At 43.9% G+C, this 144179-nt stretch overlaps 1 protein-coding gene across 2 annotated transcripts; it reads right to left on the bottom strand.

Moving 5' to 3' along the window:
- Nucleotides 1-7452: 7452 nt before the first annotated feature.
- Nucleotides 7453-107296, bottom strand: JAG2 (jagged canonical Notch ligand 2). Of its 2 annotated transcripts, XM_090034166.1 has the most exons (26): nucleotides 107087-107296; nucleotides 106519-106842; nucleotides 69855-69909; nucleotides 54775-55029; nucleotides 52566-52626; nucleotides 37863-37993; nucleotides 37302-37421; nucleotides 34426-34539; nucleotides 32824-32937; nucleotides 32093-32206; nucleotides 31392-31438; nucleotides 29973-30146; nucleotides 27544-27694; nucleotides 26070-26234; nucleotides 25399-25512; nucleotides 23527-23640; nucleotides 22957-23070; nucleotides 21952-22068; nucleotides 20816-20843; nucleotides 19829-19914; nucleotides 18699-18812; nucleotides 18397-18512; nucleotides 15697-15945; nucleotides 15119-15250; nucleotides 13877-14033; nucleotides 7453-9833 (listed from the first exon to the last, which is right to left on the bottom strand). In XM_090034166.1, exons 1-26 carry the CDS (start codon nucleotides 107153-107155, stop codon nucleotides 9358-9360), a joined length of 3711 nt encoding a protein of 1236 aa, XP_089890292.1. In that variant the 5' UTR covers nucleotides 107156-107296; the 3' UTR covers nucleotides 7453-9357. The 2 variants fall into 2 exon arrangements, with proteins under 2 accessions (XP_089890292.1, XP_089890293.1); XM_090034167.1 differs by lacking the exon at nucleotides 32093-32206.
- Between the last annotated feature and the right edge of the window lie 36883 nt (nucleotides 107297-144179).

The following is a 144179-nucleotide window of genomic DNA, read 5'->3' on the forward strand; positions in this document are numbered from 1 at the left end:
CAGCGGGAGTTTGTTTTCCCTCCTCCTTCGGGGATGAAGAAACCAGACAGGGCAGCATTTCTCCACAGTGCTCCCTGTCCCCCTCCTCCCACCCCAATCTTTTACCCTCATCCAGCATTTCCCTTCTTGCTCCCTCTCTAGTTTGTACATCCCCTGTTTTTTACCCATTTCCTGATGACACACACCACCTGGAGCAACTTTTGTGTGCAGAAAACCCAGCATGGAGGGCAAGACACTGAAAAGATGATCATCTTCCGCCCACATGGCACTGGTAACGAAGGAATAGGTGGGAATCTACCGCAGACTTGGAGCTTCCAGCCCCAGGACCCGGGCCAAGGGGACCTTAGGTAGCCGCGTACTGAATCACTTTCCAAACCTGGAAAATTTGTGGCACGAGGCAAACACTGCGGCATGTCTTCTACTCATCCTACTTCAGCAAAAACCAAATGTCTTCCCACCCCAGGGATATGTAGACAAAGCTCCTCTAGCCCCGAATCCAGTCTCTGCTTCAAATCACAAAGTGCTAATGGTTTGCAACCTCTCCCCCACCCCCAGTCTATTCAATTGTGGTGCTGGGGTGAGACTTGCATTTGATTTCTTGGAGATGATGCAGCAACCTACCTGTTGCTCACAGGCCAGATACCATCCAACCTCCCTCTTTGCTCTAATACCATGGGTTTTCTCCCTCCACACGCTTAAATAGCTTAGGTCCGCCACGCTGCAGTTTGCTTGTTTGTAACTTTGATATTGCAGTATTTTATTTGCCTATGAGTCTTGGCTGAGGGTCTAAATAATCAAGTTTTTCCACTAGAAAAAGAAAAAAAGTATTTGCTAAAGCCCAACAACAGTTGTGAAGCCTGTCTGAAGCCTGCAAAATGCAACACCCATCTTGGGAGCCTTGTACAGTGGAGGACAGGCATGTTCTGCAATGGATGGGATTACAGCAACATTTCACAGAAACACAGGAAGACCTGAACTCTGCTTGAAACGTTACAAGCAGCGCAGCCCCCCGAACTCCCACCAAGGACCACAGCAGACTCTTATTGAAACCTTGCTGTCAGAGAACAACATATCTCGCCGGACTAACTCATGCATAGGACATTTGCAGTATGTTCCTTTTTATTTTTTTTCTCCTTTCTCGCAAAGCATCATCTCTGCTGGCCAGGAGATGGTAAGAGGTTTTGATTCAGAAGTGCTCACACACGCACTGTTCCCATTATCTGCAATAAGAAGTACATGCAGGTCTGGGTTGGGGGGAGTCGGGGGCTGTCAAGACAGATCATTACCATATACCACTATATGGCTCTGCCCCTGAGAAGCCATGGAAGATGTTTCGCATGAAAGCATTCAGGTCTAATTTATCAACCAAGCCCTTCAATGATGCTTTAGCACCTGGGAAGCTTGACCAATTTGATTCTCCCGCTGTGCTAAGCACTCTACAAATCGGATGCAAGAGTTCCTGTCCTACTATCTGGGATATAAAGACTGATGTAAAGGGTGGACATTACAAGCCAACAGGTGAGGACTGGAAGAAAGTAGGAGTGAAACAGTTAAAAAGGAATAGGAGGTTTCTCTTTAGGCCAGTGATGTGTCCTATTTGGTGTCATTAAGGTCATGCTCATTGCTTGTCCTGGGCTCTGAAACTCTGGGTTAATGAGCCTTGGAGAGGTTATGGAGTCAAATTTTGTGGGTGGGCCCTACTGCCGTATATACGCGCGTGTATGTGGCCTCAGTGTCCTGCTTGCCCGGTCCAGGATCTAGTCCAATATCCCAGCTCTCTAAGCAGCTTCAGACAGCTGCCACTTTTTAAATCCCTCAGTCTCTCTGCAGCTGTGTGGCCATCCAATGATGTTTGCTCCTCAACCAAAAATTTAATGTTCAGAGTACACATCCGTCGTTACACCTGGGATGTCTAACTATGCCCAAACTACACATTATAAACTCCAGAAATTCAGAGTTAAGGTTAAACAATAGAGGAAATCCAAATACATTAGGTATGGAAACACATAATTAGGGGAGCGTTAGGATTATTTTGCTGGCCTGTAATTGCACCATGCAGCAATTGGAAGTTTATAACAGAAGCAAAGTAGTGTTGGGTCTGTGGCCACAAATTGAAATTAAATTAATTTCCACAAGTCTTTCAGTCAGGAGGAGAAAAAAAAAAAAGCAGACGGGAGGAGTTACTACCTAATACCTCTTCAGACATGTCCTATGCACAAGGCTTCCAGGAGTTTTAAGTGTGATTATTTTATTAAGATCACTTAGGAAGGGGAGAAACAGTCTGACACTAAGTAGTAAATTTCTTAAGGGCCGAATCACCTTTAATTCAAACTAACAAATTTGTCTGCCAATTCTTAAAATGGTCATTCCTTATTCAATGGGTTAGATTATTTTGGAGCAGAATATCTTATATTCTTTATACCTAAACAACATTCGCCTGTCTAGGGTATCGAACTATGAGATATAAAACTACTATTATTTAGGGAGCACCCTTTGCGTGCGAACACCTTAGACCACAGGAAAAACGGGAAAAAATCTGGAATTTGTATTGTTTGGATTGTTAATCACTTGACAACTTATTACAATTAAAGAAACAGGTGTCTAGGGACAGAGAAGATCATGAGATCCATTTTAAAAAAAAAGAGGTCATATGAAAACAGTTATCAATCCACTGCTGGTTTCTTTCTCCTCCTCCTCCTACTCCATTAGTCACTTCTTTAGTGTGAGACATAATAAGGCCAGGTGGATGTTTCATACGGCATCGCTCATTTAGCCTCTTAATGCCACAACCAGGTACCCGGCAGCAGTAACTTGTTTTGTACCTTACTTCTGCCACTCTGTCTCTGAACAGGGAGGGCACAGGAAAGACGCCACCGTCGTCCTGCAAAACAGATCGATAAGCCCACCTGAACAGGCCAGGAGGGGTCACAGCTACAACCTGCGGCCCCAGGAGGACTCCCTGCACAGGACCTTGGGAGCATGTTGTGAGTCTACAGCGCCCGTACGTGGCTCACCTGTTATCGGGTGCCGTGATGGTTTCTAAAGACCTTTGTCTTAACAGGCAGAAAGGAAGCTAACCTACTGAGGCTCTGCTACTGTGCTGCACCCCACTTCCCCAAAAGGTATGCAATTACTGTATTTTTTCATACGCTATATAGCCTCACACTAAGCATGCCTTTTGTTTATGGAAGGGACAATGTAGGAAAAAAAGATATGTCCAGTGTCACGGCTGACTGTGCGGCTCAGAGTAAGCCATTCTGGAAATAGAGAGTGCCCAGGAAATATGGTACCAGCAAGTGCTGCTTCACCCAGACTGTCTCCCGGTGTGGCACACTTTCTGGACACTGTCTCCAGGACAGCTTACTCTGTCACACAAGGGTAAGCCTCAGACCCTTGCCAGGGCAGAACAACATCATTATTTCTTTCCTCTAAATAGTTTTATATAAGTTTCTATCAATAAAGTCTTGTTTCTATACCACAAGCCTCCCCAAGATGCTATCAGCAGCTCACTTGCTGCTTGAGGCATGAGCTCCAGTTCTCAGCCAAAGCCTGTGACGGTGAGAGGGTTAATATAGGACTCTGCCATCTTGGCAGCTGCATGGCACGCAGCGTCTCCAGAGAAGGAAACAGCTTCCTTGCTTAAAACATGCTCCAGTTCTTGGGGGCCGATTCTGGGGGGAGGGGAGGAAAAGGGTGTGTTGTACATGAGACAATATGGTATATAAAACTCTGCCCATCTTCAAGCCATAAACTATGCCCAGCAGTTACCCTTTTCATTTATTGGGAAATACCCTTCAAATTCCAGGTAGTTCACAAACGTAGCACAGGGCAGCATCAAGTTATTTTGCTACAGGAGCTTTTCACTCAGGCACAGTTTGCTCTCCAGAGGATTAATTACCTGGCCTGGCGCAGAACAAAACAAACAGAGAAGACGACAAGTGGCCAAAAGAATCACAAGCTGCAGAACTTGATGAGAGGTTCAGGTCAGCGTGGGACTTTGAACAGCGCAGCAGAGCAGAAAAATGAACTGGGGGCCGTGCAGAGGGGGAACCCAGGGATGGCCATCTATTCGGCTCCTCCTGGGCATATTCTTGAAAGACTATATTAAGACAAAATTCACGGTGTCCTCATTGCACAGCTAAGCTATGCAACAGGCGGATTTGCATGAGGATGGGCATATTTATTGGAAAACGTTTACTGCAGCCAACGTTAATGGTGTTTTGCAGAAATACACACACAATCAGCGACAACGGTACAGGATAAGGAAGGCAGGAGGTTAAGAAACAAGTGTGGAGAAATGCAAATAGAACGAAGGGTAAAAGCAGCTGAGCCTTTCTGCTCCATGCAGACATTAGTTTTACAGGTTTTTTAAACATTATGTAATATTGATACGTTATTAGCCGTCCAGAAGATATTCCTCCTCCTCTTCCCTATCCAGGTGCCTCAGCCTGCCACCCTATAGGCAAACCATGGAACAATACCACTGACACCCCCGACAGTGCATTGCACGCCATTAATACCAAGATTTTGCAAACTTGATTTCAGCATTATCTCCTAACAGGAGTGCTCCTCAGACAGGATTGAGAGAAAAAAAACCAAAAACCACAAAACAGTGATCTGTACAGAATACTCTACGCAGAGAAAAGGGGACAATCTTTCTGTTAATACTCATTTGCAGATATGTTCCTTCACAAGGTCATGTCTAACGAGCACACGTAGCAGGTTGTTAGGGTAAGCCTCATGGGTGCAAAGAGTCCTATTCAGGTTTCATTCTTTATGATCCTGGTTTACATGTCAGTGATACTTAGGGGGGTTTTGGCACGGATTCGGTTTTTCATTGCAGGGAGTGCCAAGGTAGCCCTGTCCTAGTGAATGGGGTGACAAAGCATTAACACTCTCTCTGCTCCTGGTAGACCCACAAGCTACCTGAGGATTGGATTTTCTTGTGCACTACTTTATTTCCTAAAGACAGAGTTGATAGACTTCAGGCCCTCAGAGGCACCTCCCTTTGGGGGCTGAAAGTTTCTGTAGGGGCACATTCAAGAACTTTCCTGGTGCAAATGGCTCAGCGCCCAGCTCCTGCCGAAGCCTCCTCTAGATTCAGGAACAAGGTGGAGCAGCACCTACCTCTTCTGTTGGGCCCGATCAGCTGGGCATGCTCCGACCACACTTCCCAGCATCCAGGTCAGCACACAGCGGAGCAGCTGGGACCACTTCCATTAAATACCACTAAAAGTCAGCATGAGATGCTGGTGGTGATGGTGCCTTTTACAGAGTAGCTTAGACCACTCAGCCACAAAGCTGGAGACATTGGTGCTTGGTTTCCCCCAGCTTTTAGAGGGGGTTCAAACCCACATTTCCTACTTGCAGAAAGTAGCCCACTCCCTAGTGGGTTAGGCTAGGCCTAAGCTGGGTAGGACCCCTTCCTGCAGCAGTGGCCATGGTGTAAATATAAGAAAGTGCGGTTAAGAGAGATTGCTGTTTTCAATCCTGGGTTCCAGTCCCTGCCCTCAGGATTATTTCCATCTCCTATTCAATGTCCAAACAGGGTAGAGGAGACCCCACACACCTCCTCCTTTGAGGGCTGCATGCTTGAGAACAAGCCCTGCTCAGTAGTTAGAAATAATTTGTAGAGCTGGGCTCTTAATTGATCCCAAGCGAACACAAGGGCCTCATCTGCAGTCTTGAACTACATGGAAGCTCCTGGAAGGAGGTAGAGGGCCACAGAGAGACACAGCCCTGGGCTTAATATCTCCTATTGGCCTGGTGAAGGAATTTCTCTACTCCCCCTACAGCCTTCTTGGATCCCCCCTCCCTGAGACACCTAATCCTCCCCACAGGCCAGCCACGGAGCATAGGCCTTTCCTCTGGACTTTGGCTTCCATTCCAGGGGCAGGCACGTAACAAGTACCAACTGTGGCGTTGGACCCCTTCCTCTACCCCGGGCAGCAGGCAACCAGACGCGATGGAAATGGCGCTCACCTGGGTTGAGCTTCTACAACTGGTTTTAAGGATATTTTCAGATCTGACCGTCTGCGATGCAGCTATGGTAGAACCCTTCGCTGTTGTGGCTGTGTCTTGCAGCGCATCATTTCTGCAGTTTCCTACAAATATTTTACAAGTGAAAACAGAAAAGCAGCCGAGTCTCTGCCCGTTTCCTCTTCCGCTTCCTCATTAGTTGCAGAACCAAAGCAGTTTGCTTGGTACAGCCAATGCACTTAATTCCTCAAGTCATATTTGTGTGTCTTATCTGCCCAGTCAGAAACAACCCTAGGTTGATAAGGTACATCAATACCACAGTGCTTAATTCCTCAGTGATAAAGAGCACGAATTTCCATGATCCAAAAGCTCTATAGTCCATACTCTACCTACCTTAAAGCATGGACCAGGACAGTGCTTCTCAACCATTTCAGCATTGAGGCACCCCCTATCTAGACTCAATGCACCCTTGTAAAAAAAGGGAAAAACTGAGAGCTGGCATATTCAGAGTACTGAAAAATAATAAAGCAATTTTTCTGCTGTAGAGAACTCAAGACGACCACAGCAAGCCAGGATGTTTTTAACACTATGGAGTCTAGTGTGAAAGCGCTGGGGTTACCATCTCATGAACTATGTTTGCACACCTATGCTAGAACTGTACAGCCCACCATGGCACCCATGAAAGGATCTCGTGGCACCCGTTAAGAATCACTGTAGAAGGGCAGTGGCACCTACACGACACGAGTCGCTCTCAATAGAATGCCTATTTAGTATGTTAAAAGCATATTTTTAAATTAATCCAGGTAAGTCTTAGAAATGATTATACCACAAGTGGATCCCATAGAGCAGGGGTGGCCAACCTGCAGAGTCCAAACTTCTGAGCCCAAATTGAGTAACGTGCTCGCCGTGAGCATTTGCGTCACTTGACGTGATGTTAACAGCCATGGAAGCTGGTGACCGTGTACTCGTGCAAAGATTCGAGGAGATGCACAATAACTTCTGAAGCGCTGTACGTGGCTGTGGAGCCACAGGTTGGCCACCCCTGCCCTAGACAAGCAAGGTACAGTGCAGAGCAGTAGAGGTCTAGTTAGCAAACTAGTAAGCAACCTACATTCAGTGCTTAGATCGTGGTGTAGAGCATTTTAAGATCTCCCACCAACATAAGAGCACAAGGAAGGGCTCTGATGGACCTCAGAGTCCAACTGTTTGTGATCATAGGCAACCTCTCATCCAAAAGAATGCAGCCCACATTCAAAGCAATTTGGCTCTCAGCTAATCTCATTCCCTTATGGACTCAGATTTGCTTCTGCAGCAGCACACTTCCAAAGCAAAACAGACCCGTGGAAGCAGCAAATGAACTCGCTACTGGGCACTTGTCTTCCAAGTTTGCTGGTTTGATAGGATTGTTTGGAAGAGTATTATATTAGGCGCCTAGAAGGCAATTTGAAAGCAAATGCAATTTGAAATATATAATTACACACAATGAGGGAATCATTTTATTAGATTATGGAAGACAGCAGCATTACAGTACAAAAAGTTACAAGGGTAGCAGAAAAAAGTATTTTTGGTTTAAATACTTAGGATTATACAGGGGAACAGGTGATGGATAGTAGTACCCTTTCTAGGGCTAACTCCTAATCAGGTTATCAAAATAAGTTTTGAATATTTACCACAAGTAAAAAAAGTTACAACAAACATTGTTATAAAATGCTTTAATAAATAATTTTCTTCTGAAAGTTATTTAAGAACATGTCAAACAAAATGTACTAAACAGAAGATCCTGCAAAGCAATTCCTGCATTCATGTATAAAATAACTGGTTTCAAAACATTCATGTTTATATTGTTCATTGGCCAGAGTTTATACTTTCAGATAAACATCCGCTCTTCTTACTGGTAGGATAACTAGGTGTATGTAGTGTTATGGTTTTCCAGTAATTAAAATAAACGTATAGTTTGCCCAGTTAATAGCAATAATAAAGCCTCAAAGTCAAAAAACAAAATGCGCAAGCCATCCCGTATGAATAACCATTTCTATCGAGGTACTCCATCTTCCAAGTTTGCCAACCTTTTTCTTAGAGCGATAGATGAATAAGCACAACAGAAACAAGAATGAGGAAATATTGTTCCCTTCATTAGGCCTGTATTTAAACGCAAAAAATATGTAATACTACATGTAATTAACATATTCACAAAAGAAAAACAATGCCTTGCTAAGTTGGTACTGTACAGTAGATGCATCCTCTAGTGTTCTTGAGATGGGCAGAACCTGGGAATAAACAAAACACTTCTGGATCTATTTACATGTAAATGATTGTGTTACAATGTAAATACAAATGACCAACAGATTCCTAACATTGTATTAACGTCATTTTCTAATTTGGACATAATACCAAAAAAGGGTCTCATAAACTGCCATAAAACCTCCCTTTTCTGCAACATAAATTAAAAAGGAATGACATGTAAAAAAAAGAAAAAAAAAAAAGGAAAGACAGAAATATTTTAAGTTATTAAATCAAATATACAGAGTGATTCATTTAATATGTACATATTTACAAAAAAAAAAAAAAGCATTTTCACAATTAGAAAATAAACCATGTCAGTTACGGGAACCTACAGTTCTCACAATTTAACTATATTGGTATGGCAGTCTTTGACAGTTGCTATAGAAAAAGTTTAAATCTCAAGGCACTTGTCACATGCTTCAATACTGCAATTCTAAAGTAATTAAAAACAAAAATAAAAAGGCCACTTTTAAACCACAGTTGAAAGATCTCTATAAATTTCTGTTCCTGTTACGAAGTGTGTAAGGCAAATTTGGGAAATAAAAAAGGAAAACAGAAAACAAACAAACAAACAAAAAAAAAAAACTTACAGAAGCTACTAACGTAACAAGTGCTGTGAGCTGCCATTAATAGAGATTCAAAGTCAAGAAAACAGTTTAAGTTTACACAATTTCCTCAACCAGGAGGTTTTAAAGCCACCATTAAATTAGAGCAAGTAATAAAAAGAAATACATTCTGTAAACAGTGTATAGTCTTTTGTAATAAACTTTACACATATTGAAAATACAGCCTCTCTCCTCTGCCATACAGCGAGTGTATTATAAGTAAACTTTACAAAAATAGCAACTATCAAAGATTACTCATTTTTTTTCCATCTGACAGTCATTGAATAATTTATACAAGGCTAAAGAAACAAAATAAACTTTTTTTATTTTATTTTATTATTATTTTTATTTATTTATTTATTTTTTTTACTCAAAATAAAGAAACTATGAACATTTGCCTCCAGATATTTGTCCTTGATGCAAAATGGAGATGTCAATTTTCCCCTCCCTGTTAAGTGCAGGCACAGCGTGCCTGTGTTCTGAGTACAGGTTAGTCTCTACCGCCTTCAAAGTTTGATGCATTCACATTTTTTACAGATCTGTTGTCCATTTTGACTATCTGATAGGCTTTCTTTACTGGACTGCTCTCAGACGTGTCGGATGCCTTTGCTGGCAAAGGCTTTGGATGTTTGTGAGAGAGGAATTTGTCCATTTCCATGACCTCTCTTTCCTCATCCTCCTCATCCTCTTCCTCATACTCCACATACTCCTCCACCATATCACAAGTTCTTTTTTGAGGAGCAATGAAATTCTTGCATTCATAATGAATGTCTTTGTTACTGTAAGATTTGTCTATCGGGTTTCTTATTGGATTTAAAGGAGCCCACTGGTTATTGGTACCCTCCTCTCTAGGTGGGCGGCTTCTTTCTCTCTCTTTTCTTCTCTTTCGAGTCCACCACACACAGATGATTATGCAAGTCAGCCATACAATGCTACAGACAGCACAAATAATTGGAACCAAATAACCTAGAGGACAAACCAGAATAGAACAGCTGGTTATTGATACTGGACATTTGCACTAGGAACTGGTCACACAAATGCTCTAAGAGCTCCCTTCTGAAGCTTTTTGGGAAAAAAAGTGAATGTGCCTAAACACCGAGGTACTATATAGTATTTCTGCTTGAAACTCTAGGTCCTCCTTTTGACAATTTCTGGCCTCTTAAAACACTGCAACTGAGAGGCCCTAATCATTTGGGAAACAAAACTTCAGCGAGTCCATGTTTTAGTGAGACCAACTGACAATTAGGATATGAACAGACATTCATTTCTACTGGTGGACATTTCTGAGAAGATTTCATTGGTAGAAATCTTTCCAGGAGAGGGAGCCTACAGGCAGGCTGCAGATGCCCCCACTCCCTTTGCTAAACTAGACAGTGACCAGTTTGGGAAAGAGGCAGGGAATTATGGTGGCTGCTACACGCTCCTCCTGGACCAGCTCCTGAGCAGCTGCTCGTCCACTCTGCTTCTGGTCTCAAGGCGCTGAGCAGAGGCTGCGAGACAAAGCCCACCAGGTGTCTGCTTCTCCATGCCTGAACACCAGGAGCCAGGCAGACTGAACCCAATGGCAAAGCCCTTGCACACGCCATATACTGGAGATGTAGCAGGCAGGTGGTTTGCCCTACTGCCCTTGGGAGAGCCTTCCTAAGCACAATTCCCAGCCCACTAGCTTCCCCTTACTACTTGTAATTTAAGAGACAACAGGGTTGGCCCCTGGGCTTGGGGAGGCTTTCACCAATTCCAGTTCTATCCCCTCCATCTTTTAATAAACTGGGAGCTGAGGCAGGGGCAGGAGTCGAGGGCAAAGGGAAGATGGAGGGAACTAGCAAAACCCCTTGCATCTTCCCCAAACCAGGGATTGTCTAGTTTGGAAAAGGGACAGGGAGCAGTGACTGCTGCTAGTCTCCCTTCCTGGGATATGGGAGAGGCTACAGTAGCTTCCCTCGCCCCTTCTTCCTGGCTGGAGTTGGCTTTTTTCTCCTAGAACCACTATTTTTGGTCTACGAGGAAGAGCTTGAATGCTTCTGGTTTCTACCAGGAGAACAGAGATTCTCCTGGTAGAAACTGAACATCTGTACAGGGCCATCTGATTTACCTTCACCACCTAATGTCTGCACTGGACTCTCTTTATGTAGTTAAATTACAGGAAGTAAATTTACAAATGACCTAAGTGTCCACTGCTTCTTTCCCTCTTATTATTGATGTATGTACTAGAGACTGCAAACACATGCTTCACAGATTGTTACTATAGGCCTCTGTACTGATAAGGCATAACATGAGTATCAACGTGCGAGTTCATGGAAATGTTAATATATAATACACACTATTTCCTCACAGCGTGCTTGATTTAAAACTTTAAACATTGATAATAATCTTGAGGATTAAAAAATACCCCTCATACCCTTAGAAGTAAAACTGACAAGGAAAAAAAAAAAAGAGGGAACAATTTGCCCTTTGCTTCCTAAGAAAAATAATGACATTTTGCTCAATAAGCCAAGTCATAGGTTTTTCCCCATTTCTGTGCCTGCCTTTCCTAGTGAGCATTTCCACAGCTTGCATGGCATACAACAGATTATTTCCTCCTCAAGTTATACCCTTTTAGGATGTTCTGGGACACCATTTGCACTGGATTTGGTTTTAATTGGTTTTATATGATGGCCCTATTGTCAGCGCATAATGATTTTGTTTTCTTTTCTGAAAATTGGGAAAGAATTTCTCAAAGGAAAATGAGTGCAGGGAAGAGAAAACTGCAAGAGGAAATTCAAAAGATGAGACACTCTGCTTTTTCCTTTGAGACTGCAGTTAGTGCTGGGGAAGAGCACTTGGCTGATGTGAGTGATCAATCAGCCAACGCTATGACCGAAATAAGTGTTCCTTCTCCACATTCTCAGATGAGTTTAAAAGTAAATTGCCAGATGATGCCTAGTTCTGTAGGATAAGCACTACACAGCTGCAGAATCTAGCTGCACACAGATATAGAAAAGACTTCCACTTTTGCAGTGTTTTGTTTGTTTCAGATGGATTTGCTTATTTCTCCTGACTTTTAAGATATTATCTGTCTTGTCAAAAAAGGCCTCTGAACAAGTTCCTAGGTAGAGGGCTAGGGAAGAGACAGCCTATGAAGATGATTTATGGAATCTGCCCTGAGCCTCAGAGAAAATCCATTTGGGACTGGTGGCTAGGGGAGTAAAGGTTATTATTAAGGGATCTATTTGGAGAATGCAACAGTCCTACAGAAGTTTGTTCCCCCCACACCTAACAGTAAAGAGAGCTCCTGACAGAGGCAAATGTAAAACTTGATTAGACTAGGACTGAAAGGCAAGGGGAGGAGCCTTCAAGGAGGGGACCACCAGTCATGCCATCTTCATCTCCAAGATGACACATGAATCTTGCATCTTCATAACAACCAGAACCCAGGGCTACTGTGCATGCAGTACTTACACAGGTCTTCGACCAGGGACATCTAATTACAAAAAAGATGAGTCCTCATTCATAGCTGGCTCTCTCCAAAAGCCAACTAATGGATACTTTGCTTAGATGTTGAAAAATGAGAGGTAAGTGATTAACACTAGGGCCAAAAGATGTTTGACCATCCCCTACAATTGTGGAGTCAGATGGTCATGGATAGAGATACTAGCTTTCAGGAGGCAGCTCAGGGAAGGAGTGGGATGCTGGTTTGAAGTTAGTCTTAAAACAATGCCAAGCTGACACCATGGTAGGCAAGGCTTAAATTACATATTATGCTCATTTTTAGGGGGGGAAAAAAAAAAAAAAAAATGAAAAAAGAAAACACGGGGAAAATGTTCCTTATTGACTGCCTATTTTGAGAAGACAGTGGGGTACTTATAGGCCTAAAAACAGACTGGCTGGCTTAATCTTCCATGGTATTTTACGTTATTGGATAAATCCTAGGTTATTTCTGAAGTGGGAGACTAAGGATTTCTGTTCCTCCAGAACAACTCTTGTAGTTCTGTGCACTGCGAAGCATAGAAAGGGTATTACACACAGGATCAGAGCTTTGGCCCAGTTCTCTCTTCTCCAGAAAACCCATGTCCAGAGAAGAACAAAGCTGGCAGATATTTTTTCTTCAAGTTGAAGACTGAGTGTGTGGCCACATCTCAATGAGACACTGACTACATAGCCGCCTGATACTACTACGCAGTAGCATTGTGTGGCAAAACTGTGATGCAATGCTACTGTGCGGTAGCATTACAAAAAGGGTGCTCGCTGGCACTACTGCACAATAACTCTGGTTACTGCGCAGTAGCACCTCATGTAGACATGGCCCATGTGTGTTAAGGATCTTGGAGGATGACAATGGAACTGGACACGTGCCAACCTACAGTATATGTGGGTAAGTGTTTCCCCAGAAAAGATTTTGGAGAAGAAGTAGAGCCACAGGGTTTCTCCTGCTAAATTGCAAGCCCCTGTTCTAGGATTTCCCAGTGGATTTCAAGTGAAACTAAGATTTCAACAACCACTTATGTCCTCTCTGCTGAGAAGGGAAGAAGAAATGCTGATGTAAAAGACCTGACTTATAACCATTTTTGTACTTGCTCTGGTCTTGGGCACTTTGAGGGTTGCATCTAAATGAAGTGTATCTGTTAGGAAGCCACATGAACAGCAATGACTAATTAGAACTTAGAACAGGCCAAATATTAAGAAAGTGATAAGCAACCTTAACTCTTATGGATGCGAATGGGAACTCAGCATCTTCCCAGACTGATTCTATCATTAACACCATTTCTGACATGGAAACTCAAAGTATAGCACCCCCCCACCCCCAACACATTGTCATTTAGAGAGACGATGAAAACCAAAATACCAGTTCCAGTTACCATGAAACTATGATTTGCAACAAGTATAACATTAGAATCTGCTCTGAAAAAGAGGAAGTTGACCAGCTTCTTTACGATCAATGCTGCCTTTTTTGCAGCACAGGAAAAAAGCCAAGAGACTGGTAACAAGAGCCACAGAATGAACACAAGATGCCAATGTCTCCACAGCCTTACCTGAGGATGAATTCCCAACAACTATGGTCTCCACTTTGACTTCAGTAACTGCCAGTGTAACAGTGCTGTTTTGCCGTTTGGTGATTGCATTTACTATAACATTAGAAGCGTTTTGTATTAGGCTGTTATCTTGCTCCTCTTGGTGTGGGGTAAAAGACTAGAGAGAGTTGAGAAAGGAGGGGAAAAAGGTTACTGCCTTTACTTAAAAGAAGTACACATCCAAAATTATCAATCACAAGTCTTAAATTAGCTTTGTTGATAATTACATTAATAATAAAAGTTAAAAGCATCACCCCTATTTAGTCTTCCAACAGGATAGCTGGTTTGGTTTTAACTAAATATACAAATATTAAATTAGTACCCCCTTTCCAATGCCTTCACATGGCAGGAAAATTGCCACTACTACACAACAAAAAACCCCAGCAGACTTCTGTGTTACTTACACGACGAGCTAAACATAGTCAGTTTGAAGGACTACAAAACATTACCTAGAAGTGAACTTATACAAATATCATAATCTGTTATATTTAATCTGTACAGCCTGTCAGCTTGCACCATAACTCAATATATTCTTTACTGGTATTTGTGAACAATGAGTATCGCTAAGAATATCTGTTTGATACCACACCCTCTGGCTCGTAACGTTTTACTACTTCTGGAAGCCTGGTTAGACCAGCTAACTTACAAACAAACACTGACATTTCCCATACAGAAACTCTTCTACAAGAGCCAAACAGTTCAGCAGTCCAAGAATTATTTTCATGTACTTGAACTAGATTTCCCTTTCCCCTCAACGACATTTTTGGCATGCTTATTGAGCTCCCTGGAGGTTGAGGAACTCATCACAGTGCGTGCACAGCATCCAACTAAAATGTCTCCATTTTTCTGATGTGCCCCAACCATAGCCATTCACTCAACATCAACCACCTAGTCTCTCTGCTGGGACAGTTAATAATCATGGATCCTGGGGATGTGGGCAAATTTAGATTGATATTTGACAGACGACTTATCATAAACATTAAGATAGTGGCAGTTTTCTACCAGTGTGAATTTTTGCATTTCAATAGTTAATAAAAAGAGCTAAAAAGTATTTCCACAAAATCAAAAAAGTTATGCTGAAATCAAAACTAAGCACAAAGTTCCAGCATTTGCTTTTAAAATGAAACAAATATTAACAGTTTTTCCCAGGTCCAAACTAGCAAGAAAACGTGTTTATGTTTATAAAAATAATCTAGTACTTACAACGGCAACTTCCACTGCATTCTCTGTGGAGTATGAGAGATCACACAATATTATCAGTGTCCTCTCTTTAGAAACAGTCCTCGTAGCTGGTAAATAGCGAATTTCAGAGCAGATATTTTCAATTGTAGTACCCTGTCAGAAAGAAAATGGATTGTATCCTGGTGCTACAATAGGCTCCTTGAGCATGTATGTAACTTAATCCATTTGAGAGCTAGTAGCATTCTGGGCAAAATGGTAAAGGCCCAGGCTCTTTTGGCTCTTAGTGTTAGGACACAACCCAAGTGGTTTGAACCAATAAGTATTACCTCAATTTTATTTGTAGGTTAAGGAAAAAAAAAAAAAAATTAAAAGTATTGTTATTTTTCCCTTAAGTTGCAGGGGGGGTTTTTTTGAGCTATGGTTGAATGACAAAAATAGAAACAAGGTTCTCAATGTACAGCTATAAATAGTTGAAAAAAAGTTTTACAAATAGAGGACAGTTAGTAACCTTTGTTAAAAGTACTGAATAATGATGGCATCTGCTGAAGAATAAAGGTTTTATACTACTGGTTGAGTCTGACATTAGGTTTTGGTCTTACCTGAGGTACTTTGTCTTTGTTAAAAGTTAAAGTAATTCTAGCACAGTCATTATCCAAGTATCCAGAATTTGGCAGACACTTTATATTGACAGGAAGAGGCTCCGATCCGCTGCATTCTCCCCAGCCAGTGCAAGGTGGTTGAAAACATTTTATGTACATTTTCTCTTGGCATTCTTGACCAATGGCACACTGATTACTTGCATGATCCCAGTGTTTTTGTAATAAACAAGGTTTCCTTCCACACCAGACCTGAAAATTAAAGAATTACTATTTAAACTAAAATACATAGCAACTAGAATTCACAGTAATTAAAAGTTAATTCATGGAGAGTGGCAGCACTCAAACTTCATAAATCAGCAACTAAGTTGTTTGGTTTTTTTGGTGGTGTTTTTTTTTTTTTTTAATTATTTTTACAGTGCTGTGGTTTTGATTACTGTAGCTTTATTTAACTGTAACATATAGACTATGGTGCCCACAGTAGAAGCTACATGACATTCTCCTAATGTGGCAATGATCGTATCATCAGAAGTCCCACATACTGCTTTTATCCCACATATCCCAATGCACTTGAAAAGAGGTACCACCTTCATTTTAAAGATGAAGGAACTATGACAAATAGTTTAACTGACTTGCCAAAGTCAGCCAGCATGCCAGCAACTGGGAACCTTTCAAGTATCTGAGTGTTTAGGAAACCTAGTCATAGATAAGGGCTCCACTGTTCTGTTTTGTTGGGGGGTTTGTTTCTACAACACCTAGCACAGACTGATCTCTACCCCGAAGAGCTCAGTTTAAATACATGACAGGAGCTTCATAAGGAATTCTAAAAAAAGTGGTACAATATTGGTCAGCCTGACAGGCAATAGCAGCATACCTCTAACGTAACCACCGTTATAGAGAGCATAGAAACAAAGAATTAAGGGGAATGAGTTTTGTGGGTATTCATAAGTAGCTCTTTCCAAGTGCATTGGACATGATACCAACAAGACACTATCAGTGTCAGGATAGGGAGTGATACCTAGGTGAATATTCAGCTTGTTCATGCAAACCCACTTCATTCCCATTCCCAACGAAAGAGTGCTCTAGTTCAGCAATACACAGTTATTGCTGTGCTACCTAAATTTCCAAGAGCACCTGTTTTATGGAAGGTGTCTAGAAGGGTTACATTCATATTTTGCTACCTATTCCTCTAGGGACATGTGCATTGCTTTTGTGACTCTAATCCAGTCAGTAAATCAAAGCTTATTTCATTGTGTATGAAAAAGCCTTGAGAAACAAGATATTTGTAATAGTTTTAGAGCACCTCATCTGCATTGTACCCCAGTCCACCTTCACCTACCCCTAGTCCTTCACCAGAACATCACGATCAAGCTTTAGATATTTTAGGACTTTCTAGGTCACTTTGGCTAGGGACATAAATTTCACATAAACCATTTAAGGGATCAGAAATCAGTTCAAGCAAAAAAGTTTAGTGCGTATAAAACACTTTCAAAATGGCAAAAACCAGTTTAAGATAAACCTGGATGGATGTGGCATCAGATTTTACTGATTTAGGTTAAATCAGTTTATTGAACTTCTGTTCCAGATCCCCTCCAGGTTCAAGTTGACTCAGTCCCCCAGCATCTTAGGATGTTTTGTACCTCCCCTACAAAGTCCCCCTTGCAAGGTGGGTGGGCTAGCTTTTGCCCAAACTGTCCGTTCCAGCTGAGCAGGAAGATGTACTCCAGTGCCCACTATCTTCTGGCCCCGGCAACTGCAGGCACGGGGCTGCATTTCTGGAATCAAAAGCGAATGTCTGTTCACTTGCTTATCGGTTCAATCCATGCAGCTTAGACTACCCTGCAAAGATTGAAATCGATTCTGCCTCAGGCTTCTTGACCATCTGTACTTAGTCTTTTAGATCACTTGTAATGTTGCAAAAATCAAGGTCCGAGTTAATTTTAACACAGAGAAAGCCAAGACTATTTGAAGTGTAAGACTATTACAATTTTTTTTTGCCTGCTAGGCATATATAGCTAGGCAAGAAAACAGGCAGACCTGCAAATAGGACAGTTTTAAACAAAATTTCTAGGGTTTTTCCCCCAGCATGCAAGATGTGTGGAAATCAATCTAATGGAGTGACATTACATATGTTATTGGAGCCCATCTGGGATGATCTAGTGGTGGTGAATAATGCTGGTATTATTTTTCATACCGCTCCATTTTGTCAGGCTGCATCAGTACCAGAGCCGGACTGTACAATAACAGATGCAAGCACTGTATTTTATTGATAACTGCCGGGAGTCAGCTCAGATGTTTGGAACATTAGATGGAATAAGGGGAGAAACTGGTTAGTGGGCAGTGACCCAGTCAAGCTGCATTTATCATACACGGTACCATCATCTCCACCACAGAGAAAAAAGATGAATGACCACAAGGGTAAATTTCACAAGATCTCTGCTACATTACCCTACTGAAGACCGACGCTTCGGACAAAATTTCACCCACTGAGCATGCTGCGTATTCTCTTGCACATCCTAGTTTGAATAAATTGACAAACAGTCTACTAATTTCATTGGGATATTTTATAAGAAGCTCAAAGGATTTGCTATATTTTAAGTAGTTACAATATGATGCAGCCATCTCCAAAGGAAAAACTGTGGGTCAAGTTTAGCTAGAATAAAAAGCATTTCAGAAGAAAACTTAAATAAGTCAAATAATTACCTTGGTGCAGTCAATATGGCCATCCAAACAGTGGCAGTTGTTGCATTCTTGGTCCCATCTGCTGCCATGAGGAAATGACGTTCCCTTAAGCCAGCAAGATTTTCCAAAACCAATCACTTAAAGGAAAAAAAAAAAGGCTCATTTTTTGAAGCACTAATAATTAAGTACAGCCCTAAATCAAAAATGATATAATCTCATTTTTCTAGAAAGTCACCATTGGACATGCACACTGTACTTGTTATAAAAAGTTAAAAACTGGTTCTTTTTTTTTTTTTTTTAAATTAGGACTATTAAGCTATTACCTTCTTGGCATCTAGACCCAACTCTTCCAGGAGGACAAGTGCACCTGTATCCATTTATTTCATCTATGCAAGTAGAACCATATGCACAAGGAGAGGACTGACACTCATCAATATCTGGGGAAGGGGGAAATAAAATTAAAATCAGCAAGACAGTGGCAAAAGTTTAAACATAAGCAGTGTTTTAAATCGTAAACAATCCCACATCAAGATCCGCCATCATCACTTCCAATGTTTACTTCAGACCTGTGCAAAGTTCTTTTAATTGCATCTACCGCACCTATTTTGTCTCAGCAGTTACAGCTGTTTAATATGGACTCACTAATGCAGATACCTGAATTCTAGCCTGAAGCAGCAAATTCACTTGGCTATATTTAACGTAAGTCTACTTTAATTATAAAAATTCAGTCGAACATAAAATGATGCAGTGACATCTAGTCTAGTCTAGTTTCTTTCCATGTATTAATGCCACCAGGAGTAAAGAACAGACCCTGTAGGTTACACAGTGCTGAAATTTAAGTCAACTATAAATCTGATGTAAGGATCCACCATAGTCTCATAGAAAATAAGAAGTTTCATTTTACAGATCTCACGGTCAGTTTTGGAAAACAGCCGTAAACAGTCATTAACATAAGCCCACACATTTCACGTGTTACTCCTGTGACAGCACTCTACCCACGATATTTTTGTTTCACTTAGCCATGTAATTTTTAATTACATAAAATAAGACTCCACTGAAAAACACTAATGTTATTTCTGCTAAAAAACAGCATTTTTTAAATTTTTTTTTTAAAGAAAAATCTGAATAGTGTTCTACAGCTAGAAAGCTAGTGTCCTGGAACTTCCAAACAATTTCTACATAAAATCCTGCAGTAGAGCTTTTGAGTACAATTTAAGCCAAGACGTTTTAGTTGCATTTATCAAATGAAGAAAGGGCTTCTGTCCCAAACAAAAGATCCCTTTATTTGCAAGGTGAGGATCAGTGTCTATGAATAATTCAGTTAGCTTCTGTTCATTATTTGGGGTACAGCTGACCTAAGCTTAATACATCAAAGGTCAAAGGGTGTCTACAACAAAGATTTTTGGGTCGTGGTGGCATGACCTCTCAGTCCTTCACCCATGCAGGTACTTACTAATTCTGCAGTCAGGACCAGCAAACCCAGGTGCACATTCACATCGAAACCAATTCACACCATCCACACAGATGCCTCCATTGTAACTGTAAAAATAATAAACCTACCGTTACAATGACTGTTCTCAGGGTAGATTCGCAAGCCCAAAGATAAGCAAAAACCTTAGGTCTTTCATATAACAGCCTATTCAAATGCAAATTTCTATTGTTCCTATTCATGGCATTTTCTCACTATTGAACAATACAGAATTAAAAGTTCTTGCTAATTCATAATATACAATTTAATAAGCCACCTGCATTATTTTGTCAGCCTCTCCAATTAAACCTTTGTTAATTAAGCTTTCTGCCACTGTTTAGAAGAATTCTTTCCCTGCACAAAATATAAATTTGGGGTCAGAAATAGATTATATAAAAAATTTGATGGGCAGTTTGCTCTAATCTGAATGTCTGGTGTTTTAAGATGTCAATTTCACAGAAAACAAGTGGTTATGGGAATAGTAAAATATATTATTAGAAAACAGACAGAGAAACCTGTACTTGAAGTATAAGAACAGGCAATAACACTTGAAATTCCACTACGACACTTCAGAAGATACAGGATCCACATTGGATTTTAATTTGAATAATATCCAAATATATTTCTTTAATTCTTCTGTTTAAATACTTTGCAATCTGAGACAGGCTACATTGTTTATTTAATGAATATTTTCTCTTAATTTTAAATTGTTCTGATCATTTGCAGCTAAAAAACAGATTGTTATAACTATTCTTTGCTTGGATCAAATAATTCTAGCTTAAACTTATTAACAGAAATTAAGTTTCACCTAGTGAATTCAAGACTACTATTTAAAAAAATCCTACAACACAAGAAAAGGTTCTTTTCTTTTAGAAGTATTGCATATATCTATTTACCCTTTATAAGAAAGTTTGTGTATTATGTTCAAGTATTGTGAAAACAAATGAGCGAAAAAGCTTTTTCAGTACTTACCATGGGTGGGGGTTGCAGTCATTGGTATCTGTAATGGAAGGAGTAAGATTAATTATTTTGGTTCTTAAGTCTTAAATATAATACAACACGTCTAAAAAGTCTACAGCAAGACAGAAGAAAGCATAACACAAAAAATATTATTCTGCTTTCATCAAATTGTAATATTGGTATCAGTATAGTAAAACAACACTATTTTTTCAAGAGATGTTTTAGTTAACACTCCAGAAGATGACAGAAAAATGGTCATATATGAACTTTGCACAAAAAATAACTTATGCAGAAAACATTGTATCTGGCCATTTAATTTAGTGACATTTGAACACTTGTGACCTAGCTAAGTAAGAGACAACATTGCAGTCTAAGGTTGAAGGACAACTGGTAAGACCGTATTAATGATAGAATTGTTTGTTGCTCATTCAAATCAGCTTTTAAGAGCTTTTTCAAGGAGCATTACTCTTTTGACTTCTCATTCTGTATGTATGGAATTGGCTTTTTAAAATGGTTTTTACTGCATTTAGCAAAATTCTTCTCATTAAAAGCAAATAATTTTAGAAATCAGTATTCATCACACTAGTATGCAGAAGTTTAAACAACTTAATCAAGATACAGGCTATTTAAAAAAAGGTAATTTCACAGTGGATTTTAAATTTTTAAAAAACAACAAATAATGCAGTCCAGAGGTAATATTTTCTACAAGTTGTGTCTTGAAGAATCACAAACTCCAACTTTGCCCCACCTAAACAAATCATCATAAAGGTATGTCACGAAAGTAGTGAAATGTTCACGTCAAGAATAAAAGTGAACATTTTACCACTTCTGACAGAAGTGAGTTCATTCTCCTTTTTAATATGCAACTAATTTTTTTTTTTAGAGAAAAGATATTCATAAAGTTTAGAGAATAAACTTCCAAAGATCATTTCTGCACAGGAAGTTGAAAAGTTATGTTGGCAAACATTAGGTGCAAAACAAACAAGCTCTTCGTTCATTAGACAAGCTTTGTCTTCCCTCATCCCCTCCCACCCCGAATGATTCATGTATGTTGCAACACAAACGTTAAGGACTTGCTTTGGTTTAGTTAACAGCTCTTACCAGACACTCCTAGAAATGCAAAGGAGAAAAAAAAAGTGAAGTCTTACTCTGTGTGCATGTACGTCCTTCCCATCCCTCTTTGCAGATGCAAGAAAAGGAATCACCACTGCCAACACAAGTTCCACCGTTCATGCAAGGGTTAGGAATACAGCTGCTGTTTTTAGCTTTAATTAAAAAAAAAAAAAAGAATAAATGTCAAAATACAATCAAAGTAATCTAGATACCAATCCTCCTATCACTTGGCAGTTGGGATTGAGGCAATTCAGCAATTCCTAATTTTGTTGAACCGACGACCAGTGACACAAGATTTGGAGAAACCTTTAAAGACTGCAGAGTAAAATGATATGCAATGATTTCTCAATCACTTGAGGCCTCATCCTAATTAAAAAGTCAACTTAATTTAAGCCCCAATGTGTGGAGTTTAATATCCCTTTCAAAACATACTATAACTAGTCAGAACTGGATATTTTTATCTGATTAAACGCTTATCTTCACTTTTTGTAGACTGAAACTTAGTGTCATAGGACCAGCATAAAGTCAGCATAGTAAACACTAGTATTAAAGCTATGAGCTATACTTTAAAATTCTGTTAGGTGGTTAAAAACCATGATCATATCTGACAATCTTAAAGGAAAAAAAATCTGAATTAAGTTGAACTAGAAGTAGGTTGTCGGCATCCCTTTTTTGTCCTGAAATCCCTAAAGAAAGTTTAGGATCCATGAATACAATGGAAATAGAGCCATGGAAACTGTTCAATTCGTTTACAGAGCATGTACAACCCCCATTTCCTCCTCAAAAGGAAGTTCAAGGCATGTTAGCTCTACCTGAGAAGAACAAGCTCCACATGACCATTCTACCTTTCCCGCATCTCTCTGTAGTGCGTGATAGTGAGATCCTTATGATGGACTTCTGACTAGCTGATAGGAAAGATCTGAAATGGCCAATTAGCAGAAAGGTCCCTCCCCACCCATCTACCAACCACCTGAGCAATATCCAGAGAGAAGATTCTACAGACGGTTTTTGTCTAATATACATCACTGTACATTGCTCACCGATGTTGCAAGTACTTCCTTTCCATTCTGGGGGACACGAACATCGAAAAGTGTCTCCATCATCATAACACGTTCCCCCATTGCTACAAGTATTTGCATCACACTGGTATTCACCTAGAGGTTACAGTAAAACAAATAAGCACATACTGAATGAAAGTTAACAAAGGTATGAAAATATTTACTGTGAAAGTTACTGCAGACTGTTTAGATATAGCTTAAGAGTGTCCTTAACAAAATTAAAAAAAAAACAAAAAACCTGTCTCAATTGAATAAACACAGGTATTGAACAGAAGAGAAAAAGTTATATTTATTCTGATGTTGAAGTAACATCAAATAGGTGGTACTTATTGCCAATTTTCTTTCAGTCTCTTAATTCAAAAAGCCCAGTGCTTTGGCACAGGTGTTCAAAATGGGTTCAGTTGTCACAGGAAGCTTGGGGAAGATGATTAAGAAAATGGAATTGATTCCTCTACAGCTGAGCTCTTAAATGCTCATCAGAAAACTGGCAGTTTTCAGGAATAAGGAAAACAAGCACATACATAACAATTGCGTAACGTGAAAAATACTTACGCGAATGGCAAGTTTTGCCTTTCCAGCCATTCTTACATTCGCAATAAAAGTCATTCACCAGATCAACACATTGGCCTCCATGGTGACATGTATTTGGAAAACAGTCATTAAAATCTGTAAAAATTTGAACATTCAACAAAATATTCTGGTTAAAGATGGGTGAATTTACTTTTTTTTTTTTAATCTTCTTTGCAGAAAATTAAAAAATGTTGCCTCCGGAGAGGGACAGGAAATGCTTTTGATTGTACTGGTTGTTAAGAAAACTCCATGCTTCATAGTTGGCATAAAAATGGCAAGGTGGCATAAAAATAGAAACATTTAGTATAGAAGACTGAATCAAAGAAGCCTTAGATGCTCTATCGGATTTGAAACACTTGGGAAAGGTAATAAACTGATATCTTGGCACTTACTCCCAAAGGAGGTGAACAGCCATAGTGCACACTTCTTTGCACAGATCTTGACTTCAATGGGCTTTTGATAAACTCCATAAGGGCCAATCAAGAAGCTGTAACCAAGACCTAGAGGTGTTCAGTACCTACATTAATTAAAGTTTTTGGCCCGTCTAATTTTTAAAGAGTGATGTAAAATCTATCAAGTAACTTGACACTATATGGGAGTTTTCTAGAATAGAAGAGGAGGATTCTTTCCAGCTGAAACAGGAACCAAAGTTTTGGTAGTTACAACATATTGACTTGATAGAAACCTCAGTCAAGAGGTTTACAAAAAAAACCAAAACCAAAACCTTTTCCTAAATAAGTAATTGCTGATGGACTCAGGACCCTCTTCATATCTTACCTCCTTATCTTAAAGATGGCACTGGCAGTGTATACTAGCAAGTCCTAAACTCAAGTTTTAACAATGGTTTTCATGCAGGGAAGAGGGAGGGGGAAAAACACGAATACCACTTCCTGCAGAACCCTGAATTTTCTTTTGAGATTCATCTGAGTATTGATCAGGCATAAATCTTTGCTTATTAAGTTCTGAAAGTGCAGTAGGAACACTTTCACTGAGGAAGTGAAGCCCCCCTGGCAACCCTTAAATGAAAATGAAATCGAGATGGGATACAAAAGTTTATAGTTAATGATATGCACTAAATTACAGTGTCAGATTCTAAACTCTACTTCATATAAATTGTGCTTCTAGCTTACTTTTGCCATCTATTTAATTCCTATTTATTCTATGGAAGCACTTGGTAGTATCTAGATAATGCAACAGATTCTTATTAGTGATAGCACCTCTCTGAAACAGAAGTCCCTGGATAGGTATGGCAGCTCTGCTATTATATTATCCAGGACACTAATGACAAATAAAAAGCTAGCCAATCTCTGGCTGGCATACTTTGGATTGTATTTTAACTGTACTTCTGAAGGTTCCAGTGGGATTATTTATAATTCTCTCTTAGAGTTCAATTGAAGAAAACATCTCTGCAATGCAGACTAACCTACGACATTCTTTAATTTCCATCATGCAAGACAATTATAAAAACAACCCACTTGATTTCTCATTAACCCACATTTCCTTTGATTAGGACTGGGGGGGAGGGGGAAAACAAACTAGTGATATACAGACTGATCAAGTTACTTTTGTTATGGCAATCATTGCACATTACTAGATTGTCCCAAGGACAAGTGTTTCTATCTTTTAACTAGTATAGTGATAATGTTTAAGCAGCGTTTAATCAAAAACACAATATTGCAAAGACGACATTACAGTCGCATTTAAATTAGTGAGCACCTTGGAAGTGATAATGTTAGGGTTCTATGGAAGAGAAGGAAAAACCGTACTCTAGTGATGTTGATCACAGACCAAGTGCCTTGCATTGTTTTCACAAAGCTATAAAATTTAAATATGGAAATTCTTGGTAGTACCCACTTGTGTCACACAACTCTCCTTCCCAGCCGCTTGTACAGAAACACCTAAATGAATCAACTTCATCAATGCATGTTCCACCATTTTTGCAAGGGTTTCCAAGACAATCATTGATATCTAGGGAAAAAATATCAACAGTTATACTTGGACAGTTTCCATCCTGCAAGAACACTAATGACAGTTCCAGGTTAATGATGGAGCTTTATCCTCATGAAGGTGTGCCAGACAGCTCTGAAAACACATCCTCCATCTCTCTACCATAAACAGGAGCACAGAACTGGTTTTAAAAATTAAAAGTAGTCATGCACCCAACTGTTAGGGACACTAGTGACAGCAGTGTAAGCTTTCCTGCAATGCTCTAATGATAGGGATTTTGAAATTTCTTGGTCCAGGTTTCATTTCCATAGCTTCCTGTGAAAGAATTACCCAGGGAAGTCCCAATTGTGCTGAAAATACTTGTTCACTAATATCCAGGTTGAAATCACCAACTTTTTCACACAGGAAAAACTGAACTTTTTTAAGCAACACCAAAGATAAAGAGCAATGCCTCCTCCCACCATCATAGTCACTGACATGTATTTTTTTTGAGATTTTGTTGTGTCCTTTAAAGCAACTGGTAAATCTATGCCATGAAGTAGAGGTTTTTGAGGTTTCTTTGAAGGGGTTTTACTTACTTTCATGACAATAGGTTCCAGTAAAACCCCTCTCACAGGCACAAGTAAAATTTCCTCCTGGTTGACTAATGCACTGTCCATGAGGCCCACAAACATTAGAGGAAATGAAACGGATGCCTTCCCGAGTAGCATTTGTGAAGACTTCTATTGTACAGCTGTCAATTACTAAGAATAATAAAAAAAAAAAGCAGGGGTGGGGAGAAGATTACTCTTAATATCTTTAACTATACATACTGTATTTACTGGGATCCAAGAAGAGGTCCCCCATGGATTTGAGTATGGGAGGGGACGTGGGGGAGACCATGCAGTGTGGCCAGGCAAGTGCAGGGGAACTGCATAGTGTGGGGAGAAGGACATTTTTTGTTCAGTGCCTGGGGGCAGGGAAGTATTAAGCAGGGACAATCAATGCAGGGAAAACTGCTCAGCAGTATGGGAGCTGCTGCAGCTTCAGCTTTGGTTCTGACCAGGGATGCCGCTGCTGACACCAGAGCCACCATGTTCTCTGTGTCCCGCACTGGAGCAACAGCTACTGCATGAGGCAAGTGGCAGTGGCATAGGGTGGGGTGGAGAGGAAGCAGGCACCCAGGGGAGAACAGGTGCCTGCACAGTGAATTGGGGTGGGGAGCCAGCCTACCTGCCCCCTCCCCACCAAGCTACTTTCCCTGCTGCAGGGGATGGGGCGGGGACGACAGGGAAGAAAAAGGAAGCAAATTTAAGATGACCACTCTAAAATTAGATTTTAAAAAACTTACAACTTTTCACATATGGAATGTAATTATTGAGGGGTCATCTTAAAATTTCAAGTGGTCTTGGATTCAGTGAAATATGGTTATAGTTAAAATGTCAGCCAAGACCATGGCTTTTTAATCTTGGTAATATGTGCACTTTTTATATGGCAAGACATTTTATTACAATCTAAGAACCTGCAAATTAAGTGAAATTTATCCTCCATTGCCTTACAAGTAACACATACGACAAACATGTTTCCCAACTCAACTACATTTCACATGGTTCGAGACAGGACTGTAGAACTTGTATGGCTCCCAGCCATTTAGGAGCAGGGATCGTGGGCTCAGGACAGGACGGGACCCTTTGCCCAGGTCACCCCTCCCAACCCTGCCTGCTACAATCCACACTGCTGCTCCCCAAGCCTCGCTACTTCACTGTGCACCTAGATGCCCTGACTCACTCTGCTCCCTGACCATAAGTCCCATCACTGCACCACACTACTCAGGCACCCCAGGCTGTGGGCTCTCTTGGCACTGACCGCTGTGCTGTGCTGTCCTATCCTCTGGGGCAGGGGCAGGAAGGGGAAGGGGAAGCTGGAAGGGGGAGGGGGTCCTCCTGCCAGCTGGACAGCTCTGGTTCAAGTTCAAGACATGGTATTCCCAATCACTATTATCCTCTGTATTATGCTGCCATTTAATACTACACTGCTGTTACACTAAGTACATTTCTGGAGGACAGCAGATACCTTTACAAGAATTATTCTTGCAATGGTCCTTGAGGTGAGAACAGTTCTTTCCATCATAGTCATCCGGACAGGCACAGTAATAATCTCCTCCTAGATCATAGCATTTAGCCCCATTCTGGCAAGGGTTAGGCTCACAGAAATCAATATCCATCTGCAATGAAGAGAGAGTAACTGTCACAAGCATTTCAATTTCTCTGTAAGCCGCATTATCTGTGTTGCTATAGATACGGATGATGTTATTTTATTGGGAAATTCAAGTATTAAAACACACCTATACTGCATTCCATTCTGCAATTTGAATCCCGACTGTGAAGTTATTTTAGTTTACAGTAGTAGCAGCAGAGGTACTTGCCGGGAAGTTCCTTACCAGACTTAATAAAGGACATGTTTGCAATAACTTAGTTGGGTCAAAAAGCTAGAAGTGCAAGAAATTCATGAAGTTTACAGTGACTAAGCTAGGATCTTTCCTGATTAGCTGTCTACTATAGGTACATTCACCTACCAGGTAATAGAATGCCAATCTAATATTTACAGATTTGTGTGTGCAGTTGTTTGGCACCATTTCTTTGAGTCTTTAAAATTCCTCTATGGCTGCATCTCTCTCCTCCCATCCCCAGTGACAATAAGAATTTTCCTTACTAACACCACGAACATGCACATTTAAGCAAGATTATTTAAACTCTTTTTTGAATGTTAATCTGTTATGACTTAGAGTTAAAAACTGAACTTAAAACAAAAATGCACATGGAAACATTTACAGACACATCCTTTTAAGGAAACGATTCAGCTTATTAAGAGAGAGTTTGATGTCTACTGCATTTGCTTAAACCAGCCTTTGCTTGTTACATAGTGATATCCTTCCTATAAAAACTGCTATTCTCAAGAGTTGTTCTCCTTTAGGAAAAGTTGTAAAATACTAATCCATTTTACTGTTCTCCTGTGAAAAGGGGAGATTTTTGTTAAATTCAGTACAGATTTTTCAAGCTATGCCTGTAATTTAATGAAAGTTTAAATAGTCTGAATAACTCTATAAATAAAAAAGGGAGCAAAAAAACCTTAAACAGAAAATAAGAGAGTTCAAATAATGTAGGCATGCAGTTGAATTCAAAGCAGGATTCAATTCAAATTAGATTATGAGAATACTTCTGGCAAGTTTTTTGTTATTTTGAAAAGCAGTTCATGAAGACTAAAAAACAAACTGAGAAATATGCCCAGATCTCTTCTATCAGAAGTTTCCATTTGTTTCTTTCCATTATTGTATATTTCCCAATACAACCTGGTACGGTTGCATCTGGAATCAGTGGAAGATGATTTCCTGCACACAATCTGCCAACTCACCCTACTAGTCAACAAATTTGCTAAAACTAATTGTGCGCTATTCAAGAAACCAGCTAAGGGCACAGCATTTAAATGGTGATACCCAGGTACAAACATCTGAGCCAAGAGTAATTTTATCAGTTTAAGCAAGCCGTGGCCATTACCTGCAGCTCATTTTTAAGTCTGAAACAAAACCAGAATATTGTTGTAAAGCAAACATACTTTGGAAATAGGAATTAAGATGTCTTCTACCTTTGTCTATGTAGACTTTTGAAGCAGTCCCTTTCCAAAATTCTAGTTTACTAGCACTGGCCAATGTTGCTACACTAGTGATATTGACTGTGTAATGACTGCAAATTCTGGTAACTGCCTGAAAAATCAAAAGGTACTGTATGTTGATGGGAAATCATTTTTAGTGTAGTGTGAAGAGGACTGCACATCCTCCTTGGGGAAAAAAAAAATAGTCTCAGAAGCAATTTTAAAACTTATAAATACTTTTGTATTTAAGCACCAAAACCTGTTGTAAGCAAGCAACAGTGCTACACTTGAACTTAGCCTACAAAAGGCTGAGAAGTGATACTACTACGATATCAAATTAAAGGCCTTGCCTCTGCCAACACTCATTACACATGAGTATCTTTAAAAATATGAATAGTTTCACTGAAGTTAATGAGATTATTCTCAAATAAGCATGTGCTAGCAACAGTGCCTAACACATTTTAGTCTATCAAAAGAACATGGGTCTGCAAAAAGAAATGCAGGAAAAGAAATTATTATTTTTAAATTGTTTATAGTATTGTTTCAAATTGTTGCAGAAATATCTGTAGTCTTAAAAAGACTTAAGGAACACTTCATAATCTTAAATACACTTAAAGATCCTATGTGTATGATTTATCCTTTACAGTTCTACACATTAGCCCACATCTTTAAACGTTACAGCCACTATGATACTACTGTACAACAAATTTGCTTATTCACATGGTGTATCACATAACAGCTGCATTAATCTGTAATGCTCTAGCCTTAGGTTGCTCTAATTTAAACCCGAGATATGTTTCTTTCCAGAACTCAATCCATCAAAGCTCTTACAGCAATTTCAACATAGCCCTCACCTCACAGAAAACTCCTGAGAAGCCCTGAGGACAAAGACAATGGAATCCATTAACCAGGTCTTCACAGCGTGCTCCGTTTTGACATGGATTGCTTGCACATTCATTTATTTCTATCTCACAGTTTTTTCCTATGAAACCACGAGGGCATAAGCAGTGGTAGCCATTCACCTCATCCTAGAGAAGAAAAAAAATGGGGAGGAAAAATTGTAAGGAAAGGTTTTTGTTTTGAGCGGGGAAAGGTTTGGGGCTTTCAAATTGACAATTTTATATATTGTATTTTTAAGTACCATATTTAATAGTGTATAGGTTGACCCTGGGTTTTCTGATGCAAAGTTAGGATGTTCATAGGCACAACGTATAAGTGGGGGCCGGGCTTGGCACTATCTCCCCCCAAGAGCAGTGATGCTTGGGCCACACCAGCCAAGAGCCCAGCCCTGTCCGCTGCGAGCGGTGCTGCTAAGCGCTGAGCCCAGGCCCATCCCATGAGCAGTGGCCAGGCTCAGCAGCACCGCTCACAGTAGACAGGGCCAGGCCTTGGCACTCTGCTAGCATGGCCCCATCCCCTGCAAGCCTGGCACTGCTCACAGGGGATGGAGCCATGCCAGCTGAGCACCAAGCCTGTCCCCATCCTCATCCCCATCCCCATCCCCACCCCAGTGAGCAGTGTCTCTCCAGCCGAGCACTGAGCCCAGTTCTATTCTATGCAGGCGGCTCTGGGTTCAGCATTCGGCTAGCACAGCCCCATTCCCTAGGATTAGCATCGGGCTCATGGGATGGGGCCACACCAGCCGAGCCTGGCCCCATCTGTTGTGAATGGCACTGCTGAGCAGTAAGCCTGACACCACTGGCAGGGGACAGGGCTGGGCTCGGCCTCATCCCCTGTGAGCAGCACTGGGCTTGACGCTTGCCTGGTGCAGCCCCATCCCTTGCGAGTAGCACTGGTGTGGCCTAGGCAGCCCCGCTCATAGGGGATGGGGGCTACACCAACTGAGCGCTGAGCCCAGCCCCATCCCTGTCCTCGTCCTTTGTGAGCAGCACTTGGCTTGGCTGGCACAGCCCCATCCCCCACGAGTGGCACTGCCTGGGCCACACCAGGCAAAACACCAAGCACAGCACCACTCACAGTGTATGTGGTTGAATTTTAAAGACTTAAAAACTGGACTTCAAACCTCGACTTATACACCGTAAAATACAGTAGATGCAATACCAACCAGATTTTTGTTTCATGAACTACAAAAAGGAACCCACACAAATGCACTAAAAAAGCAGTTTGAGTCTCTCCCCACCTCATCTTCTCGCTCAGCTACTTGGCAGATTCATGTATTGTACTGAACTGACAAGAATTCCTGTTTAAGGGTTTACATTCAGTGCTTTTTCTATTTACAAATGCCCATGTGATTAATTTTACAAATAAGTTACCTTACAAGTACCTCCATGTTGACATTGTCCATGACAGTCATTAATATCTGTGGAAAAAAAGTAAGTACTATCATTAGCACTTACAGTAGAAGTTTTACTCTGAGTCTAAGGTAAGGATCTAGAATAAAAGTAGTAGTACTAGTGACTCTTTTCTTTTTTAAAGGGCAGTATTTTGGTAAGATGCTCAGGTACAGTGCAACTTACAGGTACCTTACAAAAAAGGTATTCATGTGTAAGATCTGTCTGAACAAAATCAGCACCAATTTACTTTCACTATTTATTATCTCTTACACCAAAGCTGCAACATATTTTAAACTATACAATTCAGTACACAAGTTTTTTTTTTCCAGATTCTGAACAACACTTTGGCAGAATGCACCAAAATTTCCATTATGCTAACATGTGTACTCCGCCCCCCATCCAGTTTTAGCCTAATTTCAGAACTAAATACTAATGCTTTCTGCCCAAATCAGCCATTTAGCTGTAAACAGTAGTTCCAATTTACTGAAAGTTAGGAAAACTAGATATAGCCTTAAAAAAAAAAAAAAAGGTTTTTTTTCCCCTCATTAAGAACTACACAATCCTTATTTATGATGCAATCTTTTTAAAGCACAGTCTACCCTGTAGTCAATATATACAAACACACACACACACACCCACACACACACAACCACCCACACACACACTAAAGAAATACTAACTGATATGACAATTTACTCCTTTCCATCCTGGAATGCAGTCACAGTAATATCCACCAATGAGATTTTTGCAAGAGTAAGCATTAAGACAAGGTTTCCCCTCACACTCATTAGCATCTGTGAAACAAGATAAAAGAAAGGAGAGAATAAAGAACAAACCCAGAAACAGATTTCCCTTGCACCAAGCAAAGCTTCCATGCAATGCAAGTATCAGTTACCAGAAACTATTTTAGTATTTTACTTATGTATGACACTAAGCCAGTTTAAATACACTGCAGCATCTCAATGCACATTCGTTCACAGTCTGTCACATGCAAGTTGCATCAATTCTCCCTTACCCAAAACTTAACAGATAATGTTAGTTAGGGCAAGGGCCTAATTTCTGTCATCCTCATTACAATATCAGCCATTGCCACCATTAAATAGAAGCCACCGTCACCATTACTGTATTTTGAAACAGAATAGTACAGGCATCCTAGCAGATCTAACTGTATATAGGTCTACGCTCAAAAGCTTTAAAAAGGTGCTTTTTTTCCCCCCTCCTTTTCCCTGAGTTTAATTGTTATAAGTATTTAACAGGAGGTAAGACTCCATCAGCCAATGACTCATGGATTACAGCTTTACCCAGATATCTATTAGGGTACAATACAGCTAAGTAAGTACTTCTTTGAAAAAAGGATTGTAAGTACAAAGTGCTGAACTGTCTTCAAGAGCCACAAAAAGCAATTACTCACCAAGCTGACAGGTTGCTCCGATCCACTGCTGTGGACAGATACACTCAAATCCATTAACACGATCAATACAGGTCCCCCCACGAGCACAAGGGTTAGATGCGCATTCATCAATATCTGTGAAATAAAAGTGGTCTCTCAGGTAATTTTGGAAAGTAAGGAAAGATTTTCAGGCATCTGTAGGGAGAGTTGTGACTAAATCCTCTGTACTGCCTGGAAAATATCTACCCATTTTTACTGAAGTGTGGAAAACAATTTGGGAATTTATCAGCATAGCATAGGTCATGGGTCCAGACACAGCAACCCACTGTTCCATTTCTGTAGTCTGCTGCTCTGTATTGTTCCAGCTTCTCCTTAATAAAGGCTTAAAAAAACCCAAAAAACACTCTTTCTAGGATGTGGATCTTGCCATTTGTTTAAACACAATTGGACAACTGTACACTACTGTGTACATCTTGTTTTCTGAAGTTCACAATGATCTCACCATCCACTTAAAGCCAGAAGATTCACTGAATTCACCAGCAAATTTGAAGAGGTGTAGGCACTCCTCTTAAGTGACCTGCATTGCTATCATACTTCAAATTCCTAGTTCTGGATCAGAACACCTTTGTATTGGGCCCAATACAAACAAGGAAGAAAAAAAAAAATACTGCTTTTGCCCTAAAGATAAAGCAGATCAATGCAGGTAGATGGGAATGCAGGCAGTCCAAATCTTTCCAAGGGCAAAAGAATTAGTAGACCCTAGTCACAGTAATCATTTAAATAAGACAACAGTGGCTACAGAGATACCCCACACCCGGACTCGTCTAAATGGAACATGTGCTGTAGTAGGGGATTTAAGTCGTCTCTAATTGGCTGTCCAAATTGTACCATTTTAAAATAATATATTGCAAATTTTCTTGCAAAAATTAAACAGCCCTTACCTAATAAAGTCTATTGCGATACTGAAATGATTAATTTGTGTATTCAAAATAAATTTTCAGGTGGTATATATACACCACATGCTGTGTTAAATGAAGCCAGCATCATGGTTTAGGACTAAAGGTTGAAGAAATTGCAGGGGTATTGAACATGTAGGCCACACATGGAGTCACTTCATCTGACCCACCTGGCTTCCAGCCAGATACTGGAACTTGGGGGGGGGGGGCAGCCTGCTGTAGCATTCAGGGCCCTCTGCCCATGCCAGTAGGGATGTAAGCAATGAGCCTGGCTTGCTACCACCATCCCCAGACCTCTTCCCCAGACTCGCCGTCTCCTCCAGATGCCTGTCCCCACCCAAAGACCCCTCACTCCACCTGGCAGATTCTTTATGGGCCCTGGCCCATAAAAGAACCCCGCTGTTCAGATTCAGCCTGGGACCCCAGACAAATCTGACACCCCAACTATACTGCATCAAATTTGTTTCTTTCAGTGTGTTCTTATATTTCAAAACCACTTAGATACTAAACCAGATGTCTTTTGTGTAGTGGTTATATATTGGTGGCTTTGCCACTATCCCTATGATGTTATTCTATCTACCTCACTGCATGACATATTCATCAGAGAAAAACCACCTATCAAGCCTTTCAACCCGACGTGTCAAAATCAACAGCAGTTTGTACCTACCAACAGCACATGTTGGTCCGCTCCACCCTGGTGGACAGTGGCATTTGAAGCCAGATGAGATTTCATGGCAGATCCCACCATTAGCACAGGGATTAGATACACAAGCATGCTCCGCTAAAAAGGTAAAAGAAAAGAAAGTCTTCCTCAATACTGTCTTACCCATTTGACCACCAACTATGGTTTGATTAGATTTTTTCACTAGGTATCTTTTAATTTGTTCTAACTCGCTAGCAGCAGAAAAATGAGTGAGATGCCTGCAATGATGAGAAACTTGTATTCTCCCTTTTTTAGCTGCTGAGATGAGAAGCATGCTGGATTCCTTTTAGGAAAGTGAACCAGGATTCTGCTCAGGTTGTACCATCTTATATATCAGCCTCTCCAATTCATGCATGTACTAAAAAGCAAGAGGCAGACTATCCAACATGTCAGTGAGAGGTTGTTTCTGATCACTTACTTCCTCTCCCCACATATACAGCTCCTGCTGCCAGGTCAACCTCTGAGCTGCTCCAGTGCCTTCCTTTCCTAAAATTCACTTAGCAGCCAAACCTGATGAAGAATGCCTTGCATTCAAAAGCTTGTCTAACTTTATCCTGCCCACATAGTTGGTCCAGTAAAATACAACACCCCCCGCAAAAAAAATCCTTGCCTCTCAATTCCCAGATTAAATCACAGATACAATAATCGCTCTAATATTACCAATGCCACGTATAGCATTCTGAAAGCCCCAAGTTCAAGTGAGGCAGCTTTAACCCACATTGTAGCTTCACTCTGCTGCTGTTCCTTGAGAAAGAACAGCAGAACTAGATCTGCGTATCTAACCAACGCAGCAAGGCACTGCATTGCTTTAGAAGATTTAAATTAAGTTTTACAGAAATTGTATGTCTTAGGTATTTAACGTTTAGCAGGGAAACTTTTCCAGCCATCACTGGCAACTGGCTTTCAGTCTGTCCTACAAAGGGCTTACCTATGTCTTGTATTAGTTTAATTGTTCCTGCAAGTCAGGTGCTCATAGGAAAAAGAAGTGATCCAATTACAACAGCTCACAAAACCCTAAACCTGTAGCAATTATAGCTTTAAAAAAATCATGGTACTGGAAGTGACACATGCATTTTGAGCCCTTACCTAAACAACCAGAAATTTTCCCTACATTTCTTAACAAAGTGGAAAATATTATAACTTATTGAACAAGTGCAGCTAATTCTGGATTTATTCTACCAAATCAGAGGCCCATACAGCACTATGGCAGGAACAAACCTATAACCTAACAAGCTTGCCATCTAATATTCACATGAATGAACTAACAAGTAGGAGAGAGAGAAGGGAAGTGCTAAGGTGAAAGCACAGGAGACATCATTTCCTCCATCTGCATCCCTGATGACTCCTAAGCAGCAGATTTGAAAGTTCAGAGGTGCTGTGTTTATGTATGTATTAGATTCATAGGCTGCCCTGTCTGACAAAGGCTCAGGACACCTTAAAAATGTAAACATTGTTCTGTGATCAGACACAGGTATAGCAAATGGAAGAGCAGTATAAAATACCCAGTTGACAGTTCAAAGCAGAGCAACTGCAATGGATGAGGATGCACAGAAATTGAGGTGGTAAAATATATGAAATTCTGCATATGGGCAGTGGGAGAAAGTAACAAACTGAGCAAGATGTAAAAAGGGGCAAAGGTAAGAGCACAGGGAGGAGAGAAAAATTTAGAGATGTTGCCAGAAGAGTCAAAGCAATACCAAATGAAAATATAGTCTCAAGTGTGAAGTGTGTCAAGAAACCAAAAGATAAAAGATACAGCATGATACTAACTGTGGGAAAAAGGAAGAGATTTTCAGTGCTGTGCTGCATGAGCACGTAGCAGTTAGACTGTAGTCAGAGGGTTACAACAGAATTACCGTTGAAAGGTCTCCTCCACTTTGAGGAACAGAGCTTTTATCTAAATTGTCTAGAATAAACTAGATTTAGGATTACTCCATAGCAGCGCTCAATCTCCATATCCAAAAGTGGTCCTCGCTCAACATGATGTTAAACCAAATCGTTCTATTGTTTTGTAAGAAGTATGCAATTACTTTTCATTAGAATGAAGGTTAATGGGAATTCTTGCCCAAAATAAGCTACAAAAGGTCCTGTCCTTTTCTTCAAAGAAAGTCAGAATGCCTCTCCAGGTAATGTCCCATGTTACTTCAGTTATCAGGGGTGGCAGTGACTCCAACAAAAACTTGCCACACCTTTAAGCAACAATGGAAGATGGGAAGAGAGTGGTAGGAGAAAAAAAAGTTATGCCTGTACTGACTTCCTAGAAGAACATAACATGATTTAATTCTTGGATGGAGGGAATGTTAGGAGACGCAATCGAGGCCTAAACCAAACCCTATTGAATTTAGTGGAAGATTTTCTCTTGCTATCAATAGTCTTTGAATTAAGCAAGCTAAGAGGGGAGACAACAGGAAGGCTAACAGAAACATGGATGCTCTTCCCCCTAGAGCAGCGGTTCCCAACCCTGGGTCGTGACCCAAGTGAGGGTCGCAGGGGCAATGCCATCGGAGCTGCACAGAAAGGATGAGCCATACCATGTGCTGGGAGCTCCCAGCAGTGGGGCATGGAAAAAAAAACACCAAAAAAACCCCCAAAAAACTGGTCACGATCCACTGCTCTAGAGAGACCCGCTTTTTGCTTCCCAAGAGGAAGAGAGAATCCGGGAGCGACCATTTGCAGTGTTCATGCTCAAAAGCTCCTCCTTTTTGTAAAATAGGTTGGGGGCTTTGGGGTGGATCTCTAAATTGCCTGCTGATTTTTTCCTACAGAATATGACCCAGAGTGCTCCAAATCTTTGACAAGAAGTTCAGATTCAAGTAGATGCATGCTATGGTCATTAGTACCAATTTCACAATTCTTTCCAGAGTAACCGTCCGGGCAAGCACAGCGATATTCATCTGGTTCTGTATTCATACAGGTTCCGCCATTCAGACAGGGGTGATGATTTCCACAGTAGTTTAAATCTAGATTAGAGAAGATGAAGAAACATGTCAGTTGATAAGTAAAACAAATCCCAAAGTCACTGTTCCTGTACCTAGTTAGACTGCAGGCAGGCATACAATGCCCTCCTGACTTGAGTAACATTATGTCTCCCCGCCCCTCTCCTTTTAATCCAATTTAAACTTCAAGTCATCAATCACTAGCTAACCTGTCAACTCATGGCTCTCCAAGGAATAAGCAAGGGGATGAACAAGAGACAATTGCAAAAGTAAAAGGGTGAATGCATCATTCCAAACCTCTTCCTTAAAACTTCTGTTACTGATGATTGTTAAGCAACCCTCTACCATAAAAAGAGTTAGTAACAGATGTAGGCAAATAATTATATACTTGCAAAAAAACAGTTAATAATTTACCAATTAATCATGCAATTTTCTTAATTTTTCCTGTAAATTAATGTTAAGTACCTTTGTTACACAGCAGACCACCCCAGTTGGTTTCACAATTACATTGCCATGGTTCATTACAGCTCCCATGAGCACAGCCTGGGTAACGGACACACTCATCACAGAACTGTCCTTGCCAACCATAATGACACCTAAGATGCAAGTGCACAGTAAACGTTAGCAACATGATGCTTAATTATCTGCAATACAGGTATTCAGTGTTACATTTACCATTCATTATTTAAGCAAAGTTGATTGTTCAACACATAACAAAATATTTAAGTGGTATTATTGGGGAGGGGGATGGAGGAGTTGCTTTAAGAGCTGGCATACCACTTGTAGTGGGCAAATTGTACCACATCTTTATTGCAACTCACCAGGCACATAAGAAATTCTCTCCCAAAACATCAAAATATATTTTAAACAATACACATATGCACTTGTCCTTTTACAACAAAACTAGTCTTTACACAATTAGATATAAACACGCTTCACATTAATTAAAAATGATGGGTTGTATAAAAAGTTCAATTAATTGAAGTGAAAATTGCAGTCTCTTCTACCAGATAAAGAGGCATACTTGTATTTTTTTCTGTGAAGATGGTTTGCAAGAGATTAGCCAATTCGTTTTCAAGTACTACATATATTTCAAGACCTGGGGGTGGTCAAAGATGCAGCTGTCATGTCAATTTTCTCAGCGTTATTTTAAGAACTCTTTCTACAGATTTAGTCTATTATGTTCCCACTGTTTTTCAATTGCTTATTTTAGGGTCTTTATTTGAAACAAAAGAAGTCATGCATATTTGAAAGAGACAACAATAAAGAGCAATTAAAATATTTAGTTAATTTAAAAAAGACTGTGGTTTAATATCTTTTCACCTGTTTCTTAATAAACAATTATCCTTTAGATCATGTTGTCTGTAAGCATGCACTCAGGGTTCAGAAATCTGCACGTGAACTAGCTGCTTGCTCCATAGGAAATACTTAAAAACTTAAGTCTGACTTTTGAATCCTTGTTTTCTAGATGCGCTCTCTGAAAGAGTAACTATGGCTTAGAATTTCCAAAAAGATAACCACCAATATACAGGATAAATCTTGTCCCTAGCTCAGATAGTCTTTAAAAATGGTATTTAATTGAATTAAAATTGTGCGTTTAAACACTCGCATTGAATAAGCTTTATGACGTCCAGAAATTAGAAAAATCTCTATTACACAATATCGCCCCGATGATATTTATAAAACAACGCAAAATCTACAGTCTAAGTAGTAGCCTAAAATAGAGCTGTACCAATAAAACATGCGACATGCAAAAAAACTCAGTAAGTTAAAAAGAAGTTAGACTTTAGACTATCACTTTTGAGGTTCTGTACACCACTGCTTAGTGGAAGAAGAATTAGTAGTAAAGCTACATTCATTCATGTAAATCTCCATGTCCCATTATCAGCATCCTTTGAGAAACGCAGTAAAAGAATGGGGCTAACATCTGAAGCTGTCTTGGTGGGGAAGGGGGAAGAATGCAGAAATAGGGCAGCCTGGTTCACTGCATTAAAAACACAAACAACAAACTAACCCTCAGGCTGTTGTATAATGCATATTAATACAAATGATTTACTTAAAACTAAGCGCTGGGTCTTTCACACTTAGCCACATGAAGGGGAAACCTCCCCCCTCCCAAAACTGCATCTTCTACTTCTGTTGCAAACTCTATCAAACTGTAGGGATTAATACCTCTGTGTTCAGTCTATTTTCAGGGACATGGCGTTTAATTCAAACAACAAAAAGGTGCAGATAAATAGGTGTTGCTAGAGGCTTTCCCAAGTATATGAAATCTAAGACAGCAGCTCTCTCCTGTATAATTAATATTTTATCAGCAAGTGAAGTGCATGTACAAGTTGGAAAACTAATTCTTTTCCTCTAACTGGTACCAATTACACAGCCATAGTAGAGCCTTTTCCAGTAGTAGGACACTCAAAAATGGTATGGTAAGGCCTGTATAAATTTCTTCCAGTAACTTAAGTTGGTGCAATGCATATTACAGCACTTTCAGTTTGGATAACATTGTTTATTATTGCCAAAAGGCAGTATTTTAATTAAGTTGATATCTAGTCTTTGATTAAAGCTGCATGTCAGCGTAACTATGACAAAGTGTGAATCTTGGTTTGGAACTATTCCAGCAATTGCTTTTTAATTGGGCTGTGAGAAATTAAAACGTTCCCTCTCAAGTAGAATAAACTGATTAATCAATTATGCTAAATAATTTGTATAGGTGTCCTAGAAGAGTGTAAAGAGGGCAAGATTTTTTCTAAAAAAATTGGACAGATTTTTTTTTAGCACTAGTAAAACTACACAAAAAAAGGTAAAATTTGGTAGGAAAGGGTTACTAATAGTTCATCTGATGGAAACAAAGTTTACAGTTAAAGTTAAGTTACCACTATACCTCAGGGTAATCATTTCTACAAGCTAGAAGCAGTCCAACCAAAGGAACACAGTGTTTACAAGTCAAAAGGTTACTATGTGGTAAGCTGATCCATCTTCAGTTTACAAGGAAGAGTAAATTAGGATTTCCTCTCAAACAGGAAGTCTGGTCGCATCCTACATTAGCAGGTGCTAGAACAGCTTTAATTCCACTTCCTTCTTGAGAAAGATAATGTTTACATGGGTCTCGACTCACTCCTGAAGTAAAAATGCACTCAAACTGAGAAACTTACTCCGAAGGCTGTGGTTTAAAATGGAGAGTCATGGCAAATCACAAGGTTCAGAGGTTCACTAATCTATTATGAAAAAAATCTAAATATGGGGAAGAAGAAAGCTACATTTAGAAAACATTAAATTTCTCTCTTGAAGTACTAGGTATTTGAAGAAGGGCCAAAGGGAACTCTTATATGAACAAGCAGTGGACTAGAAATTTTTAAAAGTGTATTTTGCCATAGTGACTGGTTGAGCGTATTTGAAGTTTCCCCAATTCAAAGATAATTTTATGATCTTAACATGGTATAACGTTTTTTCTATGTAAAGAAAAAAACTCCCATTGTTGTAATGGGGGACGTGAAGAAAAGCCAGCATCTATCCAGTCATTCTCTCTTCCCGTTCTTCCAATTTTACTAGTACTATCTCCTCTTTATAACCATGGCGATATAAAAACAAATCAGAGATAGCTTAATCTCAGCTTCTGCAGCGTTACTCACAGTACAAAGGAACCTACCATAAATAGACTGTTATAGTTTTGTAATTTCCTGGAGGAAGGTTGAATAATAGGCATCTGGTTTCAGACCAAATAAGTTCCTTGGGGTCAAGATTAAGAACAAGCAAATTAGGATGCTCTTTAGTCACTTCTAAGATGCCAAGAGGTCTACCAATCTGCTTGGCTGCCCTCAAAACCTAAATGGACTGCAGGGAAACTTGGCTAAATAGAAATCTACAGGCTAGATATTAAGCTAAAAAGATCAGTATCACCAAAATACACTGAGTTTCCACAAACTTCAATAAACAGTAACCAAGCCAAACAACTGTGGAATAACTAAATGTATAGATATTTTCAGCTAGAGTTGCTGAAGTTTCATCAATACATTTCAGTTTGTATAAAAGTAGCTTGTTGCATTACATGTAAGTGTCAATTGTAGTAGCTAAACGAGGGCTGACAGCCACTACGCTTAACGTACGTGTTCAAACAGCAAATGCAAGGCCAAAATATCCCACAAGAGACAGCGGAACAGCACACACAGTATTCAGAAAACCGCAGCATCTGAACAAATCCAGTGGAAAACGCATTAAAAAGGGGGAGGTGACATGGTAGATGCGTCTCAATCCTTTTGACTGATGTAGAATATTAAAGCCACGCCTACGATAATAGAAACATAGAAAATAGTGTTGAAGGGACCTCAGGAAATCAGCTATTCCATCCTCCTGCCAAAGGGAGCATCATACATACACTGAAGCATTCCTGACAAATTTGTTTCACTTGCTCTTAAAAAACCTCCAGTGATGGAGATTCCACAGTGTCTCTGGCTGATCCACTTTAGTGCTCGACTATCCTAACCGAAAGCTCCCCAACCACTATTTAAGCCAATTGCTCCATAACTGCACCTTTTAAAACCTCCCCCTTTGCAGTAACCTTAAGACATTTCCCTTCAGTCTCCGCCAAATTAAAACAAGCCCCTTGTTTTTAAACTGTCCTATAATTTTTTTAAAAAAATACTGAAGATATTGGGAGTCAAGACCCAGTTTTTAGAAGCATGAGTTAATGAAAAGGAGGAAAAAAAATTATCAAAAAGAAACAGGACACAAAGAAGTGTCCACATATATAATGTAAGGTATTAAATGTGTACTTTAGGTGCCAACATGTCTACTCAGCTACTGCTGAGCAGACAACGGCTAAAATGCTAAACACTGGATGATTTAGGATCTTATTTTTCCAAGATAATGTAAGATCTTGCATTAAACTCAGCACTGATAAAAGTGGTTCAGTACTCAGAAATAATCCCTAATGCTTAAAGCTTGTACAAAATTTCACCAGACATTTGCAATTAGTTCCCTTAACTAAATTAAACTCGGTAGGTGGAAGTCCCCACCAACTGTAACACACACCAACTGCCTTACACGATACAGGGTGAAAAATAAGTCTACCATATATTGCAACTAATTTTTGGTTTCACTCCTAACCACATAGATTTGTGAAAGTCAGGATATAGTGGCGCAATTCTCTCCCCCAGGAGGGAATTACTGGAATTTAAATTTCACTTAAAAGACTTCACATGTGACAACTGAGCAGAAGGAGTTTTGACAAGTTTGGATCTGGCTTTGGCTAGGAGTTCACGCTGTGGTATTTCAAGCCCCAATGATAGCAAGTGTTTCCAAAGCAAACAAAAAACAACCAAAAACTCCCAACCCCACTAAGAACTATGGCCTATCTTTGGGTGGAAACAGATGTCTTTGATGTCTTATTTGTGCTGCCGTAATTTTTTTTTTTTAAAACAGTAGGAACACTGAACAAATAGATGCCCTTACCCTTTGCTGCACCACACAACAGGAAAAAAACCCAAAACAAAAGAGTGGTGTAACAAAAGGTAGGAACAGATCCTGCCGCTTTATTGTGTTGGATGTCTGAGATTTTTGTGGCGCAAGAAAGCACTTTTCTCCCCTGCTCCAAACCCACACTTGTTGGTTTGGATCAGCTGGGAAGATCCTACTGACCCTTGTCCCACACAGCCAAGGGTGGGACAAGGGGTGGTGTGTGTTTTGCCCAGTGACATGCATGGGTTGCACGTAACACATCACAGCACAGCTGATCTGCTCCATTTGGAGATGGCTATTTTTAGCTTTAAAGTAAATTTTTTTTTTTTTAAGGTCAGAAAATAGAGTAAGGCTGGATCTAGAGTACTTAAAATTCACCTCTGAAGTTTACTAATCTATTTTCATAATGTAACAAAATTAAAAGATTTAAGGAACTTTCTGCTGATTACAGAGTCAGGTTAAAACTGCAACATATTAATACAGATATAAAGAATCCTGCTTAACAGGTGCCACTATAACATTTATAATCCAGTATCCCAAGAGCAAGTCGCCTTTTTGGCTCTGGAAAGGAAAGCTATGACAACTCTTTTGGTCAATACGTTTCAAAAAAGCGGAAGGAACCCAACACTTCCCAAGGCTGGGATTAGGCACTTGAGCCCAAAATGAAAATCCTAGTGAGAACATCAGTAGGATGCAATTTTGAGAGAGAATGCAAGTATTTAAAACAAAACAACTTTTCTCCCTCCTGGTGACCTCACACATCCTGTAAGAGAGCAGCAAAGATCATAACTTTTGCCTTGTTGTTTACATGTGTGATTTATTTAAACAGCCTTCCTGACAAAGACTGAAGTTCTCCTGCACAAACTTCAATTACTAACTTCAGCCAAAACACTCAGGATGGGAAAACAAAGGAGAACCAGTGACGCTAACAACAGAAACGAAATGCATCACTCAGTGTGTGGGGGTGGGAAATAGTCTAGTCAAATAGAGAACCACTAAATTTTCTAATGACGTGCACAGGATGGTGTTGTATGGGACAGAACAATAGCCATGTATTAGTTATTTACTTAAAATAGCTATAAGAAAGTCTGTTTAATCTTTTAAGAGTGTAACTGCTACGTATTAAGAGATCACTTGGCCTAATTATTAGAATAAAAAGAGACCAGGATTCAAATTTTAACTACTATTATAGTACTAGATCACTAGAGTTGCCTTGAACACCACAGACATTTAAGAACTTGGTACCTTAGTTTTAGCACCTGTAAAACAGGGATGACACTTGTTCAGTTTCAGAAACTTAGAAAGACACTTCAATCTTATTACTTGAGTACGTGGAGTCACTTGAAGGCTACTTTCCTCATTGTGTTTTAAGATTTATTTTAAATCACCACTTGAGAAAAGGAGAGCAAGTTACCTAACAGCAAAAGGCTCCTTGAGATGCACTGCTCATACATATGCCATTTCTGGTGCACATATGCGCCATGCAGAGCAAGAGTGGATTCTCATAGCCAGTAGCATCCATTGGGACTTGTTCTGCCCTTATGCCATGGACCAGGTGAATGGTCTGATTTCAGTCCCCAATAGAGAATCCAGAAGTTGCAAGTCCCTGGAGCAGCAAGGAATGAATGCATCAGAAATGGGATAAAACATGGACAACACATCTAAGAACCGCAGCTGGCACACAATGTTAATGTACCTTTCATTCAAAGTGATTTCCCACACGTACTCCACTTCTGGTGACTCATCAACAGGGACTTCTTAGAGGACTCCAAACCTCCACTTCCTACTTGAATAATAACTGCAAGGCAGCTCAGCCAGAGTGAGTGGATGCTTTTTACAACTATTTTGCACAGCACTATTTCCTAAAAAAAGGTGACTGGTGCCTATTATGTAGCTGCCCCACTTTAGTGACTGTATATCGGGGAGCAGGCAGAGTCCTGGCGGGACAAGACAAGCTATTCCAATTGATATAATGCTTGAATATAAATTAGGACCCTGGTACACATTCATTTAATGGTGCAGTGTGAACTGAACTCCTCACAAAGTTGTGCCTCCTGCCTTACCACATGTGTATGGCAGAAGGTGTGATTTTGGGATCAGGAAAAATCTCAGTTCATTCATGCCATTACTACTTGCTAGTGCAGATTATCATCTTAGGCTTCCCTTGCACTGGCAAGTTGAAAGCCAGATACCACAGCCTCACACACAAGGCCAACAAACAGCAAATTGTTGGTACCAGCCCAGACAGCCTCAGGTTTCAGACCTGGCAGCATCTGGGCTGGAGCCGACATTCAGCTAATTGTCAAAACTCCATGCGCAGTAGCCCGGCCAGAGCTGCCAGACACAGGGTTTAAAGTCCCTGGTGAGGGAAAACCTTTAGTCCCCTGCTGCATCCTTGGGCCCAGGCCAACAATCAGCTGACTGTTGTCCCTGGCCACATATTAAAAATGTAAGGCACCATACAAGTGACCCACAGAAATGTTGTGCATTACATGCAAAACATCATTACGGCTTGTTTCCCATTGGATGGTGCCCACGAGTCAAACAGCAAGGAAGTATACAGGAACTCATTCTTCTGGAGCAATGTCTACTGGGTGGGTTATTTTTCTCCTGGAACAGCCGTTTTTGTTCCAAGACAAACTGTGGGAACACCTGGAAATTTGTGGTTTCTACCAAGAGACCTGCGATCCTCCTGGTTGAAACCTAATGCTATGTGCATACTACAAATAGTGTAAAACTACTTTCAAATTGTTTTGAACTATTTCCTCCTAACCAGCCAAGAAGTCTGAGGCACTCTTACAGATGTCTGAAACTGGCTGATAAGGCACTGATTCTAATCTTGCAGTAGATAAGCTTCAGCTGTTTTGCAATTTAGCAATGTCCATCTGACCTCAAAGCTTTTGGGAGTTTAGTTTTTTTGTTGTCCGAGACCCAGGATAGCAAAAAGCTATGAGTAGAGTCAGTGGAAAGCATTTGATATCTTCTGGCTGCCTTTTTGAAGGCAGACACCACAGATGCTGAATATGTCAAAAGATGTTTTGCTACCTTTAGTAGTCCTCCATAAACTGGTATAGCCAGCACCCCGGAAACGTCTGGATGCAAAAATATCAAGGTGTCAGTGATCTTTTCCTGTATAATTTCAAAGATCTCCAAAGATATCTAATGCTTAGGTAAATTTTATGAGAAGCCAGCTACAAAAAGCTTACACAGAAAAGAATATATTTTAAACAATATATACAAAAAGGGTTACTTAGAAATGCAAACTTTTATGTATACCTACCCCTGGTGTTCCAAATGTATCATTTTAATCTCATCATATGTTAAATGCTGCGAGTCAGTCCTTTATTTTTCAAGCAAAATATATTTTGTAAAAAAACAAAACAAAAAAACCCAACTTAATTAAAAAACATGAAGAAAGCATGCAGACTTTAAGACTACCACCAGACCAGCAAAGAGGGTTTAGGCTGCATACACTTGTTCAAATGACCTGGGAGAATTCTTCCAGGTTCTCTCTCCTGGTAGGAAAAAAACCCAACAAAAAACTTACCTGGAGATGCCTGAACAGACACTTGAATACTGAGCCCCTGGAAAGCAGATGGATTGCGGTGCTGAGGCTGCGCAGCCAGGGGGACTGCCATGCACACATCTCAGTGTACTCTGCAGGCTCCCTCGGGCTGCCTGTTGACAGAAGGCAGCAAAGCACGGGGCAGCCGTGACTAGTGACCCAGACTGCTCAGACTGAGTCACGCTGCATCTCTTCAGCCTGGAGAAGCAAAGGCTCAGGGGGGACATGGTGGTAGCCTATAAGTATATAAGAGGTGTGCACCAGGAACTGGGAAACATCTGTTTACCAGGGCACCCCAAGGGAAAACAAGGTCTAATGGTCACAAACTCCGGGAAGACTGTTTTAGGCTGGATACAAGAAAAAAATTCTTTACCGTCAGAGCCCCCAGAGTCTGGAATAGACTCCCCCCAGAAGTGGTGCTATTCTGGACACCTTTAAAAAACTCACTTGGATGCTTATCTTGCTGGGATCATTTGACCCCAGCAGGCTTCCTGCCCTGGGGCAGGGGCCTGGATCCAATGGTCTTGCAAGGTCCCTTCTCTAGCCCTAATGTCTATGAAAGCTATGAAATCCTGAAGCACAACGTGGGATTCTGAAGAGGGCGTGTTTTACACGCTCTCTTTGAGGAAGATGGGTGCAAAGCACCCGGGATGCTGGAGGACTGTGCTGTGGTTCTCTCAGAAGAGAAGCTGTATAGACATGTACTCTCCCAGAAGAAACTCTCCCAACAGCTTTTTTAACCCTGGCTGTTCCCAGATTATTTTCTCTTTGAGTGACCATATTTGCTGTGGGACAAAAATCCTGAACACTCCTGGGACAACAGCGACTCCCAGGAAAATCTGAATGTCTATACATGGCCTCAGATACTAAACGTACTTGAAATTTTGCCAAACCCATACCACAACGAAAAGAAATTAAGTGTACCGACAATTTGATGACATATGTATCAATAGTGATAGCCTTTTAACTATGAGGGGGAAAAAAGAGCATTTAAAAGAGCTAGTTACTTGGATTTGTCCATCTCTTTTCTCATTCAGGTTCTCTAAACTGCACAAAGCCCAGTAACAGAAAAGTTAACCAGTGATGCTGGTTAGATTTAATGCACGCATGCTATAGCAAGAATAATACATTTATGAAAGTCTGAAACAGCCCCAAAGTTTAAGCAAACAAAACGAAAAAGGACCCAACCCTCAGCACCTTCCCCTTCCCCCGTCTTAAAATAAAAGCCTAGTGGCCAAGAACTGTTACCCAAAATGTCTGACACTGGATGCTTGACAGTAGATTTTTGTCACTGAAAGAATCACTCTCCCCAAACTGTTATCACATCTCACCTGAGCAAGTTACTAATTGTTACTTTTTCCTCAACAAACTCAATAGTAAAATAATCAGACCAAAGGTAACAAAGTTCTTTGGAGGTGCTTAAAGCAGTTCAAAAAACTTTTTCTATACTGCCAACCACACAAAGATGAAGACGATTTCTGAGAAAAGACACTATCCAGCATATTGAAAAAGACAATTTTGCCACTGCTACCAAAAGATACATCTAAAAATGTAAATAGTTATTGGCTAAATTGACCGAACACAGAAGAGTCTAAGGTACATCTTTTCTGCGATATCCAGTGCAAGGAATTACTCTAAATTATTAACTAACATAAGACTACAACAGGGATATTCAAGGAACCTCTTTGGTCAGGACCCAGGCTCCTGCAGTTTTCCCCAAGTACATCTAAAACAGCCTCTTGCATGAAAGATCAAGAAGTTTGTTCTGAAAGTGTGTAATTAAAAATAAGCAGTCTCCAAACCAATGCTGTTGGATGCCAGAGAGGATGTGACAGGGAATAGATCACACTAGATATACACTGTTCATACGCTTCCTTTCTAAAGCATCTTCTACTGCTAGTGTTGAAGACATGGTACTGGGCTAGATGGGCCAGTGGTCTGACCAATGCTTTTAGCAATATTTTGTATAAGTATCTAGTCAAATTTATACTGATCTGTATTACAAGATGCACAATAGGTTCCGTAAGCACCAAAATGCGATTTTGGCTTACAATACTTAATAGCAAGAAGCCATGTTTAGAAAATTGTATCTTTAAAACTTCCTGCATTAATGGAAGCTTTAGGAACACAGTATACTACCTACAGATCCACCCAAAAATCTTTTACAGACACACCATTCATGACTTGGTGACACCAGTTCAGAACTACAGATGTTCTCTCATCCATCAAGAATCAAGCAGATCACCTCTCCCCAAACTATTATGGTATTTTAAAAAGATACTGCAAGTGGTTTGCCATTATCTTCTCTTCCAGCAGACTGGAAGCCACTGCTTAAAATCTCCTCAGACTCTAAAAGTGGATGCATTCAAATGAAAAAAAAAGCAGCAGGAAGACTCTTTAGCTAGAACCCTTAAAAGATGAAACAGAACTACTTTTCTGAAATGTTGGTCACTCGTGGTACATTATTGCCATACGGACTCCTAACAATAAGGAGACCTTTGTTCACAACAGTGATACCTCTTTAGAGGTCATAAGAAAAAAAAAGGTTAAGACTCCCCACAAGCCATCAGAAAGTCCCTTTTGAACTTTTGCATTTTATTTTCTTATGGCTTTTTCCTGCAGCATGCATTCCTGGCAGCATTTAGGCTTTCAGTAAGATGAAGAGACTTGCACTAATCAAAGCAATCATCTAGGTTTTTTTGGCAATGTAGCACCTTGTCATATTTGTCTAATTCTCAACAGTTCCTTGTCACATCCCACTATTGCACATAACAGATCTTGGGGTATTCTTGAATATCCCAACATTTCTAAATAGGTGCCTACTTCAACCAAAATTCAGCAAGTAAAATTTTAAGTGTTTTCCTTTGAAGGTTCTCACACAATGAAATTCTCTATTATGGCTGACTGCCATTTGCCCACACAGAAGGGCAGACATTTTATATTAATCCAGTAGAAAATCTAACAAAACCAAAATGTAAAGAGCTAATGGTAAATCACAATCATACAAGTGAGGGGTGGAAGGGACTGCAGGAAACCATCTAGTCCAACCAGCCATCTAGCCCTACCCTCCTGCTCAAAAGCAGGACCAGTCCCAACTAGATCATCCTAACCAAGGCTTTGTCTAGCCAGGTCTTAAAAACCTCCAAGGATGGAAATTCTACAACCCCTCCGGGTTTCAGTGTTTTATACTCCCTCCTATTGAGACAGTTTTTCCTAATATCTAACCTAAATTTCCCTTGCTGCAACTTGAGACCATTGCTCCTTGTTCTGTCATCCGCCACCACTGAGAGCAGTCCAGCTCCAGCCTCTTTCAAACCCCCCTTCAGGTAGTTCAAGGCTGCTATCAAATCTCCTCTCAGTAAACCCAGTTCCCCCAGCCTCTCCTGATAAGTCATGTTCCCCAGGCCCCAAACCATTTTCACTGCCCTCCACTGGACTCTTTCCAATTTGTCCATACCCTTTCTGTGGTGGGGGGCCTAAAACTGAACATAATACTCCAAATGAGGCCTCACCAGTGCTGAATAGAGGGGAATAAATCACTTCCCTTGATCCGCTGGCAACCCTCCTAACACAGCCCAGTATGCTTTCTTAGAAGAAGCTAAAGAAAGTAAGCTTTCTTTACAAGAACGGCACGTTGCTGGCTCTTATTCAGCTTATTGTCCATTCTAACCTCCAGGTCCTTTTCTGCAGAGCTGCCAGTCAGTCCCCAGCTTGTACTAGTCCACAGGCTCCGCACTTTGCACTTCTCCTTATTGAACCTCATGAGATTACTTTTGGTCCAATACTCCAATTTGTTGAGGTCTCTCTGCATCCTAGCCTTCCCCTCCAGTATATCTACTATTTTGCTGAGCTTGGTGTCATCAGCAAACTTGCTGAGGGTGCACTTCATGACCTGGAAGATGGTACTGATGAAGACACTGAACAAAACCAGTCCCAGGACCAACCCCTGGGGCACTCCCCTTGACACCGGCTGACAACTAGACATCAAGGCATCAATTAGTACCTGTTGAGCCCAGTGATCCAGCCAGCTTACAGTCCATTCACCTAATTCATATGTATTTAGCTTGCTTGTGAGGCCGCATCAAAAGCCTTGTTAAATTCCAAGAAACAAGTTCTTGTACCAAAATGATAAACAAAATTATGTTCTCTACATACAACATAAACATTCAGTGTCAGGGAAGCATTTTTAGGGGATTTTTAAAACTTTTTTTGAAGTGAGACTGCTTGTTCTGTACTGTTACATTCCCAAAGACAGCAACTGACTTCACTGAACCAATACTCCTTGGGTGTCAAAGATGCAAAGTATTATATTATTTAGACATTTACAGTGCATCTAATGGGTTGCTCAGTAACTCTGGTAGGTTGGCAAGAATCACATAATTAGGGACATTGGACTCCATACAAACTTTAAAAAGTTACAGTAAAAAGAAACACTACACAAAAGTTACTTATTTTACGGATGCTCAGTGGTTTGAGTATGCAAACCTTCCTGCTCATTTTCTACTGCATGCACAAGCATTGGGTCTTGAACAGTTCAAATACCAACATTTACCAAACTAGAGCCCTGGGCCTCCTTTTAAAACCTTCTCTGCTAGCAGGAGCTGAATTTTTGTACAGGTAGGGGTGCACTAATAAAAGATTTTTTGGTTGATACCGATGGCCAATTAATAACCAGCCACATATACTAATTTGGATTGCCAATATGCAGTCCTGCAACTTGGAGAGAAGCATCCAGACAGTAAGTTTGTGAGTGGGAAAGAGCCAGGTCAAGGGCCCTAAGATGTGAGAGGGAGCGGGGCTGGGGTAGGTGCTGCCCAACTGGGTTGGGGAGGGGTGTGGGACACAGCCGTGGGCAGCTCATCCAGGGGGTGCAGGCTGTGGGGGTTGGCTCCCCACTGCTGCATGCCCCCCAGATCTGTGTGTAGGGTGGGGGCGGGCTGCCCACTTCAGGCTCAGGGGCAGGGATTGTGTTGGCCTCTTCTTGGTGAGGGGCTGAGTCAAAGCAGTGGTGGTGCTGGGTGGGGGGGCTATGCCACCCCTACAGCCACCCCAAAATTTTGCCAGTCCTCCCATAGGCCCCCTTCCCAGGGATTCTGCCGCCCTGCTCCTGCCCACCCCTGTGTTGGGAAGAGGCCAGTACAGCCCATAGCCCTGAGCCCACAATGGGCAGCCTGCCCTCGCCCCACACACATGATGGTGGCATATGCTCCTCATGCCTCCCCAGGTGTATATGTGCAGCGGCCAGGAACTGCCCTCCCCTCCCCCATGCCCCCAGATGAGCCGCCCGAGGCTCCATCCCACACCTAGCTGGGCAGCACCTGTCCTTGGCCTGGCCCCACTCCCTCCTTCAATCTGCCCTCACCCCAAACCTCTTCCCCGCTAGACTTAACAGCTAGACACTGCTCTCCAGGCCGTTGGGCTGCATTCCTGGCTGTGTGCATGCTCGCAGCATTTAAAAATCGGTGACATTATTGGCTATACCACCCAAAAACAGTCAACTGCTGATCATGCCAATTTTCATTTTATCGGTGCCGATACGATATGGACGATATATTGGTACACCTCTATGTACAGGAGTACTTATCGACTCCCACTCCCTGTGGCAAATGCTGCTTTGTTTCTGCCAACTAAGGTGTTGGTGGAACTCCGGCAGCAGAAAGTAGCTGCATCTATGCAGAGACCTCTGCTGCTGTCGTTCTGTTGCCATAGTTAGAGCAGCAAAATCCCTGTAGCACAGGCTTAAGACCAAGTGTTTTTTGGAACCCTATGAAAAAAAAAAAAGACGGCAAGACACCTCTGGGATACTAGTTTGTACAGGTTCCAATAGATTTTCAGCTATCAAAGGTGATCTTTAAATGAAATATGGTGAGGGTTCTTGTAAGTGCTCCATCTAATCCCAACTGTATCGGCTGCAAAGCCCTTCCATCATGTAAACCCCAGAAGCAGGAAGAGATTGGAGAGACTGGGCCTGTAATGCAAATAATTTTTTCCGGCATATGGAACGTACTCCACATCCACAGTGCTCCACTAAGTCTTAAGACTGCTTTTTTAGCAGTGATTTTTAAACAATTAGACAGAGTACATGGAAAATACTAGAAAAGTTTGCCCTCAACACACACGCAAAAAAAAATCTAAGCACACATACTTACTTGCATTCCCCAGGGGCACTGCAACCCCCATGGAGCAAATTACATCCTTGTTTACATACAGCTGTAAATAGAAAAAAAGGTTTAGGCTTCAGTTGGTACAGGCAGTTAGATGTCAGGTAGTATAGCAACACAAACACCCAGTCTAGTGATTACAGCAGTCTAAGAATGGGTAATTATTCATTGCACATTCCTAATACAAGGTTGGTCTCCCCCCATCCCCATACATATAATATATAAACCTGAGGTAGTCCGAGGCTGAACAAAGTGCTAAAATACTCATGACATTCTTATACCAATTTGATTTCTACATGAGTGTAGCCACTTTCGAAACTGGTCACACACTAAAGTTAAATCTCTAACTCTCCTCCACATTACTAGAAAAACTGCTGCATCTTAAAAGCTTTAAAAGTTCAATGAAGATGCTTCTAAATTCATGCCGTCTCATCATGTGAGCTTTGTTACAAGCACTTTTGTCTTATGTTAAAAAGAAATCTCAAGCAAATGTCAAGTGTATTTTACTCATTGAAGTGACAGGAGGCAAAATCCCAAGGCTGAAGCTTGAAGATTAATGAGCTGGGATCCTGGTTTTCTCCATTTAAAGACTGCAAATTCTTTGATAAAAATTCCTAATTCTCCAATTTAAAACCCCTAATCCACCTTTTTCCCTATGATTAAAATGAAACAAGATTATATCTATCTATATCTCAATTTAACTTTTTATTAACATTCACAATTTTAAAGCAATTTGGAAGCCTACCAGTGCCTCAGTCATTATAATAAAATAAAATTCTAAATATCTATAGATCTTGGGGTTTGATTTTGTTTGGTTGGTTGGTTTTTTTTAAATCATGGAAAAATCAGAGTTCCCCCTGTCACCAGGATGCAGGTCCAGCTGTGGCTGTCCCCTGCCCTGTTTTGTGGCACTGAGCAGCCCTGATATGCTGGTGCCCCTCACCCCCGACCCGCAGCCCCCCACCTCCCCTGGTACTTCTTACTCCTGTGCCACAGCTGCCCCAACCCTGCTAGTGTCCCTCTCCCAACCTGCAACTCCCTGCCCAGCCCTCAGCTGCCCCCATCCAAACCGGGATGGAGCACAGTAGCTGCAATTTGTGCAGGCAGCAACACAGCAAGTCTAGCCCCGGAGTGAGCTGGAGGGAGGAGGAGAGGCCTGTGGCTGGGGTGCCTGTGTCATGCCAGGCTGCCTGGCTTCCCCTCCCCACCCCCTGGGTAGCATTGCATAAGCACCAGCCCCGGAGCCACTGGCCTGGCCACGCAGCTCCCCACAGCTCCCAAAGGGTCCCCCCACCTCATTCCCTTACTGGAGGCAGGCACCCCCCTCCCACAGCCCCAGTGCCCAGATACCAAGCTCAAGCTCTGGGAGGCATCTACCCCGCCGCCACACGCACAGTCCCCAAGCACTGGCCCTCCAATCCCCCACATAGCCTTACCTACATCCTGCTGCCAGGGCTGCTAACACCACACTACCTAGCTGTATGCGTATGCACCTGTATGTGGCTGGCAAACACATGTGGCACCCCTTGCTTCCGATCACCCTTCCTCCACTCCCCCTAGCCCCAAGAAGATCCTTGCAGGCTGGTGGATTGCTAGCCTACACAGGGAAACCCACATTTTCCACGGCTTTCTCCTTTAAAAGGAGAGAATCTGCAAATCTGCATTTTAAAAACTTTAAACGGTAAACTTTTAAAACACGTTGAACTCTGAAAGGAACCTCTTCGAACAGCATTAAATACTAGTAGTTGAACTGAAAGCCGCTTAGTTTGGTAGACTTGTTGACCCCTTCTGTACAGCATGCACAAGTTATGGCTCATGACCTACAGCACCACTACATCTGTCTCGTGAACCTGGTGCTTTGGCAGCAGGGGGGCCTGGCTATGGGTGTTCTCCCCGTGCTGCCATAAAGAAAAGCCTCAGAGGTGGCCAGGTCCTAGCATCCACCAACCCTGCCTGCCTTTGACTTAGGGTGAATCATTTTGGCTTGCAGCCAGAAAGAGGTTGCCTACCCCTCCTTGAAAAACACACACTAATTCTAAGCAGACCTTTGGTGCAAGACATTAAGACATATAAAAAATAACTAAGCATTTTTCACTTGGTCCTGTATTGTGCAGCAGGATTAAATTTGGGGCACTATATATAAACACCCCCTGAGCAACAGGTCTTCTAGTTGTAAGACAAAAAAAAAATCCATTACCTTGCTTACACTCTTCTCCCATCCAACCTTCCATGCAGGCTTTGTTTCCATTTTGGTCACATGTGTAGTGACCAACAAAGTCATCACGAGGGCCACAAAATTTATTGCATAGTGCGCTGTAATAATTTTCATCGCATTTCACTCTTATCTGTACTTCAAAATGGGCAACGGGACCATTAAAATGTACTGTCGTCCATCGATCTTCTGGATTGATCATACCAGCATGCGCCACTCTCTCTATTAGCAGATCTTCACCTATTCAAAAAGAGAAACAAAACAAAAAAACCCACACTTTAATATTACATGCTTGATATTGAACAAACGCTAACTTTATCTAAAAGTAACTTTGATACCCAGAAAGATACTAGAGCACACCACCAAAAGATACTGCAATTTTTAAGCACATGGAAGATGAAGTGATAAAGATCAGCTAATGTGAGTTGTAAAGAGAAAGTCAAGCTTAATCCATGTAATAACCTTCTATGTCTACGCAATGGTTTTCATGAAGTGGTGGGAAGAGTATAATACAATGTATATATTTCATATACATTTTCTCCAGTATACCGCAATTTTAGCAAGATTTTTTGACAATCACTCATGAGATTCTCATGAGCAAGCTAAGGAAGTAAGTCTAGCTGGCACTATGCTAAGCTAAGTGCACGACTAGTTGGCTCAGCGTCTTACTGGGAGGAGGTATCAATGCAACAGAAGACTGGGAAGTGCAAGAGGAGATCACCCTGGCTAGAAGGCAATCTTTTCAATGAGCTGAAATGCAAAATGAAATCCTATAAGAAGTGGAAACTCTGTACTAGGGAAGAGTTTAAGCATATCTCCTAGGCACAAAGGGACAAAGTTAGGAAGGTCAAGATGCAGCTAGCACTCTGAGATGCAGCTAGCAAGGAACATAAATAGGCAATAAAAAAAGGGATTCTGCAAGTATGTCAGAAGAAAGGAGAAAGCCTTCTCCAATGTATCCGTAATTAGGTTGCCTTCTACATTCAAGGATCTGTGGTTTCTCTGGTCTAAGGTATTTAATACTTATTTTACTTCAGTTTTCACAAATAGGGGCAGCTATCAGATGGACGAGTGCATTTGAAAGAAAAGATAGAGAAGGAGACAAACAGGAGGCTCATAGTTGGCCCACAAGTTGGGAAATTTGGTGGTGGAAGAACAGTGGCCATTAATGTGGCCACCCACTCCCTGCCAAACTCCCAAACCCCAATCCCCACGTGCCAGGTAGGGCAGGGTTGAGGCTGGGCCATACCCACTTTTCCTGGCGAGGTCAGTGTGGGGTTGGGCCATGCCTCTCTGTGAAGCATGGCCACACACCTTCTCCCCTGTGGGCTGAGTCAGGCCTCTTTCTGCCCCACGGAGCTGGGTCAAGCCCCTTTTCCTTCTCCCCCACCTGCACTGCACCACACTGCGGCCAAGCCACACTCCCTACCTCCCCCCGTGAGGTTGAGCCATGCCACCTTCAATCCCTCCTCCCACCAGGTCACGTCCTTCTGCACCCCCTGTCCCAACTCACAGGGAAAGGTGAGGCTCCTTTTCCCCCCCTGCAGGGCCAAGCTCCAAATCACCATTTGACCCACAGTCGGACCAGGTACTGCCCATCCAGCCCCCCAGGGAAAAAGGTTGAGCACTACTGGTCTAGAGTAATGCTTAGGGATTACTTGGAGAAGCTACAAGCTTCCAAGTCAAAAAAGCTAGAAGGATTACACCCTAGGAATTAGCAGAGGTAATTTGAGCCATTGGCTATACTCTTTTGAGAGCTCAAGAGCAAGTGCAAATTTCTGCACCGGGGATAAAATAATTACATGTACAAATACAGACTGGGGGATAACTGGCTAGGCTTCAGTGTTGCAGAGGAAGACCATGGTGGACCACATGCTGAATATGAGTCAGTGTGCTCTTGTTGCAAAAAAGCCAACAGTATCCTGGGTTGTATTAACTGCAGTCTCTTTTGCAAGTCAAGGGAAGTGATTCTTCTCTTCTGTTCAGCACTGATGAGGTCTCACCTGGGTACTGTGCCTGGTTTTGGGCTCCAGACTTCAGGAAGGGTGTGGGCAGTTTGGAAAGAGACCACAGCAGAGCAACAAAAACAAATATGGACCTGGGAAGCAAGACTTAGGAGGAAGGCTGAAAGAGCTATGGCTATTTAATCTGGCAAAGACAAGACTGGGGGGGGCGGTATTTGATAACAACCCTCAAAATACCTGGAGGGTGATGACAGAGAGGGTGGAAATGGGACTTCTCTGTGGCCATGGAGGTCAGGACTAGGTGCAATGGCCTCAAGCTGCAGCAGGAGAAATTTAGACTGGAGACTAGGAAGAGCTTTCTGACTATACAAGGGTGGCCAAGCACTGGAACAGGCTACCTACAGAAACTGTGGAAATCACCACCCTTGGGAATTTTCAAAAGCAGGTAAAACAGATACTTGGTTGGATAGTTTAATCAGGGATGATCCTGCCTCAAGCAGGTGGCTGGACTAGTTGACCTTGTGAGGTCTGTTCCAGCCCTATTTTCATACGATCACAAGGATGAGGCTCCCAATGGGTGTGTGTCCTGGGGCTAGTTCAGTTCAATATCTTCGTTAGTGACGGAGAGGGCAGAATTGAGGCCACTTAGCTGCATAGCAGGATGGGATAGCAGACACTTGGGAGGATTAGGATTCAAAGTGACCTTGATAAGTTGGAAATATGGTCAAACAAATCAGATGAAATTCAGTAAGGACAAGGGCAAAAACATGTAGCACTTCGGATGGAACAATGAAATGCACCAATACAAAATGGGGAAAGACTTGCTACGAAACAGGGAACAACTTCAATACTATAGGAAATGACCCTGGGGTTATAGTGGAATGAAAGCTAAATAGAAGCCTACAGTAGAAGACAGAACCAGAAAACCTAATGGTCTATCACAGTTAGTTAACAGGAGTGTTGTATGCACGTCTTGGGAAACAATTCTTCCATTCCTCTCAGCACTGCGGAGGCCTCAAGTAGAGTTGTGTGTTCAGTTTTGGGCACGGCACTTGAAGAAAAATACGGGACGAACTGAAGACAGTGCAAAGGGAGGCAGCAAATACAAGCAGAGGTCTAGAAACCATATGCCGAAAGGTTGGAGGAACTGGAACTATTCAGTCTGGAGAAGAGAAGACGGAGGGCAGGATGTGAGAGTCTTCAAGAATAATTTCAACCCCTTACAACTTGTTCCATCTCATATGGGCACACATCAGTTGTTCACTGTCCCCTTTTATAACAACAACCTAAAAAAAAACCTTAAGGTTTTTGTAACTGGGTAAGTACTGGGATAGATATTCAACAAACCTCAGGGTAAATCTATCACAGAAAGTTAAGTGAAGGTTAAGACATACACACACAGTCTAGATGGGGAAGTTCCTGCCTTGCACAGGGCGCTGAACTGGCTGACCTTCTGAGATTCTTTCCAGATCTAGTTTTCTGTGATTATATGGAAACACCCCCCTCCCATATAAAATAACTTCTATTTTTCTTTTAAATCAAACAACTTTTACTATAAAAATCCTTAAGGTTATTAAATCCTGAAGGACTGCCAGCAAACTTATTTTTTTTCTTGCCTTGTAAAGCTCATCAGTTTGAAAAAAAATAAAAACAACAAAAGGAAATATTAAAACCTGGAGCATAATCTATAGGAAATGGCTTATTTTTCAAGGCAGCAAAACACACCACACCCACACAATGACAACCAACAAATCCATCTTAATGACAGGCTCTAGTTCCTTTTTGCTCTTATAAAAAATGGCAAAGTCTGCATAAATCCTGTACCTAAAATATTGGAATAAGACTTTGAGCATATTTAAGATGGCAAAACCAACCTGCTCAGTTTGTTAGCTGTAAAATTACTAAGGAACCTCTCACTCCTAACACACATGTATTCTTTAATATATTTTATTTTATTTATGTACCAAGCTCACCCACCAGCTGTTGCCCTCTTCCAAAGCTGAAAATAGGACATTTTAGTACAAAACCTAGACTGGGTATCTGTTACTAAATAAGCCTAGAGTTCACCTGTGATCATTTATGATGATATATTAGTTATTCTATACCTCGTTCATTTTTTTCAGTACAATTAAACAAATAGCTCATTGTGTAGCTCTCACACACTTGATATAGTGCCACCCTCAAAATGGAGTGGTATGACAGGTGGCAACCAGGGTGAACGAAGACATTAAACATTAAATAGTCTCACGTGAAGACTGTTATACGACACAAGGTTAAGGAACTGCCAACACTGGGCTTGTTCTGTAAGTAGACTTACATTTCCATTGCTGACAAATGCTTCCAAGAGCAGCACAAGTGGCTGTGCATTTGCTCTGCACCTACAGCCTCAGGCAATGACAAATGAATATTAGGCTTCATTTCCCCTACTCCTACAATCCAATACTACATGATTACATACATACTATTATACACATGTTTATAAGGGGGGGGGGGAACCCCAACACCTAAAAATTCCATATTTAAAAAACTTCTAGGTTTAAAAACTGAAATAGGAAAATTTTCATAGTGAATATTTTCACTGAAAAGGAGTTAAAAGAGCAACTTAAACATCTTCAAATGAAAAGCTGATAATGTGGTACTATGACAACTTTCCTAGGTTATTTACTGAAATTTACATAATGTTGCAAATATTCTTCAGCTAGTAAAAAGGTTATGAGCAATTCCTGAAGTGGTTAAGTATACTAAATAGGAACTCTACAAATCATAAGGAAGTGCTAATGTTACCAAATAAAGGACACTCTTGCTATTATTAAAAAAAAGAATATTCATGTTTAAAATAAAGACTAAGAGGAACAGAAAATTCCACGTGAATTGGGGGCAGGGAAGAGAAAGAGGAGGGAAGGACGGGGTGTGGAGGGCATCAAGTAGTGGAATATAGCATTTCAAATAAAGGGTTCCACTTCAAATCCAAAAATCAAGCCAGGATTAAAACAAAACAAAAAAGTTACCCTAATAAGGTTTCAGTACCCCATGCAAACCAATTTTGTTTTGTTCACTGGGAACTGGATAGAGGTATTTGGCTCTTTTGGTCCATTCCTGTTTTTTTTAAATGTCATAAATGCCTCAGTCAGTGACTCAACTAGGGTTCCTCTTTGAGATCCTTTCAAGGGTGTTATAGGTGTGCAAACATGATTCATAAAGATAAACCAAGACATTTCAAATAGGAATCCACAGCGTTAAAAACCATTCTGACCTGTTGTGGTCTTCCAAGTTCTTTGCAACAGAAAATTGCTGCTTTTTTTTGGATTATGGAAAGATGGAGTGACAACTAAGATGGGCCATTTTCCAAGGGGTGCCTCGAGTCTAAAGAAGATTGAGAACCACTGCTCCAAGTCCTTAGTTTACTTTGCTCTAATACCCTAATCTAGCAAGAAGGGCTTTAAAAATGGGTTCATGGGGGACAGAAACAAAAGTCTACACGTAAACAAAGAGAAAGGTGACCTGCATAAAGGCCTAGGAAGACAAGAAGAAATATGGAAAATTATGAGAGAAAGCAGAAGAGCAATCAGCTAGTCACATTTGTCTGACATTGTTTAGACTGGGATAATTGTGGAGCAGTTGGACTAAATGACCTTCTAAGATCCTTCCCAGTTTTCTTCCTGTTATTTTACGATTGGACTGTAGCAAATGACTAGTTGCAGTAGCGCAGAGGCCACTCAAACTCTCCAGAAGGCCAGGTAATGATGCACTAAAAACTAACGTACAAAGTAGGCTAACTTGTATTACCATTGCAAGAAAAGCTTAAAAACAAGTGCTAAAAGGTTTTTGAATCCAAAACCCTAGACCATTTACACTTCAGCTCAATAAAATGACACTTTTCCACAAAGAGGAACATGCAAGTCTATGGCCTGACTCTCATGATGGCTTTGACCATCTTGAGCCAATAAACATCAATAATCATTTTCCAGGTATGGGCAAATCAACTAAGTCCTTACAAATTAAGATTGCAATGCCTACTGTTATATACTCATTTTAAAAATCCTCTAATTCTTTTTATCTTTTTGTATACAACAATCAGAATCTAGGAGCCACTTAGATAATGAAATCTTACTGACATCTGCAGGCTTCAACATTCAACAGATCCAGTTAAGGCACTAAAACCATGGTTTATTTCTACAACAGAATGCAAGCATTTCCATCCAGAACACTGCCCTTTGGGAGCTGAAGTTTTACCTTAAAAATTTCCTCTAATTGCAGAAGTAGTTTATTCAATGTGCAGAAATTTTGTTCTTGGAAAGTTTTCCTCCAGTGCCTGCCTGCAAGAGACTGCTTAACCTTCATCAACAAGCTAAGCAACTGATTCAGGATCAGGAAGGGAGAGAGCAAGATGAGGGAGGGGGGGAAAAAAGGTGGCATATCAGCCTTCACAGCTGCAGCATAGAAATGCTAACATGGTCAGGTACTACTTTGGGATCAAATTAATGTTGCTGCTGAATCCCGCATATTTTCAAAAAGGTGCTGTTAAATGTAGTTGAAGATGATGACTGCTGTCAGGTTCTGCTAAGCCAGCCTCCTCTTCCAGACTCTCAGAATCTCACTAAAATGCTCAAAATTTAGTATTTTCACCTTTTCCAACATGCCTGTTTTTCTGGAAATAAGGGACAGTAGCAGAGGAATGTATGGCAGCAGCTAATGATCAGTGTTTCTTCTGAAAGAATTAATCCCACAATCCTTCTGAACCTCAGGAAATCTCTGAAGAGATTTCAGACATACCTGTATCTATGATGGTAGCTGTGCCAGATTCTACCTACCAAAAAAAAGCCACACATCAGGAGAACATGGTCCATGCTCACCAGCATATCTGCTTTTGGCCAGATCTTCATTTACTAAAGTGACCTCAAATTGCTCGTGCTCAAGGGAAACTTACAAAAGACCATCAGAAGACAGACACAGGACACAAATATTCCTAACCTTACTGGATGTTAAACACCAGGGACTAAGCCCAGACACTGACTTTAAAGCTCATTACAATCTTCCTGTGATCTCTGCTAATCTCTCTGCACTCCACAGGTGATAAAAACACTTTTCCCCCTTGATTGGTTTTGCTCTTCCACTAATCAGGTTATCCTTTCTACTGCATTTCTCTCATCTCTTAGCTACTCCTGATATGGTATCGTTGCTCCTGATTTACTATCCTATCCCATTCCTTTAGATCAGTGGCTCACAAGGCATCCTTGGACAGACCCAAGGTACTCTTGGAACATGCCAGTTCTTGGTTTCCACTTGTTTGTTCACTACAGAAAAATAATAGAGCAATTATCCTGTTACAAAAGAACTATGAAAGACCACAAAAAGGGCAGAATGCTTTTAACACTACAGAATCCTGTTTGCAATCTCTGGATTTATCAGGTGAATCATATTTGCCTGCTAATGTTGTATGGCACCTCATAGTACTCTTGAAAGGATCTCAAGGCACCCCCAGGTGCCACAACACCCTGGCTGAGAATCACTACTTTAATCAGACAACACCGTGTGATCCTCCCGATGTAAATAAAAAACACTTGCTACTTGGGTTTGAGAGAAGCATGCAAAGCCTGAGCTAAGGAAAAGTACTCTTTGCCTGAAAGGTTGTCCAAGATCTCTCCCAATAATGCAATAGGTCCAAAAAGAGATCACATCACCCCCTCCCCACAAAATCTTTGCCCGTTCCCAAAAAGGTAGCATTGGCACTGCAAAGAAACAGATCCCCATATATCTGCTGTTCATTTGGATGCTCTGCTGCTATTCTATTAAAGCAAGAAAGCTGGTTGTGTCCAGTTCCCTTCAATCCATCCTTTCAAAAAGCCATGAAAAGACATTAGTTAACTAGAGATTGCAGGGAAGAGAAAGGCACTGTCCCAGCATTCAGGCAACAGGCTGCCTAGTAGCCATGCTGAAGACTACTTTACCCAAGATGACACTAACCTGCTTACTATACTGCTTTATAATGAGCCTCCCTTCCCTTTATTATGGGAAGAAAGCATTTCCAATTCAGGTAACAAACTTAGAAAGCAGCCAGCAGGGTCTATTTTGTCAGAATAATCAGCCCCTTGCAATAGTTCGGGGTCTAGACAATTTGCTCTCCCCCTTTCTGCCATCTCCATCACACATCGAAGAATTCCACTCAGAGCAGTTCTTTGGAGATATTGCTACTTTTAAACAAGAATATTGTGCAAAAAAGTTTGAGAAGAAATATTGGGGAAAAAGAGATAAAGAGTGTAAGAAAAATGTCTGGTAGGTTCAGGGCTCTAAATCACTTTACAACCAGTGCAACCCTTGTTCCTAGTGGAAGTAAAAAAGACTTCTGCAAAATCCAAGGGAGAATTTCAATGTCACGAGCTATCCAACTTCATAAACTGATGCAGAGATTCCCAACAGAGGTAAAACACACAGAACTTGAACCTCAGGTTGACCCACTATATGCAGCACCTGGTGTAGAGCTCATCTTCCCATACACGCTTCCTTCAATATCTTGGGCACAGGCCCTTTTCTCTCCAGCACACAAGAAAGAAATCCCAGATTCACTTTCCTGTGTCCTTGCAGACATCTCTTCCCTACATTCCCTGTCCAGAACTTTTACCTGGACTAAGGGGGTTGAATTCACTCCTTTTGTAGTAGGGACAAGGTTGTGTCTTAATATCTTTTCAGAGACCCACATGCAAGGATAGGCTATGAGGAATCCAAATACCAAATGCCCTTTAACACTGGTCTTTTGTTTTTTTTAGAGACTTTTCCCTAGAGATCTAATAAAGCTAACACTCAAAAAACTGCAGTGCAACAGAAAGGAATCCCTAGCACAGACTTGCCAAAGTGGAATAAAACAATGTACACCTTAAAGATCACGCGCTTAGTTTACCTAGTGTCTTGCCAAGTCCTGGAGGGAGGAACTCTTTCAATTTGAGGAACAGTTTTGGTCCAACAGCACATTCTCACCTGACATTAAAAATACTCTCAGTAATGAGTAAAATTACATGTATGCACCTTTACATCAGAACCTTCTCTAGAGACTCAGCCCATAATTTGACACTTCTGTGGATTTCCACAGGTACTGTAGGCGGCAAACCATAAAAGCCCTATAGAAATATTTCTTGTCCATTTACTTAGTTCTCAAGTAATTACGTTTATTACAATAAAATAATTCCTATGTTTTTCAAACGCTAGCCAATCCCTCAAGGCCTACCTTCTTAAAAAAATAAATAAATAATCATCCCTTCACAAAGCTTATATAAAAATGGACTTGTGTTTTAAAGCCTTGCCACTGAATAAAAACAGTTGAAATGTTATAACAAACCTTTAGCATGTAATATGTCTGAAGAGTGTTCACCAACCATTACGACTGTTTTCATCAGCTCAGGTTTAAAAATTCACTCTTAAGCAGGTCTAACAATTAAATACATGTGCATCACTCCCCTCAGCAGGCTAGATCTCCACACACACTGGCAGGTCTACGCTTTCCACCTTGAAGTGGATTTGGCATACAGTGCTATGCAATTTGGGTATCCCGGTATGGAGCTTTACAGCAATGTTTCTCAATCATTTAAGACTCAAGGCACTTTTCTATTGCTTCTTTGAATCAAGCAGCACCATCTGTGAATGGGAGCAGAAGGAGCCATGCAAGGGAGACGTGCCCCACGTACAACCCTCAATGCATGAAACCCAGGAGAGCTACAACTGAGAATCAGTATTGTGGGCTAGAAGTAGAGCATCCCTGACCTGCAGATCACATCTGGCCCATGGGGTTCCCCACAGGTCTGGGAATTTATCAGGGGGAGAGCAGTGGTAGTGTTAATTGCTCCCAGAGGCAGTTAATGCCCCTAGAGCCACGCAGGAAAGCCTGCGGGCCAGACCACATAACCCCATGTGCCGGATCACGTGACCCCAAGTGTCAGATCTGGCGCACAGGCTCAGGCTGGTGTTCAGGGTAGCCTTATGGACCACCACCACATTAGATCCATCACGCAGACTGACCCTGCCCGTGAACCAGCCCTGTGCCACTCACCCAACTCACGGCCAGAAGGTTGGGCGCCACTGTTCTAGCTGCTCCAGTTTTTGTGGGGTTCAGCCGAGACACTTTACAAGAGAAACCTGATTTTCAGAAACGCTGAGCTTCTACTATCTGAAGATCAGGGCCCCATGTCCGCAAGTAGGGACAGTCCTGCCTGGCTTCACTGTTTTTTTACAATCACTGGTGACAATGTGCAAACTACCCTGCCTCCCTGCGCTACATGCACTCTCTCTCTCTTCCAGGTGATACCAGCCATAGTTTTCAGCTGCATTTCTGAAAAAATTAGACAATGCAGCGTGAAGGGAAAAGCATGCTCAATACTGTAGGTCTTCTGGAGCTGCCTTGTATCCTAGGAACTCCTCCCCTTAGGAGCCCTCAATCCCATTACGGGCTTTAAATCAAAATGGGGTCGGACCCGACCACCTACCAGGTCCCTTCCAACTCTAGAAATATATGAAATCTCTAGAAATCTGTGAGAGAGGCGGCCACTTTTCAGAAGCCCTGCTGCGACCTCGCCACAGGAGCCATCCTGCGCTTGGCACTAGCCAGGGCTGCAGCATTCAGGGCTTAAAACTGGCTCCCACACCCCATGCCCCTAGATCACTCTTCAGAGACACACTTCCCTTCTTCCTCCAGCTGCCGCTGCTCTGCTGCACATCCTGCCCCTGAAAGCCAGGCAACCCAGGGACCAGCTGTGGGGGAGAGATCCAGAGAGCCATCCTCAGGCCAGCACAAGAGTACACAACCTTCCCAGTCCACTGCTCTCTCCCCCATTCTCCACTCCGATCCTGGAAGCAGAAAGCAGGCAGGACAGTTTCACCTGCCTTGGGTGCCTCTTTCTGGGAGATGCTGTGTGATGTCAGATTGGGAACGACTGCAGGAAGACTAGGGATTCCTGCCTGCGTTAGGTTTACCAGCTAACCCTAGTACAGGCAGGAGTGCAGGCTCATGCCTGCATTTCCTGGTCTGGCCGTGCCCAAGGTACGTGGGGCAGTTCCAACTGTTGGCGGCAGCCCCAGCAACGCCCATGCCTGAGGACCTTTGGTTTCTCAGAGCCCCAAGGGGCCATGGGTCCCCAGCTGAGAACCCTTTACAGCAGGGGCAGGCAAAATACAGCCTACTAAATACTTTCATCCAGGTTTCATCTTGGCCAGGGTGCAGCTTGTGCACGGGGCTGCCGCTGCCTCTGTGGACCTGCTACGTGGCTCCGGCTGGCTGTGTTTACAGCCATGGGAAGGAAGCCCTGCACACTGGAGCAGGCTGCCTTCCCCGCTGAGGCTACGCAGCACTAGAGAGAAGCTGGCTGCCTTCCCCACCCCGCAGGGAAAGGTGCCGTTGGCTTCCGCACCAGCAGTGCAGCCCCAGTGGGGAGGGCAGCCGGCTCTAGCACGCGGAGCTTCCCTCCTGTGACCGGTGAGTGCAGGGGCTGTGCATGAGTGGCAGGGAGCACCGCTAATACAGGCGGCTCGGTGGAGGCCGTGCCCCTCGCTACGATGTCCAAAGAGGTGATCCTCTCCCTCTATGTGGCACTGGTCAGGTCGCAGCTGGAGTACTGCGTCCAGTTGTGGGTGCCGCACTTCAAGAGGGATGTCGACAGCATGGAGAGGGTCCAGAGGAGGCCACTCGCATGATCAGGGGACAACAGGGCAGGCCCTACGAGGAGAGGCTACGGGACCTGAACCTGTTCAGCCTCCAAAAGAGAAGGCTGAGGGGAGATCTTGTGGCGTGTTATAAACTAGTCAGGGGGGACCAGCAGGCACTGGGGGAGTCCCTGTTCCCCCGAGCACCGCCAGGAGTGACCAGGAATAACAGTCACAAGCTGGCAGAGGGTAGGTTTAGGCTAGATATCAGGAGGTGCTACTTCACGGTCAGGGCGGCTAGGGTCTGGAACCAGCTTCCAAGAGAAGTGGTGCAGGCTCCTACCCTGGGGGTCTTTAAGAGGAGGCTAGATGAACATCTTGCTGGGGTCATTTGACCCCAGTACTCTTTCCTGCCATGGCAGGGGGTCGGACTAGATGATCTGCTCAGGTCCCTTCCGACCCTAGAAACTATGAAACTATGATGTGCAGTGCTGGCCCGAGCCGCGTCCCACCGGGTGCCCCACCTGCTGCTGCACCACAGGGAAGTACAGAAGGTCCCCACACACAACCCCTCCAACAGACCCTTTGCACCCGCACACTCTCGACCACACCCCCAGGACCCACCCCAATACCCCACCACACACAACCATATCCTCCCCCACAATACACAAGACTACAAATTTATTTTAGAGTCATTATACAATCATCTCGACAAACAGTACACAAACACAAATCATGACAAATATTTTTCATAGTAAAATTAAAATGCTATAGTAGGTGTTTGACCTTTAGTGTATGATTTTGGGGTTTTTTTCTGTTTCTAAGATGGCAAACCTCCACCTCAAAAGGAGTATTTCCATGGGGCAAAGGGAGGGACTTCCTGCCCCAAGATGACAACAAGGGGGCAGAGCAACTGGCAAGGTGTGGGACTGGCCCTTGACAGCTCAGCACTCAAAATAATTGCCCACTCCTGCTTTACAGCATGGCTGGAGGTTTAAGATTGATATCTTATGAGGAAGATTGGGATTTGGTCTTGTAGGCCTTCTTTTTCCACAAAACTTTGACCAAAAAAAACTGCCATATGCCCTCTCACCATAAGAACACGCTTTTCAGGCTCCAATCCTATGCTAGGAGTTGCCTCTGCAACCTCAGCGAAAAAGAGACCAGGCTTTGCTAGCAGATATCCAAAGTTACAAAATCATCTTGTTTTTATTTTTAAAATTCCATAAGGAAGTCAGCTCTGCCAGGACGTACACAAGGTTTATTACAAAGGAAGCTGAAGGTTATGCTTGTAGGATGCCCTGAGGTTGTAGTACAGATATCAAAGAAGTTAAGAAATGGAAGAGTAAATTTTGGAGCATACTTAGATGGTATGGACCGTTGCTAGTGCTGCTACCTGGCCAGATGCTTAATAGTTTTAAAGCTTGCAAGAACCAGCCTACAAGAACAGAGAAAGATTACTTAAGTCTAAGCACTATAACATTTACCATCCATTCCCTCAAAATACAGCCATGTACGTGTGTGACTCTGGAATGCCAACTAGTAATACCAATGCCAGACAAAAATCAAGTATTTGGTATCTGAACCAAGCAATTGTTTCCTCAGGTCAAGTTTAGGTTGGCAATCCAGCTACTCTACTGATCCATTTCTCCGATATAAAACAAATCAGAACAGCAGTTTGATATCTACTTTAATATTAATAAAAAACACCTTGATTGTACTGAAGGAGTTTCATAAAGTACTACAAACTTTTAGAGCAAAAAAATGTTGATGTGCTTTGAAATGTTTATTTTGAAATCTTTAAATTACTCATATTACAAAGGTAGAGCTGAAACCTATTTTAAATCTTTTTCAGAAAAGATTTATGAAAAGTGTACAATAGTTCTGGTAAGCAGCTGTGGCTTCACAAGAAGTCAATATACATAATCAAGAGCATGGAGTTCATATGAAGAGTCAATAACCTTGATGCTTATTTTTTCCTTGAAGTACTGAACAAACATGATCAATGAACTAGTAAAGTGAGGAAAAGTTAGAGGTAACCTACAAAATGCAAAGATTGCCACAGATTTTTGGTGTTTCCAAACATTTTCTCCATCCCTTCTAAAATTAGGCTCTCTGGCCATCTTTACACATGCTCTGGGGTGGGGGGGAGGACGGGCACGTTAGAGCAGGTCTCAGGAGCTGCTCTAATTAAACTGTCTGCAGCATCTCATGTATTAAGCATCCACTGCTTCAAAATGGTGGTGGGAGTGCTTTAACTAAAGTTTGTTGGGTGAGCTTTAATTAAAGAGCCCCTGCTGCCATTTTGAAGTGTGGGGATGCTGAATACACATGACACTGAGGCTGCTGGAGTGTGTTAATTAGCATGCTCCAGACTCATTTAAAATTGAGTCTGCTCCAATGTGTGCTAATTAGCACGTATGGGAACAGGCATCAGGCACATATGTAACTGCCCTCTATTAGCAACAGAGAGGTTCTTGAAACTCTAATTATTCCTTCAACATACTGTGGTACTGGGTTATGAATGTTAATAATCTAAGTGAAAATATTCAAGTTAGACTCTTTTACAAGACTGGGGAGAAAAATGGAGACCAGGTTAGTTCACACTATTTCTACGTTTTGAAAACTATCGGCACTTTTGCTTTGTATCTCCAAAAGCAGAGGCATGTGTCTGCCCACAGGATCAGCATCAGTCAGAGCTAATAAACATGTTAGCACTTTCCACCCTCTCCTGAAAAACACTTAGGCTTTCTAAAATGGTAGGGGAAAACTATTATACAAGGAACAACACTAATGTTTTGCAGTAAGAAATGTTAAGTGCATTTTTGCTTTTTTCAGAGCAGTGGGGAGGTGGGTTGGTAGGAAAAGAAAAAAGTGTTTGGTTGGTTGAACGCCCAGGGAAAACTGAAGGCTAAACCACTACACCTGTGTTATTCCAGAACTTTATCTTCCATGGCATGAACTGTAGACAACAGCATCGTTCAGGTGTAATACTACAGCATGAACAGAATTGCTAAAGTAACCAGAGAAAGTACTCACATCTTTCCGTGGGAGAGGGCAGGGGAGGGAAATCACCACTTAGTTTTCCGAGACCACAGATTAGAATATTCACTTCCTACCATCCAGCCCCTCAGAGCTTAATAGAAATCTACTGAGTCACATTTTCAATGCAACATAGTTTACAGGGTATTTTTACAAATTTTCTACTTAACACAGAGAAGTGCAATAATACATAATTGTGGAAGTCTGTCCCCAAATATTATGCTAACATGATTTTCCATTTCTTCCAACAATGGCCCCATTACAAGTGTTAACACTCCCTTTCTGCCATTAGCTTTCCCAATGTACTGTCCTCAATGCATTCAGAATTAACCTTCCCATTCTATGGCTGCATTTTTAAAGATATACATTTTGCTGTAGCCCATAAAAGCACACTACTGCACAAATGAAATACACAAATTGTTTATGAATACTCACCACTTTTTGTATCATTATCCCAATCCCATGCTTCTATTATTAATGTGAATGATCTCTGAAAAGAAACAAAACACTAATTAGATACTGATTTATTACTGACTAGGTAATAAAACCCGCCAGCCACACAGTAACCGAGCAGCAGCATTTTCTGCTAGTAAAAGGCAGGCAAGTCTAAAAACAAATGGTCAATAGTCTACCTTTTTGCTCTAATAGGAAATTCTTGGAAACTAGCTTCTTAAAACCTTTCAATATTGCAACATTAGCTTTCAGGGCAGGGGTTGTTAGAACATTTTTATTAAAAACTACAGATCTAAGGAGCACACATGGAGAATAGTAGTAAATGTTTGATAGCCCTATTCAAAAACACTTCATTTCAGAAGCAGGTAACTAATGACTAGAAAACATTTAGACTTAAATGAAGCCTACATTCAAAAGCAAAGTCACCTTAAAAGGTGTACGAACTGAATCCTGGTTTAGGCTCATCATGTTCCATTACTCATATCTACTGAAAATGTAAACTTAAGAAATATTAGAAGGAAAATTATAAAAAAGAGCAAACATGGAGAAGGCAAGGCAGATTAAAAAAACCTCATGGCTTGGGTCTTCAAGTTGAACAGAGAAAATCCTTAGGGAAAAAACAGTATTTTGGCACATATTCTTTCTGCTTTTCCACAGAAAGGGAAGAGGCAATTGCTTTCATCTGGAACTGGGCAACTATGGTCTGGAGGTAGAAAGGAGAAGACAACTGTAACTTACTTTAATGAGGACTGTAAAAACTTAATGAATCTGCATTTAGACCAGTCTTAAATGACCTACTTAAAAGGCAATCCTGTCCAGGCAGAAAATTAAATCCTTATTTGCAAGTCTAAATCGTAAAATATATTTAAACTTCAGCAATTGAAAATAGCACCTAGTGGGGCTTCGACTGTGCTCATTTACAGTCCTGCTTGTGCCATACTGAAGTTCCTGTATATAGTTTAAACTGAAAACAAAAAGAAAACAAAATAAGAAGTGCACCACTATTCCACAACCCCAGTGGGGACATTTCAAACAAAGCTGTTTAAAAGGCAGGAAACCATGACATTCTTGAACAGCACGCTTAGATCTACAGAATCTACAACACTGAAAAACCCAGCAAACTAAGAAGTTGAATCTACTTGAACCATATCAGTTTTGAAACAGAAAGCCCCTGCTGGTGGAAGAGAATCTATAACAGTTACACTTGGAAGGAGGCAGCAAGAAAGGTTACCTAGGGCTATGCTACCAACCCTAGATGAATACCAATGTCTCAATATAGATCTTTAATATTTATGCACTTTGAAGTTGTAACAAGCTCGCTTTAAAAGTCTACCTGCTTTAAAAACAGTTCATGCTGTATTCCAGGAAAGGAGAGGAGAATATTCTGAAAAAAGTAGGGTCTATTTACTTGTGTGGCTTCCAGAGCAGGTTTTTTTTCCCCCCCAAATAAACCAATTGTCAGTGGGCATGGCTACATGTGCAAGTAACGTGTATGAATAAACTACAGAGCTTACTGCTCCCAAACATGCTGTTTGAATGTGCACCCAGGAGCAATAAACTCTGGACTTTATTCATGAGCCAGATTGGAGCAGCCCAGCCCAGCAGGGCGTTCCGGGGGGGGGGGGGGGGGGGGGGGGTCAGTCTGCCAACCATGGGGCTACTTCCTCCAGCCCAATGTGCTGCAGAGGCTGGCTGAGGCAAAAAACACGAGCCCCAGCACTGAAGCACCCTCAAGCTCCAGCCAGTCAGGACAGGGTCTGCACATGTGCTGCTGTGGAGTTTTTTACTCCACAGCAGCACAGTACTTGCATTTACACGTACTATCCTGCTGTGGGGTAAACTAGTTTACTCCAGCCTAACAGGGGTGTACATATAGATGCATGGCATTTACTGCTCAGCTAATTAATCTACTGCACAGTAAACATCTTGTGTAGACATACACACCCAGTTACGAGTAGACTGGGAATGTTAATGCTAGAGCTGCAGTAAATTTTTGGAGGTAGAAGGTGCCACTTCTAACAGCCTGAGAATTCTCCAGACTCCTTCACTTAAAAAAAAGGATTTTGCCATAAATAGTCATTTCAGGCTGTAGGAGATAACAAAGGAACAGTAAAAGTGCTGCACAGAGAAGCAGAACTGCTCTTTAGCCAAGTAGATGATGTAGGATGATAGTTACCCATCTGATTCCCTACCTTCCCTGCACAGCCCTGCCCCTGTTCAAAGCAAGACCGTCCAAGAGTATTCCACTGGACTCCAGTGTCCACTTTGAAATCTCACTGCCAAAGGTATTCAAAATATTTTTACTTACATAGTAGCAATTTAAGAAATGGGTATTTATTAATTTTTAATATAAAATTTCTCTCAAACTAAAATGCAGAGACGGATATAAAAATATCACCCTAATACTGGATTCTGATAGTTGTGACAGCAACTGATTTGGGGTCCCTCCAACTGAAAAACATTGTTTTAGTAAGGATTTTGCATAGAACAATATATGTTAAAGTAAGTTTTCCTAAGGCTCTCTTGCTTAAAATGAGCAAGATAATGTTGTAGCATTCATTTCTTTCCCTCCCTATGGGAATTTTGCTATGGGCCCTCCTTTTATTAATTTGTATTACCTGTATTACAAAGTTTGATACAATTTTCCAGGTATAAAATCTAAATTATTAGAGGTTTGCCTTCAATTTGTCTACTGCTTATGGCTATTGGAAGGAAAAAAAAATCTGGGAGATTAGGTAGCCCACCCCCCCCCACCCCCAGCTTCTTCCCTCTGCAGCCCTTTCTCCTCAATTGTCAGCCTCTGCTCTCCCTGAGCACATGGAAGTAATAAGTAAGTTTTTAAAAATCTGACCTTAAATAAATATTACTGTATGCAAGCTACTACAGCTGCCACAGACTTAGTTCACTCAGAAATGATTTATTTTGCCTCTTCTGAAACTGCTGCACAGGTACTCCATAAAACACACTTAAGTAGCATTTTAGCAACTACTTCGAGAGAGTACAAACTATGCTTGATATCAGTCCAAAGCCAAAAGAATCATGATTTACCATACAGTTCATTGGGCTATGCCCCAGAGCCAACAGCATTTCAAGCCATGATGACCCCAGAGCATTACACGCGTGTACTCCAGATATCCCCCATGAAGGATCAATGTGCTAACTAGTGCCCCTAACTCATGACTGGAAAGAGATGTTCTTGTCACGAGTCCTGGGGTCCTCCAAAAATGTAGCTACAGCTGAGGCACAGGGCAATCCAGTCCGGGTCCAGGTCACCGAGGGTGAGGCCACACTAATCATATGCAACAGTCTGAGAGAGGGGCCGACAGAGGGATTCTGGGTAAACAAACTGTTTGAGGCCCCAGTTAGTGATGTTTGCTAGACATTTAAGGCTGGTGAAAAAAAAACAAGAAGAATTGGAAATGGGAAACTAAGAAGTTGAATCTACTTGAACCACTTCAGTTTTGAAACAGAAAGCCCCTGCTGGTGGAAGAGAATCTATGACAGTTACACTTGGAAGGAGGCAGCAAGAAAGGTTACCTAGGGCTATGCTACCAGCCCTAGACGAATACCAATGTCTCAATATGGATCTTTAATGTTTATGCACTTTGAAGTAGTAACAAGCTCGCTTTAAAAGTCTACCTGCTTTAAAAACAGTTCATGCTGTATTCCAGGACAGGAGAGGAGAATATTCTGAAAAAAGTAGGGTCTATTTACTTGTGTGGCTTCCAGAGCAGGTTTTTTTTTTTCCAAATAAACCAATTGTCAGTGGGCATGGCTACATGTGCAAGTAACGTGTATGAATAACCTACAGAGCTTATTGCTCCCAAACAGCTCAGCAGCGGGAGTGAAAAATTTAAAATATATTCAATGTAATGGCTCATCATGACTTGTAAGAGTTGGCGCTGAGGGGGCTGTACTCAATGGAAACTACTACAGGTGGGTTGCACTAGCCTGCCTTGGTAGTGCATGGAGGATCTCAGTTTCTTGTGGACCAAGATCACCTTAAACAGTGTTGTATAGTTAAGGGAGACGACATGTCCAATGCACTACAGGCAAGCCCCATCCCCTTGGCAGCTCTACAAGAATTGCTGACTTGTTGAGGACGGCTTAACTAGACATGTCCGGTTTAGTTTCTACTACTGTAGGCGAATCCTGTAGCCAAGCTGACACTGGGGAAGGTGTTCACGTAGTGGACATCTAGATAGGTACTAATGTCCCGAGACACTGGCAGCGTGAAAGAAAACCTGAGGCAACTAGGGGAGAACTCGGGTGTCTTTATGGGAATGCCAGAAGCATGGGCAATAAAAACAGGAGGAACTGGCACTCCTGGTAGATGAGGAATTTGATTTCACTGGGTTGATGGAGACCTGGTGGGATGACACATTATTGGGCAGTGGATATTGAAGGCTACAGGCTTTATATGAAGGATCGGGTTGGGAAGGGAGGAGGTGTGGCCCTCTATGTGAAAGAGCAGACCCCTCCATGCAAATCACGTTTGATTGCAGGGAAGGGTCCCTTGAGACCTTCTGGGTCAAGCTACAGTGGTGGGAGTCTGCTATAGGTCTGCTTCCCAAGAAGAGACGAGCAAGCAGGCATTCTCCAGGAAACTGACCAAGGCAGCTAGCACTAAACACATGGGTGCCTTAAACTACCCTGACATCCGCTGAGAGAACCATTCAGCCAGCTCCAGCAAGTCAGTCAGCTTCTTGGCAGCTATAGATGATCTGTTCCCGACAGGTTTTGGAAGGGCCTACTAGGGGTAAGGCCACTTTGGATTTAGTGCTGACCAAAGTGGAGGACATGATAAGCAACCTGAGGATTGGAGGTACTCTGGGTGACAGTGACGACGATATGATTAGGATCACCATCCGCCGAAAGGCTGGAAAATCAGTTAGCAGAACACAAGTCCTTGACTTCAGATGGCAAACTCAGGAGGTTAGTTGGCGAGGTCCTCTACAAGCAGCAACTGCGCTATTTGGGAGTTTAGGAGTGGGAGTGCTTCCTCAAGGGGGCAATTCTCACTGCTCAAAAAGAGGCCACCCCCACGTGGACAAAAAGCCAGAAAGAAGCCAAGAGACCCGCTTGGCTCAACAGGGATGTTAGCGAACTATTGAAAAAGAGAAAAGCAGCTTACAAGCAATGGAAGAATGGTTCAGCAACCAGAGAGGAATACACTTACATTTCCATTTCCTGCGAGATTCTCTCAACTAAACTGGAGGGTTCTGGGCTGGACGAGTCTATAGTGAGGTGGGCGGACAACTGGCTTAGAGGCTGATCCCAGAGAGCTGTAATTGATGGGATGGCCTCATCCTGGAAGGTCGTCTCCAGTGGTATCCCCCAGGGACCTGTGCTTGGACCCGTGCTTTAACATATTTCTCAGTGACTTGGATGAGTGGGTGGAAAGCTCAATCATTAAGTCTGTGAATGATACTAAGCTGTGGAGAAACGCAGGCACATTGGAGGATAGAGTAAAGACCTAGGATGACCTCGAAGACTGGATTTATGGGCTGAATGGAATCAGATGGAGGTTTAACAGGGAGAAGTGCAGGGTTCTTCGTCTGGGTAGGAAGAACCTTCATCAAAACCATATGACGGGTGGTAGTACAGCGGCTGGCACAACATCTGAATGGGATCTGGGGGTCACCATTGACTGGAAGATGCATATGGGCCAACAGTGCGATGAGGTTGCCAGCAGGCCAAAACAGAACTGTGGAGTGCATCAGCTGATGCATTGCCAGTAGATCCAGGGAGGTGCTTCTCCCGCTCTATTAGGTATTGGTGAGGTCACAGCTGGAGTACCTATGTCCAGTTCTGGGCACTTCATGTCAGGAAGGATGTGGATAAGCTTGAGTGGGTACAGAGAAGGGACATCCGTATGATTACGGACATGGAGGATAGGCCCTATGAGGAGAGACTTTGGGAACTGGGCCTGTTCAGTCCCAGTAAGAGAAGACTGAGACGCGACTTGTACCTGAAGTCCCAGTCTGAAGAATCTGAGAGAAATGATACATGCCAGTGACAGCACTACACAGACTTTAATGACTAATTTGGCCTGAGCCACAAAATTCAAAATCTTAGTGGTAGGTTCCCATCAGCATGTTTGACCCATATGGGCCATATATTTTATAGTCATGCTCATTTAATCAGCTTCATAGTCTGTTGCTAAGTACGTACTGCTTTTAGCTGTAGTTCAAAGACACGGAATGTATTCAATACACAGTTTCCTTGTATGCAAATAAGATATGAGGCTTCCCTCCCCCACACTGACCAGATGGGGTGGGAGGGGAAACTTTGTCTTATATTTGAGTAAACAGGGTAAATCTTTATGCAAGTGATCACAGGTCTTTGCTATTCTGATGGAGAAAGGCAACTTAGGTTCCCCCCCGCCCCCGCTAATGGACCACTGCCTTGCATTAAAACAAACCCTCCACAAAAGCTATTGGCTAAATCAGTTTATACTGCAAGATGTGAACACAGATGCAAGGTATTCTATTAGCTTAACTTGCGTTCCAACTCTCGTGGTATTTATCATAGTGTTCCTAGAATTGCACAACCTTCATTTTTTCTACAACCTGATTATAAAACCTAAGAAGCCTGGCAGTATACAAACTCTCAATACATTTACGTTATAATTACAGTAGACATTGGGATTATCAACATGTGGCGTAGTAGCATGTAGAGCAGTAGATATTGAGATTAATCAGATTAAAATGCTATGAAGAAGTATTCCCCTCTACCAATATTTTTCTTTCAACTGTTGTTCATAACACTGAACAGTTTTCGTTCATACAAATTCCCTCCTTTATTTGACTTTACAAACATGTCAAAGTCACTCTAATTAACTTTATGAGGATAAACAAGGCCAGATCAACCTTTGATCCAACAACTCCAAGGTACTCCTTACATTTGAAAAAGGTGTTTCTTTTTGTAGTGTGGTCACATATCCCCCATGCAACCAGGATGCCTCCTTCCTTATTCCTATCACTTGTGGAATTAGTGCCCCCCCCAGTTATTACATCTACAAAACCTTGTTTTCAACCTGGTAGCAAGTTTGTCCAACAGACATTTTGTATTAGCCCCTTTAGGTTTGGCATCCCAATTTGAGATTAGAGCAGAAATTCACCTCTAATGCACATTCTTCTATTACAGCCATCCAAGTACCTCTTTGAATGATATATTTTTGTGCTTCAAACTTACAATTATGGGCTAACTATCAAACTGGCATTCAGTAGCCATACAATTACATTAATACCACTTTAAAAAAACAAAACAAACAAACAAAAAACCCACAGTAAAATATTATCTATATGTGATGACCTTCTTGTAATATCAATAATTTGACATATGACCTGTTCAACAGTGACAGAAATACACTGATATACCAAAGGTTTATGAAACAAAAATCATTCAAACTACACTTCTTGACTATAATAATGAAAGCTCAAGTTTTATTAACACTAGGACTACTTGAGAGTCACAAAGCTCAGACTCTGCGATTCTGCATTTAACTAATATTACTTAGAGATCATAATGTCTGCCAGTTAAGAGTCAATTCTGCAACACAAGAGGTTTTAATATAAAAACACTGTCCTGAATTACTAAACATAGCACTCTGGGGAAAATTTATAGTAGCCAATTCTTGACTATAAATTGAAGCCCAATTTATATTTGAAGTCTTATCTTTGATTAAATCACTAGCCAAAAATGCAGTTCCGAAGAGCCAGAAATATAAACAGATGCAAGTTAGTTTTCAAAACATCTGACACAGACTGATAGTTTAGACAAGACTTCCCTGTTGATGTAATCACTCACTACTGTTCTGGCTCAGATTTAGGGTTTTGTTTTTTTAAATGCTTTGCTTACAAAACAGTGCTGAAGACCTCCGCCCCAACATATGCCAAAGGAACAAACCTGTACAAGTTAAACTGTCACCTGTTTTCTGACCTTTGTAAAGTACCTAGCACAATAGGTCCTGCTCCAAGGGAGTGTTTCTTGGTGCTCTGATAATAATACATAAATATTTTTTTCCCCTGTATACAAAGATCAACATATTAACAGAAGCTGTTTAATGTCAAGTAAAGGTCATTGGTCATTTCAAGAAGTATTAGCAGGTGCTAAGTTCCACCCCCCCCCCCCCATTAAACAAAATTTACAGTAAACTGTTGACATGAGAAAAGAGTCACTATAAAGCATTATATGTACTGCCTGATATCTAGTTAGGTGCTTAGGCATGTTGGGTATTTTTACATATGCTCTGGGATGTGGCTCTGGGTGCTTTAATTAGTAAGTCGCGCTAATTAAAAGCACCTGTGCAGTGTGCATCAGCATCCCCGCACTGAAAAAATGGCAGTGGGTTGCTCTAAAGCTCATTGAACTGGTTTTATTTCAAAGCGCCCTGCTGCCATTTTTCAGTGCAGACACTGACACGTGATGCAGAAGACGGCTACAGCGCGTCAATCTTCGTGTTCCAGCAAACTCGATTAAAATCAAGCCTGCTTTGACACGCTGCATTTCCAGAGTGTCGGAGCAGGCTCCCTGCACGTGTAAGTGAGGCAGAAGGTAAGTCACAGTAACACCTGAGGGACTGATGAGTTCAGAGGCATGAGCTTTCACAGACAACAGCCTATTTTGTCAGATACCATGTCATATGTTTTGTCAACCTTCATAAAGATTTACATTTTTAGAAGAAAGCATGCCAAAATTAAATTTTGTATAGTTCATTTCGTATGAACAGCATCTGACAAAATAGGCTGTTGGCTGCAAAAGCTCATGCCTCTCTCAACTCGTTAGTCTCCAAGGGACCTTACACACATGCAGGAAGCCTGCTACAACGTGCTGGAACAGACTCAATTAAAATCGAGTCTGCTGGAGCACACAAGTTGACGTGCTCTGGCAGCCTCATGCATCATGTGCATCAGCAGCACAGCATGCCTCTGTGCGCTTTCAACTAAAACATGTTCGATATGCGTTAGTTTAAAGCGCGCTGCCGCCGCCATTTTCTCAGCGCAGAAACGCGCTGCGTCGCTGATATACATGGACATGCGGGCACTTTTTTTTAGCGTAGCTCACTAATTAGAAGTGCCTGGCACTGTGTCAGCAACACGTCAACATGTCTTAAGGTGCCACTCTGCCCTACCTTGTCTGACGCTCTGTTTTCGCGTTCAACACCACAAAAACCCAACAAGGATGGATTATAAAAATCAAGCTTCAGGATGACCAGAGGTCTTTAATGAAAATCGTATGTCCTCCAAGTCTGGTCTTCCTTTCAAATCCAAACTTTGCTTGGCAAAAGATTTTTCATGGATTTACAGGCTAATACTTGCAATACTTTCCCCAAAATTTTCAAGTGAACAATACGCACAATGTTTGTGTCAAGGATACCAACGTCTCAAGAAGAATGTTTATGCTGATGCATGGACATCAGAATCTAATCTAAAATTGCTAACTTATTTATTCTTCCCCTGCCTAGCCATGCTCAAAGAAATTAAACGTTTATGCAGTTGTAATTGTAGATGGACATGCTATTTGATGCATTATTTCTTGTTTCAGTTTCAACAACAAGCTACCGATTCAAATCCGTCTTTGGAGACTTTCCTTCTCAACAGTCAAAATTAACCGAAGTTTTAATAGACTGAAGGTTGGAGGAAGAAACATGCCCACGAACCTCAGCAGAACCAAACTGCTTTATTCTGTTCCATGATTAAGTTATCCTTTTTATTTTTATTTATTTATTTTTTTAATGTGCACTGTCTTCTCTAATTTCACGCTGCAATTTTCAGTGATGCTTTAACATGCCAGGATCAAATAACATTCATTTATCCCTGGTGCGCTCCGGAGAAAGTGATGCTTTTATGCTCTGGATGCTCGATACCAGACCTTTCTATTACCTCATGTCCAATCACTTCCACTACTCTGACCTGATACACACCAATGGCCAAACTAGAAACAAGGATTTCTCACTACTACTTCCCAAACAGCTGCACCCTTTAATTCAGCACAGTCAATGCTCTCAGCTTTCAACAGTTTTAAATAAACTGTTAGGTTGGTGGGAAACGGATAATTTAGGCCAGGGGTAAGTAACCCCCCCGTATGCGTGCCAGAGCATGGCACACTAAGACATTTTGCTTGGCACGGACACCTTGGGGCAGACAGTGGGGAAGGAGCCGGGGCTGTGTTGCCACAACAAGAATTGGGTGCCTTGAGGCTCTGCTGTCTGCCCCATCACACCAACATTTATGAGTCAAGGTTGCGGGTGCTTTTGGCACTCTGCCCAAAAACATTGCTGACCCCCAGTCTAGGCTCTTACAGGTTGTTTCATGGGTGAAGAACCACACACAAATCCTGTTTTCTAGACAATCAAGTCAGTTTACTAGATTTCAAGATGGAAAAAGTCCAGCTAGCTCCAGAACACTGATAAGACCAACAAGTGTTTAACAGAAACAAAAAGCAAGAATTGAACCCGTGATGCACCAAAAGAAATACCCCCCCCCCACCACAGAGGCAGAGTTGAGGGTAGGTACACAAGAAACCTCTGCACGATGATCTCTTCAGAGAAGGTGTCAATATTTTCCCTTCACTGAAAAATCATCTCTACGATTCTCACTTCTAAAGACATGTAAATTAATAGATCGTTATAAATACTGACCTTATATTATTAGTTTGACACTCATGACCTATCAGCCCAGTGAAAGACAGGTATCAAAATATACTAAACTACAGCCTTCCACAGTACATTTTTTATTATCATATATAGTGACAAAAGTACACGGTAAAATTGCTACAAATCCTCCATGCAAAAAAACTGATCCTCTGAAGATCACAAGCAAACAAAAACCATCCTTGAAACAACCTTACAGTTGCCACCTTACATTACCTTGGAAGCAACTTTCGGAGTATGGGAACTGCATAGGTATTTTCTCTGGCTCAGTGCTGGCCTGCTCTAAATGCGTTGCGAAGGAGGCAAGTGACAATTTTACAGGCATCAGTACAGGTAGCCATAGCACTCTTGCCTAAAAGATCTTCAACTTGCTCAATCTTTATTTTCAAAAGAAATCAGGAACCACTGCGATCTCTCTCAAAAGGTCCCTTCCAGACCCTAACAACGATGAAACTATTAAAATGCAGCTGTCACACAAAAGCCAGGAGAAAGGATGCAGGAGTCAGATGTAGCTAATCTGGCTGTGGCTCAAACTTCAATTAATCTAGTCCGACCTTTTTTTTTGGTTTTTTTGGTTTTTGTTTTTTTTAGGAGACCTAAAAAACCTTCCTCTTCAAAAAAAAAAATAAAATAAAATAAAAAAAGTTTCTTCACTATAGCAAGTTATACACCAACAATGCCCCCACCCCCCCCAAACCCTAGCAAAACAGCAGGTTTCATTCTGAAAAGCCAACCAACAGACTTTACTATAGTTACTAACTTCATGCAGAAGCTACTCAGACTACCATGGTGAGCAAAAGCAATGATAGTTTTAGTCTTACATATTCTGTCCAGATGTGCAAGTAGATCTTGTCCTTTAGTAACATCACTGCCCAGCAAAAGAGTAGGAAAAAAAAACAAGCCTGGTTTTGCTTAAGTGTGCATGTCCACTCCTAAGAGCACCTCAAGAAACAGAACTTTTCTAAACCCCAAGTATATGGATAAGGCCCTCATTAGGATTTTGTTGGAAGAACACTACCAACAAGAAAGTTCATTTAGCTGGAGCTCGCTATGTTAGATTATGTTTTAAGGTACTGAACATACTTGACTGTAAAGCTCTGCAAGCTGAAATCAAAATCACCAGCATAATTGATTTTTTTTTTTTTTTTTTTTTTTTTTTATATAAAAGATTAATATTTCCCCATTCAAGTGGTTGGAAGTGAGAAGAGGCGGGGGGTGGTGTCCAGGGTCAGAATAAAAGAGGCATTAAAAAGGAAGCTGCACAGCTGCCAAGTCCTAAACCAGTCTAGCAGAAGTGCACAAGGATGTGGATCTACTTTCAGTAAGCTCACAATAGTCCAAAACAACTGCTGTCCGTACCTAGAAGAGCTCCCCTTTAAAGGAAAACTCTAGTCAAGTTATTCTACCTGCTCTGCTCGCTCCCCTGCCCACCCCCAAACCAAGCCTGCAAGCTTTTTCCACCTGAAATTTTATGTACTGCTGGTAGAAGTCAGAGAACAAAAAAAAGGTATTTTCTCCGAGACACAAGGTCTTTTCTATATATACTGTCAAAGAGAGTAGACAAAGAATATGTTTAGACTAGGATGAAATGTGGTGTCCTGGTCTGAATAATCGAACACTTGAGTCTCAGCCACATTCTCTACTTTACAGCTGCACTGTATACCTTCACTCTGACATTTTGCTTTCACCCCAGAGAGGTGGTGGACTCTCCATCCTTGGAAGTTTTTAAGACCTGGGTAGACAAAGCCTTGGCTGGGATGGTACAGTTGGGGATGGCCCTGCTTTGAGCAGGGGGTTGGACTAGATGACCTCCTGAGGTCCCTTCCAACCCTCATTTTCTATGATTTGCTATTCAAAATGTTCACCTTACCTTATCATTCAATATTTTGGTTTGTACACTAGAGTCAAACCATTCTCCAAACCTATAAATTTTGCTTCTATGCAGATTTTAAGCATTCCAGCTTGTAAAATCATGTATGTCTCTGACTGTGTAGGCTATGGAACAAAATGATTAACCATTTATTCCACCATACCAAAAGCCAACTCAGAAGTGGCAAATCAAGTTGTACTTACAAATTAAAAGACAAGTTTCTGAGAAAGCAGTACTATGAGATTTGTTTCTCCCTCCCCACCCACATCCAAAGAAAGTGTAGTTCTGTGTTGCATATGCTGAAGATAGTCTTTAGGAAATGATATTTGTTCTCCTAGCTAAGCTATAGTATTTCAATGGTAACTATCAAGTGAAGAAAGTTTCAGACATCAAGCATGGTGAGAGACAACATTTATACTGTAAAACAAATTAAAACCTATGCAATATTTGTTGTTGAATAATCTGTCATTATTCCACAATCAAAAGAGCCCAAACCATGGAAAACAGTGAAGTAGCTCTTTTGTAAAAAATGCACTTTTAATCAGACTAAGCTAAACTAGTCTAAGTCCCGGCCACAAAACCGTTCAAAAGCAAGTTGTGAAAGTTGCAGCATAATAAAGTCATAACAGACAGCTCAATATTACAGTAATATCAGTAAGAGTAGGTACCTATTCTTAGCACTAAACTTAGTAAAAAGTTCCCATACGAGGCTACACTAAACTTCCTAAGCACGGCAGACCCACCTAGTAGGATAGTACCCACCTTCTTAGTAAGACCAGCTGCGTGTGTTGGGGAGAGGGGGGACTCTTTCCAGCAACAGCGAACCAGTTAACCAAGATAGCTCCTTTTGAGAGGATCAAACGAAGATTTATTCCCAGTGTTAAAAAAAAAAAAAATCCAGTGAAGCAAAAACAATCTTAGAAGCAGATTTGTGAAGGAGGGGAGCCCCCATTAAACCTGTATATAAATTCACGCATTAATGCACCAGTAACAGACACAGTAACAATTGCACAGGTTATCCATGGTCAGCATAGATTTTTTTTTCTTTTAACTGGAAAAAAAAAATCTCTGTCATTTGTCTTGGGGGGGCAGGGAGGGAAAGCATACAAACCTGTCTTGCCTAAGACACTCATAGGTACATAAGAGAAATTCAGCTGCCACCCTGTCTATGGTAGGTCTAAAACAATCGACACAAACCTAACAAAGAACTAAAAGGCTAGAATCATTTTGAACCCCCACCTTTAAATCTAATCTTGAGACCAAACTCCCCAAAGAATATACACCCATATCAGCCATCCATGCCCCCCTGTATCACTGTAGCTAGTGAGAAGTAAGGTGGAAAGCTGGCCTCATTTGATTGCAGTGGGGACAGAAATCCATATCAGGGTCGGGGTTTTTTTTTTTGTTTTTTGTTTAATTTGAAAGAGATGTGGAGCGAGGTGGGAAACTCTCAGGAAGACCAACACAACACAGCCCTCCCCCCCCCCACAAACATGCCTCTATTCTGTTTCTTTTAGAGAACCAACCATTTAGCCAGAGTGGGAAAATCAGTTTAGCATGGCTGGCAAAGAAGTCAGCCAGAGGCATAAAAAGCTGCGACTGTCTGGAAATTTCAGCTAAGGAAGAGACAGACCCTCGATAGGACTTTAAAGCCAAAATCAGGAAAAGCACGTAGGATCCTGTCGGATGCCAGTAGAGATTTCCCCTAATAAACACTTCAATCACAGATGGTGGCACTGCCATCTATAAATGGTATCTTCAGATATTTTTAACAAACGTCCACAGTCAGTCGTGAACAGACTTGACAAACAAGGTACAGCACATTTTTCCACTCTTCCTGAATGAATGCATTTTATTGCCTGGACTCCCAGCAGATGTTCCCACACGTTATCACTTGCTGTCCTTTTCTGAGTAACCAACCGTGCAACAAGCACAGATGAATCTCCAAGGAGAGAGATGCATTCTGAAAAGTGGCCTCAGGAGATTGAGATTAGTATAGGACCCACTTGGTATGCAACTTCAGATGAACCAAATTACACACTGAATGTTTTTTTGTTTTTTTTAAATATTCCTTTTGAGTCCAAGCTTGCATGGAGGAGCCTACCCCCTGGTGTAAGGCATTTTCAGATGAGGGAGGGGACACCACTGCATGACGTTCCATGGGCTTGCCTGTCGGTAGAGCCAAACCATGGCTCCAAGCACAGAGATATTTGATCAATACCCAAGAACAGCCTTCTCATGACGTTTCTATAGATGCTACAGAACTTTTTATAGGAACTCAGCAACATTCACAAGTTCCAATCAATTCCTCCATTTCTTCCACTGAAAAAAAGCAGAGGATCAATATATTTTTTCATTTCTATACATAAGCAGGAGCATCTGACAGACTGCCTGCAGTCTAACTTCTTGAGTCCAATGGAGCAGGATTAATGCTTCCCTGTAAAGTTATGTGCAGCAGGAGAAAGAGCCTAACACAAAAACCAAGAGCTTTCCTTGCAATGACAGTTTTTCCACAGGTGTCAAAGCAGTACAACATAGTGTTAGTGCAGAGATCATTCTTTCACAGCAATAACAATATCGGGGGGGAAAAAAAAAAAAAAAAAGCCAGGAGACCGCAAAAGAACCATTTCCACTTGCTGAACCCTGAACAGGAAACAGAATTAATGTCGCTGACAAATCCCCACATGGGGAAAGCAGTATTAGAGTTCCACTCACTATCTTCCACCTGATAACTAATGAAGTAAATCCACTTGTATTAGCATGGGGAAGTATTAAAGAAAGAAGGAGAGTGTTTGTAACAGCCCCTCTTTTTTCTATCACCTTTTACTGAAATTTTCTAACAAGTTTACTCTGGGGATAACATAGGATGCGCGACTAATTGCATTAGAGTTGCACTGATATATCAGTCCATATCAGATGGGCACTGATAAAAAGGAAAAATGGACATTATTGGCAAATTGGGTTTTTTTGGCTAATGTAGCCAATAATGCCACCAATAAATGCCACATGCATGTGCATGTACAGCTGCAGCATGCACACTGCCAGGAATGCATTCTGGCAACTTGGACAGCACCTGCCCCTGCCCCACTCCCTCCCTCCCTCACCTTAAAGGCCTCAGTCTGCTCCCCATCCCCTGCACAGACTTACCAGCTGGACACTGCTCTCCATGCTGCATATCGGCATTGGCCCATATGGCTGATTATTAACCAGCGAAAAAAAGAAAATAATCTTTAAAAAAATTGGTGCACCCTTAAATTGCATCAACATACACCAACTATGTGTATATGTTGGTACAGTGTGCAGTCCTACACAGTCGTTCAACTCTAAACAAGACATGGAACAACTATAACATTTTCTTAACAAAGTTTTAAATTTGCAAACACATTTGAATACTTAACATGTTGGAAGCATGGCACAAAAGTTGCTAAGTCAATTAGTCCTCACTATTTGTATGTAAAAGTATTCATACCCAATTTCATTCCAGGGAGTTTGTGTGCAGAAGTTAAGTGGAAAGGGGAATGGAGGGAAATCCAAAGTGGTGGTAAAATGACAACCAAAATCACCAAAACTATTCTGAATTTCAAAACTAAAACTCCATTATTTTGGTAGCTGTCTAAGCCCTACAAACAGCCATGTACAACTTAACTTCTATTTCAAGTAAAAAGTTAGTAGTATGACCCAGGGATTCATCAGGTCATCATATGAATTCAGTTTTTCAAATTTATCAGATTTTCCCACGTGGGAGAAACTTGTATAATAGGAAGAGATATAAAAATCAGTGAAATTTCATTAAAAAGTGGAGAGAAGGAAGAAGAAAGGAAAAAGAATGAAAGTCAATAGTAGCCTTAGTATCAACTTTTTCTAAAGTAGACACAGAAGTCATTTTCAGTGGCAAACTCATTTAAGGAAGCAGTATTTTTTTTTAATTAAAAAAAAAAGGTGTTAGGATTAACTTGGTTAAGAAACCAAAACCATTGAAGAAGAAAAACAAAGTCCATGCAAATGTCTTTCTTTCTTTGAACTCTGGCTTCAGACAAGCCCAAAGTTTTCAGAAGAGGATACTGTTTTGAGGGACACAATAGATTAACTACAAAAGACTTGCTCTTTGCCTGGTCATCACTGCCCAGGATCATTTCCTTTTCTATTCCCAGCCCAGATGCTTTCATGACTCCACAACTATTAAGATTTAGAGCTCTCCACACCAGCTGATTGAAATGAGCAGCAAGCCATTTCCAGGAATTCACATGGAGTGTTCCAATAGCAAAGTACACATGAAACATTTATGAAGCCAGGAGGGACCAGGGTGGAAAAAAAAGGGAACTAGGAAGAGAAAGGAAGGAGGAGGAGGGGGAGCACGACACTTGTTCTAGCTACAGACAATTAGGCTGATCTCAAAATATTCACTAGAATATTTGAAAATCCAAAAGTGTTCAGCCTTACTAAAAATCACCCTTTGACAGTGTTTTGGCATGCTTATAATTTATTATTCAGTTTGCAAAAGTTCAGAGAATTTGGTTAAGTCCTAGATCATGTATACATGCATTTTCTGATTTATATTGATAAAAATGCAGCTAGATTGGCTCTTTTTAAGTGTATTTAATGACCATGAAGTCCTATTTGATCAGTCAGTTAAATCTGAATGAAGCCCCAGTTGGATCATCATGATCAGAGAGGGTCAATGCCCTGATATCCAATTGGGAGGAAGTAGGGCTCCCCAGAAGTCTGTCCCAAGTCCAGTACTGATTAATAACATTATTTTCTTGCATACCACACACCCTGCATGGAGGCATTCATCTTGTTTTTGAAAGGCCAAGTGAAGAAAGAAAAAGATATTTCCTTGAAAATACCTGTACGTTAGTATCTTTACATAGAAAACCAAGTAACCGAGGGGGAACGAAGGAGGACAAAAACCTGTGGCTGGTTTGTTAAACTTCCTAGCTGCAGAACACAGCAGGTGCCGTTTGCTGAGCCCAGCCCCTCTTCTCCTCTCAAGGAGAGGCCAGAGGAGGCCCAGAGGAGGCCACTCGCATGATCGGGAGCAGCAGGGCAGGCCCTACGAGGAAAGGCTACGGGACCTGAACCTGTTCAGCCTCCACAAGAGAAGGCTGAGGGGGGATCTTGTGGCCTGTTATAAACTAGTCAGGGGGTATCAGCAGGCATTGGGGGAGTCCCTGTTCCCCTGAGCACCGCCAGGAGTGACCAGGAATAACGGTCACAAGCTGGCAGAGGGTAGGTTTAGGTTAAATATCAAGAGGCGCTACTTCATGGTCAGGGCGGCTAGGGTCTGGAACCAGCTTCCAAGAGAAGTGGTGCTGGCTCCTACCCTGAGGGTCTTTAAGAGGAGGTTGGATGAACATCTTGCTGGGGTCGTTTGACCCCAGTACTCTTTCCTGCCATGGCAGGGGTCAGACTAGATGATCTGCTCAGGTCCCTTCCGACCCTAGAAACTATGAAACTATGAGAGAGACAGCAGCACCTGCCAGGTCAGCTGTGGGCCCAATCCTAGCCACTGGTACCTGCTGAGTAAACTGATGCTAGTTTCAGACAAGGTGCCAAGCTGCTCGGATCTAGCAGGACCAGGGCCTCAGTAGACAGGTCTGACCAATGGCACCTGCCAAGTCAACTGAAGGCTTGATCTTTCTGGATTTGAACTGTGCAGCTCCTCTTCTCAAGCCAGGTGTGCCCTCAGGTGGCTTGGCAGGCATCACTGGCTCCCCACCCAGTTTGAGAAAAAAGAGTCATGAAAGTTAATGGCTGGAAGGGACCTCAGATCCAGCCCCCTGTTTTTAGGGGGGCAGGGTAACTCAACTCTAGCAGGATCGGGACCTCTGCTCCTTACACATTCCTCACTGAAGACATGAATCCCAATTTCTAGCAGTTAATTTTTCAGGGGAAAAGCTCCATGGCATATTTGAATAAATACAGTATATTTTCATTAATGATTTGGAGGATGGGATCAAATGCATGCTTAACATACCTGCAAATGACACCACAGCGGTCTGGCTGTAGGTGCTTTGGAAGATAGGATTAGAATTCAGAACAACTTCAATAAACAGGAAAAAGTGATCCAAAATTAGAACAGAATGAAATGATTAAAGACAAGTGCAAATTAAGACGGAGCAATCAAACGGTGCAAAAAACAGATTAGGAAAATTACTGATTAGTTTGGAGTACTAAAAAAAGACTGCGGCTTAATAGCGTACTATAAATGCATGACTGGGGACCCAATGCATGACTGGGCTGTGAACATCAAGGGCTATAGGCTACACAGGAGGGACAGGACAGGGAGGAAAGGTCAGGGTGTGGCGCTCTACGTCAAAGAGCAATACACATCCTCAGTGAGTAGCACTGGGTCAGAAGAGGGGCAGACTGAAGTGCTCTGGGTTAGAATACAAGGCAGTCAAGAGGAAAGAGACTTAATGGTGGGGGTCTACTGCAGACCACCCAACCAAGGGGAAGAGCTAGACCAGGAATTCGGAGGCAGTTAGGTCAAAGGACGTGGTCATCATGGGCGACCTGAACTTTCCAGACATCTGCTGGCAGGAGCAGTCAGGCAGGTCTGACGGCTCGCATAGATTCCTAGCTGAGATACAGGACCTCCATCTAACCGAGGAGATGCACAGCCCCACCAGGGGAGATGGCTTGTTGGATCAAATGGGCAAACTACAGGCCCATTAGCCTGACTTCTATCCTGGGGAAGCTCTTAGAAAAGTTTATTAAGGAGGCCATCCTTGATGGACTGGCCCAGGCTAACATCCTAAGGGATAGCCAGCACGGGTTTGTTGCGGGTAGGTCTTGTTTGACCAATCTCATTTCCTTCTATGACCAGGTGACCCATCACCTGGACAAGGGAGAAGAGATTGATGTCATATATCTTGACTTCAAAAAAGCTTTTGATCTGGTATCCCATGATCACCTCTTGGCCAAACTGCCCAGTTGTGGCCTTGGCTCCACCACGATCCGCTGGCTGGGAAACTGGCTTCGTGGTCGGACCCAGAGGGTTGTAATCGATGGCAGTCACTCATCGTGGTGCCCTGTGACCAGTGGGGTCCCTCAAGGCTCTGTCCTTGGACCCATACTGTTCAACATCTTCATTAATGATGTGGACATTGGAGTCAGGAGTGGACTGGCCAAGTTCGCCGATGACACCAAACTTTGGGGCAAAGCATCCATGCCAGAAGATAGGCGGGTGATCCAGGCTGACCTGGACAAGCTCAGCAAATGGGCAGACGAGAACCTGATGGTGTTTAACACTGAAAAATGCAAGGTTCTCCACCTTGGGAGGAAAAACCTGCAGCATGCTTATAGGCTCGGCAGTGCTACATTGGATAGCACTACAGAAGAAAGAGACTTGGGGGTCATCATTGACCACAAGATGAACATGAGCCTCTAATGCGATGCTGCGGCTAGTAAAAGCGACCAAAATGCTGGTGTGCATCCATAGATGCTTCTCGAGCAAATCCCAGGATGTCATTCTCCCCTTGTACTCGGCCTTGGTGAGGCCACAGCTGGAGTACTGCGTCCAGTTTTGGGCTCCACAATTCAAAAAGGATGTGGAGAAGCTTGAGAGAGTCCAGAGGAGAGCCACGCGCATGATCAGAGGTCAGGAAAACAGATCTTACGATGACAGGCTGAGAGCCATGGGACTCTTTAGCCTGGAAAAGCGTAGGCTTAGGGGTGATCTGATGGCCAAAGGCCCCTATGGCTCACCAGAAGCATCCAGAAACATCTCCAAGCTTAGAAGAAGCCGTACACACAGTGGAAGGGAGGGGCCATCAACAGAGAGGACTATCCCTCAGTTGCTCGGGACTGTAGGGGGGCGGTCAGGAAGGCCAAGGCAGAGATGGGATTGGGACTAGCAACCCGGATCAAGGACAACAAGAAGTCTTTTTTTAAATACATAGGGGGTAAAAAGAAGGTACTAGGTAACATGGGGCCTCTGCAGGACACGCTAAGAAATCTGGTCATCACACCAGACAGCAACGCTAGCCTATTTAACAATTTCTTTGCTTCCATTTTTCTGAGTGGGGACCTGGTTATCGGGGGCATTTGGACCCCCGTAGGCCCTGTGGAAGGCACCCCCAGGCCTAGGGTCAGCGAGGACCTAGTCAGGGAACTTCTGAACCCCCCCAGGGTGCTGACAGAATTAGCAGAGGTCATTGCGGGACCCCTGGCACGGCTTTACGAGCAGTTGTGGTGCTCTGGCAATGTGCTGCAAGACTGGAAAAGGGCCAATGTGCTTCCCATTTTCAAAAAACCAGGAAGGAGGACCCAGGAAACTATAGGCCAGTTAGTCTTACCTCAGCCCTGGGTAAGCTTTTTGAGAAAATTATCCTGGCGCATGTCCACGAGGGACCAGCAGGGGAGACTATGCTTAGGGGCAACCAACATGGGTTCATCAGAGGCAGGTCCTGTCAGACCAACCTGGTGGCCTTCTACAACCAGGTCACCAAATCCATGGATGCAGCTGTCGCAGTAGATATAGTCTTTCTGGACTTTAGGAAGGCCTTTGACACTGTCTCTCACCCCATTCTCATTAAAAAACTAGAAGACTGTGGTGTCGATGCCTACACAGTGAGATGGGTCACTAACTGGCTGGAGGGCTGCACCCAGAGAGTGGTGGTGGATGGGTCATTTTCGACCAGGAGGGATGTGGGCAGTGGGGTCCCCCAGGGCTCAGTCCTCAGGCCCGCACTGTTCAACATCTTCATCAGTGACTTGGACAAAGGGATAAAATGCACCCTGTTCAGATTTGCAGATGACACTAAGATGTGGGGAGAAGTGGGCACACTAGAAGGGAGGAATAGGCTGCAATTGGATCTGGACAGCCTACAGGGTTGGGCGGATGAGAACAGGATGGGTTTCAACACTGACAAGTGCAAGGTGCTGCACCTGGGGAGGAAGAACCAGCACCATACTTACAGGCTGGGGAACTCCCTTCTCATCAGTGCAGAGGCAGAAAAGGATCTTGGAGTCATTATTGAGGCCAATATAAACATGGGCTGACAGTGTAGAGACGCGGTCAGGAAGGCCAATGGCACCTTGTCATTCATCCACAGATACATCTCAAGCAGGTCCAAGGAGGTGATCCTCCCCCTCCCCCTCTATGCGACACTGGTCAGGCCGCAGCTAGAGTACTGCGACCAATTCTGGCGCTGCACTCCAGGAGGGATGTGGACAGCATGGAGAGGGTCCAAAAGGAGGCCACTCACATGATCGTTGGCAGCAGGGCAGGCCCTACAAGACAGGCTACGGGACCTGAACCTGTTCAGCCTCCACAAGAGAAGGCCGAGGGGGGATCTAGTGGCCTGTTACAAACTAGTCAGGGGGGATCAGCAGGCACTGGGGGAGCCCCTGTTCCCCTGAGCACTGCCAGTCGTGACCAGGAATAACGGTCACAAGCTGGCAGAGGGTAGATATCAGGAGACGCGACTTCACTGTCAGGGCAGCTAGGATCTGGAACGAACTTCCAAGAGAAGTGGTGCTGGCTCCTACCCTGGGGGTCTTTAAAAAGGAGGCTAGATGAACACCTGGCCGAGGTCATTTGACACCAGTACTCCTTCCTGCCACGGCAGGGGGGTCGGACTTGATGATCTACTTGGATTCCTTCCAACCCTACCTGCTATGAAACTATGAAAAGGTAAAATGAGCCAATAGTATGCTCTTCTTGTAGAAACCATTGGCAGGAGCATTTGAGTCATGGGAAGGGATTCATTTACTCAATTTAATACTGATGAATAGTGTATTCAGTTCTGGGCACTGCACTTCAAGAAATAAGTTGGAAAAAGTCCAGGGAGCAACAAATATGATTAGAGGTGTAAGAATTATGAGAAAAGGTTGGAATAGCTAGGATTATTCACTCTGGAGAAGGAGGGGGGACTTTATAACTGTCTTCAAATACAGACGAGTGGTTATATGAAAGTATGGATAGAGATTATTCTTTGTGGCCACAGGGGACAGGACTAGGAGCAATGGTCTTAAAATTGCAGCATGGGAAATATCAGTTGGAAGAATATTCCCACTGCAAGGATGGTTAAGTACTATAAAAGATTACACAGAGAGGTTGTGGACTTCCACTTCTCATCTGGAACAGTTTCAATAGGGATGATCCTGCCTTGAAAAGGGGGCTGGACTAATAACCTCCTAGGGGCTCTTCCAGCCCTACTTTTCTATGAATCATTTATACAAGGCTTATTTTATGTTAATTTGAGAATTCAGAGATGAACTAGTAATAAATACTGTTCTTCCCCTCCCCCCATTAGCTCCATGTACATTGATATTATAATGTCCCATGGGCATTTCAAGCAGTGCATCATTATAATTTCAAGCAGTAGAATTTCAACTTGAAGTCAAGAGGCAATTAAGCTAGCTGTGTAACAACATACTTTAATTACTATTTTAAACAAAGTACACCTGCATGTATTCAATTTTCTACTGAAAGCATATACCTTAAAAGTATCCGATATAAAAAAAAAAATTAAAGAATACATCCATTATTGTTTTTCAAATGCATGTCAAAAGTTTTAGTAACTGAGAAGATATTTTTAACCCCTGGTCATTTTAAGCAGCATTTGGCAGCCATGTTCTAACAGACACACTAAAAATAATATTAATTCAGCTTCTAAGAAAGAGACGCATGCATATATCCAATAGGCGAGAGATCTATTTTTACTCCATTGTAACCTTTGATTTACAAAAACAGCAATTTAATCAGCTTCAAATAATGGAACTTCCAAGGCAGAATAAGAGACAGTGCCACCATGCTTGCCCTCAAGCAGCAGAGGGACCAAAAAACCCCTCAGTTTCAGTTCCCCTATACTCCCCCAGATACTTCTGGTCTAGAGACAGCTTATTTTAATTCCATGTGTAGCAGTGCCCTTTACCTACCTATACTATTCAGCTGTGTGGTCCAGCACATTAAAAATATAGCCCAAGGTCCTGCCTACACTGCACCAATTTGTGCAGGAGGGGAAATAAGCTACCCCACAAGAGCTGCTCTTATCCATGTAATTCAACTTGAATTACATGACAATACAAGTAATTCAAAACAGGGGCTTAAGGGGCACCTTGCTGCCCAGTGCAAGAGGGTATGTTCATTCACAACTGAGCCTCTGAGCAGTTAATCTAATTATACGGCAAAATCAAGTGTGTAGGGCATAGTACCAAACTAAAAGCATGCATTTCGGGAACAAGGTGGTAAGAATTTAGTCTTCCAAACACTACTTTATTGAAGCAATCACACCCACATCTACTACAAAAAGAAGTTACCACAGATTTTTGGCACTAAGCACTACACTGTATTTGATAACTGTGAGAACATTACAAGTAACAGCCAATAAGCAGTATGCATTTTTGCCAGTATGAAAGGGTATTATTCTGATACACCTAAGTAAAGCTAAATCTGTAATATATAACAGTTGATAGGGCTACATCCACACAAGCGTGGACATTTGGTTCCTCAGTGACAATCAGCAACTGCACACCTTGTACTGCCACTCCTTGTCCCCAACACATGACAGGTTACCCCAGGTGGGGTTGGGGAAGCTGTGGGGAAGCAGCACTGTGCTGGACCCAGCAGCCTTACCTGGGGTCCTAGGACTGCAGCAGCAGCAATCCTGCCGCTGGGAGCCTGGCCGGCAGCTGGAATGCAACTCCAGCCAGCCACGCTCTGGTATTGAGTAGTGCATGCTGTCCCCGCATGACTGCTCCACCTTTTTGCACAGATTTTTTTGACTGCTGAATATCCACTGCTCCCTTGCAGTGTGGAGAACAGCTGAACATGCTGTGTGTGGCACAGCAGACACACCTGGCCATACCCATCTGGATGCGTGCCATGCTCATCTGGATGTGGCCTAGGAGTCTATTCAATTTAAGTCTGATATAGTGGTCAGTATGTATATCTGTACAGAGAGCAAATTGCACAGTACATAGGAATACAAGCCTAGTTTTTTAAAGCATTACATAGCCACCATGTCTTACTAGATAGCATAAAATGTGAATACAGTTCGCTGGATGTAGTCCTTGTGATACTCCATTTACCCCTAAAACAACTTTCTCCCTTAAGCCTAAGGTGTTCCAACAGCAGTTTACAACAAAGCTTCTCTGAAATAAGAAAAAAAAAAAAGCCCATGCAAAACTACATGTAGAGAAGTCAAACTGAAATGCTTCCCCCATTCTTTCCTAGCAAAATGAACCAGCCCTATTCCGAGTGGATCAGATTAGTTCAGTAAACTTCCAAAGGTTTGCAAGCGTTGGCCTCTAAGTAGTTTCCAGATGGATGCCATTGCTATTGCTTCTGTAATATGACCAAGCACCCCATTGATAACTTTAATTAGACACCAGCAGTTCTTCATCACTACTAATTATTCAGCTTAACCTTGCTGAGTCAAATCTAGTCTCACAGAACTCAAAAACCAATTCCCACTACCCCACTGGGGACCGCTGGTAAAAACTGAAGTTTCAGCATTTAAAGAAAGCATCGATCAGTTTGTCACCAATTCTTTATAGTTATTTTACCTTCTCCAGGTGCCTTTTTCAAACTTAAGATTTTAAATAAATTCTGCCGATTAGCATGTTTATGATAATTACGATATAAAACCATGGGTGGCAATTTCTCCTGAGGGAAGGCAGAATCTCACGTTGGATTTTCCTAAGTCGCCACTGATGCCGATTAACCTTGGGCGAGTCATCTAGCGGCCTGTCTGTAGTAAAGGGGCATGTGCCTACTTAACAACAACACAACTGCACAACTCTACTCTGATGCTATTAAGTAGAAAGCTGAGAGCCTCGGACACAGAAGGCACTACAAAGCATGAAGTGTTTTTTCTCTGGAGTGCATAAACATCTCCCCTTCTCAGCATCCTGACACTTCAAACCATTCAAACCTGAAGGTGTTACTCGAGATTAAAACTAGAACTTGGTTTTTCTGTTAGATGCCATCTCCCTGTGAAAGAAGACAAGGCCAGCGACCCTACCGTTTCTCCTTTGTATCCAGTATGCATACATAAATCTTGTCAGGCACCTTAAATTGATGAGGCCATTAGAAATTTGGGGACACTGACATTGTTTCCCTATTCAAATATGCATTTCCCTGTGCACTGTTCCTTTTGAATATATGATCTACTTAAAGAAAACAAAAGAAAAGAAACAGGTCATGGGCCACATGCCATTTTTATCGTTTTTTCACAGCGAGCCTCCCCAGCCACTGACTGGCTGAGGAGCCCCAACAGTCCCGCCCCCCACCACAGATGGGCAGAGACGACTGCCTTTTGCCCCCCAACCCCCAGGCAACTCTGCACACAGTCATAAATTGAGTAGATCCCCTAGTTATACACGCTTTCCCTCCTCCACTCCCTGGACAACTGAAGTATTTGCTCTTTTAATGTTTAAGAAAGATTAGTTTTTTGGTAGCCCATCATGAACGTTGGAGATGCAGGTCCCCAGTTCACGCAGGCAAGCCTCAAGAATGCCAACACTTTTACACACTTGTCACCAACGGAGTGTGGTGGTATGTTTTTCAGATGACACCGTGGGAAGGAGGAGGGGAAATGTAGAAATTTGTTCTGCACAGGCAAGAAGAGTGACCTTTTCTACTAGTGGTCTTAGTATGGTAAAGACCCTGAAAGACCAGGGAGCCAATGAGTAAGAATACACAGTAAACGCTCAAGATACCAAAAACTAGGCTTAATTGATTACATACTAATACTGAAACTTTATTAAAAAGGCATCAGCTTTACCTCAAGCCATTCCTGTCTTAGTATTTAGTATAAAATAGTAATGTTAAGCACATTTCTGACAAGATGAACTCCAGAATCCTAATGCTGTTCCATGCACAATGACCAGATTTAAGAGATGCTACCTGAAAGTTACTGAATGGAAGGCAGAGCACAAACACCTACGCCAAATACCACTCACTTCAAGTGAAGAGCAAGCCATTTTCTGCAGATTTCTGCCCTGAAACGGCCGATATAAATCCAACTATTTAAAACAAAAAAATTGAGAGATACACATGTAGAGTATATCAAGCCTCAAGTGCAGCAGTCCCTTCAATGAGAGTTTGAAGGAGAGCTGCATGTTTCCAGTTTTTAGAAATACAAGTTGTTTTTGAAGGGCCACCATTTTCTCCTGCAGTTTTATTTTAGTAGTGCAGTTCATAGAATCATACACTTCTGTATAGACGGAATAAAAGCCATCACTAAATGCATCTACCGGAGATACTCTCAAGGCTGACAAAACTTTTCTAAAACTTGAAATAGGGTATAAATAGATTGAAACTTGCTTATTAATACTCCAGTCATACCCCAGGTTTAAAAGAACAAAAAAAAAAAGTCACATACAGGCACTTAAGAGAACAAGCACCTGGTGCATCTGTCCAGGGGGCATATAATTGGTTACTCAAGGACTATTAGTCCGTTTCTTAGCAACCTGTACAAGCTCTAATCAAGTAAAGCCAAGATTGTCATTTAGCCTTGAGATGCCATGCCCCTTTCATCCAATTCAGGTTTCTAACTGCTATTAGCAAACAAACAGTAATTTTAGCCATCCATAATATTCATGTCTGCTCAACCTTTCAGCTGAGAGTTCCTCCTAACGTTCAGCTATCAGAAAAGCTATTCAACAACAACCGATGTTCTAACTCCTGAAATATATCATTCAAAAATAAAAACATTTAAAGCCAAGCTACTCACGCTACTCACGAGGGCAGGATTAGGCACCCATACCTGGAGCCTTTAGAAGGCAGGCACTACAAGTGGAATCTAACCCAATTCACAAAAGAACAAATAATTTCATAATGAGAAAGAGAATATGTCTGTATATGAAAAGCATCAAAAGGACTTACTTCCCAGTTAACAAAAAACCTCATCACCTTGAATACCCAAGTACATTTGAGATTTCAAAACCCTTTGAGATGCATGTAGGGATGGTGGGTCATTGCATCCTCCATTTAATGCAGCCACTTCTGGGCTGTGTACAGACATTCAAAGCCCAAGGCAGAAGAGCTCCAAGAGTCACAGTTTTCTGTAAGTGGCATAATTTAGATCAATAGCAAACAATATGCATTCACTGGGGGGGGGGGGGGGGGGGTGGGGGGGGGGACAAATCTTAAATGTGTCCCACCATTTTTATACTAGCCTGTGAGCGCCAAATTTCTGTTCCGTTATGGGTATAGACCAGTTTCCAATTATTTATATCAGTAAAAGTGTAATGCCTGTACCTGGCTCTGGTGATTAACATGAGAAACCTTTTTAACACTTACCCTCTACTTTTTAGCAGAAAGCAACTCGGGCAGGAAGAATGCAATTATTCAAATAGGAGTTTGAACAGAAGACATTTAAGATTACAAACTGGGGACACACATTCAAAACCATACGTGACTTTTGATAGCCTCCATTCCAGAACTCTTCCAAGAGTTTTCAGCGGTACACATCAACTGCCTTAAAAAGGGGAGTGGGGGGTGTTCCTGCTTAATGCCTACAGCCGTAAGGCCAATGCCATCCTCCAGGTCCAGAGCTCACCACCCTGACGTACCCATTGAATAGGGAATGGGCATTAGGAACCAGCCCTGATCCCTCCCCCACCCCCCCATTTTATTTTTCATACAAGCTTCTAACTAAAGTTGTGTGAAGCTGGATCCACAGTGCTCAACCTCCATGATTCTGCTCCTGAAAAAGATTATCCCCCCCTCCTTCCCCCAACTGCCATTCACAAGCCTCTGGTTGCTGCTAGTTCCCAAAAGAGCCGGAAGAAAAAGCAGCAGAAGTAAGCTGCTCTCCAACACCACATTAGCCTTATTTATTTATTTATTTTCTTTACTCTCCCCATCCCAACAGGTCATTTCATTGCTTGTTTCTGCTCCATGCTTTCCAAGCAGTGTCTATACAAAGGTGGGCACAAGACTGCCAGTTTCCTTTGGGGGACCGGGGGTGTGGAGTGATAGAAGACAAGCCTATAAGCACGAGAGTATACACAACTGTCGGCAGAGTGAAGTTAATATCACATCTATTTACATTTCTATACAGTCTATTGCAGGCATTAAAAGGATCAAGATTTTACATTTTAAAAGTTCTGCCAGATTAGCTGTCTCAAGGAAATATATCTTGTCCCTCTTCCCCGCAAAAGCAACGATTACTTTGAGTTACCCGATTGCTATTATCAAGTTAATAGTTCAAGCCATGTGTTGAAGTACTTCTGATTCTGGAGGTACAGGGACCAGTCATTTTTGATCAGACTATTCCTGCCTACATGACAAACTGCAAAGTAACTCAACTCCAACAGACTCATTTTGGCAAGCTGTATACATTTCTTCATACATATTCACAAATACAAACAGTACTCAGGTTAACACTGTAAAACCCATGAGGCACCGAGTCAAGTCTGTAAGAGATATGGGTTGAATTCTATTTCTGATATCTTAGAGCTTCACAGGATCAAAGTAGTACTTTTATGATGAAATAGGCAACACTCAGAATAACAGAATGTGACCAGGGGAAGCTGTTTTTGCCTTGAACAAACAGTTACCTAAAACAACTGCATTTTAACTTATAAAAACACAGCTGGTCTCGTCTATAAACTATTCCAGTGTGCTGACTGGACATTAGTTGTCAGTCATATCAATGACTTAAACATGTCTGTTGATGTATTATTCATCTCGCCACTAAAACTTGCAAGACATTTTTTCAGTCTTTTCATGGAAAAAAAAAAAAAAAATCAGCTTAAGATCTGCGGTTCTGTGCAAAACACAAATAGCTGTTGGCACACAGAACATGCCAGCAAATCCCTTTAAAATGCATTTTTGAAGTGCTCATAACTAAGGATTTGTATCATTACATGTAGCATCTGCAATAACTACAGTAAAACTGTGTCATTAGCACTCAGGATTTCTGAAAGGCAGTCCCTAAATCATTACTACATTAAGTAGGCAGGACTGAAACATTTTAGATTTGTTTGAATTCAGATTTGAAGGGCTGTTTCATATTTACTCAACTAGTGCCACATATACTTATTTAAACACAAGTGAAAATTTCTCCAAGCTAAACCAATAGAGGGGAGCCAGTTTGGTAGCAAGTCTCAGGGCTCAACCTATTTGTCAGAGTACAGAAAGAAAGGGATGACGGTTTTAGGTGCACATCCATCAATAGTCATAGGTGCCTCTAGATACACTGTTTGAGGCTACTAGCAGAGAGCATGTCCTTGTAAGGTTTAGAGTTGTGACAGTCTCTTGTAATATTCAGTGCAATGCCTCTAGAATATTTTGACTGGGCAATCTGAAAACACCAATAGTAAGGTACCAGTTAAGAGAAACGTATTTCATTTGAGAGAGTTTATAAAAGAAAATATTTCTTTTGTTTAAGAGTTTATAAAAGAAGCTTTGTTATCAACACAGGCTTCCATCTGGAAAGACACTCGGACTGCAGGCATATTATTCAACATAAATATTTAATGTAGCTTATCAAGCAATATTAAGCTACCACCTACACCACTTCCATATTAGTCTCCCATTATAACCGCTTTGTTCATTTAATGCACTCTTGCTGCACTTATTGCTATGATATCTGAGAATTATACAATTTGACAGGGGACTCGCACACCCTTCCCTCATTCCCTCCTTTACTTTCTGTTACGGATGGAAGGTTTTCCTTCGTTTGTTTTGTTTTTGGAAAAGTAATTTCAACAGGCTTGATGGACAACTAGCAAGAAAGTGGTGGGTTTTACATTTCAATTCTGAAGGCATAAACTTGATGCGCCACTTCCAAAGTGAGGTTCCTTGTTGCAGAACAGTTGCTTAGAAAACCATACTGACGCAGTCTTGTTCATTATACATTACATACTCTTAATTCATGCTTTCATTCAAGGTAGGACACTTGCAGATATGTGGATGAGATTCACCATCATAACAAGTGGTACCCCATGCAATAAAGAGCTCAACATTCCTGAAGGTACAGGCCTCTGCACTACAAATCTTCAATGCAGAAGATACCTAGGTTAAATTCAAGCAGCTGAAAACACAAATATCCCAGGCACATTAGTCACATTTCAGAACTGTAGAGCATACCTTACTCTGGCAAATTCTGAAAGTAGCTAATTGCGGGGAAAAGAGGCTGGACATCAATCTTTACTTGGCTTGAATGTTCTAGACAAGCTGCCGACCACATGGCACAAGGAGAAAGAATCAGCCCACTCTGATCACAATCTCTCCATCTCCAAACCTCAGCACTCTGAATTTCTCATGCTTTCACTACCTACTCAGCACACCTTCTCAGACCCTCCAGTCCAGCAGCGCCTCCAAACCAGGAAATCCTGCACTGCCCACTTGAACTCTATTTCCAGTTTTTTTTCCCCAGATGACTCCACTGTACAACTATGGGAAGAATGATGGACCTCCAAAAACTGCAGACTCAAAACATTTATCCCAAACCCCTCTACAAGACCTTCCAGCTTCAGATTTAGACAGACTCTCTTGGGTCTGCTTCAATAGACTCCGAACCAGCTATGGCCACTCCTGCATCAAACAGGCCTGACATCAAGTGCCACTTGGGAATGCAGTGCCCCTGCACAGACTGCAAATCACATAGTTACTGAATGCCCCATCTTTCATTGCCCTCAACAACCCATCTCCATCCCGGTTCAGCTCTGCCCAATGTGAAATATGACTCTGGCGCTCCATTTTTGTCATACCAAGAAACAAACAAAAACCAGCAACTATCTATCACACTCAAGGGGTCTGATAAACGGCTGTCCAGAAAAGCAAGGTAGTTGTGTCTATTATGCCACATGCACACACCTCTGTAAGAAACCATTTTCTCTTCTAAAAAACTTTTGAACATCGAGACCTGTTAGTTATGCAAATGAATCCTACTATCTTTAAATGGGGTCCCAGATACAGGATCAATGTTTAGGGCGCCTGGTGCAGAAAAACAGCAAGTTTTATAGGGCACACACATACATGCACCATACTCTTCCCCTCGTCCCTCCCCCAACCCTTTTCTTGGCACCAAGAAGAAATGCTAACATCCATGTACCCACAGGACCACAATTTGAATTGTGGCATTCAGCTTAGCCAGGCACCACTCTGTTGGCTTCCAGCTGGCTTTTCAGGGATCTCTCCCACTACAGTGGATAAAGACAAAATTTCATTCAAGAGGAGAGCAACTGTTCATAACCTAATTGAAAAGTGTTCATCCTAATTAATGGATTGAGAAATCATGGTCATCAGTACAAGTTAGTCCCCTGTTAGTTTATGAGAACCCATTTCTTACAAGTTAGTTCAGTGCATATTTTTTTCCAGCATTAAACCAGATCTCTCCAGAACATGATCTATGTCCACTTTCTTGGCAAAACTTACAGATACAATTTGAAATCCTAGAAAGGATGGAGGCAAGGGAAGGAAGTTTGCCGTCCCTTTTGTAAAAGGCTCAAACAGCCCCAAAACCATGCAAGTGAGGAAAACGCATCCCTCCCTTTTTGACTCAAAGCCATAACCCAGCTCTTGATAATTTATTTTTACCCAGCATTATAATTACCACCTTTTAACTATAAATCTCAGGAATTCCTTACAAAAACTTAGTTTTACAAATGTCAAAGTCATTAATAAGCGACCCAAAGTCCAGTCCTCTGCTCTAACCACCAGAGCTAACTGCCAACAAAATAGTAGTATAGAGATGCTAATATTTGATAGTCCAAATAGAGCTACAGACCAATTTTAAAAATTAAAAAGGCATAAATTGCAAGAATGCAGGAGCAGTATTTACAAAACAATTTCCCCCAAATATTAGATGCATTAAAAATCTGAAAAGCTACCCCATCACTTATTTTCTCTTGTGTCTTAAATCAGGGACTTGCTGCCAATATAAAAGTTATATTAAAAAAGCCACACGTGAACTCATGACTGGGGGTGGGGAAAAAAGGAACAGGGTTTATGCAGCAATAATTGAAGTGAAGTGTTAATAGTTAGCAACATGTCACTTACAGTTGCCATGACAACTTATTCCAGCATAAACACTGGCGAAGAGCATAAACACTGGCGAAGATATGAAGGGCATGTTGTGTAGCAAGAGGTGGAGTGACATTAAAATTGACGTTTCCAACGATCTTGATACAGGCAGCACCCACTAGTGCAAAGTTCCATGTAGTACATTTGACATTCAAAGAACTGAACAGTTCAAAGCATGTTTAAAAAAAAAAGTCAAACTTTTGAAAGCAGATTCATTTTTACACTGACCAAGAGATGAAGCTGTGCAAGTAGAACCCAAGTCACATTCTACCTCTGAACAATTTACACTCTGAAGATTACTGACAAGGTTTGCTTTTGGGGGCATGTTAGTCCCAATATTAGTCAAACAACTTCTATTTTATTTTGTATTTAAAAGGTGCAATGCCAATGGTACTGAAGACCCTGCTGGATAATTCTAAATTATGTAGAACAGTTCCTTAATATTCCAAATACAAAAAATATAGTTTTAATATTTATCTTATTTTAAACCAAGTGAAATTTGTTTATTGATATTCTCTTTCCACGTGTTCATCTTCTCAAATTTTAGAGCATGAGGGAAGGGAGAAGAGAGGTAGGTGGGTGAAAAAGACAGCTGCATTGTTCTAGCTGTTCAGCTTCTCCCACTGCTAAATTTATGCAGAAGATGTATCCCAAGGTAGCAATTTTAAAGGACTTCTGGCAATATTTCAACCTTCACTTACAGAAAGGAGATCAGACTAGTGATGTTTAAAAAAAAAAAAAAAAAAAAAAAGAGTCAGGAAGTGACAAATAAGCATCATAACTGACAGTTCATATCAAGTTCTAAGCATCTCTGAAATTGGGTGCTATAGCTTCATACAATAGGCATGTCATACCTCAGACTAAGACTATATTCTTTTTTATTAAAAAAAGGGATTGTTTAAATATGAAAAACTAGAACTGCAATTTAGGTTAACTAAGTAGTCTTTAACAATTAAGACGGTGCTTTCTGTAACTAGCACTGATCATTTACTTTCCAGCTGCTGCTAGCTTGCGACAAGAGAGTGGGAGAGGCAGACCAATGCCATACATCCTTCAGGGCCCATACTGCTGTGACCAATCAATGTTAATGTTAGTCTGCTGCCATGAGCAAGTGAACCTTCCATCAGTGGTCAGTAGGACATCCACGTGCATCAAATGTGGTTTATATTAAGTTTGTGTTTTCCAATCTAAAACATTTTGAATAGGATTGATTTAGGGGCTTAAAAAAAATCCTATGTAAAGCCAAATGCATACCAAACTGATCAACATTACCACTAAGGCACAAGAATGTGCCTCTCTTCCAGCTTGGTTGATAAAAGGTAATCCTTTACACTGTTGTACAAGTGCCACTGGGCTAATTTTTAGGCCACAACACCAAGACTACAATAAAAAAAACAAAACAAAACAAAACACTCCACATAAAAAGTTAAAAAACAAAAAAACAAAAAATCAAAACAGTTGAGAAAGTTTTAAATGGTGCCTCTATTTTGACTTGACTCAGCAACAAGCGCAAACCAAAGTTAAAAACTTTTTGATGTTAAGCTATATTTTGATATAGATGCTAGAAATAATATCTAACTGGAACAGAGCCTGCACTCATTACGTGCCTTACTATACAGCTTGTCACTGATGTCCACTATTCTCCATGATCAGACTTGACAGTAAGCTACAATGAGATCACTCAGGAAGAGACTACAGTGTATGAGACAGATATAAAAGTTTCTATGCAGGCTACAATAAAGCCTGGGGAGTTCTGAAAACTGCCAGGCAGCAAGTCTACAGTTATTTTTAGCGTTAAGGGTGGGCAGGAAAAGTGCTCAGTATACCTTCCAAAATCAAATGCTAGCCACCCACCAGAACGCATTTTGTGCCCGGCTGCAAAGTTTAAATGAATTACAGGTTGGTTTGCAACAGCTGCAAAAAAAAAAAAAAAAATGGAAATAAAGACACTAAATGTTTCGGCAACAGTGATTTCACAGAGTGGTGAGGTGCAGTAGTACAAGAACTTTAATGGAAGGCATGCTGCTTGTGCACCAGACATACTGCACTAAATTCACCTGCAGAACTATGAGCCGTAAAACATTTAAGGTTCATCCAGGAAAGAGGAACATAATATCTGGCAGCTGCAAGCTAAGAGTGTGCTTATTCTGACAGACAAGAATAGAAGGGCAGGCCGCAGGAACCTGTATTAAAAGGATTAGCCAATTCCCTGCCTGTTTCAAGTATCAGTACTAGAAACTGGTAAATTAAAACAGTGAGCTAAACAGCCTCCACTTCTTCACCGAGATCATTTGTGATCTGAGATGTGAACGTTACTGAACTTTGTTGCTCAGTCAAATCTAGGATTTCTTCCTTGCCTAAATTTTACAGCTCACTTAAGAAGTGCCACACCCAACACTTGGATTAACGTTTTAGAGACATTTTTCCTTTTGCATGAGACACCATACCCCCATTGACAGGAACCCCGACAACTCAGCAGAACTACGCAGCCAGCACAGGCCTTATAACTTCACTAGTAAAACCAGAACAACCTTGTAAATCTCACATGCTCTGAAAATCCTTCATCTAGCTTTCACCATTAAAAATAATGTACTTGTCCTTCTAAAATCAGAAGCACCCCTGCTCCCTCCTTTATTGCAGAGCCTCAGCCTGCCTAAGACAGAGAAGGGGAATCTCTCAGTGGAGGTGCGAGCCTTAAGAGGAAGAGACTTCAGCACTGCCCAGATTTTAAAATTTTGCAGGATTTGTTCCTTCAAGTTACAGACAGGGCTCATGATTGAAACATTTTCAGTGACTGACACCCAGACAACAAAAGCAGAGATAGTGCCAGCTTTGCATTGCAAGATACGACTAGAGAAAAATCCTATTTTCTAGCATCTCCCTAATCGGGGATCATGCGCCAATATCCGGCATGCATCCCATTGAAGCTGTGCTACCATTACAGCACAGGCTTCACCAAGAACCTAACAATTCCCATCCCCAAAGCCCCAGTTTGGAAAAAAAACTGGTGTGTGGAGGGGTAACAGCCACTCAGCTGGAGAAGACTAGGGGCACAACCTGGGGCAGAACAAGATGCTGTGCAGGGGTTGAGGCACCCAGACCCCAATCCAGCCCTAGGTCCCACCAGGAGCGCGTGCAAGGTGCATGTCCGCACACACTTAAGGTCCCATCAGGAGCACGTGCAAGCTCCCGCGTGTGCACTTGGGGTCTTCTCAGGAGTGAATGCAAGGTGTGTGCGTGCACGCTTGGGGTCTTGTCGAGAGTACATGCAAGCTGTGCATGTCCACGTATGCACTTGGGGTCCCCATCAGCACAGGAAAGGTGTGTGCACGCACACACGCTTGGGGTCCCCTCAGGAGCGTATGCAAGCTATACATGTGCGCACACTCAGGGTCCCACCAGGGGCGCGTGCGCGCACTCGGGGTGTTGTCAATAGTGCATGCAAGCTGCCCGAGTGCACGCGTGTACCCGGGGTCCTGTGAGGAGTGCATGCACCATGTGTGCGCGCGCACACTTAGGGTCCCGTGAGGGGCGCATGCAAACCAGGGGCGCGTGCTTGGAGCCATCGCTTCTCCCCCGCTCCTTCCCCGCCCGCCCCACGTGCCGGGCCCAGGGGTGCAGCGCTGAGGAGACCCCTCCGCGCGCGGGCAAGGGCCGCGCCGCCTCCTCGCGCCCAACGGTCGCTGAGGGCGCGCGAGAGCCGCCCCGCCCCGCCCCGCCCCTCGCAGCACGCGCCGGCTCCCCCCGCCCAGTCCCGCCCTGGCCGGCGGCACGCGCGGAGCCCTGCAGCGCCCCCTGCTGGGGGCAGCCCCGGCCGCCGCGCCGCGCCGCGCCGCCGCCGGGCGCTCGCAGGGGCGGGAGCTGCCGGCCGGCCCGGCGGGTCGCAACCTGTTGCGCGGCCTCCTGCCTTCCCGCCCCCAGCGGCCGCGCGCGACGGGGGCGCACCTGGGCGGCAGCCCCATGTGCGCGCCCCGGAGCAGCACGCCCCCTCGCGCGCCGGCAAGCGGAGGGCACGCGCCGCCCGCTGCAGGCACCAGGAACAGCCTCCCAGGAGAAAGCACCCCGCGATGCACCCCCGCGGGGCAGGCGGAGCCCCCGGAGCCCGGCGAGGGGGGAGGAAGCAACCTACCGGCCAGGCGAACTGGAAAGGTATCACAATCCTGCCCCCGTCGGAGCTCCGGCCCTGATGGGAGTATCGGTTGCCGTTCAAATAAAAAGTATTCCCACCCAGCACGGCGGTAGATCCGGAGCCGTAGTTGCACGGCCCGACGAGCGTGATCTTGGCCTGATATTCCTTGAGGCAGACTTTCACGTACGTGTCGCACTCGTCCCGGCCGCACGCCCGGCTCTGGGGGCTCCTGGCGCCGTCGCAGCACTCGCCGTTCAGCAGCTCGCCGTTCACATTGCGCACCGAGCTCAGCTGCAGCTCGAAATAGCCCGTGGCCTGCGACGCCTCCAGACAGAAAACAAATAAGGGGGGCAAAAAACGCATTAAAAAAAAAAACTAAATAAAAAATCAAATGCAAGAAATAATATTTTCCTTCAAAAGGACGGCTTTTGCAAAGGACCCCCGAGGTGCACTGCAGAAGCCCACCCCGGTGCATTGCAGATGTCCCCCCCGGGTGCGTTGCACCCCCCCCCCCTCCGGTGCATCGCAGGCCCCCCGGGGAAGCAGCCGCCGGCGCGCGGCGCCTTACCTGCGCCCACAAAGTTAGCAGGAGCGCCGCAGCCAGGGCAGCCCGGCGCCGCCCGCCGCCAGCCCGCATGCCTGCTGCTCCGGGCGCTCACACACAAGCCATGGACCGCCCGCCGCTCGCAGCAGCATCGGCCGCCGGGGCTGCACGGGCCGCGGGCGGGGGCGGCGCGGCGCGGCCGAGCCGGGAGGCGCGGGGCATGGGCCGGCGGCCGCGCTGCACCGCGGGCGGCTCCGCTCTCTGCGCCTCGACTGCGCGAGCGGCCAACAAGTAGGTGCCGGAGTGACAGCTTCGTTACCCATTAGTCACCGGCGCCGCTGCCTTCATATTCATGAGGGGGAAGGGCCCCAGCCCGGAGCGGGCGGGTGTGGCCACGAGCGGCGCTCCGCTAACCCGCGCTCGCGGGGAGGGCGCTGCGTGCCCCGGGGGCTCCCCGGCCCCGCGCCCGCAGCCGGGAGCGGGAGGCGGCGCCGCCGCCCGGCTCAGGAGCCCCTGGCAGCAGGGGCGGGTGTCCCACTGCTCCCCATTTCGCGGGGGTCTTCCTCCGTGGCCACCCCGCTCTCCCATACCTGCCCCGGCCCCACCCCGCGGGAAGGGCAGCTGCTCCTCCTCCTGCGGGAGCCTGGACCTGATGCTTGGGAGCCCGCCCGGAGTTTGGACGTTTTGCCACTTGCAGCAGCTGGCAGAAGTCTCTGGGCAGTGGCAGGGCTGGGATCCACTGCTCCAAGGAAGGGGGGAAAAAGGCCTGGTTGAGGAGACTGGTGTCTGCATTTCTGGCGGGCTAGGGTTTCCTTTGGCGTCTGCCAGGCCCCAAAAGGTAGAGGGGAAGTTGTCCTCCTTGCCCTTGGGGAGCGGCAGGGTGGATTTCCCCAGGCCCGGGGGAGGCGCAGTCAGTCGGCGGTGGGTGGGGATCCACGAGCGCTTGCAGCATGGCGGGAGTCGTGCATGGCCCGTACAGGGCACATGGCTCAGTGGGGTGATCATGTCCTGCAGGGACTGGTTGAAACTGTAGAAGTGGCGCAGAAGAGGATTTCTCCTGTAGCCCGCAAAGCGGAGGTCTGTGGTTTTGATCTCTATTGGCAACCACGAAGGGGCCTATCTGTATAGAGCTGCAATGCCATGGATACATTATCAGAGGCTAAATCAGCATTTCTGCCCTAGCATTTTCTGCAGCCTCCCCTCCTCATTAACCCTGTAGTACTGGTGAGCCACTAAGGGGGCACAATGGGAACAAACAGGTCAGAAATCAAAGGCCTGTAGCATTCCCCCTGTGCTGCAACCCTTTCACGGAGCCCACCCTCCTCCTTTCTTTTCAGATCCCAGCCTGACTCTCCGACAGCCAGCCGGCACACCACTCCTCCTGCTATTCATGGCCAGCATGCAGCTGCAACTACTTCCCTGGGCTGACACAGCAGCAGCTGCTAAATGTGTGTCAGCTGGCCAGCCACTCGCCAGAGTCCTCCTGCTCGATTTGCTTCCCTTGTTGCTGTCACTTTCCTGCTCGCCCATCTCCAGACCCGCTTCCCCTGTTCCATCTTTCCCACTCCCACAATCTGCCCCGGTGCCCCTGCTGTCCTGGACCCACCCCCACAGCTGTCCCTATTCACCTGACTCACACTTCAGGAAACCTTTTCCCCTCCATCCCCACAAACGGCTACCTTTGGCTGCCTGGTTTCCCCTCTACACATCAGCCAAACAAATGACTCAGGAATGAAGAAAACAGTCATTTTCATTTTTATGCTGTTTTTTCCCAAAAAGGTGCCCTCCACCATGGCAGCACTTATACCTCTAATGGTTAAGACAGCCTTGGCTTTATCTCCTTCCTCTAAACATACGGCTGCCTGTAAAAATGTCTTAGGGTTATTTCTCAGCAGAAGGGAAAGGAAGTGGAGGAGAAACAGAAGTGGAGCTAGTCTGGTGTTTTAAGGTTGCTAGGCAAAATCTCCACTAAATCCCAGCCCATGCCATCTTCCCATCCATCTAAATCCCATCCCCAGTCCTACATGGAAGGGAAAACTGCATTTCAGCATGCAGAGATTTCTGACAGCCAGTGGGGAGGTTTCTTAAGACAGAGCTGTGCCTCCTGATGTGAGAAGGTAGGTGGGAGCCAGCTATATTTGAAGCAAAGGCCATTCTGGTTCTGCAGCTCATCATGAACAAGCATTAAAAGCAACTTTCTGCTTCTTTCCAGCAGAAGCAGCAAGATGAGCCCGGGGTTCCCACCATATACGTATGCTGGGACTTTGAGCCGTGTCTCTAATGACCTGTTCTACCACAGGGCCCCTTTATCGCCCAAGTCTCTCTCTGCCTCAGCTTCCCCTCTGTGGATGCTGAGGTATTCAGGCCCTCCAGGAGTACGGGACACAGTGTCAGCACTGTACCGAGACTCCCGGCAGCCCCAGGGGAGCTTTTAGTATCAGGGCCCCCTTCGCCAGAAATAATAATAATTTAAAAATTACCATTTTGGGGCCCTCTTTCTGTCCAGGCCCCAGGCAGCCGCCCAGTTCATCCATGCCTGTGTCTGGCCCTGCGCAGTGTAGTTGTGATGATGGCCCACTTTAATGCATCATCTGTGCCTGTGACCACATTTGAAAGAAAAGCTTCACCTCATCCATTTTCCAGTCATTCTCCTTGGTTCAGATTGTGCCTTTCCTGCCAGTTTAGCTATTTCTCACTGTGCCACAACAGTGGTTTCCTAACACTTCATTTTGTTGTTCTGTTCCACATTTCACCATAGCTGCTGTTTCTCAGCTGCTGCAGGATAGCACTCTTTTCTTCTACCTGTAGACAAAGCGGTTTGGTTACGCCTGGGTCTGGAACAGTTATTGACAACACATAGGTGCTGTGAGAAACAAAAAGGCTTTCCAGTGCTTTAGGGAAATGTCATGTTACTAGCTGCAGAGAAGGAAGCTCAGTAGTCCTAGGACAAGCTAAGAACAAGCAGGGGAAGCTTCCTTCACTGCTCAAACCATCTGCATCAGGTCTGTCCCAGTGGAGCCATCGCTAAGGACGGAAGCCAAAATGCCTCCCTTATTTATTCTTTGTCTCCTCTATAGAGACTACCAATTGTGCTGATTTTGGTGATGCAGACTGATGTCCCAGGGGGGCTGTTTTGAAATCACCAGTTCTTTAGCAGGGCCCCCAGCAGGCCTATACTCAAACTTGTGAGGCAAGCAGATGATTGGATGAGCAGCACCAATTGCAGAATCTACCCCAGAAAAAGACGCATTTTCTATCACTCTTGGCAAGGGCCCTGATCAGGCACCCATTTGTGGTGTAGGCACCTGAAGCAGCACGTAGGGCCAAGACCTTGGGACTAGATTTGAACAAGCAACTTAAAGGTGAAAGGTTTATAACGCACTCCCAATCAGCTGTGCTATCCAGTGCCCCTACAAGGTCCAAGGCTGCTGAGTGTGACACATCCCATGTTACTCCCATGCCTGCAGCCCAGCCAGACTGTCACCCAATCTCATAGCCTAGCCTGACTCTCATGCATCTGGCTGGGTTGTGCAGAAGATGCAGGCACTTTGCTGGCACTTCTTGCCCCAGGAAATAAGGGATTGCTTCGGTGTAGGAAGCTCCCTGCCAGCTTGCTATCCCTCACCTGCTGGAGCCTAGGGAGAAGGTACTGAGGCTGCCCTGTCACTAAATGCTGCTGCCCCAACTACTTACTCCAGCTTAAGTGGTATCCCGGTAGCGGGTACCATTACACCCCAACATCTGTGCAGTGACTGTATGCATCACTCTCACCGTCTCAGGAAACAGAGTCCCAAAGTGAGCTTGGACTCACGAAAGCTTGTGCTATACCTCTGCGACTTAAGTAAAAGATGCAACTCTACCTTGCTTTAAGTAGGACAGCCATTTCACCAGCTGCTGAGCTAGCAGCATACAATACCTCCTGCATGGGAGGACAACTGGCCTCTGCCTGAGGAGGGGCTCGCGGTTCTTCCCCACCCTCCTGAGGTCTCAGATGTTCCTCATCTTTGCTCTCGGGGTATTCATTTACACACAATTAGCCATTATTGAGATGAAGTTTAAAGCCTGGAAGCTGTGCGTTATTACCACCTCTTTCTGTTCTTCCTCATGCATCCAGGTCTAGGACGCCAAGTGTGGAGGAGGACGGGCCAGTGGAAAGGGGCCTGGGAGAGACTGCGCTGGACTTGGAGTCATTTCCATCTTGAACTCAGCAGAACTTCATTCAGCAGCAAATGGAGAACATTGGCGTGAGGGGCTCAGCACCACCTTTGGCAGGAACCGGGGTGGGGTTTGTCTGCAATCCCGCTCCTCCCTGCACCCAGCTCTCTGGAGCAGGATTTGTGCTTTTCAACACTACCCCCTCACATGCTGTTTTTTAATGTATATGGGTATATGCAAAACTCGCAGCTCATCAGATCATTTGCATGAAGTATTTCATGCAGGGATATGCACACAACTTGCACCTTAAAGGAGGGAATCAGTTGATGACTGGCCAGTTAACCACTTGACAGTCACTGAATTTCCCCCTGGTGGGTTATGAAGACACAAGGGATACTTCGCAAAAATTCCCTTAGACATCCTAACTGATTGATTCAGTAGGAGTAAGCCACGCCAGACAGTAACCCTTAACCCCGGGGAAATGGGTGGAGGGCAGAAGGATCACACTGGAAGTTGTGCTGGGGTGGACATTTTTTCATTCAAAGCTTGAGAGAGCAGAGGTTAACCTTGCCTTTCTGGACAGAAGGACCAGGTCTGTTCAGCTGCCTGCAGGACAGACCCAGCGGTGACAAATTATTTCCCTCTCATTCTTCACAAGGACAGTACTGTGAGCTGAGTCTAATAATTGGAACAAGGAAAGTTCCTCAGGAACAGAGAAGAGGGTTTTCCCCCTGGAAAACTCTGAAGTGAAATACATCTGAATTTGTCTGCATCAAAATGTGCTTCTTCCCTTGAGACTGAGAGAAACATTGTTTTTGTCTATTTGTTGGGGTTTTTTTCCCATTTTCTTCCCATTCAGACCATGATTTGTCTCTTGCTTGTGGTTCACTTTCAGCGAGCATGCTTTCTTCCTGAAAGCAAAGCAGCATCAGCTTATGAGGATGCTAGTTTATAGCAACTGGCAACCCAAGACAAGGGGCTGGATTCATTCTGGTTGGACTAAAGGTAAGTTGCTGATCTCCTGGATGGAGCTTATCTCATAGATTTCATAGACATTTGGGCTGGAAGGGACCCTGGAGGACCATCAAGTCCAGCCCCCTGCCCCATGGGCAGGAAGTCAGCAGGGATCATAGGATCCCAGCAAGATAAGCATCCAAATGTGTCCTGAAGGCATTCAAAGTAGGTGCTTGAACCACCTCTGGCAGCAGTCTGTTCCAAACCCTGGGGGCTCAGACAGTAAAGAAATTATTCCTTATGTCCAGCCTGAATCGATCATGGAGGAGTTTGTGACTGTTTGATCTCGTCATCCCTTGGAGCGCTCTGGTGAACAGACGTTCCCCCAGATCCTGGTGGTCGCCCCGATAAACTTATAGGTGGCCACCAGATCACCCCTGAGCCTGCGCTTTTCTAGGCTGAAGAGCCCCATGGCTCTCAGCCTGTCATCATAAGGTCTGATTTCCTGACCTCTGATCATGAGTGTGGCTCTTCTCTGGACTCTCTCAAGCTTCTCCACATCCTTTTTGAATTGTGGAGCCCACAACTGGATGCAGTACTCCAGCTGCAGCCTCACCAAGGCCGAGTACAAGGGGAGAATGACGTCCTGGGATTTGCTTGAGAAGCATCTATGGATGCAAGCCAGCGTTTTGGTCACTTTACTAGCCATAGCATCACACTAAAGACTCATATTCATCTTGTGGTCAACCATGACCCCCAAGTCCCTTTCATCCGTAGTGCTAGCCAGCATAGCACTGTTGAGCCTATAAGCATGCTGCAGGTTTTTCCTCCCAAGGTGGAGAACCTTGCATTTTTCGGTGTTAAACACCATCAGGTTCTCATCTGCCCATTTCATGAGCCTGTCAAGATCTGCCTGGATCCGCTTCTGACACCAATGTCCACATCTTTGATGAAGATGTTAAACAGTATAGGACCTAGGACAGAGCCTTGAGGGCTGGTCACAGCACACCAAGACGACTGACTTCCGTCAGTCACCACCCTCTGGGTCAGACCACAGAGCCAGTTCCCCAACCAATGGATCGTGGTGAGGTCAAGGCCACAGCTAGCCCATTTTGCTAAGAGGTGATCATGGGATATCAGATCGAAGGCTTTTTTAAAGTCAAGATATAAGACATCAATCTCTTCCCCCTTGTCCAGGTGATAAGTCACCTGGTCCTAAAAGGACATGAGATTGGTCAAGCAAGATCTCCCCGCAACAAACCCATGCTGGGTATCCCTCAGGATATTGCTGTCAGCTAGCCTGTTAAGGATGCTTCTTTGATAATCTTCTCCAAGACCTTCCCCAGGATAGAGGTCAGGCTGATGGGCCTGTAGTTAGCCAGATCCACTTTCCTCCCTTTCTTGCAGATAGGCACCACATTAGTCTTCTTCTAACCATCCGGCACTTCACCAGAGCGCCAGGAGTTCTTGAAGATCCGTGCCAGGGGCTGGGCTACGATGCTCGCCAGCTCCCTGAGTACCCTTGGGTGTAACCCATCAGGGCCGGCTGACTTGAAGGTATCCAGCCTGTCAAGGTGTTCCTTCACAAGGTCAGCACTGATGGAGGGTAAGGAATCTCCCTCACCCGGGCCTCCCTGATGTCCCATGGGACTGATGAAAAACTGACGCAGAGTTTCCATTTAGCAAGTTTGCTTTTTCATGGGCATCGGTTGTCAGTTGTCCCATCTGGTTTAGCAGGAGTCCAATGTTGCCCTTGATTTTCCTCTGGCTCCCCACATATCTAAAAAAGGACTTTGTATTATCCTTGATATTTGTAGCTAGCTGGAGTTCCATCACAGCCTTGGCTTTCCTGGTTTTCTCTCTGCAGGTTCAGACTAGAGCACAGTATTCCTCCTCGGGGGTGGTTCCAGTCCTCTGTCCTTTGTAGGTCTTCCTTTTAAGATGCAGGAGGTCCGCCAGTTCTCTGGAGAGCCAAGGGGGCTGCTGTGCCCATTTGCTGTGCCCTTTTGCTACCTTGCAAGAAGACAGATAGTGACACTCCCCTTTAGGACTACCACTTGGAAGCACAGTTTCAATATTTGCCCTCTGGCGAAGAGGAGGCCCCTGCCAGAGATTGCACAGAGGATGGAACAAATCAGCTTGTCCTTGACTGCCTCCTTGCCTGAGCTGCTGTTGCCCACATCTCGGGTGAGGACTGGCCTCAGCAGGCCCCAAAGCAGAAAGGGAGCTGCAACTGTGTCTTGTTGCTGCAACCTCCCTCCCCCTGGCTGACTTTCTGCTGCTGGGGCCCTGGGCCTAGTTTTTAGCCAGTAAAAGCCTGAGCTGCCTGCCCCGATAAGTTAATTGGTCTCTGTATAGCTTGGTGTTACAGGTTTCCAATTCTGAGGGATGGGAGGAGTCAACATGCTCTTTCTTGGAAATGCCCTCCCAGTTGTTTTCCCATTTCTCTACTCATTCCTAACATGCTTCTCTTCCATGAAACCTTTGAAAATAAAAAGTAGATTAAAAAAACTTAAACACCCTAGAGTAGTGGTTTTCAAACTTCCTGCTCGCAGAACCTTGTCGTATCATTTTCTCTGCCACACAACCCCTATCCTGAGCACTGACCAGGAAACTCAGTTCAGCAATGGTAGCGCACTGCCTTCCTGCCGGTTCTGCCGATACCTCCTGTCTCTTTACAAAACCCCAGCGAGGTATCGTGGAACTGCAGGGTGCCCTGGAACCAGGTTTACAAACCACTGCCCTACAGCAAGCAACTCAGTTGCCCTGCTCTCTGTGGGGATCCACTTGGCAGCCGCGCTCCCCTCCTCATGCTTCCTGTTGTATCTCCTCCTATTCAGATGCAATCAAAAAAGGCAACCAGTGCTGCTCATGGACAAAACAGCCAGTGCTTCATTCCTGGAAGAAATCCTTCCTTCCACCCTCAAGCATGTAGTTGTCTGACCAAAAGTGAAAAAAAAACCACCCAAGGTAGGTTGGTTCTACCCGATTACTATCTTGCATGAGTCCATGCCCCAGCATTGCCGGCCAAGCTCATCAAGAAACTAGGCAAAGGGCAACTGCCAGCTTTTCTAACTGGAACAAGCACAAACTGGGTTCAGACCAGGACGTGGAATGGACGGTGGTTTAGAGGTACTGATGACCTGCTCACACTTTAGCATCAGGCAGTCCACAGGGGAGAAAGACCCTCCAGTGGGGTCACTCTGGGGAAAATCTCAAGCCTAATCATCTACTAGAGAATCTGTCTGACCAAGAAGCCCAACAAGCATGGGGACCAGTGGGAAAAGCTTCTGCATCACCAGTGCTGGATTTAGGCTTAAGATATTTAGACTACAGCTTAGGGCATCACAATATGAGAGGCCTCTAAATAAGAAAAAAAAAAACCTGGGCATTTTCATTCTAATATGACAAAAATATACATATCTATATGGTTCAAGAGTTATTATAAATATTAAGTTCATAAATTTGTGCAGAAGTAGCAATCATTCATCTTAAAATGTTATGAAAATCTATTTTAATGGATTTCATGGATTATTTTTCATCATATGGCGCCTCTTAAAATGGACATAGCTTAGGGCCGCAACATGTCATAATCCAGCACTGTGTGTCACCCTTCTCGCTCATCACCAGGGAACCTACCTGGGATGTTGGTGGGTCCACGAAAGAGGTCACTGAGAGTGCTGGTCTTGCTGACAACAGCACATGCATATGAAAGACAGAGAGAAGGAGTGCTTTCCAGGACAGGCGGGAGATGAGCTGAAAAGCTTCTTACTCACCTCTACCTGCACTTTTCTTTCCAAGTAGCTGATCTCACGGCCTAACCTCTCCTGTCCCACTGCTCAATCTGCTGGTGGATTATACCCCATCCCCCAGCCTCTCTTTCTCTTGGCTGTTTAGATTGGAAGCACCGAGAGGGGGCGGGGGTCGCAGTGTCTGCACAGCGCTTGACAGGATACAGCTCCAGTCTGGGCTGGTCCTTACGCACTACTGTAACCGATCTGTTTAAAAGCAGCAACAACATCATGGTTTTAGGTGTTCCCCACTGAACCTGTTACAAACGTATTTGAAGCTGAAGTTTGGTGGGTAATTTAACTTAATGTGCACCTTGTTCCTTTGGCAGACCTGTCCCTCCTCTTTTATTTTGATTATAAAACCGGCACTTTAATGTTCCAAGTTTGCTGGGCCTCAGTAAAAATTATATCAAAGTGTTCAGTTTACAAGCAAAGAAGTTGTTCAGGCTGCCAGCCTTGCAAATTCATCATGGGATCTAAAAATCATTCTGACTTCTTTGCTTCTTACGCATCATCACTAGCAGTAAAGTCTCTGTGGGCCAAATTAGGAGAAATCAGACTGTCCCCTCAGCTAAACTCATCTAAGCCTATTGCTATCAAAGGGGTTGAAAGTTATGAGAACTGCACCATCCTGCTGCTGCTGCTCAGGAAAGAATAGGAGTTAGTTGCTGTGCATGTATAGGGCTAATGGCAGTAAAGATGTATTTCTAGCACTAGAGTCAATAGATTTGACTGAGTGAGTACATGCAAGATCAGATCTGATCCCTGATCCTGCAATTAGCTCTTCAGTGGCACATGGGCTGCCTATGTGGCATCAATCTGCAGAATAGAGAAGAAGGACTATTTCTACATCATTGTTTTGCAAAGTTGACCACACAGCAACACTATCACATACAGCAGTGGCCACAAATGGATTAAGATTCCTGGGTTCATTTATTTGGACAACTGCAAAACTAAGTTTTTGTAGGATGTCAGAGAAATGGCTATTATTGCCTCAGTGATCTTGAATTCAAACACTTGCCTCCCACCCTTTGCTCTGTTAGCTCTTGTTTCAGCAAGGATTAGAGGCAGCCTTTGGCCTTTCTTTTGGCCAGTGCCTGCCATCCTCTCCTTAAGAAATGTTGCATTGTGGATAGGGAAATAAAAAGGACACTTCTACAATGTGGACCACATAACACAATTCATTGGAAAGGAAAGACTCTGTGCCAGGCTTATGCAGTGTTATGCTTTATCTTACTAGTCAAATAAAATGTTCATTATTCTCTGTTAAGAGCAAATGGAAATGAGGGCTTCCTCTTTCCAAAAAAAACCCAACAAAAACCAAAAAACCTCTCTCTTCCTGGAGCCCGGTGAGGAAAACTCCAGGGGGGACAGCTAAAGTAGTTATCGGCACCCTCCCATCACAAACCATAACTAAAACAAGATTACCCAGCATAAGAGTGCTATTAAAGGAGGAAACTGTGCCTGTAATTTCGTTAAGGGGAAGGATATTATTTAAAAGCCTTTTACAAGCAGAGTTTCTGAATTGGAATTACTACTTGCGTTCTTTCCTATAAAGCTTGATGCTGCTTGGACTGCAATATTAAGACATCACAGTCTTATTACAGTGCTCTTTGCAAATATTTGCCACCTTGGCTTTGCAGAGAGCACTTATATATAAGGAAAATCTCAGCAATTCCCTGGTATATTAAATATACAATATCTCACGTGGTTGTAGGTTGGGATTCTCTCCTTTGCTGTTTTTTTCCTGACAATAACAACCCCTAGCCTCTATATAATACAGAAACTTAACTTTGTTCAAATTGCTGGATAGGCAGTAAATCCTTGGACTGGTATACACTGAAACATGAGCACAACCTGACTCACATGAACATCAAGATGAGGGCTTAACTCATACCTCCTGGGAGCAGGTAGGTAGGAATTACTAGCAGTGGTTCTACATAGGGTCCAGCGAAGGCTCCTTCAGTCACTCATGGTCGTGAACGCTACTCCGAGGAGTCCTGAGAAAACTATATCAGTGACATGGCAAATATTTCATAGAATCACAGAAGTCGGGTCGGAAGGGACCTTGTAGATCTTCAAGTCTGACCCGCCTGGGCAGGAGAAAAATTGGGCTCAAATGACTCCAGCCAGGTAGGCATCAAGCCTCCTCTTAAAGACCCCCAGGGTAGGAGCCAGCACCACTTCCCTTGGATGTTGGTTCCAGATCCTAGCTGCCCTGACTGTGAAGTAGTTCTTGCGGATGTCTAATCTAAACCTCCTCTCCAACAACTTATGGCTGTTATTCCTTGTCATACCAGGGGGCGCTTGGGGAAACAAGGTCTCTCCCAAACGCTTCTGGTCCCCACTAGTGAGTTTATAGACAGTCACCAGGTCCCCCCTCAGCCTTCTCTTGTGGAGGCTGAACAGGTTCAGGTCCCGCAGTCTCTCATTGTAGGGTCTGCCCTGTTGTCCCCGGATCATGCGAGTGGCCTCCTCTGGACCCTCTCCATGCTGTCCACATCCCTCCTGAAGTGCGGCGCCCAGAACTGGATGCAGTACTCCAGCTGTGGCCTGGCCAGTGTTGCATAGAGGGGGAGGATCACCTCCTTGGCCCTGCTAGAGCTGCACCTGTGGATGCACGACAAGGTGTGGTTAGCCCTGCCGACTGTGACCTCGCTTTGTCAGCCCATGTTCATCTTGGAGTCAATAATTTCCTTAGTTAACGCTGTGGCTGGACAGGTTTGTGAAAAGCCAGTGTGTATGAAATATTGTAGAGATCTGTGGGTGCAGAATCACAGATGGTTACATGTTGGCACATCCACAGGAGTACAGAAAATTTTGGTAAAATCTGTCACAAAATTATCTTGCACTTGCTGCAGAAATTAGCCCTGGAATGCTGTAGAATTCCATCGGCCCCAAGTATAACAGAGTCCCTGCTGAGCTCAGCTAGCACAGCTGCTCCTTTAGATCAATGGCAGATCATTCACTTGGAAAGTTAGAGATCCTATTCTGCTTCTGAGACTGACTTCTTCACATACCATCTGTATATATTATATGGATATTGCAAGAGACAAAGATGATTTGTGGTGGCCTCTACACACTGATTACTGGCTTATACTACCACAAAGCTTTTGGTGAAAACATGAAAATAGGATAATAACAGCCCAGCTAAAAGCCTAAAATAATTCATTAAAGAAGATGCTTTGATCACAAGATAAAACATTTCTGTACAGGGTCAACTTGCAATTCACAGCTACACATTTTTATCAGATGTATAGATTTGTAAAGCCAGAACGAACCATAATGACAGTCTGGTCAAACCTCACTCTTTTTTTGCAGGTTTTTACTTACTTAGAGATTTAGAAAAAGCTTAGTATCAAATATAGCGAGATTTCTAGATTTCGCTGTGACAGAATAGGAATTCACTGACAATATGTTTGTTTGTGTGACGTGAGAGTTGCATTGCATTTTTCATAAATGATCTGGTTTTAAATGAACACCCTGCTCCACTTTAGTTGGTGTCCCCATAACACTATAAACAAGGGCATTCCAATGTGATCAAATGTAGGACCCTTGCATTTTTGGCCTTCATATATTAATGGTAAAACTTTCACATGAGAATCCTGAACTCCTTACTCAGGAAAGACACCCAAGAAAGTAAAACGATGGAATAAAAAAGACCATAAGAATTTAGAAAGTAGTTCAGTATTTTGCTTATCCTTTCCATTGAATTCCCTTTTCTACATTTAAGAAAAAAAAAGAAAGGCACCTGGTTTAATAATAATATTGCACACTCTGCTGGATTCAGAAAACCCCCCCTAATATTTTTGGGCAATAATTTTCCATGTTTTCCCTTCCAGTTTCCCATTAGTTCTACCCTGACTGCTCCTGGGATAGGCAAGAGGGAGTTAATATTTTAAAAATTAAAGTCTAGCATTTAGCATCTTCCCCCTGTCCTTATGGAGCAAAAATACAAAGTAAAGCAGAATGGGTGTGCCTCACACCCATGTGTGCATTCAAATAGGGAGTTAGAGCACTACGCATATGTCTGGCTGGCTGCCCTAATGTAGGATTTTGGGGTGCAAGCACAGCTTTCAGGCCAAACATGCAACACCTTGTGATAAAAGCCAAACCTTTGCTATTTCAAAAGAATAGTAATTCACAAAAGAGGAGCAGTTTCTTCAGTTTCCTTTGTTTGGAAACGATGTTGAGAATCTGTTCTGAATGGAGTCTGAATGCTAAATGTTAATGTGAGTTCTGGGTTAGCTGTCTTTGTCAAATCAGAATGAATGTTGCTCATTTCCCATCTGGTCCTCTTTGACATTACTTCCAGAATACATTCACAGCTCTTATTTGTACAGTACAAATGGCTGGCTATAGTACTGACTTTACCTTTTATAGGCTGCTAAAATATTGGTGCCAAATCACAAAATAATACTCAGTTTTTACTGGTGAAAACTAAGCATCTGTAGCCATCACCGTCTCCAGCAGCCATCACTTATTAATCTTTTATTTTCTTTAAATGTAACCATACCCATAAAATAAATTTCCTGAATGTTGATGGCTTGACAGTCTTGGAGCCTGGAATCTTCCTTCCATAGAAAACATAGAGCACAGACGGAGGCACATCAAGCAACACATTATCCTCCACTCTTCACAACGCACCAGGAGGGCCAAAAGAGCTCTTAATTTTCCAATTATATTTGGTTCTTGGCATCTCTTCTGGCAGCTGTGCCGGTGAATTATGTGCTGTGGACCTCTACTCACTCAAGACTATGCTAGAGTTAGTTTCACAAGGTTCACCAGTGATCATCAGATGATAACACTTCTATTGCTGTCCTAACCTGAGCTGGAGTTGAACTGCTGATCTCTTTGCTTCCCCTCTCTTCTTTTTCCAGCTACTCTCCTACTGTCATTTCCCAGATATGACTGATTCATTACTAGATCCTTAAAGCAGATGCTACATTCTAGTGCTCTTAGATTCAATAGTCGGTAGGGTCGGAAGGCACCTTGCAGATCCTCTAGTCCGACTCCCTGCCATGGGAGAGAAAACTGGGTTCAAGTGACCCCAGCTAGGTAATCATTAAGCCTTCTCTTAAAGACCCCCAATGTAGGAGGCAGCACCACTTCCCTTTGAAGTTGGGTCCAGATCCTAACCGCCCTAACAGTGAAGTATTGCCTTCTAATGTCTAGTCTGAACCTACCCTCTAACAACTTATGGCTGTCATTCCTTTTTACTCTGGGAGGCACTCGGGGGAACAAGGTCTTTCCCATTCCCTGCTGATCCCCTCGGTAAGTTTATAGACGGCCACTAGACCCCCCCCTCGGCCTTCTCTTGTGGAGGCTGAACAGGTTCAGGTCCCGTAGCCTCTCCTCATAGGGCCTGCCCTGCTGCCCCCTGACCATGCGAGTGGCCTCCTCTGGACCCTCTCCGTGCTGTTCACATCCCTCCTGAAATGGGGCGCACAGAACTGGACGCAGTCCTCCAGCTGTGGCCTGACCAGTGTCGCGTAGAGGGGGAGGATCATCTCCTTGGCCCTGCTTGTGATGCATCTGTGGATGCACAACAAGATACAGTTAGCCCTATTGACCGTGTCCTCGCATTAGTGGCTCATGTTTAACTTGGAGTCAATAATGACTCCAAGATCTCTTTCTGCCACTGTGCTTATGAGAAGGGAGTTCCCCAGCCGATAGGCATGCTGCTGGTTCTTACTGCCCAAGTGCAATACACTACACTTGTCCGTATTGAATCCCATCCTATTCTCATTTGCCCACCCCTGTAACCTGTTTAGGTCCAGCTGTATCCTGTCCCTCTCTTCTGGCATGCCCACCTCACCCCAAATCTTGGTGTTGTCCATGAATTTAAACAGGGTGCTTTTCACCCGCTCGTCCAAGTCACTAATAAAGAAATTGAAAAATGCAGGTCCAAGAACTGAGCCCTGGGGGACCCCACTGCCCACATTCCTCCAGGTCAAAAATGACCCGTCCACCACCACTCCCTGCGTACAGCCCCTCAGCCAATTTGCAATCCATCTGACTGTAGGCATCAATGCTGCAGTCACCTAGCTTTTTAATGAGAATGGGGTGGGAGCCAGTGTCAAAGGCCTTCCTGAAGTCCAAAAAGACTACATCCACCGTGACACGTGCGTCCAATGATTTTGTGACCTGATCGTAGAAGGCAATGAGGTTGGTCTGACAGGACCTGCCCCTAATGAAACCATGCTGGTTGTCCCTGAGCATCATCCTCGCTGCTGGCCATCACAGATGTGCTCCTTGATAATCTTCTCAAAGAGCTTCCCTGGGATCGAAGTAAGACTAACAGGCCTATAGTTGCCCAGGTCCTCCCCTCTCCCTTTTTTGAAGATGGGGACCACATTGGCCCTCTTCCAGTCATCCAGCACCTGGCCAGAGCACCACGAGTGCTCATAAAGCCATGCCAGGGGCCCCACGATAACCACTTCCAATTCCCTCAACGACCTGGGATGGAGAGTGTCTGGACCTGCTAATCTGAACGTGTCCAGCCCCTCCAGAAGTAACTCAGTCCTCCCTGACCCTAGGCCTGGTGGAGTCTCTCCTGAGTCCATCCCAAATCTCGGTGAGGGAGTCCCAGTCCCTGCACAAAAAAATGGAGGCAAAGGAATTGTTAAAAAGGTCTGCTTTCTCCTCTGGTGCAACCAGCAGATTGCCTAGAGTATCCTGCAGGAGCCCCACATTACCCGGGGCCTTCTTCATGCTCCCTATGTATTTAAAAAAGGACTTTTTGTTGTCCTTGATCCTAGCCCTAGTTCCATATCTGCCTTAGTTTTCCTAACAGCCTCCCTACAGACCTGAGTGGTGGAGGTATACCTTTGGTGGAGGTATATCTTTGGTGATAGCCCCTCCCTTCCACGGGGTGTACGCCTCCTTTTTGGCAATCAGGCATTCCCGAATGCCCTTGGTGAGCCAGGGGGGCTTTTGGGCACTCTTGCCCCCTTTGGTTCTTGTTGAGATGGTCACTCCTTGGGCTCTGAGTATCATCTCCTTAAGGAATGACCACTCATCTTGGGCACCCAGTTCCCCTACTTTCTGGGACCCCAGTGCCTCCCCCACTTATCTCCTCAACTCATTGAAGTTGGTCTTCTTGAAGTCTAGGGCTGCTGCCTTGCTGCAGGCCCTTGACACCCTGCGCTGGATGGTTAATCCCAGCAAGTGATGATCACTGTCGCCCAGGTGGTCGAGCACCCGCAGCCCGCTCACCAGGTCATTGCCTGTGGTCAGGACCAGGTTCAGCAGGGCATTTCCCCTGGTGGGACTGTGCACCTCCTGGGTTAAGTGGAGGTCCTGTATCTTCGTGAGTGGTCCGACCTGGCTGACTGCTCCTCCCATTAGATGTCCGGGTAATTTAGATCACCCGTCAACTACATCCCTTGCCTTAAGTGCCTCCGCAAGCTGACCCAAGAATTCGCAGTCCATCTCTTCCCCTTGGTTGCGTGGTCTGTAGTAGACCCCCATCGTTAAGTCCCTTTCCCCATGACCCCCTTGTATTCTGACCCAGAGCACTTCAGCCTGCCCCTCCTCTGACCCCATCCTGCTAGTTGAGGATGTGTATTGCTCTTTGATGTAGAGCGCCACACCCCCATCTTTCCTCCCCACTCTATCTTAGATGTTCTGTCCTTTTTTACACCGCATGTGGTTAACTTGTGGAACTCACTGCCACAGGAAGTTGTAGAAGCAGGTTCAAAAAGGTACTAGACAATAAATTTATGGACAATAGATTTATTAATAGGTATTAAACAGAATAGTCAAGGATGTATCCTCCAGCATCTTTTAACTAATGAAGGTGGATGCCAGGGCGAGTAATGAACAGGGGACAGATCACTCCTGATATACCCGGGCTCAATGCTCTCCCACTAAAGCATCTAGTCCTGCCACTGTCAGAGACAGGCTACATTTGTCATGTAGGGAGTGGTGGGGTAGGCCTAGAAAACTAGGGGTGCCTGTACACTTGCAGGGAGGCTGCTCCAACGCGCTGTAAGTACTGTGCATCTGAGCAGAATCGATTAATCGAGTCTGCTGGAGCATGTTATTTACCACGCTCCAGCAGACTCCAGTGTCACGTGTATCAGTGTCCCCCATGCTATAAAATGGTGGCAGGGGTGCTTTAACTAAAACTTGTTCGATGAGCTTTATTTAAAGAACCCCCGCCACCATTTTTCAGCGCAGGGATGCTGATACGCGTGATGCTTCTTTTGTTCTTATGTGCTATCTTATTGCTTGGCCGGTGATGCATTTTAAACACAGGGTTGTAAATACTGCTTTATCATCTAGACAGACAAATGTAGGCATTTCATAGTGGCCAAATAGTACACTGCTGCAGAGAGAATTCTCACCATAGCAACTACCCACATTGACAGAATTTTGCTACTTATTAAATAGGCTGTTTGTTTACACCTTGGGCATGAAAGAGTAGATTGCAACTGCAGTGATGTGCTGCAGACTGAACAATGCTCTCCTGCCTCTAATGTCTCCAGATAGACTTTCTAACTCTATTTCATTTACAACATTTGATAATTGCACGTTTGCTATGTGGCATGCAAATATTGATGACTTATTGTGACACACTCTCAGTACAATAAGACCAACCAGAGTGTTCTTTAGAAGCAGAGGGTATAATCAATGTTCTTGACATGGATCCAGCAGTTGAGTTATTCTGGTCACATCTTGTGGAAGAAGAGTAACAGCATGTAAGTGAAGGTGCTTACACATGCCAGTGAGCAAGTGAAATGCCACCAAGGCCAGGTACAGAAATTATACTTTTCCCAGTACAAGTCACTGGATACTAGTTTATACCCATGAGAGAACAGAAGTTTGGCACACAAAACTGGTCTGTACCCATAACTGAACAGAAGTGTGGCACACACAGACTGGTTTAAAAATGGAGAAACCCAGTTTAAGATTTGACCCCCCCACCAAAGGGCGAACGCGTGCTTTGTTCAATACCAATCTAAACTATGCTGCTTATAAAAAACCATGTAACTTGGATTGGTTCCACCTCAGGCTTTGAATGTCTGTACCTAGCCCAAGTGGTTAGAAAAAAAGGATAATGGTACAACTCCTCCGAGTAAAGATGTGGGCACTCACTTAGAAACATTGTTCTCAGCCTGCCAAGAACCAAATCCAGAAGTGGCATTTAAACTCTTTGTCAAAGACCCAACACGAGGAACAAGCAGGAGGAGCAGCCGGGAAAATGGATTCATTTCTAGGACATGCATGACGCTTTCTAAAATGTGCAGTTCTCAGGCTGCACTCCATAAAATGTGCAGTTCTCAGGCTCTAGCCAGTGGAAAACCTGCTCTCACACAGATGAGGCATCTATCACTAGGGTTTATTTCTATTAAATTAGAGTGCACTTTAGGACTCTTTTGGCATTCACACATACAGACAAATAGCCGTGACACAAATTTGTGCTGGACATTTGTGCCTCAGCACACATGCCTGAACATGCACTTTGCTGTAGGGCAAATTGTGCCACTTGGGCAAACTGATCCTGCCCAGCTCCTCCTGGATTTTCAGCCAGTGGGAGCTAGAGGCTGGGGCCAGCACCTCTGCTGGCCCCAGCAGTTATAAAAAGCTGCCCTGGCAAGCAGCTCAGGGCTACTTGCCCTCAGGAGCTTCTGAGGCCCAGCCAGATGGTATCTGGGGACGCTACCTCTTGTGCCAGCTGGACTGCTGCAGCAACCCTGGCCTAGAGTGGCCTCTGCACCCTCTACCCACTGCAACAGTCTGGCACTGGGGGCTGCTGCCTGGCTGTGACTGGTTGCCACCTGTGACATCATTTGCCCCCTTGGACCTGCAGCCCTATGGCTGTATGCCTGCCAGACCCAGATGGGGATCGCACAGCTGCCAGGGCTGTGATACGGGCACTGCAACAGAGCCATGTCTGCACAGCTGGCATTTATGCGAAACTGCTGTTATGTCTTCTGGTGTCCCTGCTCTGCCATGTGGGCAGCTATTGCCTGGAAGATGTGCTCATTGTGGTGGCCCGCTTTGGCCAAAGCACGTACTCCTGGTCCCAAATGGCCAGGAGGTTAGCCTCCTTGTCTGCCCTCCAGCTGGGTTCTTGGTGCTGGCCCTGGGCTGACTCTTCTGCCTGGGTCTTGCCACTTGCCTCCCAAGCAGAGATCCTGGTGTTCCCTGTTTAAAAATTGCAAATTCTCTAATAAAAAACCCAAATTCTCTCATAAAAATACCCAAAAGTCATGTTCTTCCGCTATTAAAATGAAATGCCACTATATATAGAGAGATCAATTGGGCAAGGTTTTGTTGATATATTTACAGTTGGGAAGCCTACCAGTGCCTCTAGCATCATCATAAATGAATTCTAAATATCTATACACTTCAGCATTTGTGTTCGGTTTTTTTTGTCATAGAAAAAATCAGAGCTGCTCCTGCCCCCTTTGTCACCAGGATGTGAGGCGCTGAGTAGCACTGATATGCCAGTGCCCTGCCCCTGTCCCTCACTACCAACCCATAGCCCCCCAGCACCCCTCATTCCTAACCAGCAGCCCCTGCCTCCCCCACTAGCTCCCTCCCAGCAGCTCTGTCCCAGCACCAGGACATGAGTCCAGCTACAGTTGTTCCACCCACTGCTTTGTGGCTCTGAGCAGTGCCAGCCCTTGCTGTTCTGCTCCCTGCACCTGTGCCCAGGCCCCAGCGATCCCTGTGTCGTTCCTGGGAAGCCTGTGACTGGGACTCAGGGACTGGACTGGACAAGCCCCTTCCCTTTCAGGCCAGCCTTCTCCTGCACAGGCTGCTTTAGAGGGGCAGATGGGCTCTAAACCCAGCTCAGGAAGCCTCTCCTACCCAGAGCAGTCCCCCATCTCCGACCCCTCTTTCTCTCTCACACACACCCTGCTGCCACCTCTGCCTCTCCCCCTAGCCCATCACTTACCCAAGTGTGTGGGACCAGGAGCCCCCCAGGCTGGAGCTGCATGTCCTAGCACTGGTTTGGACATGGAGCAGAGCTGCAGTTGCTGTGGCTCCTGCCAGCAGGTCCTGTCCCATCTGGCAGCTGGGCACACAGGCTGTGAGATTTGTGGTGAGATGTGGGTTGTGGGGGTGGGTGTGGGGTTTGTGGGTGGGTGTAGGGTTTGTGGGGATGAGCTTTGTGGGTGTATGGGTCTTGTGCAGATATTGGGGGGGGCTGAGGTTTGTAGGTAGTAGCAAGAGTGGCCTGGTCATGCTGGTAGGTGTGTGCCCCCAGGCTGGGCCAGGCCAGCTCCATGTGGCACAGGCAGTGCTAGGTCCCAGGTGGCCAGCGCCGTGTTGTGCCATGGTGGGGCTCTGCAAGTAGTGGGCCCTGAGCGCCCCAACGGCTGCTGCTGCAGAGCGGGTGGCAGGGGGATGTTGTGCACCATGTGGGGGGCATGCAGGGGACCCACCCCTCCCAAACAGTCCCCACCACCCTCACAATTCCTCCCACACTGACAAATCCTCAGTCTCCCACCTCCATGTCCCTACTTACCTGGGACAGAGCCTGGGTCCCTTTCACTGCTGCAGCCTTGCCCCACTCCTATTTCCCCAGTCTGCTGAGGTAGCATGCTTGAGCAGTAGGGTACAGGGGTAGGCATAGAGATGCTCTGGCCAGGTCCCAGAGTGTCCCTCTGGAAGACCCAGCCTCCTGGACCCCTTTTTCCCGGTGTGGGTTTTTTTGATACCGGGACTTCCTGGTGTCAAAATTAGAGTCCATGCTGCAAATATGCAGTGCATGGGAAACATTTTTTTGGTTCCCAATGTGCCTGTTGTGGCACTGAGATGCTGCAACAGGCACATGCTCATTAGTTTGGATGTGGCCTTTGAGTCTTCCCAGAGGCTTTTGGGGTTAGATTCAATAAATGACAGAGACACTGAAAGTAGGACTTGGAGAAACTGAGGTGCCTAATCCAAAAAACTCTGTTTCCACTGCTGCCTTGAAGTGCCTGACCTCACTGAACACTTCCTTGTTTGACTCCAAAACACCCCAAGGGCCTACAATCCTCCTTCTGTAAAGCTCAGATCACCCCCAGCCTTGGGCCGGTGCTGTTCAACATCTTCATTAGCGACCTGGACGAGGGTGTGGAGAGCACCCTGTTCAAGTTCGCTGATGACACCAAGCTGTGGGGTAAAGTGAATACATTGGCAGGCAGGGACCGCATCCAGGCAGACCTGGATAGATTAGAGAAGTGGGCGGATCTGAACAGGATGCGGTTCAACAAGGACAAGTGCAGGGTGCTGCACCTGGGAGAGGGAACCAGCATTATGGTTCATAGAATCATAGAATCACAGCAGCCGGGTCGGAAGGGACCTTGTAGATCTTCAAGTCCCACCCCCCGCCTGGGCGGGAGAAAAGACTGGACTCAAATGACTCCAGCCAGGTAGTCATCAAGCCTCTTCTTAAAGCCCCCCAGGGTAGGAGCCAGCACCACTTCCCTAGAAAGTTGGTTCCAACTCCTACCCACCCTAACTGTGAAGTAGTTCTTGCGGATGTCTAAGCTAAACCTGCTCTCTAATAATTTGTGTCCATTGTTCCTTGTCATGTCAGGGGGTGCTAGGGGAAACGGTGTCTCTCCTAAACCCTTCTGTTCCCCCCTAGTGAGTTTATAGACAGTCACCAGGTCCCCCCTCAGCCTTCTCTTGTGAAGGCTGAACAGGTTTAGGTCCCGCAGTCTTTCAATGTAGGTTATAGGTTAGGGGCTGACCCTCTCAGCAGCACAGAGGCAGAGAGGGATCTTGGAGTCACGACTGACTCCAGGATGAATATGAGTCACCAATGCGACGAAGCAATAGGCAGAGCCAACCGCACCCTGTCATGCATCAACAGGGGCATCACTAACAGGTCCAGAGAGGTCTTGCTCCCCCTCTATGCGGCACTGGTCAGGCTGGAGCTGGAGTCCTGTGTCCAGTTCTGGGCGCCGCACTTCAAGAGGGACGTGGAGAACCTGGAGAGGGTCCAGAGGAGGCCACTCGTATGGTTGGGGGCCTCCGTGGCCAGCCCTCTGAGAAGAGGCTGAGGGACCTGAATCTCTTCAGTCTCCACAAGAGGAAACTGAGGGGGGATCTTGTGGCTGCCTACAACCTTATTAGGGGCCACCAGCAGGGACTCGGGGAAAGTCTGTTCACGAGGGCCCCCCTTGGAGTCACCAGGAACAGTGGCCACAAGCTGAGGGAGGACAGGTTTAGGTTAGATATCAGGAAGAACTACTTCATGGTAAGGGTGGCCAGAGCCTGGAATAGGCTTCCCAGAGAGGTGGTGCTCTCACCTTCCCTGGAGATCTTCAAGAGGAGACTGGATAGGCACCTGGCTGGGATCTTATGACCCCTGCCACCCCCAGTGCTCCTTCCTGCCCATGGCAGGGGGTCGGACTCAATGATCTGTCCAGGTCCCTTCCGACCCAGTGATTCTATGAGTCTATGACTGTCTGCACTGCGGTAGGCTGTATGTCCCAGGAAAGACGGGACTGAACGTGTCGCATCCATGTCCCATCCCATGCATCTGCAGGTATGCTCCATACCTGAAAATACAGTAAAATCTGGTCAGATTATCACTCCAAGACCTCAGCATGAGATAGTATCTTGGGGTACAATATTTAATCACTTAATTTCTGTCTTCATGCTTCCACAACCTTCACCCCACTCACAGGTGAGTTCTGAGCTCTTTTTCAAGGCACTAAAGGAAGCAGTTGTAGAAGGCGAGAGGGCAGCTGGTACAAACCAACTTATGAACGGCTTTTTCTCACTAGTCCCCTTTTATTACATCACTTTTCCAGCAACAAACACGTCCCACTACTAGTGAAAGAGGGGCCTGCTGTATGCAACGCCTATTAGTATCCATTTTCATTAGCAGCCTGTCAATAGAAATTAAATTACATGAATACAGCACTATCGCTGCCAACATCACTGCAGGAAAACATAAATTAATCCTCATTTACATTAGTCAGTGCCACCATCGAATAGACTCTTCTGTTCTTACAAAGACATTTCCACAAATGATTGTCATTACATGATAAACAGCCCATCACTGACTCACTTATTGGTAACTCGCCACCACACTCTGTTTTTTTCTTAATGTATCAAGTGCACTGTGGGATTCTTTTCAAGGTCCAGCTGATAATAGCCTCTGAATCCAATTCAAACCCCACACAAACACCGAAAGCTTGTTTTCAGCTTTGAAAGAAAGAAGACAACTCTCCAGCTTAATTCACGATAGCCAAAGCTAATTTATTTTCTAAGGTGTTTCTAATGTGCCCAAGTGCAATCCTAGTCCATCCTCCACCCTGCATCCCTGATACACTATTAATGCCAAAGAGAGGTGGGTTCTTTTCCTCCTCTTTTTTGTTGTTTTTTTGACTCCATCTTAAGGATAAGGTAACAGCATGTTACAAGCATTGCATTAGTGGATTTGAAGGGCGGTGAGGGGAAAGTGGCTTGAGCAGGGTGGAATAGAATCACATTTAGGCACCTAAGGCCACTTACACACCTAATAGGTGGAATAAAATTGGCCCAAGTGTACGTCTCCACCGCAGTTTCAAGTAGGGATGCTGCCACCCCTCCCCACTCCTGCTTCCACACAGCAAGCCCATAAATGTATCAGTGAGGCTGCACCTGTGGTTGGTTCTCAAGACCTCGGTATCTAGCAAGCTTGAATGCAGCCCTGGAGCAACCTCACCCGTCCATTTCAAACTGTGGTCTGTGGACCCCCAGGTGCCTGCAGACTGTGTCTAAAGGGTCTGCAAAAGATGACTATACTCAATCAAAAGTATGTGAATACCCACATGTACAATTCAAAGGGGTTTGCACCTCCATTCAAAATTCTTTAGGGGTCTGCAGATGAGAAAAGGGTGAAAACCACCACTCTAGACAACATCCCAACCAGGGCACACTGGTGCCACATTATACAGGTGCCCTAAGAGGCCTCAGGTTAGCTATCTTTCCCAAGGTACTTTTTGACAGAGTAAAACCGAGAAAGAATTGATCCTGCTCTTGTCTTGCCTATGGAGGAGAAGTTAAGAACTAAACTCTTCCCAGGCCATGCACATGAAATAAAATGTGCCTAAGCACATCTTGATACCAGAGCTTTGATAGTCTGTGTTGCCTGAACTCAGAGCTGAATCCAGTTCTGCAAGCAGCCCATTTTTCACTATAGTCCAACCAAAATCCCCAGAGCCTAAACTGCTGACCTTATGAGATATTTCAAATCCCAGTCTTGCAGTTGTGACAAATCCAAACCCAGGGCTTGATTTTCCATTGCTTTGTCCCTCGTGTAATCATTCACAATCTTGAGAAGGGAGTGAAAAGGGGATGAGAAAGACTGCAGGAATATTTTGCACCTATTTTGCACTCAGTATTCACAGGTGTCAAGGACTCCTTAAGGGGCAAAGCAGTGAAAGAACAGGACCAGGTGTCTGCTCAAAGTTAACCACCACACAAACCTTTAGGGACAATCTTGTCATCACCACATCACTTCTTAAGTGGAGGGGCTGTCCCAAAGGCATAGCAGTAGGTGGAAGTTTAGCCATCTCCCTCCCTTGGGACTAATTCCTATGGAAAGCTCCCTCAGAGAATTGCATGAACGGGGGTTGTGCCCACCGATCTTTAGGTGCTAACAACTCAGCAGCATAGCGGGTTCTCACTTGGTTACTCATTTTCTGAAAACCAAAGTCGAGCAGTGCCAGTTCAACTGCTATTTTCAGCGCTTGTCTAAAAATGTATGAGCTAAACTGCAGATTAACATGGTCTCCAAAGTTTCAACACCTTGGAGCAAGATCTCTGTAAACTAAGGACACCGCATGCACTTCCTGCAACACATCGTGTTTCAAGTGGGAATCATTCCAGATCTCAGGGCCATCGGGATACAGAGCTGTACAGTTACATTACAGTCATTGCTTTTATTTTTTTCTGGGCTAAGGGGATGATGAAGTAACTCATAAAACCTACAGTTCTCCCTTCCTACCTCCCTCCATCTTATTTCCATGCTGAGAGACAGGCCGAAGTTCTCTCTATTCACTTGAAATGAAAATCAGACAGAGTTTAGCCTCTGAACTAACACAGGCAGAACCTCGAGGAGGTGTTAATATCTGCCACCGGTAGAGAGAAAGAGTACCGTACTATTTATTAGTGAAAGAATTAGTACATGCACTGGTGTTTGCAAATATTATTTGAACTACTACCAAATTGCCCATCAAGAATGATGGGGGAGGGGAGCCCCGCATCTGGCTCTGTGCCCCACCTCCTTCGGGTCCAACCCCACCCCCGATCCCGCTTCAAGTCCGCCCCTGGCCCCCATTCTCTACCTCCCTCCCATTTGGGTTCAACCCTGCCCCCAGCCCGCTCTCCCTCATTCAGGTTTGACCCCTTCCCTCTGCCCTGAGTTTGTGTTCAACCCCACTCCACCCCCTCCCTCCTGCTTTGGGTCTTACCCCACCCCCTCCCCCTGTTTGGATTCAACCCTGTTCCCCCCTCAGGCAGACCCCAACTTCAGGTCCGACCCCATTTCGACCCTCCCCCTGTTTCGGTCTGGCCCCACCCTTACCTCTCCCAATTCAGGTCCACCCCCTCCCCCTGGTTTGGGTCCAACCCCGTCCCCTTCTCCCTCATTCAGGTCTGACCCTGCCCCCCCTTGATTTAAACAAAACCCTGCTCCACCCCCTCCCCCCACTTTGGGTCCAATCCCACCCCCTCCTCCTGTTTGGGTTCGACCCCATCCCCCCGCCAGGTAGGTGGCTATCTAGCCTTCTTTTGAAGACCCCCAGGGTAGGAGCCAGCGCCGCTTCCCTTGGAAGTTGGTTCCAGCTCCTAGACACCCTGACCGTGAAGTCGCGCCTCCTGATATCCAGCCTAAATCTTCCCTCTGCCAGCTTGTGACCGTTATTCCTGGTCACTCCTGATAGTGCTCGGGGGAACAGGGACTCCCCCAATGCCTGCTGGTCCCCCCTGACTAGTTTGTAACAGGCCCCTAGATCCCCCCTCAGCCTTCTCTTGTGGAGGCTGAACAGGTTCGGGTCCCGTAGCCTCTCCTCGTAGGACCTGCCATGCTGTCCCCTGATCATGCTAGTGGCCTCCTCTGGACCCTCTCCATGCTGTCGACATCCCTCCTGAAGTGTGGCGCCCAGAACTGGATGCAATACTCCAGCTGCGGCCTGACCAGTGCCGCGTAGAAGGGGAGGATCACCTCCCTGGACCTGCTCATGATGCATCTCTGGATGCATGACAAGGTGTGGTTGGCCTTCCTGATTGTGATCCCACATTGGCAACCCATGTTCATCTTGGATTCGATTGTGACACCAAGAACCTTTTCTGCCTCTGCACTGATGAGAAGGGAGTTCCCCAGCCTGTAGGTATGGTGCCGGTTCTTCCTCCCCAGGTGCGTCACCTTGTAGTCGTCAGTGTTGAATCCCATCCTGTTCTCATCCACCCACCTCCATAACCTGTCGAGATCTAGTTGTAGCCCACCCCTCTCTTCTAGCATGCTCACTTCTCCCCACATCTTAATGTCATCTGTGAACTTGAACAGGGTGCTTTTCACCCCCTCGTGCAAATAGCTGATGAAGATATTGAACAGTGCGGACCTGAGGACCGAGCCCTGGGGAACCCCAGTGCCCACATCTCTCCAGGTTGAAAATGACCTGTCTGCCACCACTCTCTGAGTGCAGCTGCCCAGCCAATTTGCAACCCATCTGACTGTGTAGGCATCAACACCACAGATGCCTAATTTTTTAATTAGGATGGGGTGAGAGACAGTGTCGAAGGCCCTCCTAAAGTCCAGGAAGACAACGTCCACTGCGACACTTGCGTCCAAGGATTTTGTGACCTTGGCGTAGAAGGCCACAAGGTTGGTTTGACAGGATCTGCCTCTAATGAACCCATGCTGTTTGCCCCTAAGCATAAACTCCCCTGCTGGTCCCTCGCAGATGTGCTCCTGGATAATTTTCTCAAAGAGCTTCCGCAGGACCGAGGTAAGACTAACAGGCCTATAGTTTCCTAGGTCCTCTTTCCTCCGTTTTCTGAAAATGGGGACCACATTGGCCTTTTTCCAGTCATCAGGCACCTCACCAGAGCACCACGTGTGCTTGTAAAGCTGTGCCGGGGTCATGCAATGACCTTTGCCAGTTCCCTAAGCACTCTGGGGTGGAGGTCATCATGACCTGCTGATTTGAACACATATAGTCCCTCCAGAAGTTCCCTGACTAGGTACTCACTGACCCTGGACCTGGCTGCACCTCCCCTAGGTCTATCCAGAATTTCATTGGGTGGGGGATGACCCTGTGCCTGCTCAGAAAAATGGAAGCAAACAATTTGTTAAAGAGATTAGCTTTCTCATCTGGTGCTACCACCAGATTACTAAGCATGTCCTGCAGAGGCCCTGCATTATTTGGCACCTTCCTTTTACCCCATATGTATTGTAACAGCGTGGGGTCCTACGGGTGGCCGTGATATCTCTTAGTGCCCCTTACCGTGCCAATGTGGTATTAAAGCACCCTCACATCTCGCCCGCCACATCTTTGATGTCAACAGTGTATAAGGGAGGCTGCCTTTTGTCCTCTCTGACATGGTGCTCTGATGTATCTCGGTCTCTGTTCTATTTCGGGTGACTCGGTGCACCCCAGCCTTATGGGCTATGCGTGGCTCCAACCACCCCTGTACCACGCCCCAAGCCTCACAGATGTACCGGACGTTGTTTGGTCAATTCCCCTCTCCGTGCCCCACTGGCGCTCTCTGGCTTGTCCCCTTTTAGGGGCTTCTTGCAACTGCCCATTCCGGGGCTTCTCGCCTTGGGGCTCAGGTGGCTGTAGCCGTGCCTGGCCCCCAAATCTCCTCCTCGGGTCTTAAACCTCCTGTAGGGCTCAGGAGGCCTGGGCCTTACCTGCCCCCCCCCAATCCTCTGCTCCCCTTCTCAGGGCTGGGGTCACTGCACCCCTGAATGTTGTGCCCTCTCTGGCACCGGGGTCCCCATGCTACCGTGGAGCCCCTATGAGGCTCCGCCAACCCCTAATAGCCTCACCCGGTCCTCCAGACCACACCATATCTCTCACCCATGTAACTAGCAGCTTGTACAGCCAGGCCTTTTTTCTTTCTCACATTGAGGGCTGATCTCTTTCCCTTAGTCAGGCAGTACTCCTTCTTCCTGGCTGCCAGTTGAGAGAGAGCACTTGCAGCCTCCAGTCTGCATTTTATAGGAATCAGCCCTGCCCCTTCCGGTCAGCTGACTCACCAGATGTGGGCCCTTAGCTCCTCCTGGTTGCCCCTAGCAACCAACATCTGAGCCCATACTGCTGCTTTTCAAGTAGCAGGCACCTTCGTGCCCTGCTACATGTATTTAAAAAAGGACTTCTTGTTATCTTTGATCTGGGTTGCTAGTCCCAGTTCCATCTCTTGCCTTAGCCTTCCCAATAGCCCCCCTACAATCTCAAGCCAAGGAGGTATAATCTTCCTTCGTGATGGCCCCTCCCTTTCATTGGGTGTACACCTCCTTTTTGGCTTTAAGGCATTCGTGGAAGATTTTGGTGAGCCATGGGGGCTTTTGAGCACTCTTGCCCCCTTTGATCTGCGTGGGGATTGTCACGCTTTGGGCTTGGAGGATTGTCTCCTTAAGGAATGACCAGTCTTCTTGGACTCCCAACTCCCCACCCCTCCGGGACCTCAGTGCTTCCCCAACTAGTCTCCTTACCTCACTGAAATCTGCCCTCCTGAAGTCCAGGGCTGCTGCCTTGCTGCAGGCCTTTGACACCCTGCGCTGGATGGTGAATTCCAGCAGGTGATGGTTGCTATCACCCAGGTTGTCAAGCATGTGCAGTCCCCTCACCAGGTCATTGCCTGTGGCCAGGACCAGGTCCAACAAGGCATTTTCCCTGGTGGGACTGTGCACCTCCTGGATGTCCTGTAACACAGATAGGAACCTACATGAGCAGTCAGACCTGGCTGACTGCTCTTCCCAGCAGATGTCCGGGTAGTTTAGGTCACCCGTGATGACCATGTCCCTTGACTTAACTGCCTCCACGAGCTGACCTGACAATTCCTGGTCCAGCTTTTCTCCCTGGTTGGGTGGCCTGTAGTAGACCCCCACCGTTAGGTCCCTTTCCCCCCAACCCCCTTGTAGTCTGACCTAGAGCACCTCCATCTGCCCTACCTCAGACCCAGTGCTGTTTGCAGGGGATGTGTATTGCTCTTTGACATAGAGCACCACACCCCCACTTTTCCTCCCTGTTCTATCCTGCCTATACAGCCTATAGCCCATAGCCCTTGATGTTTACCACCCAGTCGTGTGTTGGATCCCACCAAGTTTCAGTGAGCCCCACTATGTGTGGTCTGACCCCGCTCAAACCCTTTCCCCACCAGGTTCTGGTCCTACCCCACCCTACCCCCATACACTCATTTGGGTCCGACCCCGCTCCCCGCCTCCCCCTGTTCAGGTCTGACCCTGCCCCCACTTTGGGTTCGACCCTGCTCCACCCCCTCGGGTCTGATCTTGCCCCACCCCTGCCAGGTTTGGATCCTACCCCGCCTCATCCCCTCACCCCAATTCGGGTCCAACCCCCTTCCCCTTAGGTTCTGGTCTGACCCCATCCCACCCCCATTTGGGTCCAAACCTGTTCTCCCCTCCCCCTCCCCCTTTGGGTCCAATCCAGCTTCCCCATTTGGGTCCAACCCCACCTCTCCCCATTCAGGTCTGACCCTCTAACTCCCATTAGCTCTGCACTCTTGCAGCAAAACCAGGCAGTCTGTAAGCTACTTACCCTTAATGGAAACTTTCTGTGTAGCTTCAGAAACAGTCACTGACTTCTAGGTGACCCACAGCCCTTTCAAGTTCTCCTGAGACATTGTCTTCAGACACATAGAAGACTCATTTGAAGTCTGTATCTCCTGTGTGCGGCAGCATTATTTCAGTGCCCTTCTTTTGACTTAAAAAAAAAATCAAATTCCAAAAAAATTAAAATGTTACAGTATACATGTGTGAGTGCACTAAGGCCTTCTCTTCTGTCTTTCTTATCTAAGGCTTAATTCTGCCATCCATCACTGCAGGCTCCAAATGTCTTCCATGTAAAAACAATGGTAAGTGGTACATGTAATTCCAAAATAGGTACAGATCTTGGCCAAAGGTTTATCAAAAAGCCTCTACCAAGTTTGGCAGGCCAGGCACAGTTCCATAATGTGCACTAGCCCAAGGCATGGTTCTGCAAAATGGAACTCTGAAATTGTAGAATCATAGAAAATGAGGGTTGAAGGGACCTCAGGAGGTCACATCTAGTCCAAGCCCCTGCGCAAAGCAGAACCATCCACAACTAGATCATCCCAGCCAAAGCTTTGTCTAGCCAGGTTTTGAAAACCTCCAAGGATGGAGCTCCTACCACCTCTCTGGGTATCCTGATCCAATGTTTTACTACCCTGCTAGTGAGAAAATTCTTCCTAATATCTAACCTAAACTTCCCTTGCTGCAACTTGAGACCATTGCTCCTTGTTCTGTCATCTGCCACCACTGAGAACAGTCTAGCTCCAAATGCAAAGGGCAATCTCAGCAAAAAGAAAATTGAGTGGCAAAGAGAGGAGGAAAAAGGACCAGAAAATCATAACAGCAATTTTCTAATTGCTCTCTCTGCAAAGCTGTACCTCACAAACTGCATTTTGCAGCTGGCCTGGCAGTGCCGTAAGTACCACTGGGAATATTGGGGGCATAAATGTTTTATTTATATTATGTTCATCGTGGGAGCCACATCATTCTGCCTGTATGTATTGAGGGGGTTTAGAGGCAGGTGAAAGGGGAAATCATGATCCTCAGTGGCTTTTGCAGAGAGAGAAGAGGGCCCATTAGCAATTCTCCTGTACAACAGACCATGCAGTGTTACAGCTCTACTATGTTTTCTCCCTTTGTACCTCACAAATGTTTTGGTTGGAACTAGGTGAGTATAGATGAGCTTGCAGTATAACTACTATGACCTACAAAACTGCAGGTTTTTGTCACCTAGAGATCCTGTTTTGTTTAGGGGAAGATATTACATCTTGATTTTTAAAGTTGAGAAATACCATTGATACCAGGCTGTGCATTTAGAAGTGCTGCTTGGACCCACAGTTCTTCAGTTAACATTGGATAGAGCAGCAACAGAAGTATCAGCCTTGGGTTTTTGTTCTTTCAGTAAGCTACAAAGATCTGCTGGGCTAGGGACAGAAATTACACATAAACTGGTTTAAGTGATCAGAAACAGGTTCAAATCTGTAATGCAACAGAAGTTCAGTGCACATAAACTGCTTTAAAAATGGCTGAAATCAGTTTAAGATACATCAGGATAGATGTAGTATCAAACTTAACTGATTTAGGTTAATCATAGAATCATAGCAATCGGGTCGGAAGGGACCTTCTACATCTTCAAGTCTGACCCCCTGCCAGGGCAGGAATAAAAACTGGGCTCAAATGATTCCAGCCAGGTAGGCATCAAGCCTTCTCTTAAAGACCCCCAAGGTAGGAGCCAGCACCACTTCCCTTGGAAGTTGGTTCCAGATCCTAGCCGCCCTAACTGTGAAGTAGTTCTTGCGGATATCTAAGCTAAACCTCCTCTCCAACAACTTGTGGCCATTATTCCTTGTCATGCCAGGGGGCGCTCGGGGAAACAAGGTCTCTCCCAAACCCTTCTGGTCCCCACTAGTGAGTTTATAGACGGTCACCAGGTCCCCCCCTCAGCCTTCTCTTGTGAAGGCTGACAGGTTCGGGTCCCGCAGTCTCTCACTGTAGGGTCTGCCCTGCAGTCCCTGGATCATGCGGGTGGCCTCCTCTGGACCCTCTCCATGTTGTCCACATCCCTCCTGAAGTGTGGCGCACAGAACTGGATGCAGTACTCCAGCTGTGGCCTGACCAGTGTTGCATAAAGGGGGAGGATCACCTCCCTGGCCCTGCTAGAGCTGCACCTGTGGATGCATGACAAGGTCCGGGTAACCCTGCCAGCCGCGACCTCGCAGTGTCGGCCCATGTTTATCTTGGAGTCAATAATAACTCCAAGATCCCTTTCTGCCTCCATGCTCTCAAGAAGGGAATTTCCCATCTTATAAGTGTGCTGATTTGATTCAGATTCAGAGATTTGGCCACCAAATTGAGCCGAATCTTCACCAAATCAAATCAGGGACCAAAGCTTTGCACACCTCTAATAACAGGCTCTTTTTATTGTTTATCCATATTAGTGCACGGCTCAGTCAAGACATAACCTAGAGCAGGGCTGTCAGGGAGGCTGAGGCTTCACAGAAATTGATTTTCCACACAAAAATACATGAGAAAAAAAGGCCAGGGGAGACTGCTCGTAGCTTGTGAGACATTTTAATGAAATTGCTGCTCACAGTCAGTCTGAACCTGCAGATCTCCTCTCAGTGGGCCTGAGTGACTCTTAAGTTACTGCAGCTTTGCACTGGTGTGGTTCCACTGAGTTCACTGGAACTGAGCCAACTTCAAACTGCAGAAATGTTGTGGTGATTCAGGCTCAATGCTAGCAACTTTGCTTAGTGCCTAAAGGCGCCCAGCCAAAAAGTTCATGGCCAGCACACAGACAACTTTCCGCAACCAAAGTATTCATCTGGAGGGAAATTTAGCCCAGTGCAAAGCCACTTCAAGCACTATTGGAAGAAGGGATGTATTCAGAGAAACCAGCGTGACCCGGAGCATAGATCTCCTTCAGCCCCCAAATTAGAACTGCTCTGTACAAGCAGAAGACCTTCCCAGCAGACTCCTGGACCCACTAGACTTCCAGAAAATCCTAGTGGCAAATGCTTCCTAACCCGGGCTTGAAATACAGGGGGGAGGAGCCATTGCAACCTCCTTTTCTTGATACTTGTTTCTAAGCATGTCAGCCCTGTGTGCTCTAGTACCTCTGTGTTTGTATTTTATCTTCCCACTTTATTTTCAGGAACTTACACAGGCATCTCATATGGAAGCTGTTCAGTCTCTTGATGTGCCTAGCATATGTAGTCAACGTTTCTGAACCATAAAGCAGGGATACCAGCACACCAGTCTCATAGATTCACATCTTCACCTTTGTTGATCGTTTGCTGTTATTCCATGCACATTTCTAGAAAAGTTTGAAATTCCTAGCTGCTTTTCTTATCGTGTTAGTCACTTCGGTCTGAAGGTCAAGATTCCTGCTGATCGTGGAACCCAAGTGACAAAAGCTGTCTATGACGCCAAGAGATTTAACCTCCAGAGTGATGTCAGGTATTGGTTCTTCCACCCCTTGGTATGTGATCACATTCTTCCTGAGACTAATTGTCATCCCGAAGCTCTTGCGTGACTTAGAAAATCTGCCCAAGAGATTTTGGAGGGAAGATTCATGGTGGGCAACCAAGGCCACATCATCTGCAAACAGGAAATCTCTCAGAACCAGCTCCTTTACCTTGGTTTTTACTCTAAACCTTGCAATGTTAAACGAGCCTCCATCTGGTCTGGTTCAAATATAAATGCCATCATTGCTGTCCTTCAATGCATGAAGAAGCAGGAATTAAAAAGTATTGTAATTAATTAAGATTGTCAGTAATTGTATGTAATTAAAAAGATTTTAAAGAATACAGGGGCTAAGACACACTCCTGTTTCACTCTGTTGTTGATGGCAAAGGCATTTGATTCTTGGTTTTCATACACTACAGTTGTCTACATACCTTGATGTAACGAGTGAATGAAGTTCAACAGTTTGGAGGGACAACCCAAATTCCTGAGAACAGTAAAAGGCCCCTGTTGACCATATCAAAGGCGTTCGTCAGACTGATGAAAGCTATGTACTTGGGTAAGGCTATTGCACTTGGGTAAGCACACGGATCTTTTCTACCCTAAAAAAATAGAGTACAGTGTATGCAGGGAGACAAAAAAAAAAAAAAGAGGAGACATGGACAGTTCCTCACATCAAGTGTCATTGTAGTTACGTTGATGGGAGTTATCCTGAAACTGTCATGGAGAGATGCAAAGGTGGGCCCAACACACACACCCAGAGATGCTACCAATGAAGCTGTACTGCATTCTCAAAGCATCCCACCCAACTAGAAGCAGGGCAGGTCTAACATGCCATCGGAGGTGGTTCAAGTACCTACATTAAGCATCCAATTTACTCTTGAAGGTGTTCATTTTGCTGGGATCCTATGACCCCAGCTGACTTCCTGCCCTTTGGGCAGGGGGCTGGACTCGATGATCTCCCGAGGCCCCTTCCAGCCCTGATGTCTATGAAAAAAAAATCTATGTACAGTGGTATTCATTTTTCTCTATGCTCCTCTTGTAGTTGCTTGACTGAAAATCAATGGTGGAGTGTCCTGAAGAAAAACTGCATTGACTTTCAGGATGGATACATTCACCTGGAGACTGCAGCCTAGGGAGTATAATTCAAGTGACAACTTTTCCATCAATGTTCAACCAGATACCTCTATGGTTGTCAAAGTTGCTTCTGTCCCCTGTGTTTTTGTATAACTGTACAAACCAGTCATCTTTGAAGTCGTGTGGTACCGCTTCCTCTTTTCAACAGGGCAGCATAACTTCATGGAGCTTTTGAAGTAATTTGTCCTTGGCACACTTGCAGATTTCAGCTGGCAAGCAGTCATTGTCTGATGCCTTGTTCCCAGGAGTTGATTTAATGGCTTTCTGCGAATCTTCTAATATGGCTCGTTGTCCAAATCCATCATAACTTTGAACTTCAAGCTCTTCTTGTTTTATTTCAGTCTCTCTGGAGTATAGGACTCCATAGTGTTATATCATGACTTTTGATGTGTATGACTAGGCAAAAATATGGAGGAGTGGAGGCTACCCTAGACCTACCATCTTCCCTTTAGACCACTGAGACAGAGTCCAAAGGCCAGGCTGAGTCCAGACATTCAGTGCCTCGATGGTTGTAGCTTCTGCCAGACAGCAAGAAATAAGACCTGCTGCCAGCTGCTTAATACCTCAGTGAAAGCACATTTCTGTTAGAGTGATGTCCCTTAGCCTAACTCTAATCAAGGAATACCCACAAGGCAGTGGGGGCTAGGGCTCCCTATATTTGCCTTACTCTGGAGGTTGCAACATTTTATAGGAGCTACCCTGTATTTATAGGAGCTACCCTGCCACGAGTAGCCCAACCATGTTGTCACCAGGCCCTCCAGTCGGCTGCAGTTTACAATCATGCCTGAGACCATATGGTAGGTGTTTAGGAGGTCAAGCTAACCCTTTCCTAGATTGGGTTACCACTTTCTCAGTCTAGGTTAGCACACCTCCTGAGGTGCACTAACTTAGACCAGGTGTGGTATTTTTTGGCTGAATTAACCCTTCTGAATGCCTGCAAGATCGGGCACTTAGATTGACCTAACCCTGCAATCTAAATGCAATGACTGTACAGACCCAATGAACATACATGTAAACAACCTTGATTCTTCATTCCTCTCCACTGCTCCAGGGTGACCCAGCTCTGCAACCTCGATGCAAGAGAGAGATCACAGAATGCCTTAGTGGGCAGCTGGAAATCGTGCCAGTAATCTCTACAGGTCCCTCACCTGGTCCTGCCTTAGCAAAGAGACGTAGCTGGATCCAGTGGCAATGAGGGCTATTCAAGCTGGAAAAAAATTAAATTTTCCATGAAGATATTTTAACCTGCGCTCCTGGCTTCAGAGGTGTGGAACGATCTCCCAGTAATTAGCATGGATCAGCAAGGCTGTCCTGTATATTTTCATGTGGAATTACTGTGTATGGGCAATTTCAGTACAGTTGCTGGAGATAATGGGTTGTGACTCTCAGTACAAATCTAAGCTATGTTTTGAATCACAGTATTCATTTGAAATGCATAATTCACTCATCTGTCATAGAATACTATAAGCCTACAATAATTTTCTAAATCACTGATGAATCAGCTAATTAAGTTGTTAATTAGCCAGTTAATAGCTACACTGCAGATGAAAAACTGGGAACTACTACTGCAGAACTACTACACTTGCCTAGACTTCCTAGGGCTGCATATGATCTTTTATCCTTTTTAACCTCCACTTACATGCCTGAATGCATTCCCGATTTACAATAGTGTAAACAAAGTGAGAATTAGGCTTTGAATATTATGATAAATTAAGCTGAATTACTTGTGACAGCAAATCTCCATTTGATGAGATAAAATGGCAGCTGAGTTTTGCAAATGTTTGTAATTAGCTTCCTCTCTGTGAGCTGCAGTATTCTCCCCAGAAAGTAATTCCAGTCACTTTGGTAGATTACAAAGCCTTTGTTCTCCAAAGCAATGCATGAATCTATGTGTGCTCTGATTTTGGGGGGTTCTGACAAGATTGTGGCAAGTAAAATTAATCAGTAATCGGATAAAAATAATGGGGGGTGTTGAATAACAAGAGCAGAGTGTGTGCAGCCAAAATGCAGGGTGCTATTCTGCTCTGGTTCAGATAGATTTACAACAGGTTTTTGGGGAAAGAGTCCTTAAACAAATTCACTCTGATATGCACAGTTAAGAACTCAGAAATGAAAATCACCTTTAAATTATTGACCACTTTAAAAACATGCTCATTTAATTGAAAGCAAGCTCCTTAACTAAGCCCAATGACTGATTTGAATTAGCCCCCAGTACCATCCGGCTAAGGTTTAAGTCCATATGCATCTTGCCTCTGCCCTCTTGAGCACCTATATCACTTTGTTCATCCAGATCATTTTAACCTCTGTCTTCCCTTAAGCTGCCCTGGTCTCTGGAATACCCACAAAGCTGGGCAGAGGCAGTTCGAACAAAGATCATGATGGGTGGTAGGGCTGTGTGAAGTTTCAGTCCCTGATTCGATTCAGCGGAGATTTGGCCTGATTCGGCGGCTGAATCTCCGAATCTGAATCAAATTGGAGGACCCTTTAATCTCTCTGAATCGAACTGGAACCCTCCGAATCAATTCAGAAAGATTCAGAGATTTGGATATAGACGCAGCTTTAAATGTTTTTTCTGCAGACCTCTAGGTAGCAGGTGGCTTGTGAATGCTGCGATGCTGGGACACATGGAGTGTCTCACAGAAGCGTGGGGGGCTTCCCTGTGCACTTCGCAGCAGACCTGGAAGTGGACCAGAAGCACTTCTGGACAACTTCCAGGTCCGCCAGGGAGCATGCTGCCCCCCCCACTCCCCCACCTTGGCGACTGGTGCCTCCTGGGTCTGGGAGTGAGCATGCAGGGTCACCCTGCGGCTGATTGCTGAGCCGGGGGGTGTGGGGGCCCCCCTGTGCACTCCCTGGCGGACCCAGAAGTGGACTGGAAGTATTTTCAGTCCAC

The sequence above is a fragment of the Crocodylus siamensis genome, chromosome 2, assembly GCF_052110815.1.
Source record: "Crocodylus siamensis isolate JL-2025a chromosome 2, ASM5211081v1, whole genome shotgun sequence".
Taxonomy (NCBI): domain Eukaryota; kingdom Metazoa; phylum Chordata; order Crocodylia; family Crocodylidae; genus Crocodylus; species Crocodylus siamensis.

Excerpts from the sequence above, each read along its gene's own strand:
- JAG2 (XM_090034166.1), bottom strand. The coding sequence starts at position 107,155 with ATGCGGGCTGGCGGCGGGCGGCGCCGGGCTGCCCTGGCTGCGGCGCTC. Across the intron at positions 25,513-26,069 it reads TGGAACCTATTGTCATGAAA|ATATCAATGATTGTCTTGGA; the intron begins GTAAGTAAAACC and ends TTTTTTCCCTAG. Across the intron at positions 20,844-21,951 it reads AGGACGTACATGCACACAGA|ATACCAATGACTGCAACCCC; the intron begins GTAAGACTTCAC and ends CTTCCATTACAG.